The sequence below is a fragment of the Acipenser ruthenus genome, chromosome 6, assembly GCF_902713425.1.
Source record: "Acipenser ruthenus chromosome 6, fAciRut3.2 maternal haplotype, whole genome shotgun sequence".
Lineage (NCBI taxonomy): Eukaryota > Metazoa > Chordata > Actinopteri > Acipenseriformes > Acipenseridae > Acipenser > Acipenser ruthenus.
The window spans coordinates 6293327-6437505 of NC_081194.1; the positions used below are offsets into that span (position 1 = coordinate 6293327).

Below are 144179 nucleotides of genomic sequence, written 5' to 3' on the forward strand. Positions count from 1 at the left end.
GAAGGTCCTCTGTACCCTGATTTTTAAAAGCCATTATTTTTCTTTTCTAAATAGTCATTTTGCCAACACACACAAATTGAATTAGGTATTTTGTCAGATAACCAATTCACTTAAATGCAAACAACCTGATTAATTTATTTCTCTATTTATGTATTTATTTTTAATGACCGTGTTATAGCTATATTGGTAAAGAGATTAGAAAATAGAAATAATCTTGAAACTTTTCATGAAATCGTATTATGGCCGTATACACCTACTGAATAATAACTGATCATTTTAGTTTAGACATTACAGTCAAATAATAATAATAATAATAATAATAATAATAATACACAATAGGCTTAATATGAAAATACAATAGCATATATAGGTCTACCATATATATATATATATATATATATATATACAGTATATATATATATATATATATATATATATATATATATATATATATATATATATTATTTGTTTATTAGCAGACCCCTTTATCCAAAGCGACTTACAGAGACTAGGGTGTGTGAACTATGCATCAGATGCAGAGTCACTTACAACTACGTCCCACCCGAAAGACGGAGCACAAGGAGGTTAAATGACTTGCTCAGGGTCACACAATGAGTCAGTGGCTGAGGTGGGATTTGAACCGGGGACCTCCTTTTCTTTAATCACTAGATCACACAGCCTCCTATGTATACAGTGCCTTTTTAAACATACGCTGGCAGTGTGCAACAGTTAAGTATATTAGAATAAACTATGATGGGCTACTGTTTTCTTTACTCTGTTGGCAAGTGAAGAAAATGTGTTTAATATATATATATATATATATATATATATATATATATATATATATATATATATATATATTGTTTATTTTCACAAGGATCATTTGCTTTATTTTTGTATTTTAACATGAATTTGTGTTCTGTTTTGCTCAGTTAAATTATGTTCTTTTAAGTAAATATGTGTAAAAGGTGATAGCTAAAAAAAAAAAGTGAAGTGCCTATTATTGGCACTGTTTTTGAAAGAGAACGAGGAGCGCACAAGGGGAGTGATTGAGCTTTAGCCTTGTTGTGGTCATGGACTACCTGTACAGTCATCCCTTAACTTTCCTGTTCTTATTACAAATAGAAAGTTGACAACAACTGTCAAAATGATCAAAAACCCTATGCCTTGATCTCTCTTTAGTTTTTTCATGGGAAAACCTGTTTGAGCTATTATGATATCAGGAATGTACCCAACCCCCACCCCCTCTCAGTCTCTAATCACTGTACCGGTATCTGCAATTTCCCAAACTGAAGAGTGCAAATGTAAAATGCCACATTGGGTTCCTGAAGTTAAAATAATTGCTTCCTACCTGTCAAAAAAAGGAGTTTCTTGCAATACACAGTTTCTCTTCCCAAGTTGCAAACAGCTCATTAAAAAAAAAAAAACTGGACAGTTTCAGTTCTGTTAAAATAAAAACACTGATATCTGTGAACTAAAGGTTAACACCATGCTTTGAAATAACTGGCCCCTAAATCGGTCCTTGACCGTCAAATGCACTGGCTTAATCTGCAGCTGTTGCTGATTCCTATCAAGTCAGACTATCTGCTGAAGCTGTACATGTTAAAAGGCAGCTTCCTAAAAGCTCACTGTCTGCTGTATTTCAAAATTGTAAAAAACAAATTAAGTTGGGTTTCAGATAACCTGGTTAGAAAAAGAAAATAATACTCAGCGTACAGTTCCTTAGCTCATAGATTATTATACTTGAGTGAATGTGGTGTGATGCTGGGTTATGGTTGAATTATTGCAGTTAGCAAAGACATGGAGCTCCAGGTTTGTGTCTGTGGCTGGAGTAAAGTGACAATGGTTAGGGGTTTGAAGATTCATCAAGGAAGAATGAAATGCTTGAGGGAGAAGGGACAAGGGCCTTGCATTGATCAGTACTTCTTACGAAGTCAGTCAAATCAGTCGAATGAAATCCAGCGGACAGGAAGCAAACCACAGTTTGCAGGATATCAGAACTCCTGTCATAGATGAGAGGAGGACTTGCATAAACACAACTAGTGATTAATCTAATAATCCGTGTGAAACCGGTCAGATGAACCAGCGTAAGAGAGAAAAAAACATCAAGGGGCACAAGCCTGGAGGTAAATGGCCAAGAGCTTCTGAGAAAACAGTGTGGGACTGTTCTCTTGTACCAAGAGCATCACTACAACAGTAGCCTACACTAATTGGTTATTAGGCAGACTAATCAATGACATTGAATGGGCATGAATGCAATTCAAGCCCACTAAGTCAAGGAGCATCTCTATAATTCAAGGTAAAGTAGTGGATAAGATGTTCTACATTAATGGCGAGGCAATACCAACAGTGTCTGGGAAGCCTATGAAAAGTCTTGGGAGATGGTATGATGGGGACCTAAAGGACACATTTTGTGTGAGAGAAGTGAGACAACAAGCAGCACAAGAGTTGAAGAGCATAGACAGCAGCACTTTACTGGGCAAACTTAAACTCTGGTGCTTTCAGTTTGGTCTACTGCCAAAACTTCTGTGGCCACTCACTGTGTATGAGGTTTCCTTGACAAAAGTAGAGAAGTTGGAAGCATTAATCAGTTCATACGTCAGGAAATGCTTAGGAGTTCCATGCTGCCTCAGCAGAGTGGGACTGTATGGTAAAGGGATACTGCAGCTGCCAGTTTCAGCTCTAACCGAGGAGTTTAAGTGCGGCAAGGTTCGAAATGACATTGGTAGAGTCACATGACGAATTTGTGTGAGGGAGTCGGCACCTGTGTTGAAAACTGAAAGAAAGTGGGCGGCAAAGGAAGCTGTGGAAGATGCAAAAGCTGCCCTTCTTATGAGTCTTATCATGGGGCAAGTACAGCATGGAAGAGGAGGCCTTGGTATCAGTTCAGTTCCTCCTACATGGCACAAAGTACATGGCACCAGTTCAATGGAGGAAGCTGGTAGTCAAAGAGGTGCAAAAGCAGGAGGAGAGGATGAGGTGTGTAAAGGCTGTTTCCCCGGCCAAGCAGGGAGAATGGACGAGATGGGAGAGTGTGGAACAATGCAAGATCGGCTGGCAAGATCTATGGACAATGGAACAGAGCAGGATCAGTTTCCTCATCAGGTCAACATATGATGTTCTCCCATCACCACAGAACCTTAATCTATGGGTAGGAGACGATCTGTGGTGTCCTTTGTGTTCATCGCCAGCTACATTAAGACACATTTTGACAGGATGTAAGGTGGGTCTTAGCCAAGGACGGTTTACTTGGCATCGTGACCAGGTGCTGCGATGTTTGGCCTTAGCATTGGAAGACAAGCGCAGCATGACCAACAATATATGACACACGTAGAACAACATTCCTCCGTCCAGGGGAGCATCCTCCAAGAAAAGGTATTAAAACCAAAACTCGTCTAGGACAACTGGAAGGTGCTAGAGACTGGAAAATGTTGGTAGATGTTGGACAATGGCTTATTTTCCCACCTGAGATTGCAACCACTAACCTTCGACTTGATATTGTCTTGTGGTCTAGACCAGCAGGCCTTGTTCACCTGGTAGAGTTAACTGTGCCATGGAAGGATGCTGTGGATGAGGCATATGAAAGGAAGAAACTTCAGTACGCTCAACTTGCTGCTGAAGCGGAACAACGAGGATGGAGAGTCCAGGTTTACCCAGTGGAGGACCCCCTGTCTGTAGCAGAACGGTGCTAGACCTGGAAGGTTTTTTGGCAGTCAAAGCAAGATTTACTGGTCGTCAGCAGGTCTGAATCCAATGTTTTTCTATAATGAGCAAAATTAACTCTCTTCATGATGTCATAGAAATTAATGAAAACTTGGCAGCTGAAGCGAGCATTTGATTTAAATTCGAAAAGTGATATACAGTATCAGTCCTTATCAGATAAGTAGCGATTTTAATTGGGATAATGTTTGCGCGCCAAAAATGACTTCATGCGGTGAATTTGTTAAAGTGCTTACAGTGGAGTTTCATATTAATTAAAACACTAGCCTTGGCAAGTAAACAAGGTGTCTGAAACCTGCTTGTGCAGCGAATTTTTTGAAACAGAGAGAGAGGTCAAGCTTGGTCCAAGAATGGCACAGTTAAGTAAGGCTATTATATTTAACATGTTTATTATAGCTTAAATTAAAATGAAAATAACTGAACTGACCACTGTATGCTTATTCAAAGGCAGTCTTTGTCCCATACTTTGTTAACACACATTTGTATATGAAGTTAAACTGGCCCAATGACAGCACTCTGAAAAGGTAACATAATATTTGACCCAGGTTAATATAATCAAATAGAGCTGGTGTTACATATTAAAAACTGCATGTCTTTTTACACAAATAGACTCGTATTGTATTGTATTGTATTGTTTTATAGCAAGGATTCTGTGAACTCTGGTCCACCTGACTATGAGCTATGAAATTATGTGCCAATATTTTTTGGCAAGAAGTTATATCCAATCAGTTTTAAAAAGGAGTAGACCTGATCCTTCTAGAATGTATCATTAACTCAAAGATAAGAAATGTCAAGGCCAAGTGATGATCAGATTTACTTGGGACTTTTGATGTATTCAATGGAGGGAAAATCCTATATAAGCCCAAAGCAAGACCCCATTCACCACCATTGATCTTGATCTTGCAAGCTGATGTGGTCCATGCTCTGAGGGTCTCTGAAAAACTGACTGCTGTTGGGGTCATATTTAGAAGTCTTTGCCTTTGAAGACAGTTTCTGTCCTTACATTAAATTCTACACTTCCATATATATTTTGGAAGGTAAGAACTATTTTGAATCTATATCTATTATATATTGATGCATTGCTATAAGGCATATGATTTATGTTTTAGTCTAAGTGATCTATTGGATGCGCTAGAATTTAGCATTGGGCGTTTTTAGCTTTTTGCATGACCAGCCTAAGGGCTAAGCATATGATAACTATATTTGTATTACTGTATTGAAGTACTAATGCTGTTATACCTGTAAAGGAACTGGAGACGCCCAGATTGCCTGTCAGCTGGGATTCAAAGTAGCCTGTTAAACTACTGAGTCCATTATTAAGCATTTAATAAATTGAAAGGGTACTAATAATACTCTGATTTGTTACAACTGCAAAGTCTGTGTGATTTTCTTGATTGTTTAAAAGTCATCTGGATACGTTGCAAGCCCAGTGCCCAGTCCGAGTCCGAAACATCTTTATGTCCTCCTGAACTCCCCTGAGTTTAAGAGTGTGCTTAGAGTATATATATATATATATATATATAAATAGTGTGAATCTGACACCATCTATTATTCTATATTTATATATATGAGACCCAATGTTATGTTGACATAAACAGGGCTAGTTTTTTCTATTAAAAATAGAGATCCTAATGGCTTTATAATAATTTACAATGTATGTACTGTATGTACTAGAGTGATCATCAACGGCTCATTTGAACGGTAATAACTTAGCTGTCATGTATGTATTTATTTAACATTTTCTATCCTTTAAAAAAAAGCATTTTAATTTTAACAGAACAGCCCCTTTCACTGACGCCCCACCCCCCCCCCCCCTCTCCAGGGGGGCGTGCCCTACACTTTGCACACCACTGCTCTAAAGGACATTACATTATAAAGGGTGCATCCCAATTGATGCAAACTGGCACTTTGTAATGTGTACAGTTTCTTAGAAGCATGTATATCGAATTACTTTCTCTGCCCTTCACAATAGGTACATTGTGTGACTATAAGCACATAAGCAAATGTACAGACAGATTTGGGTCTTAAAGGAAGAGCAATGATTCAGTAATCAACAACCTGCCTAGTTAACCTAACAACTCTATGTAAAGAAGTGTCTCCTACCTTCTGACTTATGTGAACTGTGTCCTCTGGTCCTGGATTCTGTGTTGCACTTAAAGTGTGGTTTCAATCAAGGGCTCCCTAATTCTTCTTTGCTCTGAGGCAAGTAAATTCAGTTCTTTCAACTCATGGTCAAAGCTTGTGGAAAAAAAGCTGATTGACTGTTTGCATCCCACTTATTGCCACCTGTTAAAAACAAAGTGATAGTAAAAGAATTGACTTGAACAGACACCTTCAGGGCAGTGTTGAGATGCCATTGGCAGACCAACATGCAAACTGGCTGCCAATGCTATGCCTTTTCTATGGACAAAAAAGAGGGCAACAAAATAGAATGAGGGTCATAATGTAACAGGCCATATTCATATCAGGATGACTTAGAGATCCCCCACTTGACACAATGAGGTACTGTACTTCCATGTTTCCCTCTACTGGTGACAGGGGAAACTGCAGGCAAGCTTCAGACATCTCATTACGTGTAACTAATATGTAAACAAGATTGCTCTGGGCCCAAGCAAAGGCCTGCATAATATGAAGCAAGGTTTGGTCACATGATAGGTAACCCCATCTTCAAGCTACATTGCACACCCAAACTTACTAGACCAAGTAGGAATCTGGATTAAAGGTGGTGTCTGGCACCTTATTCATGTCAGAATTTTCATTTGAATGAGACACATATTTCATCCAATATAGAGTAAGACTATAGTACATACACAAAGGGTACATAACTATGGTTAACAGTGTGACAAACACAGAAGAGTTAAATTCATCATATGGCAACAAGGCAATTCCTTGAAAAACACTTCTCTCCAGGTTCATGTCTTCTGCCAGTTGGCTAAAGTCAGCAACGTCGATCTTCGTTTTTAGTAATAATACACAGGACCCATGAAATTCTGAAACTATGACTTTGCTTAAAATGACCCAGATGATGGGCTTGTATGGTTCAATAAGAAGCACAAAATGAAACCTTTCCCCCCTTGCTGGGCTGGGAGTGAGATACAAGCCAGTCCTGTTTTCAGTTCAGAATGAATACTGGCCTCTTTACTTATTATTCTTGAGGTTTCTGGGGAAAACCTCCATTCAGCCCCCAAAGCTGCAATCATTATAATTACCATCAACTGTGATTAACTTCAAGAGAGCCTTCTGCATCCGCTGATGAAGACAGACATACGTTTGCATCACTGATTTGGGAGAGACAGTATCTGAGTCTTCATAATTACATTCTTTAAAAAAATGGACTAATTACATCAAGTCAAGACACAAGGTCCATTGCGACTCAAATTAGAGTGACAAGATAATTAAGCACAATCTTGGACTTGTAATATGTTTCCAAGACAAGAGAATAATAGAATTACAAATGGAGTGTTTAATTTGTCTTTATATGATATATGCAGAATTATTATTATTTAGTACCTTACCTGTTTAATATGCTTTTATTATAATTATTTTTTCAGAAGCAATATTTGCTGGAATGGTTAGTAAGTTTGGTCTGATGTGTCTTGCGTACAAGTGCCTATATGTGCACCTAAGGTTGCCCTTGAATATGGGCACTTAGGCTTATATTTACGATAATATGGTAAACCATCAAATGTATCTAATGATGTTCTTCTCACAATCCATGTTACTGTATCAGCAGAAGCAAGTAGGGATGTTGCCAAGGCTTTTATGGAATACGGTATATAGATAGTCCTTGTTGTAGAATGTGGTCCAATGTTCAAGGAAGGCGAAGCCTTCCTGTGTGCACCACGATTTCAACCATGCATTTAGATTATTTATTTCCAGTTAAAAAGATTATTTATTTCCTTTGAAAGGTACCGGCAGTATCCAAGAAAATACCACAGTTTTGGTTCTGTCTTTTAATTTCCTTCCTAGCTCTGAATTTGTTTTGCAATGATGTTAGTCTGTCTCTTCCAGTGTTTGTACTGATGTGGACCTACTCGTCTCCTGTTCGTTCTAGGAGCCTGTCCATGTTCTCAGTGATGTGCGTGACAGAGGCTCCTGGAAGGCAGCACACTGTTGTAGTAAGGGGGTCCAGATTGCACACTGAACTTGCTGTGTTTCTCAATATGGAGTCCCCGACAATCATGACCTCCTTTTTTCCTGCCTGGCCAGCATCGTTTATGGGGTCCTGGATGTTGTTCCTTTCATTTTCTTGATGCTGGTTTTGATCATCTAAATTCTGAAGTGTGTCGAATTTGTTTGAAGTTTTGTTTTCTGGTGGTTGTGTTTGACTACATTTCTTTTTTTCCCTGTCTCTGCCTATCTGAACCCAGTTGTTTCGACCCTCTTCTATCTCCCTGGTGGATTTCTGTCTGTTAGGGGTGCAAACTTCCAAGAATTTCGGGTGTGCCAGCTCCTGAAACTCCTGTTGCTCTCTCATTTAGTGCAGCTCCATTTCTAGCATTCTTTCTCATTGAAGCAAGTCCTGGATCTTGCAGCACTTCACACACACTTGGTTTAAGTTTAGTTTCTGCAGCTGCCAACCTGCTTTCAAACTGCTTCTAAACTCCTCTGCACTTTTCCAGAAGTGCTCTCCATGCAGCTGCCCTTCACACTGCCATTGTTTGTACTGTTACAGGTAAGATTAATTCAAGTAAAGGCCACACCAGCCAACATCCTATCAACACTACTGGGTAATGACTTGGAACTCCAAAGATAGCTTTTAAGCCATATATGGCTCACTGAGCTCCAAAGATATATGTTTCTTTTGATTTAGAGATTGAGTTTACCATTTAAGGATGGTAATGGCCTGGAGTTTACCTATAACTCTAAAACAGAGGGTTTCATCCACATCTCTCAAACATAGTAATACTCAATGGAAAAACAGTAATGTTCGAAAAATATGAAACGGTTGTATTTAAAGACACTGTCAAAACACATCAATGTTATTGTCTTGTAAAGTAATGCTTGTATTGTAAACACTACAGGGTTAAGTAATTCTGTTTAGGATCATGGCACCCTTTGGCTTCTCCTCAGTGCATTTTGTGTTTTCCATGAAGGTAAAATTGTTTTCATGGCACATATTAGCAATGCATTTGCAGAGATAATTGATATTGCTACCACAAGTCTGACATCAATCATCACTAGTCAAGAGAGATAAGACATTAATACTGTCATATAACATTGTACCTTATTTTTTAGATGGTCTGTTGATGGTAGTAAGAGCCACAAAAGAGCTAAAATTTTGCTCTTTTGCTACTGATTTTATTGTACTTTACAACTGCTCTTTTCTGTAATGTGATATTCTGTAATGCAATATTCTCAAATGTGATACTTTACAATGTGATATTTTGTAACAATTGTAAGTCACCCTGGATAAGGGCGTCTGCTAATAAATAAATAAATAAATAATAATAATATAATTTGTTTGCAATAAAGCAAAGAATATTGCTGTCCTTCATTTATTTGTATTGCGACTAGCATTCTGTATTCTAATATATAAATCCTGAATAATATCCTATTGAACAAGCACGATCGATTGTTTGATAAATTTGAGCCTCAGAGTTTACAACTCAACAAACATTTCATGTAAACAGAAAATGGAAAAAGAGATGTAAAATACCTTCCTTGGATGTATATGATCATGAGGCAACTATACAGGATCAGACAAACCAGTCTGCAGAAAACAGACACAATATCCTCCACAACATCTGCATAAGTAGTCAAAATATTATCATTGCACATCATACAAGAAAGAATCTAACATATACCCAGATGAAGATCTCATTGGACCGGAACTTCAAAGCTTTGACCAGTTAAAAGAGATGAAAGTCCATTTTTGATGTTTTAATGATTCGAGGGAAATCAAAGTTGGTTTACGTGCCACGCGATCTTGTGTAGGGAAGTAAACTCACCCTTTCAATACCTGTATACAATTCTGGGTGGCAATGTGTACATTTGACCGCTGTTAGGTGCAAGATCCAAGTTCAGACAGACTAGTATAATGGAGGTGCCTTGGATGTTAAAACAGGAGGAGATACAGCTGTATAAAAAGGATTATATCTGTGTGTCTTCTTCACACAGAAAATGGCAGGTAAGTCAGAATACTGGTAGCTTCCCAACCATGTCGGAGCACTATAAACCAGACAAGGTGCCATATTATATTATGACTACATATTAAATAGCTCAATATCACATGTGGATGTCAACAGGCCTGCAATAACAGTTCTAGTTATTCATGAAAACAATGTAAACATTTTACTAACATTATTGGCATTGAACAGAACCCACAGTTATACAGGTTGAGGCCTTTCAATCTATAGACACAACAGCAGGTATTTATTAAGCAGCACGACACCACTGGGTATCGCCTTAAGGATTTTACAACTGATTTCTGACTAGACAGTGTTTATTCCACAAACCAATCAGTAATTATGTTTGTTGCTTGGGCAGATCAGTTGGGAGCCAGTCTCTTTCCTAGAATAGATAAGACGCCTTTTACAGTCACACCACTTGGCACACAGACTGATCACCTGCAAAACAGTAGCAACCACCACATAAAGATAAAGGGCCCAGCTGTATGCGTGTTCTTTCATGTAGAATTATGTATCACAAATAATTGTATATTAGAAAGCTGCAATTATTCTAAGATGCCTGAAAAGGGTTGGCAGGAGTTAATTTGCTTGGTGCTAGTTGGCTCAATGTTATTAGAATTTTCTGTATGATTAATAATGCAGGTTTAACATAGAAGTGGGTACTGTCAATCTTCTGTGGTTATGACACACTATGAGGGTGACGTTGAGAATATGGTAGAATCTCTCTCTCTCCAATGGATTGATGTGGTATTGATGTTTATGAATTTACCCTCTCTCCAATGGATTGATGTGGCAGCAGTGTCCTCCACTGGGGATTGAACCCACGACCCTCCGGTCAAAAGTCCAGAGCCCTAACCACTACTCCACACTGCTGCCCATCTTTAAACACAAATATAGAGATGTTTCAAATTCAAAGAATATTTGAAATAGATATTGATCCATATGTGTCCCAAATGGGTTAATATGAATGCCATCAATACTTTTAATTTTTATTTTTTACATTAAACCCTAACCCGGACAGGAATTCATTATTTACTTGTTTTCAATACATTATAATGGAATTAAGTGAGTGCGTGCGTGCAAATATAATCTGTAAAATGTGCGAACATGAAACTCCACCTTATCCCACAAAAATCGGGAAGTACAGAAATAGGGTGATTGTAAACTTAAGTTACTCATCCCTGCTTGTGTAAACCCTTCTTCCAGCGCGTAAACCAAGTGAGAATACGGCCCTAAATGCATAAACAAATAATTTGGGATTAGTTTGCAATTTAATGTCTAATAATTACCTAATTTATTAAGTAGGTTTATTAATTATTTAGTATTAGATGTTTAATAATAATTCATAATAATGTTTTGTTTTTTTGTCAGTTGTTTGTGAGATATTATATACTTATACCTTTATTTCTGCTTAAATATACAGTACTAACATTACATTTTTTCAAATACAGTGTAACTGAAATATGAGATATTATTATTGTAGCGTCGGGTCTCGCAGTACCGCCGAGTGGGACTCTTTGTGTGCTGCGTTGAACTTGCGGGGGGGTCTGGATTATTACTTTGCATGTAAGTATTGCTGCACAGTATGTGTGTGTGATGTGTCTGTGTTGTGATTACTTGCCTGTTTCCAGCCACGTCCACTCTTTGCCGTCTACCAGGCTGAGTGCGTCCCGCCCAGAGTCTGTGTGATTTGTGCGGAAAAAGGGGGGCAGGAGGGCGGGTGTGGCCAGACCCGACTCTATTTAAACCACAGCCTGCGCGCTGTATTGAGTGTGTGCACAGCGAGACAGAGAGAAGGTACTGAAAGAGTTAATCAACAGCACGTATATGCGCCAATTGCTTTCCATTTTTCAAAGACCAATAAACGGCACTTTCAAGCGCCAAATAAATATCTTTACAGCATCTCCTTCTTCCCATTATTATTATTATTATTATTATTATTATTATTATTATTATTATTATTATTATTATTATTATTATATAAAATGGACCTGTGAACGGTCTCACAGAAATCAGTAAAGGTGTGGAATTGTGCGCTGATTTATGTCTGTCTTGTTACTTGTGTGCATAGTCTATAGTGCAATATATTTTTCTATCGCCATTTCTCCTAAAGTCCTTTGTCGTTAAATAGTACGATACTGTACAACCAAATGTTTAAGAATTAAACATACACTTTTGCGACACGTGTGTTTATTTGAATTATATGAATAAATGCATATAAACGTGGTTACCAAAAACAAACTACGCGTGTGTTGAGTAGTGGTTTGGGCTCTGGACTCCTGACCCGGGGGGGGGGGGTGGGTTCAGTTCCAGGTGGAGCACACTGCTGCTATACCCTTGAGCAAAGTACTTTACCTAGATTGCTCCAGTAAAAATCCAACTGTATACATGGGTAATTGTATGTAAAAATATTGTATGTGATATCTTATAACAATTGTAAGTCGCCCTAAGGGCGTCTGCTAAGAAATAAATAATAATAATCGCTAACCCATTACAGTGTTTAAGCCGAGTATTTTTTTAATGGCTACATACCTGCCTGTATTATGTTTGTAAATTATTTTATTGTGATAGCCTGCGCTTATAGGACAACGGCAAAGGCTTGTGTTAGGCTTTGGTAGGATTTGACCTGCATTCTTTCAAAATGAATTTGATTAAAATAACTTATAATAAACTGCTTCTAAACATTGTAAAACTTAGTTTCCTCCAGTTACAGTTTTTTACGATTGCTTGGACTCATTTTTCAATACAGCGACCCAATGTGCACAACTCTTGACACAAAATGACAAAATGAGTGGTAAAATGCAACTGTTTAGATACATTTTTCCATGCTAACATACAACATGCATAACTGTAAATCACCTCTTACAATCATAAAGTTGCCCTGTCAACCATTAGGACTTATGTCAAATGCTAACATTTATCTGGTAGAGTTCTTAACTATTTGATCACCTGGTAACAATTGGGGGTCATAATTGCAAATATCTTTCTCTATGTGAGAATGCAAGACAGCTTAATTGATAATTAGTTCATCACTACATAAAGCTCTGAGGAAATGGCAGTAGTAGTTAAAATGGAGCTAGAGGAAGTTGCTGATCGTTGTCGTGCTCGTGGTCGCGGTCATGCTCAAGGTCGTGGTCAACAAGAAAGGTGCATTACAGTGTCCAATGAAATCAGAGCTACAGTGGTTGATCTTGTTATAAACAGGGGTTCAACTATGGCAGAGGCTGGTCGCACGGTCCAACCAAACCTCAAACGGTCAACGGTTGCATCAATTATCTGGACATTTTGCGCTGAAAATAGATATGTGTGTAGCATTCAAATTTTATTCTTTACAGTAATTACTCAATGTTACTCATTGTATATATTTGGTGCTGATGTCAAAGTTTTGTCTTGCAGAACCAAAAGAAGACCTTCCTCTGGAGGGCGAGGGCGCATCCTTACTGCTCAGCAGGAGATGGCCATTGTGGACATGGTGGTGGCACAAAATGATATACGCCTCAGGGACATACAGCAAAACATCTTAGGAAATAATGAAACATTCCAAGGGGTTGAGACCATAAGCATTACCACTATAGCACGCATTCTGAAAAGGCACCAAATATCTATGAAGCAGATATATTTGGTTCCTTTCCAAAGAAATGAGGACCAAGTCAAGACATTACGATGTGAATATGTTCAAGTGCGTATACAGTAATGTTGCAAGTATTCTAGTGGTGGTATGAACACGGTGGTGCTTAGTGGTACATCATTTTGCATCATTGCGCATATTCTTTTGCTTAGTGGCCATTGTTCTACAGTACAATGGACAATCTCTAAACATTGCTCTGTGATTGTAATATGGCAGAATCTACTGTAAATCACATGCATTATCCTTGTTGTTCAGAGAATAATGGAATTGGATGCAGGGGTCAACCACCACGAATTCATCTACATGGATGAGGCAGGCTTCAACCTGGCCAAACGTTGACGACGGGGTCGGAATATCATTGGACAACGAGCCATTGTCAATGTGCCTGGACAGCGTGGTGGAAATATAACCATGTGTGCAGCAATTTCTGACAATGGTGTTGTGGCCAGAGACCCAGTCATTGGGCCATATAATTCTGCTCACCGTCTCCATTTTCTGGATGTGCTTCACAATCGCCTCGTACAACCACATGCAGCAACTACATTTGTCATAGTTTGGGACAATGTGAATTTCCAATCACGCAGTGAGGAATTATTTTCTGCCTGGAGGTGGAAGGTCTATGAAAGTAACCCTTACCAGCAGGCCACACTCATCCAAGCCATGGATGAGACATGGGAGGATATAACAGCACAACAGTGCCAGGCTTGGATAAGGCATTCCAAAAGATACTTTCCTCGGTGCCTTGCTAATAAAAACATAAACTGTGATGTTGATGAAAATCTTTGGCCAAATGCAGAGCAGAGAATAGATCATTGATGTCAATATCAGCAAATGCATGTTACAGTATATCTAATATTCTATAGTTACTGTAAGTAGATTTTGTTCATTTGTAATTTTGATTATTTTATGTATTATACTTTGTAAAACAAAATGTCAGCATACTTTACTTTAGCTTTCTATTACTGTAGTTTTTTTTTTTTTTTTTTTTTTTTCCAACAGCAGTATTTATTATTGTTACTGTAGGACTCATTTATGTTATTGTGTTTCAAAGATTAAAAAGAAAATGTTCAAACAAAGTTTCTGATGTTTTGGACACTATTTGCTTTTGATGTCTTTATTGTTGCATGGTTGACTCCACTGCATCCATTTTCCAATGGATACAGGATTTTGACCAGTAGTTTGGGTTTTGGTCATCTTTGGACTGCTACATAATATTTGATACAATTGTGTAGAATATCACTGAATGCTTACTGTACATTCTTTAGAATATGTTTTATTCTGTAGGTTGCTATCATTTTGCACATTGTAATGTTGATCATTTGAATATGAGCAAATGATACTTTTAGACTTTGTTTTGATTTGAATTATTTTGTGTTTGACAGCATTGTTTGCTAATGGGTGTTTTATTTAGCAATGCTTCAGTGATTAAACTTCAGTGATCAAAGCACCTGATGTTTTGGTGCTATGATTTGCTTTTGCATAATGTATTTATCTCATTTGACACAGTAGTATTTATTTTGCACTCTGCATGGGATTTTGACCCCAAAATGAGCAGTTCAGCATCTTGTGTTAAGAGTTATGCACATTAGAATGCTATATTGAAAAATGAGCCAAAGCAATTGTAAAAAACTGTAATACATTTTCCAAGACAATTTCTCTTATGTCTTTAAGGTTGGACAATTCATCCATTTTCACACCCATTTTTTCATTAAGAAGCCATATTTTATTAAGACTTACATAACTGCATGTATGCTTGTGTCAGATCATGTAAGTGAGATGATTCTGATAACTTAATAACTCATTTTTAAGAATTGCTTGTTAATAAAATAATGCTAAATGTTGAGAATAACTTTTTTGTTGTTGTTGTTCCACCCAGAAAAGAAGAACTCACTTCTTCGTGCACCGTGCCCTTAAAAATGTAAGGTAGTTACATGCTTAGATAGTTGCATTTTAGTGATAATTGTTTATTGAATTCAATGGGTTTTTTTTTCTGACTCAGGAATTGAATGAATGAATAAATACATAAATAATATGATAAATACAAAGTTGCAAGCTCTATGCGCACATCGATTATGTTCTTTAAAGTGTGTGTGGGATGGCATTTAATAATTTCTGTTCCAAATAAAGTTAAGATAACACACAAATATGTAAGTACCTCATCATGCCGTACGTATGTCTACGTAATTCTACATTCTCCAGATGCATCGTCCTCTTCATGTTCTCGGTTTCCCCCTACCGGGTGTAAAACAAACAACCGCATCTTGTGCAGCTCTCTTAAGAAATAATATTAGATAAACATCTGTGAAGGTTTCAGAAACTCATTATTTGATATAATTTCGCATTACTAAATTGAGTGATTAAACAATGATAACCCTTACAGTAATTATTTGCAAAATAATAACTATGAATAAATAGTTTAGCTGGCGTTGGCGGAAGACAACGCAAAACCAAGTCACAGAATCTTTGGTGAGAAGGGCTGGCAACTACATCTCCTTCCCCGCAACACAGCAACGCCAGAAAAAAAAAAAAACAAGATTTTTTTCATGTGTGATTTTTAAATTATTTTTTTTGTCTCGTCAAAACTCAACATCCAGCTCCTCGTCACATAAAGTAATATGTGCACGTATAGTTTAAAAGTGTTTCTATATATTTTTTTTTATACATTATATATTTCAAAATGTTCCTTCTTGTGTGTAGAGATTAGTTAATAATCTGATTATTAAAATGGAGGCACTTTTCTTTTACCTTGATATATATATATATATATATATATATATATATATATATATATATATATATATATATATATATATATATTCACACAGTACACTAAAGTCCTAATGTTTCAACTGGGCCTCTTGATTTTTGTTCTTTTGAATTTAAATTTCCATTTTTATCATGAACACAACTCGTTAATGTAAATAAAATGAGGAATAGGGTGCTGGGGCTGGGGTTGTAAATATGGACTAGTCACTGGCCACGAGGTTTTCTTCAGGATCAGTTTGCTGCACAGTCAATGTTGGTTCTATGAGAAGAAAAAAATATTTTGTCAGTTCATTGAAGCACTGAAATGTGTCCCAGTTCTTTATCAGCAGTCAGACCCCTTTTCAAAGACAACCAATACACCTTTATATAAATGGTAACTACTCAATGCAGTGTTGCGCACATCCCAGGAGGACAGGATCCGTTCTTCAGTGGCGTTCAGTGGAGAGCAGGGCTGGGTTCCACCCCCTGTACACTGGTGCCCCTGCCTCAGTTTTTCATATTGTATTGTTACCTTCTCTCGTAGCTCATAGTACTGCTTTTGTACCTTGCATTCTTTTCTGATGGGGGTGATGGGACCCAAGTGCATTTATTTTTGGTGTATTTTGGTCCCACACTTTGTTTCTAAAAGAAACTTTTTTCTTTTGTGGTCAAATAAATCTAGTTTATTTTTAAGAACCTCCTCCACCAGAAGTTATATATATAAGTTATTCCGTTTTTTAGTTAATAAAAACAAACATTTGCTTTATGTGAAAATTGATCTTATTCAATAAAACGTTCTGTTCTTGAGTTAAATGAAATGTGTTGTTATTTATTTAATTATTCTTCACAGAATGGTACATGTGACCCTGGCCATGGGGCCAAATGTAACATTGTGACACCTGACATTTCAAGCACTCTTGTTGTATGCATGTCAGCTCTTAAAACAGGATAACTGTGGGGATTGGCCTGGTTTGGTCAAACTAGCTCAAATCGTTTGTGCGTAATGGAGAGCAAGGTAAACAATTGTACAGCTATAAAATGTAGTGTGTGTGTGTGGGGTGGGGTGGGGGGGGGGTGTATATACACACACCATATATAAGTAAATAAAATAATATAAAGTTTCAGACGCAAGAAGGCCATTCAACACATGCAAGCTCGTATAATGATCTGTTAATTGCTTTATTGAGCTATTCACATATAAAACAATAAGAGAAAGACATGTACCGTGGCTGGATACATAATAATAATAATAATAATAATAATAATAATAATAATAATAATAATAATAATAATAATAATAATAATAATCATATAAAAAAAAATAACAAAAAAAAACAACATAATCTTAACATAAAAACTTGAAAAAAGGACACCAAACACTTTTTATTTAGATTAAGCTGGCCTGTAGGCGGTCCACGGGAAACGTTTCCTTTAATTTGTTCATGAAAAAGGTGGAAAGAGCGACCAAAAAAAAAAAATCACTCCACATTTCGGAAAACATTTTAAAAAGACATCTGAACACCGACCCTTTGAAGAATAGGTGCCTCTATCTCTATCGCAAAATTACTGGTTTAGCCTTGGTCCTCGTGCCTGCAGATTCCCGTTTCACATTATGCACATCCGCGGGTGTTTGATGTTGTGAGTGCAGAAGACAATACAGTATTACCAATGAAAAGGAAGAAGCTACAGTATCTAGGCAACTAGCGGGTTCTCAGGCATCTTGTTTTACTCTTGTCAGTGCAGTTAAAAAATGAAAAAAACTTTTTTTTTTTTTTTTTTTTTAATTGTAGGCCTATATTGTAAGAGAAACCTAACCAAAGTCCAGATTCAGATTAGACAGGTAAATGCACGGAATTATTAAACCCACATACTCTATAGCATACAGAACTGTAATGCATTTAAATGAAAACCAGTTTTTATTTGTTTGCTTTTTACTGTTTATTTTTCATTCTATAGGTTGCGTTTAGTGTTTTATTGAAAATATCTCGTTTAAAGAAATAGTTATTAAATTGCCTAGATTTTTCAATTTCCTTATTAAGGTGTGTTGAAAATATACCAGTATGAAGGCTATCCAATAAGAAAACGATCACACACACACACACACACACACACACACACACACACACACACACACACACACACACACACACACACACATATATATACACATACACACACACACACACACACACTAAATTAAACAGGTATTGTCTTATCATGTATATATTGGCTGAACAAGAAGATAGTTGACAATTAAACATTATACAAGTTACTTAAAAGACCAAAATGAAATTACATAACGAGGGTACCTCAACTCATCAAACTGTACCTGTTTCTCTGGACTGAGAAAAGGGTCTGTTTTTGAAACAGTTACATATTATTATTATTATTATTATTATTATTATTATTATTATTATTATTATTATTATTATTATTATTATTTATGCGATTCATACAGTACCGGTATCTCAAATGATTGTTTATTTTATTAACTAACCTTGAATTGGATTTATTACATTCAAATAAAAATATATAATAATAATAATAATAATAATAATAATAATAATAATAATAATAATAAAAAACATCATCTGTTCCTTTTATACCGAAGCCTTACAATCAATTTATAATAAAAAAATACAGAATAATAGTAATTATAGTAAATATTATTGTATACTTGATCCCTGCTTGTTATATGAAGTTCTTACTTGCAATTATTATAATACAAAACATCATCATACAATTATATACAAGTCAAGCAATCAATAATATGATTGCAAAATAACTGCCCATTTAAAATCACAGGGTGTTAAAGAAAACAAATGAGTAACATTGCAAACAAGCTGGTCGGATCATAAAAACGAGTTCAATTAACATTAAGGTATAAGAAAAGAAAAAAGCCACAGATCGTAAATACTTCCCCAGCCAACTGTCAGTGCACCATTTTTCACACAGCGCTGACAGCACGCAACAGCCTGGGAGGCGACAGAGACTAACGTTTAAATACAACAACAGAGGGTTTACTCAGAGAGAGAGAGAGAGAGAGAGAGAGAGAGAGAGAGAGAGAGAGAGAGAGAGAGAGAGAGAGAGAGAGAGAGAGAGAGAGAGAGAGAGAGAGAGAGAGAGAGAGAGAGAGAGAGAGAGAGATGTAAATGACAAATCTCAGCAGGAAAAAAAAAACATTAATGTAATACAGCAAACCACATGGGTCTATTTGTGACGAAGTAGGATCCTATTTGTCAATGAATTGTTCACTACAAATCAGGTATAAAGACAAAGGTATAAATACAGAGACAGGAGCTCACGAATTGAAGCGCACACAGAGCTTGGCTGGGAAATCGACATTTAATGCAGATCTTATATAAAGGGTTTGTTTAGAAAGACGGAATTAATTTTGTGGATCTTCATTCTTATTATATACAGGCCTTTATATATTATTATATATATATGTTATTTGATTGGTGTATGCAGCTAAACGTTTTTTTTTCACGTTTCCAGATCCTATTCCCAGAACTGTCACAAAACACGATGTACTAAAATGAAAATTGGTGACAAGTTTGATTTGTGGACACCTTGACAACGACGACTTCTCAGCGAAATGCAGCTGTCTAGGTTGCACCAGTTGCAGTGAAAACACCGCTGTCAACTTATTTTGTGATCAAAGTACCTGCGTGCAGTTTACCTGGCGTGTCCCTTTGATCAATTACTGCGTTAAGAGCGGGCTGAATTCCAGTTTACAGGAGCAGAGACAGCACTGTGCTATTTGATTGGTTTATAATTCTTAATATAAACTATAAACCGGTTTCCTTTCTGCAATCCAGGTTAGCCATTTATTTCGGCATTAAAACATGGTTTAATAATATTATTAGCTTATATTATTATTAGCTTACTTATAAATGTACGTGGTCTATTTAGATGTTTTAGTCTGTAGTCGCAAAAACAGCTAATAGATTATAAATGGTTAATTTATCGTTGTTTTTGTGTTGGTCTCTGCAGGTCCTAAGATGAAAATGATCAGGATTTTGGAGGAGATTTTCAGACAGTCCCCGCAGAGCGTTTTGCTGGTTTCCTTGACGGTATTAGCAGTCATACATTTGTGGAGATGGTTTCAGAAATGGGTTAGGAGCACAAAGAAGGGGCCAGGTCCACCTGGTCCTTTCCCTTGGCCAGTAATCGGAAACGCCGCCCAAATTGGCAGCACCCCGCATATATCATTCACCAAGATGGCACAACAATACGGAGACGTCTTCCAAATCAAACTGGGCAGTCGCAACGTAGTGGTCCTCAATGGCGAGGATACCATTAAGCAAGCGCTCATCAAGAAAGGGACGGACTTCGCTGGCAGACCCGATTTCATCTCCTTCAAATTGGTCTCCGGTGGAAAGAGCTTGGCATTTGGGAGTTACAGCAACTTGTGGAAGGCGCACAGAAGGATCGCCCAGTCCACAGTCAGAGCGTTCTCTACCAGCAACCCGCAAACCAAAAAAGCATTCGAGCAGCACATTATAAGCGAGATTAGGGAACTGGTCAAGGTTTTTCTGAAGAAAACGAAGCAGGAGAAGTATTTCCGACCGAGTCAGATCCTGACTGTGGCCACCGCCAATATAATAAGCGCGCTGTGTTTTGGGAAGAGATACAGCTACGAGGACGTGGAGTTTAAATCGGTGGTTGGCAGGAACAACCAGTTCACTGAAACAGTAGGGGCTGGGAGTCTTGTGGACGTCATGCCGTGGTTGCAGAGTTTTCCAAACCCAATTAAGACTATGTTTGGCAACTTTAAGAATCTCAACTTAGAGTTTTTCGCATTCATCGAAGATAAAGTGACCCAGCACCGTGCCACCATTAAACCGGGGATCATTAGGGATATGACGGATGCTTTCATCCTGGCGCTCGACCAAGGCAAGCGTGGAACTAACGGGGTTCTGTTGGGAAAAGAGCACGTGCCTCCCACTGTCTGTGATATCTTTGGGGCGAGCCAGGACACCCTCTCCACCGCACTGCAGTGGATAGTCCTGCTTCTCATCCGGTAACTTTTTAGATTTTGTTTGTTAGCTTCGATCAGTAAAGTAAAATCTATTAGCGATAATTTATATATATAAGATTATTCAGTTAAAACTACACTGATGCATTTTTTATAGAAATGTAAGTCATACAGTACTATTTAAGATAGAACATCATTGTTACATAGCCTACCCTAACCTAAATGATATGCCTTGCTTTATTTCATATTTCCAAAAAGGACATTATTCTGCTGCCAGTGCCCGTATTTTGTAGTTGTGCCTTGCCTTAATTAGAAATCAGGTGTACTGTTGGTCATGGCATCTTTCCAATACGTGCTCCACTCAACATACCGCCATTAACATTCTTGTGTTTGTAATATTATCTGTTTAAAAATAAATAAATAGTACATGCATTGACACGAATACCTTTAGATAGCTAAGCCTTTGCATTCAAAAATAAAAGTCTGTTGCTGCAGTCGCTATATATGGTATTGGTCGTTTTATAGCAATGATCTGTTTAGAAAATGCATAATAAAACTACAAATCCCAATGACCAAGATTCTTGTAGTAGTCAGAGCCGTTCTGTGGGAACGGGGCTTAACCATACGAGGGCATACGGCTATTCTTATTTGCGGCATCTTGTCAAAAAGCATTAGATTTTCGTATAGTTGTGGTCATCTAGTTCTACTGCAAAATGTAACAGCAATGCATTCACATGTATAGGTTAGCAGGCATTATGGAAATGTAGCTTTCTAGTAGTACAGTGTTTTCCTAAAGCTCGTGCACCATGATACAATTTAATAGGAGGAGGCTAAAAGTTACCTGCGTCCAGGTGCAATATATCAATTACTTATTTAGATTTATGACCGGATAAGCACTAGCCCTTGCAGTTTTTATGGGCTTTTGTGCTTAGCAAATAAATACCCACACCTTTGGCATTTGTGGTTAGTATAGATACCTTTTGATTTTTAAAGCACGCATGTTTCCTTTATATTGAAACCATGATGTATTGCCATGTTATGTAAGAAGATATTCTTTAAAACATATTGACATTGTTACTCAAATTAATGTGCAGCAAATCAAATAAATACGATTTCAAAAAAATACGGTAACATTTATGTTGGGAATTGAGGACGAGTTCTAGGTTTTCATGCACCAGCTTCCTATACAAAGAAACACGCGTGCTCTACAGCCTGCATGTCGTCGGATTGCCGTAAGAAAAAGCCTTTGTTTCCAAATCGTTCATTGCAAAGCTTTGCATACCGGTAAATTCGCGTGAGAGGTTCCTTTTGCTTATTTTCATCACCCTGATTCACCATAGCTACTGGTGTGTGTCCTTGCAAGCCATACGAGGAAAAGTTCCAGTTGCTTTCCGTGCAAGACAATACTACTACCACGACTACCGCTACTACTACTACACTATGTAACACAATTTTTGTTCCTGGGTAGTAAGTGTTATTTCCTAATTGCTTATGCCTCAAAAGTATAGAAAATGGCTATTATTCCCCACAAACTTTGCTTTTGTGACCAGGACAGTGATATTTTGAAATTTACCTATTTCCAATGAGAAAACGGGCGAATTTGTGTCTTTTCGTTCACATAGTCAGAAAAAAACAACATATGAATCCAAATTAACATGTATTTTATACTAAAGTAATACAAAAATGACTACAAAACATTTAGAAGTGAGTAGTTTTTTGAGATTTACGATTATACTGTAAATCACTTTCATGAATCAGCCCCCAAATGTAGTCTCCCATCATGTTCTCGTTAATGGTAATGGCGTTCAAAGTCCAGTATATCCTGGTGGAAGCGCTCGCCTTGCTCCTCCGAGTACGCTCCCATGTTCTCGAATTTATCAAGATGAGCATCAAGGATATGGACTTTGAGGGACATCCTACAGCCCATTGTGCCGTAGTTCTTCACCAGAGTCTCAACCAGCTCCACATAGTTTTCGGCCTTGTGATTGCCCAAGAAGCCCCGAACCACTGCGACAAAGCTGTTCCAAGCCGCTTTCTCCTTACTAGTGAGCTTCTTGGGGAATTCATTGCACTCCAGGATCTTTTTTATCTGTGGTCCGACAAAGACACCGGCTTTGACCTTTGCCTCAGACAACTTAGGGAAGAAGTCTTGAAGGTACTTGAAGGCTGCCGACTCCTTATCTAGAGCTCTTACAAATTGTTTCATAAGGCCCAATTTGATGTGCAGTGGTGGCATCAGCATCTTCCGGGGGTCCACCAGTGGCTCCCACTTAACGCCCGTGGTAGTGCGCCTTGGTGTCTCTGCTGTCCCAAAGGCAAAGATAGCAGGGAAACTTGGTAAAACCACCTTGGAGACCCATCAGGAATGCCACCATTTTGAAGTCTCCTATGACCTTGATGCCATCTCAGAAAAATGCAGATATGTATCCACTTAGGCAGCTGCAACTAAACTGAACTGGTGGGCTTAAGGCCCCTGTATTTATACTACTATTTATATTACTGGAAAGTTCTAGAAGTTACTCCAAGTTTACTCAGCACTGAATCTATCTGGAATGTTCTGGAAAATAGGTAAATTTCAAAATATCACTGTCCTGGTCACAAAAGCAAAGTTTGTGGGGAATAATAGTCATTTTCTATACTTTTGAGGCATAAGCAATTAGGAAATAACACTTACTACCCAGGAATAAAAAAAAAAAAAAAATTGTTACACGGTGCTATTAATAAGGTCTACGAAGTTGTATTATACGATAGTTCTTTATATGCTAAGATTACCGTTTTAATAATGCAGTAGATGAGTATCTAAAGGATTGCAAAGCAGCACAGTTACCAGCAGGGGGCACAAACCGTCATTTCAACACAAGTGAGATTAAGGGTAGAACAGCCTCAGATTTTGTGATTACAAACCAAACTGGGATGTAAAATACAGAGGGTCCGTATGTACACAGCGTCGAAACCAGAGCTGACATTCTACCGATGTGAAACTTAGGTTTCAAGCTCTAGCTGCAGTACTTATATGACTGCTTGGTATTTACTATTCAACCTCCAAATCTATGTTACATGGCAAACCAACAGTTAATTAACGAGTAGTTTGAACTTTACCGGAATTTTTACATGAGCATCAGCATTGATGATGCAAAAAAGCAACAGAGGACACGACTTCGGTGTCCTCATAGCTAGATATGGTCATGTATGTCCAGTAGTTGTATCTACAAGTTAAAATAACGAAATGTGATTTTTTTTAGTAGCACTCATTTCGACCCCCTAAAATCTCTCTTTTTTTTTACCTCTTGACACATCAATTTTAGTTGATATGAACATTTTTTTAAAGTCCCATCCTTTGTCCTGTTCTCATGTATACTCCATAAAGGAGTTCATTTTGATTTATATAACTTAATTTTGCCTTCTTCAGCTCGACAAAAAATAATTCAGGATGGAAGGGGTTAAATCAAGGTTCCATCCTTGTAGACTGTGTTGCCAGTTTAACTGTTTAACTCTTTCTTTGTTTCTCTCTTTCCATTCATCAGGTTTCCTGAGATGCAGACCAGGCTTCAGCAAGAGGTAGACAACGTTGTTGATAGAACTCGCCTGCCGTCAATTGAAGACCAGCCCAGTTTGCCCTATGTCATGGCATTCATCTATGAAGCCATGCGCTTCTCCAGTTTCATGCCAGGCACTATTCCCCATTCCACTACTACTGACACCTCAGTAAACGGCTACCACATTCCTAAAAACACGGTTATCTTTATAAACCAGTGGTCAGTCAACCACAATGCGCAGAAGTGGGCTAATCCAGGAGTCTTTGATCCAACAAGGTTTGTGTCTAAGACTGGGGATCTCAACAAGGACCTCACAAACAGCGTTTTAATCTTCTCCGTTGGAAAGAGGAGATGCATTGGAGAAGAGCTCTCCAAAATGCAACTTTTTCTTTATACAGCTATACTGGCACATCAGTGTAACTTTATTGCAAATCCGGATGAGCCAAGCACACTGGACTCCTGTTATGGTCTGACTCTGAAACCGACTCCATTCTCCATCGCAGTAACACACAGGGGCAGCATGGATGTGATGGACTCTTATGTCACGGACCTGCAGAAAGCTGACAACAGCATGTAAACGAATATAACTGAACTGATTCTACAACAAATGAAGGTAAAGAAGAATACAGAAGTTGGTTTGCTGAGTGGCCCCTTTTGCCACTAAGTGTTTCTTAGATGGATGATCAGTGAAAAATAGAATTATCCTGCCTTTTTACATTACAGGACTTGAATGACATACATAACCTTTTAACATGATTAAACTGGTGTTCATTAAACACAAAATGTGTTTAGTTTCATTTGGCATACACAAACATGAGTATGATTGTACTAACTGCTGTCACCAGTATTATTTAAACTCTCTGCTTTTGTCTTATACATACTAGCCTAAATGACTAAAATGTTCACATGTTAAACACATTTTGCCTTGTAAATAGAGTAATTTACTTTTATTGCTTTAGTTAATAAAAGTTAGTTTGTATCAAATCTGTTTCATTTATGTTTTTTTTTTTTAAATGAAAAGCAAATGCTGTCATTTTACACATGCCAATGTTTTCTGCCAATCACATGTACTGTACATGTATTTTTGCGCTTTGAAACAATTTACATACAGCCTTAAGTACTTTTTTGATAATGTGATTTTTGTAAATTTAAACCTTCTGAAAGGATCTGTTCTTAACCAAATACGCTGGCCTTGCTGTGAGCTGCGAGTCAAGACAATTTGAGCTAATTCACAAGTCTTCAGTGTTTTTCACTCAGGTCACAAGTCTCAACACAGTGGACATTAGTCTACAACACAAAACAACCACATAACTCAGAGTAAGTAGCAGTCTCTGCTTGAAAGAGACACAGGACTGAATAGCAGATGACTTTAAACCACGGGTGGCCAAAGTTGGCCCTTCCAGTCCTGATTGTTGTTCCAACCCTGTAAATTGAACCAATTAAACCTGCACCCAGACCCCAAAGTAGTTCATTATGTCAACTGTTTTTAATTAGCCTAAATATGAACTACTGCTATATAGCCTAAATAGCACTGGGTCCCATCCCTAACCTATGAATTCCAGTTCAGATCTTTATTCCAACCATGTAGTACTTTGATTGTTTAACTATCCAGTGCCTAGCTGGTGCTGAGAGCTGTGATATTTTAACAATAGCGATACAGGCTGTATAATTAAAATCTGTAAATATGCCAATATTAGATGTAGAGCACTGACACACCTTGCATGTAGTTTTTCTTACATCCTAAAAAGGGTGCTATGCTATTTCTCTCATTCTAAATACAAAAACAAACAAACAAACAAACAGAAAAACATGAATCTCAGGGGTTTAAAAACTGCAAAAGAAATCCTGAATTTAGCCTGTGTTACTACTGTAGAAAATAGTAATCATGCTTCCAGTTTAGATCTATATTAGATCAGCTACTGTTTATCTTTTATATTGTGAGATATATTGTGAAACAAGTTACACAGTTTGTCTTTTATTATAAAAAAGTTATAATTATACATGGTTGTAGAATTCTATGTTTTGTTGAAAACTGTATTTCTTTATATTGTTATAAGCTTACAAATATGTAGATGGCTGGTGTTCTGAGTATTTTTGTATTTTTTATCATACATTTTTTTAAAGTTAACTGTTTTTGGGTTTATTATATATATATATATATAATACATTTACAGTAACATATATATATATTGCATTTATACTGCTAATTAAACTAACATCTTATTAATTTGTAATCAGTTTTTTTAATAAATTAAATGTCAATAAAATATTGTGATCATTTTTTTTTCTTATAGAATTGTATAGACATTTACTGTATATTTAAATGAGCATGATATAAATAAAATCATCAATTGGAGATCAAAAACGATACTGCATTAGCTAAAAAACGTGATACCATCCACAGTATACCAGCTGCACAACATTCATTCAGACAGCTAGACAGAGGAACCTTTTGTTTGATCGATTACAATAAGTTACAAGTGTGTAAAAAAACAACAGTACTAAAAGGAAGTATCATGTTTGTCTAAAATACTTCCTGAACAAAAAGTTATGAATGACCTAGCTCCACAATATAAACAAGCAGCACAAGGAACTCGTTTTTATAATCTACACACACACACACACACACACACACACACACACACACACACAGAGTACTCCTAGTGTTACCAGTCCCATTCAGAAACTTCTATTTGTTTTCTGGGTGTAATGTAAAGTGAACTTATTTGACCTCCAATCATCTGTTAACTTTAAATAACTGCAATTTTTTTTATATCAATATGTTCGACGCTACCTCCATCACCTTTGAACGGGATCATTCTACACATGTAGTAGTTCAGTTACTTATCCACTGTTTGGTTAAGTTCCCTGGAAGATTGGCCCTGTCACCTTCTCTTGTAAACTTCATGAGTGGCATTTGTTACTAGCAGCACATGCCATTATATACAGCTATGGCCAAAGGTTTTGCATCACCTAGAATTTTAGGATTGAGACATAATCAAAAAAGAATAGATGAACATAAGAATAGATGAACATAACTTAGGTCTTTTATTTAACATTGTGTAATCAAAGAAACTACTAAATGATATCGCAAAAGTCTACCAGAAGCCATAACAGTATTTCATGTCACATTTTTGTCAGTTTTTCGTTAAGTATATGAAAAACTACAAAGCAGAATGTTATTCAGAATGTTAACGTAACATTATTCAGCAGGTTTCATTCGACTCTGAAGCAAAATGTGTTAATTATATAGGACATAGCTGTATGTATTATGTTGTTGAACCTGAGCATAATTAGTTTGAAACCGGAATGTTGTTTAAACAATGTGTACTGAATATTTGTCTGAAATATAGGTCGACTTTCAGGCAACCTTTTCTGGCAACTGTTCAAGAAAGTTTCTTAAGTTATGCAGCACAGCAAATACCAGTACATGGATATTTGTAGAGACATTGTATATAAACCACATTTAACACAAAATGATATAAACTATAAGTAACTGAGACAGCTCGAGAAAATGTTATTTAAAGTTGTGGTGTTTGAAGTAATGTTTTGAATAGTGTCTGAGCACAGCAGGTGAAGTGTGATGCCCAAGGCAATGCTGCATCACCAATCTACACACACACACACACACACACGAACACACACACACAGAGTTATTAAAGTTCAAATACATTCCACACAAAATATTAATGGGGATGAGGGGTTTTCAAGTCTGCAAATAAATAAAGTACTGCACTTTAACTCTCAATTTCCAGCCTGCCAAGTGCCAGTAAATGTTTTAATGATGTCACAACCAATGGGTGTGGCATCAGATGTGATTGGCTGAAATATCATGTGAATCTTTAAAATTGGCACAAAGAATTGAGTGATGACAAGTTATAAAAAAAAGTGAACACCAGCTTTTTACTTACTCTCAGGCTGCAGTGTATATAGATGCACTGTATATATATACAAGTCAGTAAAGCAGCTTTGCTTTAAACCAAATACTGTGCTTGTTAAGACAGGTTTACTTTTTTTATTAGGATGTCGTTTGACACATATCTAATCTTTCGTACTCTAATCTACTAGTGAAAGAGGTTCTTTTCAACTCACATCCTAATTATGTGTCCACATGTAAACCTGCACTTCATTGGATTATGAGAGTTAAAAAAAAAAAAGTTGTTTTAGGTCTGTTGCCTTAAATACGTCATTAAATAAATGAATTATATACATAAATCAAATGTACCACAGACAGGTAATCAGGACTTTAGCACTTTAATCTTTTGTGTTGTCTACACGGGCAAGCTCCCTCGAACCTTCTGCAACAAATGCTGCAAGCCTAGGTAAACTGCCTGCAGTTCCAAAACATTTATGTAGAAACCATGCCAAGGGGGGTTCTACACCCCTTGCTCCCCCTGCCATTCCACACAAGCCCCAGCCCAGGCTGGACGCATCAGTGGTGACGACCTACATTCTGGTGACACTACTCAGCGCTACACCGAGGTGCAGATGGGCAGGCTGTTTCCACCAAGATCATGCCTTTAGACCATGGCAAGTCACTGTCAATAGGCGGCCACGGTTCAACACGGGCTGAAAAACCCTGCTGTTGAACCAGGTTTGCAGAGGGCGCATGCGCAGGAGACCCAAAGGTAGAGTCAGAGAAGCTGCTGCCATGACCCCAAAAGTTTCTGGAACTTCATTACCGTGAGCACCCTGTTGAGCTAAAGAGCTGTAACAGTGGCTACACTGTGCATTCTGCCGTCCGACAGAGTGGATAGCATAGACCAGGAGTCCAAGCACACTCAGAGATAGGAGACTACCTGGAGTAAAACCCTTCCTCCAACTGGAGGGGGTGCACCATATGAATTGCCAATTTTTGCAGCACAGCTGCTACCTCCTGAGACACCATTGCAGCGTCTTGCGTGTCAGTGACTGATGTTGGAGTCATGACCCGAAAGGGAGAGGGACCGTGCTTGAACTGCAGAGAGTAACCAGTTTTAATGGTAGTAAGCACCCTGATGTCCATGGTGCACTGACGCCAGTACTCCAGATGGCTCCCTGAGAAGGGGCCCTGGGCGTGTGGCACCAAACCCCCAGGGGCAGCTTCTCACTTTGTGGCTTGGCCTGAGGCTTCTGCCTCTGTGCAGGGCGGCAAAACTTCTTATAGCTGCGGCGAAAAGCAGTGGGCGGTTCTGAATACCAACTCTGGCAACAGGTACAGCCGGCTGTGCCAGTCCCTGAGGCTGCTGGGGCCAGTGGCGCCAGTTTGCCACTGGTTTGCGCACTGCAGGTGGTCACTTTTTTTGGAAGCAAGCGTACCAGCTCCTGCGTGGATTCCACGCACGATGAGAGTGCTGCAGCATCTCATCCACCGTGTACCAAAGGTATGCCCCGGTGTAATAGGGGCATCCAACAGCGGAGCTTAGCACAGCTACCAGCACAACCAGGTTTCTACCCACTGCCTGACCGTTCAGATTAGATAGACTGAGCAGGTTTTTATTAACCAGGCACAGCTCATCCAGTTGTAGTGGTGATGGCCTGTGGTTGTCAGCAAATAGGACTGGTAGGCTACCAGAATACTATTAAAGTTGCCCAGCCGTGCGGCGAATGCACTGGCTGAACAGGCACACTTGAGGATCACCTCCGAGACCCGACACTGCTTGTTGGGGCAGATAGCGTTCTTGGACAGGAGCGCTAAATTAGGCGCCTATACCAATGCAGCAATAGAAACCTCCACTGGCAGAAACTGGGCCAGGCCCAACTTCTCCGCACCATGCACCCTATATAGGGTGTCCATAGACTTGGAAACAGCTGGAGCTGTAGCCGGGTGACCCCATGGACGACTGGATTGAAAAACAGAAAATATGGGTGCACTGGGGGGAACACGGGAGAGGTGGCAGGCTCATCATCGAAGATTGACTGCTTTGACTCACCTTCTGTACACCAGGACACATGCAAGACTGCAGTGACTCTCTTGATCAATGGCATAAGCTCTGCTGACAGGGAGAGCTTAACCGCAGGGGACGTGCTGTCTGACTCCACGTCCTCAGACGGGAACGCCAGCTCCTGTTCGCCCACCTCCTCAGAGGCGGCAATGGAGGATGCATCATCCTGCTACCAATCTGCACTCATAACTTCCTGGGTACCCAAAGGAACAGGCAGGGTTGGCGGTGCAGAATGTTCATGCAGCACCCCTGTGAGCACAGTTTGGTGAGTGACACAGCACAAAACTCGCAGAAACTACTGTTCACCAGTGCCTCCTTTGTGTGCTCTGGCCCCAGGCAGGAAAAGCATCTGCTGTGACCTCAGTACCGGTACGGTATGGGTCTACTGAATTTGAAGTTACCACGGTTAGCAATGTACAGGGATGCCCACCTGTGCAAGCTACTGGCAAAACCACTCAGTCAGTACCCACACGAGACCAAGGGAAGCCTGCTTGTTAATAAACTAACAGCCCTACGCTGATGCGAAAGCTGTCACCAAAACGGCATCAAGATGCTGTGGGAGAGATTCCCGAAGCAGCTTCCTGGTCCTGCACAAAGCTGCTGTAGCCCAGCAGCTGCTCTCACTACACGTGTGCCATAGCATGCAATGCAGACAAGCCTGTGAAAACAGAAGAATATAATGAAAAAAAATATATCACATACAGTAATATAATTACTTACATTATACAAACCGTCTCGTAATTTTGGCCGAAGCCAAAACGGCAATAAAATAACTCCAGCCAGAACTATTGCAGCCTGGGGGAAGAGCACAAAGTCAACCGATTTACGTTGCTTGGTCAGGAAGGAGCGACTAAAGCCGCTGGCTTCATGCGGGGCACAAGGCCGCAGCGAGACGTGACAAACAACAGGCTGTAGAGTACAATATAAGCGTAATTGATTTCTTACAAAAAATGATTACAGCGCAATTAAATTATCACATACGTTATGTAAAACACAATAATTAGCATAAATTATACACACACATGTATAACTGTCTATTCAGCCAGTGTGTATACACATGTTACATAAGCAACAAGTACTTATCTGACAGGCTCCTCCAGTCAGGTCAGTTCTTGAAAGGAAAAATGGCGATGAGATCTGTACGTGCAGTCCCTTTATGCCCTCCGGGGCAGGCCAGGACTACATCACAGGCTTGTCGAGCAGCTTTGGTATACAATATTCAACTTTTGGGTCTTAGAGGTTAATACCCATTAGGTAATGGTTACATTTTGTACTTGAAAGAGACCTCGGTACCCTTGGCCCTGATACTAATAATTCTACCCATAGTGCACAATAACATGCCCTGCAGAGGTGCAAAGTGGGTAACATTTCCAAGTGGCACAGGAACAAAAGGGAAGTGTTTAAGATAATATTTCTGTGTGCACTGCTTTATCTTACACTCCCAGTCCTGTGCATTCTCAACAAGGAGTTCACAACCAGCCAGCCAGCTCCAAGTGTGGGACAAACGCAGATAAAAAAAAACAAAAAGAAAAAAAAAGAAGTCTAGACATATTTAAAAATGTCAGTATAAAAACAAAATAAAAAGCCATAAAACATGATGAAATAAAGATGGTGCTATTCCAGGAGAAATAAATTATGTTTTAACCATGTTTGAAAAACAACCAGAGATAATGTTTAACCTGTTTAAACACACTGAGAGTAAAATGTATTAGGGTTGTGCAGGGCTGTCAGATTGGATTTTCTTTACTAGCTTGCAAAAGTCTGATTGTTACACATCCCAATATGGGTCTTATCAAGAGCTGCTAGCATCGCTAGGATGCAACATGCAACTACTAATGATAATACAGCTTATTAAACATAACTTGAACAAAGAGCTGTGCTCGAATGGAAGACTTCTACTATATAATAATAATAATAATAATAATAATAATAATAATAATAATAATAATTGTAGCGCCCACCCACATACCCGATTTAACTATGGGTCGTATACACTAATAAAGTTGACTACGCCACCCTTACTAGATGTTAATTATATAAGGGAAATTGAATATTAAACCCAATAATAGATCAACCCCCCAACAGATCCCCTTCAATTAAATGAAAGACATAGACATATATGCAGTTCAAAATGCTCCAATTGAGCTGTTTATTAAAACACAATAAATGATTAGAAAAAGTTCAGAATGTATATTGTGCAATACAGCAGCAATACAGATCATTGATTAGATATTAAGACAACTCGAGACAGTAGTTGTACACAACTGATACCATCCAACAGTAGAAACAAGACACTAGGTTGGTGTAATAGTATGTAAACTATCCAATATCATAGTGTTTAATAATTATTCCCTTAAAACACCAACAAGGACGATATAACAGAAGAACAGCAAAATCTCAATGTGCAATAAAGAGCAAAACTGTATTGACAGCTCAGTGCAATAGCTAAATATTCAGATACACCCAATTCATATCCTAACACAAAGGAATCTCAAGGTTCTATTCATGTATAGCAATAATAGCAGCTTAATATAGATAGTTTAACACATACTAGTCGATATAATAAAACAGCACAGAAAAAAAGTCCTTAGCGCCAATACTAGAAACACTTAGTATAGTGTCAATGTTAGGTCAATATGCAGTGAGCAGCATCTTCAAGACTGTGTGTGTGTGTGTGTATATATATATATATATATATATATATATATATATATATATATATATATATATATATATATATATATATATACAGTATGATGTCAGTGTGCCGTGAAAAAGTATTTGCCCTGTCTGATTTTCTGCATTTTTGCACATTTTTCACATTGTATTTGGTCAGATTTTTTTGTGGGTTGTAGTAGTATATAGAGGGAGTCTGAGAGAAAAAATGACACCAAAGTTTGGTGCTTCTTTCATTTGTTTGGTGTGCAAGGTAATCAAAAATGCAATCTTCAGGTGTGAAAAAGTTATTGCCCCCCCTAGTTAACTCAACCCAATTAAAGGGATAATTAGGGTCAGCTGTTTGAGTACTTTGGTTAACAAGCAGGCCTGATTTGGGCCAGCCCTGCCCAATATAAATCTGACTAACTTTGGCCCCTACCATCAGAGTGAAGTTATCAGCACACAGGTTCTAGAGGCACATCATGCCACGAACAAAAGAAATTCCTGAAGACCTCCGGAAAAAAGTTGTTGATGCCTATCAGTCTGGAAAGGGTTACAAATCCATTTTCTAAGGCTCTGGGGCTCCACCGAACCCCAGTCAGAGCCATATTGTCCAAATGGAGAAAGTTTGGGACAGTAGTGAATCTTCCCAGGAGTGGCCGTCCTGCCAAAATCTCTCCAAGAGCAAGGCGTAAAATCGTCCAGGAAGTTACAAAGAACCCTAGAACAACATCCAGGGATCTACAGGCCTCTCTCGCCTCGGCTAAGGTCAGTGTTCATGACTCCACCATCAGAAAGACACTGGGCAAAAATGGGATTCATGGCAGAGTAGCAAGGCGGAAACCATTGCTCACTAAGAAGAACACGAATGCTCGTCTCAAGTTTGCCAAAAAGCACCTGGATGATCCTCAAGAGTTCTGGAACAATGTTCTATGGACAGAGGAGTCAAAAGTGGTAAGAACCTCATACTAACGGTCAAGCATGGTGGTGGTAGTGTCATGGTTTGGGGATGCTTTGCCGCATCAGGACCTGGACACCTTGCCATCATTGAAGGAACCATGAATTCTGCTCTGTATCAGAGAATTCTACAGGAGAATGTGAGGCCATCCGTCCGTGAGCTGAAGCTGAAGCTCAGTTGGGTCATGCAGCAAGACAATGATCCGAAACACACAAGCAAGTCTACATCAGAATGGTTGAAGAACAAAAAATGTAAAGTTTTGGAATGGCCTAGTCAAAGTCCAGACCTAAACCCCATTGAGATGTTGTGGCAGGACCTGAAACGAGCAGTTCATGCTCGAAAACCCACAAATGTCACTGAGTTGAAGCAGTTCTGCATGGAGGAGAGGGCCAAAATTCCTCCACGGTGCTGTGAGAGAGTAATCAATAACTACAGGAAGCGTTTGGTTGCAGTTATTGCTGCTAAAGGTGGCGTAACCAGTTATTGAGTCTAAGGGGGCGATTACTTTTTCACACGGGGGCATTGGGTGTTGCATAACTTTCTTTAATAAATAAATGAAATATTTATCAAATGTTTGTGTTATTTGTTCACTCAGCGTTCCTTTTATCTAATATTGGGTTTTGGTTGAAGATCTGAAATGCAGAAAATCAGACAGGGGCAAATACTTTTTCACAGCACTGTATATATATATTATACCAAACACAAGCAGGAAACTTAAAAGAAAATAAAGCAACAAAATAAAATCTAAACACAACCTTGAGTGAAAACATAAAAGTAAATCTCTATAATGTGAAAACAATACAAAGAAAATAGTGAACACTTCCAAGAAAACAGTATAGTGAAAACAGCGATTGGTGCTCGCTTGGGCATACAAAACAGATATGGTTGACAGCACGCCTGGGTCCTGCTATCCTGCCTGTTGCAGTCCATCTGCTACATAATAATAATAGCACATTGTACTGACAGATCATTTCAGCTGTATGGAGACAGAGCTACTGCAGATGGCAGTTGATATTCCGACAAACCATAAATAGCAGACAAAGCTTTAATTAAAAAAAAAAAATACACATGAAAAGGTGACTACAAGTCTTCTTCAGCTCATTATTAACTACAAATACAGGCTCTGTGCAGGTTGCAGGTGGTTTGTGGGTTCAAACATAGGTCCTCACATTGCAAGGATTGTTCCAAGACATTAAGAAACAGTATCGCCTGTTTCAATGTTGTGTTTCTGTTATGTCCGGGTTCTCGGTCATAGTATCATCTAAACCTGCTCTGAACCTTATTCCACTATTATTTCATTGCATTTAGTGGTTAATAATAATAATAATAATAATAATAATAATAATAATAATAATAATAATAATAATAATAATAAAACACCAGCAGGTTAAGGCTGGCAGTATTTAGATCTGACTCTGTTTGGATCATTCAAATAGAATCTAGTAATGTCAACTAGGTACCAAGTACACAGTGCATTATGGGAATGCCCCTCAGAGGTACATTTGAGGTCCCAGATGGACTCCATTCTCTCTGTCAGGGTGGCAGACACTTATAGCCCTCCCTTTTTTCAGGGTTACAGCTATCAATCTGTCTGCCTTGAAACCAATATCTACCATATAATCTAGAAACTGGAGGTGTACAATATAGATAGATAGATAGATAGATAGATAGATAGATATATATAGATAGATAGATAGATAGATAGATAGATAGATAGATAGATAGATAGATAGATAGATAGATAGATAGATAGATAGATAGATAGATAGATAGATACCCAATGTGGAAATCAAGTAAAATGGTATTTAAAAAATAAATAAATTCAATCAAATCAAATCAAATAGAGCACATTTTCTGTATTGAAAGGAAGGTTATGTACCCTTTCAAATGGAAACATGCTCTTGGCATGCAGCTTTTCATTTGGCAGATACTCTATTGCCTTCAAGGACTTGGTGACAGATATTTGAGCACTTGTCAATACCTGTACCTTATAGACAAGCACTCGATAGCAGAGCAGTGGAGTATGTGAAAAACCACCAGAACCATATCAACAGTGACATAAGGGTGTGTGTTTGTGCAACAGATGACTCACAAAAACAAAAACAAAAGCTATACCTTCTATGTTATTCTTGATGTTTAGACTTGGCCATAGCAACATACTTATTTTCTCAGCATTACTGCCTGGGATGTAAGAAATTATAAAAATGTAATGCACTTCCTCCAGCATAGCCGTCTCTCATCGACTGAGCAACAAAAACATGGAACTTGACACAGCCACAAGAGGGAGCTAGTCGTGGTGTAGAAGACACGGTATAAAACACAATTCTAAAAAATTTATCAGGAAATGTTATTAGTATGCCGCAGACGGCTTGATCTGAACTTCCCAACTGGAATAGAGCATTTTGAACATGACAAAGCACAGATCGTTAGTGAGCGGAATGGATCAGATATCAAACTATACCATTCTAAAACCTACTGTACATGCACACTGTCTTCTAAAGCGCTGTCAAAGCATGTCACAGCGGAAGCAGGATGACAAGTAACTATTTCCTTGAACATAAAACCCTGCACACATTATGATTAATCTTAATACAGCACAATTCATTTTTAACTATTAATCCTCGTTGTTAATTAAACAAATCTTCCTTTCAGTCATTAGCAACATTTACTACAGTAATTTGTTCCTGTCACTAAGATAAGCACATAAAAAAGCACAGCTGCACCATACAGATGAACCCACAGGTCTGCTTTTTTTTTTTTTTTTTGGACAAAACATAACTCAACCAGATTAGTTCCCTTTGAGTTTAAAAATACATTACCATTGATTTTATAATTGTAAGTATTATTGAAAAAATAGTAAATAAAGAAAAAATCCTGGAGATTTCCAGTTGTCTCAAATTTCCACAGCAAAACCTGTTCTGTAACTAGGAGCTACATACGGGAAAAATTACTACTGATTCACATAAAACTCTTCAGGTCACTTTTATAGTTCACATGAAGCTAAGTTAAATGACTACAATAGCTTTCACAACCACAGAAGCCATAAGGAATTATGACTTCTCACATCTCTAAAGGGCTGCCTGCTTAGGCAGGCGGATGTTACCTTTCCAATAATTCAGCTTCTACTGGATTCATGGTAATGCACCTTTTACTGTGACTTATTTTCTTGCACATGAAGAGGTTATAATCAAAGTAAGCAGAGCCATTCATTGATGCATCATGGTATAGGGAACTTCAAAGTATCAGATGGCTATCTGATGTTTCAAAGTCACCACAAATATTTACCAGAATGTATTCTGAATTACAACAGAGGCTTTACACTAAAGGTTTGACTACAGCAAAGTAGCCTCCTCACATATCACTTCTAGAATTTAGCTGGGATTCTCATATACACTTCAGTAGAAGTCAAATATTTCAATTTTATTACTTTTTGTTGGCATGTTGGTAATCCTCTTGGTATTCATTCACTTTTAGCTTAATCTTAAAAAAAAGATCCTGCTTCGTCTGGGGTCGTCTCGTTACGGATCCTGCTTCGCCTGGGGTCGTCAGGGATCCTGCTTCGTCTGGGGATAAATACTGTAGGATAAATACTGTAGGTGTAGTAAAATGAAAGAGGTGTTCTAAGACCAGGTAAGAGGTTACATTGGTTCAATTTATTAATTAAGGCCCTAGACCTGTACTGAAAGTGTCTACACTGCCTCCACATGAGTACAGTGTAAAAGTCGAGTCGAAGAACTGGGAAGTGGAATCTGAAACGTCATTACTGGACAGTAGTGCTAAAGTCATTCATTACACTTCTGTGACACCTTCTTTACATAGTGCTCTGTAAAAGGACCAAAAAGAAGACGACAAAAAACAAACAAACATTTTTTTTTAGAAGCTTATAACATTATTGGAATGCATTTAAAAAACAAACAAACAAACAAAAAGAACTCACAAATGCGTTGGTACTTTGAGATTATAGTAAAAAAAACACACACATTGGGGAAAAAAGCAATACTGCTGATATTTCTCACTTGTAATGTATTTGTTAGTGGCCAGCATTACCAAATAAAACTAACAGCAAACACTGAGAGAACTCCGTGGAAATAGGGTGGAAGTTTCTATGGCGTACAATTAAAACATTTTCCTGAAAAAAACAATTAGGTAAGAAGCTGTCATAAATAATTTGTATTAGGGAGTTGGATAGTGCTAATGAAGTTTCCCCAGACACATTCAGAAGCTTGTTCAAAGCTCCTGAAAGCTGTTTCTGCTCAGGATTTTATGTTTATTGAACAGAGACAGAAACTGAGGTGAGAAACGGCATCAAACAACAAAACAGTTTATTTAATAAATGTGTTTTACTGTTGAAAATACACTATTTTAAAAGCATACTTTCGAAGCCCTTTAAGATATTTAATTAAATGTGCTATTGACAATTATTTATAAATGAATAAATCAGATTTATTTATATAAATGCATACATATTTAAATTATTACATTCTAAATATCTATTGCAATGTACCCAAAGTATTAAGATAACTATAGCGTAAATTCTTCTTCTTCTTCTTCTTAATAATAATAATAATAATAATATTAGGAGGAGGAGGAGGTCCCTGGTTCAAATCCCACCTCAGCCACTGACTCATTGTGTGACCCTAAGCAAGTCACTTAACCTCCTTGTGCTCCGTCTTTCGGGTGAGATGTAGTTGTAAGTGACTCTGCAGCTGATGCATAGTTCACACACCCTAGTCTCTGTAAGTCACCTTGGATAAAGGCAACTGCTAAATAAACAAATAAAAATAATAATAATAAATGAATATATTCATACACAATATTGTAGCAGCAAATGACTTGAGTTTACAATAAATCACGATGACACTGGTAAAATGACACCTGTATTCTCCGACCAGGAATTCTGAACAATAGAAATATTTGCTGGCATCCTCTGTACAGGTATCCTTATTCACTGACACTCATACACTTGTATATATAAAAAAAGAGTAAAATAAAAGAACACTTTTGGTCCCAAGGGAAATCTACGACCTTTACCACAGTACTGATCTTTCCAATATGACTACGCTACCTGGGGGCTTTCAAATGCACATTATTTCAAAATTCATCATTTGCAACATACACAGAAAGCAGTCACTCAGTTGCTTTATAGCAATGTTTCATTTTTTGCTTTCTGTTCAATACACTGTTTCCAAGAAGGTGAGCCTTTGGTGCGTGCTACTTTTCTTAGCACGCACCTTTTAGGAAATAGTGGTATTTTGTTTTGCCAGGCAAGAGAGATACCATCTTTTAAGGGTGGTTTTTATTCTTTTCTTATGAACAGTGTTGTTGAAACCGCCTAATGGGCTGTGCCAGAGTGCGTGTCATCCAATGTCGAGAAAATTACAGTCACTTCACCTTGGCTTGGGATCAAAGCAGACTGTAGATGAGGGCCTGAGGTGCGGTTTGAACAACCAGATATTTCACTTGTTGCATAATTGGTTTACAAAATGTTGCACCAAGGTGTTTAAATGCAGTAAATAAATATATAACCTTCTTTAAACATTGATCCTGGAATGTATTAAAAGCAGTGAATTTTTGTGCTGCTGAAGGTACCTCAGGATGCAGTCCAAAAAAGTTCCATTACGAATACAATATATATTAAAAAAACAAAAAACAAAACAAAAAAACACCACAGATTTAATAAATCTAAGAGACTACACCACACAAGACTTGCAATAAATAACACATCTCCTGGTTCGAAACATCATTCCTTCTCCAGTTTGTCAGTGCTGCTCTACCATAGGGAAAGTGTGCCTGAGTTCACAGACTGAGGGAAGACAGAACAGAGACCAGCTCTTTCTGGGCTTCTTTATCCTGCAAGGAAAGACGACAGCACACCATGGTTATTGCTTACATTATAACCATGTCATCCATTCGTAATGGAAAATGCACTTAAACTGATATTCAACTGGAGTCTTAAAAAGTACCCAGTGTGTGAAATGGATTATTAGACAAGGATGTTAAAGCTATGATGAATGCAGCGTAAATTCCCGGCAGCTAAATAAAAATAGCATTAATTTTTCTTTTTGTGCTTCTTTGTGTATTGTGATATTTTAGCACTACAATTACAATGTTGTACTCTTGTTACCTATTGATTAACCCAGTGTGTCCAAACATACAACTGGTTAGACCAAGTAGACAAGTGCAAGTTGTGATTCTTTATTATTTTAGAAAATGAACAAATTATGCTAAAATGTATATCGGTTTATGTTTAATCACTAAGGTTTGCAATGGAAATAAAGGCTTTTGATGCAGCCCCAAATACACAAGGCAAGAACACGAGGTTGTGGTGCAGCTACATAGTAAAGACTTTAGACAACTTGGGACAATAAACATGGGGGTTCAGATCACAGATCTTCTTGAATAATGTATTCGTTTTTAGCCAACCAGGACATTTCATTGGAACTTCATGAAGCCTGTAAATTATGCAATGAGTTGCAGTGGATTTTGTAATTAATGCAATAACTTTCAATCTATTCCTGTGGCAGGGATATACAAGGAAAAACAGCAAGCGGGATTTCTGATTAGGGTTTGATTTAATCAACCAAAAGCTTGGAGTTTTCTTCATAGAGGGTCTCATTTGTGTAAGTGTTGAGAAGCAATGTTTATTACAGTGCATAGAAGTCTTTCTGTCTTTGAAGCAGTGTTTATTACAGCACATGAGTCTTTGAAGCAATATTTTTACAGTGCATGTAATCTGTCTTTGAAGCAATGTTTATTACAGTGCATGCAGTCTTTGTCTTTGAAGCAATGTTTATTACAGTGCATGCAGTCTCTGTCTTTGAAGCAATGTTTATTACAGTGCATGCAGTCTCTGTCTTTGAAGCAATGTTTATTACAGTGCATGCAAGTCTGTGTCTTTGAAGCAATGTTTATTACAGTGCATGTAGTCTGTCTTTGAAGCAATGTTTATTACAGTGCATGCAGTCTTTTTCTTTGAAGCAATGTTTATTACAGTGCATGGAAGTCTTTGTCTTTGAAGCAATGTTTATTACAGTGCATGCACGTCTTTTTGTCTGAAGCAATGTTTATTACAGTGCGACAATACAAAACAATATCAAAACATACGGCGCTCACCGTCATATAAATAATCAATAAATCATAAAACAAAACAAATACAAAAGCACACTGCACAGGGGCGGAGGGGAGACCCCGATCTAAAAACAAACAAACAAACAAAACAATGCACAGGGCACCTCACCCTGCTACATATCCCCCCCCCCCCTTGTGCAACGCACACATGGCCCCAACGGCTACCTCCCCCCTCAGTCTTAAAGTCCCGGAAGAGGGGAAGCAAGCTGTTTCTGGGGGTGGCCATGGTGGAATGTCCGGCACCCCCCAATTCTTCGTGACTGGTAGCTCCCTCTTCTGGGGCTCCCGCCACACTCTTTGCTGCCGCGAAAGTGAGGCTGGGGGAGCTGGTCTCCTGACCTCCCCCCCCCTTCCTCATGGCCGGCAGTTCCCCTCCGTGGGGCTCCGGCCACCCAAGCTCCGGCAGCAAAAGTGCGGCTAGGGGAGCTGGTCTCCTGACCTCCCCCCCGTTCTTCGTGGCTGCCAGCTCCCCTCTGTGGGGCTCCGACCACACGAGGTAGACCAGGTAGAGGTAGCTCCTGCTCCTCTCCTCTTGATGGTAAAGGCGGCAGGGCCTCCTCCCCTTCAGGCTGAAAAGGCGGCAGGGCCTCCTCCCCTTCAGGCTGCGAAGGCGGCAGGGAATCCTCCCCTTCTGGCTGCGAAGGCGGCAGGGGCTCCTCCCCTTCTGGCTGCGAAGGCGGCAGGGGCTCCTCCCCTTCTGGCGGCAGCCGTGAAACCAGCAGGCATGCTCCCTCTGCTGGTGGTGGCGATGGAGGCGGAACCAGCGATTGTAAGTCGCCCTGGATAAGGGCGTCTGCTAAGAAATAAATAATAATAATAATAATAATCCCTCTGCTGGCAGAGGTGGGAGCGACACGCAGTCCTCCCACGGAGGTGGAGATGGCACCAGCAGGAACTCACCCTCTGCTGGCGGAGGTGGGAGCGACACGCAGTCCTCCCAGGGCTGTGGAGGTGGAACCAGCAGGAACTCTCCCTCTGCTGGCGGAGGTGGGAGCGACACAGTCCTCCCAGGGCGGTGGAGGTGGAACCAGCAGGAACTCTCGCTCTGCTGGCGGAGGTGGGAGCGACACATAGTCCTCCCATGGTGGTGGAGGTGGCACCAGCAGGTATTCTCCCTCTGCTGGTGGAGGTGGGAGCGACACACAGTCCTCCCACGGAGGTGGAGGTGGCACCAGCAGGTATTCTCCCTCTGCTGGTGTGTACCTTGGTTGTGGACCTTCGGCCTTCCCATTCTTGGGCTGTGGACGCACCGACTCCCCCCTCTTGGGCTGTGGACGCACCGACTCCCCCCTCTTGGGCTGTGGACGCTCGGGCTCCTCCCACTCAGGCGCAGGACGTTCGGGCTCCTCCCACTCAGGCGCAGGACGTTCGGGCCCCTCCCACTCCAGGTCCATGTTCCCTCTCTGCCTCCTTCTCCTCACCTTCCGCTCTCTCCCCTCTCGCTCCTGGTAGACCCAGTTGACCATCTGGGTCACTCACTCCTCTCCTTGGTATTGGGTGGTGCAGATGGCCACGGTGTGCCCAAACTCCCCACAACCAGGGCACCACTCATCTACCACAACAACCCCTGGTGGCAGCTGTTGCCGCCGCTTTTGCTGCTTTCTGCAGCTCTTCCTCCTCTCTCCTCTCATCTTCCTTCCTCCTCTTCACTCCACAAACAAACAAATTAAAAAACTGAAAAATGAAAAACTGCAGTAACCTACTTCTGCCTGCGTCCTGGAGGCGCTGCAATCCCTCTTCTGACACCATGTGTGACAGGGTGGTCGATGGTCTGACGTCAGACAGAAGCAGGAACAAAAACAAACTGACACCAATACTGCAGTTCAAAAGAAAGAATCGGCTGGCTGCCGTTTTTATTAAACAAAATAACAAAAATAAATAAAAGGTTTTAACAAAATCACTGCTCACAGAACAAAAGAAAATATTTAAACAAAAACAATTCTCGAACACAAAATAACTGCAACACAGGTCAGGCTGGGCAGATTGCCTTCACTGTTCCTATGTTTAATTTCTATATCTCGTTTCTCCGTCACTCCTCTCGCTCACACTCTCCTTCTGACACCCACCTCGAGTGCCGAGAGCTGCAGGCTTTTATTAAAGTGAACCATCTCCCAATTAGCAACAAAATTAATCCCGTAATTAACTCGGGAGATGGTTCACCTTCTGCATGAGTTTTTTTTAAACTGTGGATGAGACTACCCATCCACGCTAGACAGAATATAAAACAAAAACACGGCTACGCCGACAATACAAAACAAAACCAAAACATACGGCACTCGCAGTCATATAAATAATCAATAAATCATAAAACAAAACAAATACAAAAGCACACTGCACAGGGGCGGAGGGGAGACCCCGATCTAAAAACAAACAAACAAACAAAACAATGCACAGGGCACCTCGCCCTGCTACAGTGACCTATATAGGAAAGCATATTTCTCTCTTGTATTATTATTATTATTATTATTATTATTATTATTATTATTATTATTATTATTATTATTATTATTATTATTTTTTGATAACTAGCATGAAGAAATGTACAAAAGTAACTAAAACATTTTTCTACACAATTGGGGGGTGAGGGGCTGTGGTGCAATATATCCAATATATAACATGTTAATACATATGCAATCAAACATAAAACAATATATGCATTCATTTTTCTATGAATGAGATAACTGTTTATTTTATTGCATCTGGGAGAAGTCAACATAATGATTGCTATGTGTGTATTCTTATTTTTTATTGTTTTTTCAACCCGTGCAGTATAAATGCTCAAGAAGTGATGTTGTATGGACATGCACAAGTAATCTGTTAAACCCTGGCACCTTAGCAAGCACATCCCCAGAGGCTGCTTGCTTTCTAGAAAACCTGTGTTTACACACTGTCAGAAAGAACTAAATGAAGAAGTGCAGCTGCTTAGAATAACTGCCAAAACATACCTTAAAGAGATAGCCATTCTTGATTCTGTTCTGCACACTCTCGTACTCAGACATGTAGCCACACATAATGGCAAACCTGCAAAATGAACACGGAAGGTGGGGAAAATATGCTGCCTATTAAGATAAGAGATTATTTCACATATTATTCTAAAATCAGGAATTTCAATTATTTAATCCATTCATCAAGTGAAGACACAATGCAAACATTTGACTTCCAGACAAAGGCATTTCTTTGGTTGAATCTCTCTGTATGTTGCAGGAGAGCTGAGGCAAAGCACCCAGAAGGGAAGCCAGGACAAAGGTAGTTAATTCTCCAATCATACTCAAACCAGCCACTACATTAGCCTAATTGATTTAAAATAATAATTTTAAATCAAGTGCCATTTTAAAAGTTTGCTCTGTTCAGTTCATATCCTACGAGAAATGTGTAAATAAACTGTTCGAGCTTAACATGCCTTCCTTGTAACGTATATGATTTTGGCACTCAATAACACAATGTCAGGTGTCATAAAAAAGGGGACAGATAAGCTGCAGATTGAAAATAACGAGCATATGGTAAGCACGTGTTTATATATTATTGCTCTAATATATGATGAACCAGCAGCCTAATGTTTGAATCTCCCAACCACAATCCATTCAATTTGACTCTGGCCATTCAATCAAACTGGTAAAATGCTGTTATTGTGCAAGACAAATTATGGCAACAAGGGAAGAGAAAGTTAATACTTGAAGATTAATATACAAGACCATGCTCTCGTACTAAAGTAGGGTATAACGTAACAACGCGAAGAGAATGGAATTTTAACATTCCTCTGAACCACAAGGAATGAGTCAAAGATTGTCAATCATTGTTTAAGTTGAAAAAATGTACCATTCACACGCTTCATGGCAGCAATTCTAAACATTCATTGGCATCCTGGCATTGACTATTATAATAATATACAAATTAAAGTAATAAAATGATAACAGTACCACCACCGCATACATACAAAAAAAGAATGAAAGACTTCAATGCATATAATGCATTATTTTGTCATCTGACTTACACAAAACATCCTGAAATACTGAAAACCCAGAGAATTAGAGAAGGGCCATTTGCATGTACAATGTACAGTCAACATGGCCTAACCATGAATCAACAAAATTTACTAATTATCGAATCGTGAAATAAGGTCAAGGTCAGGCAAATCCTCAGTTTGACATTCTAATGATATGATGAGAACTGATTGTACAATATGGATAAACTTTTTTCCCACTTAAGAACAAACTTGCTTCTGATTGCGACTGAAGCAAATCTGCAAATTTGTGATGCCCACAAAAAATAGGCTTCTCCTTTGTTTCCACCTGTGGCAAAGTGGTGAGTGCAGTGCAGAGCGGATACAAAACAGACAGACAATGATTTCCAGGTGCAAGGGTGTTTATTGATTTAATTAACAATGTCCAGAGCCGTATGGCAAACACCTGTAAATAATAATGTTGGAGTGATACAGCGGTGTGTTCACTCGGTATTTGTAATTGCCCGGGTTTGACCCGTAACCAAAAGTCCAGTTTTATACACCAACACTAAACACAAAACACAAACACAGTTCTTAGTGACAGTGAATATGTGCAAGTGGTGTAATACAGTTCTCTGTGAAATGCAGGGGTGAAAGTGATGTCCGGGTTTATGCTGACTTTCGCTACAGCTCCGGACCGTGCAACTGGTAGTCAGATCACACATGCTAAGTCCCCTATTTATATCCTTGCTCATGACCCCTAGGTTAACGAGCACATCCGCTCCTCCAATCCTCAGGTGCCACACCGTTTACCATCTGGGTCATTGAGTTTGGATACCGTAGCTGTGCCCCTTTCCTAAATGACCAACTTCCACCTACCCTACGGAATAAATTGTCTTGCCATTTAGTTAAGGGTACTCTGTTCCCATTACACAATGCCCTCACAGGTCGAGAAGGAGATCTAACACCAAGCACCATTCGATTTCTGTCACACCACCTTTCACAAAGTAGGAGCAAAACCGATGCTCAAATTTGGATAAAAATGAGTAAAACTAGAAAAAGGTTAAACAAAAACTTGGTTCCTATTCATTTTTAAAAAAATATGTTAAAATGGAAGTATGTCATGATCTCTGTTTTGCGAGGCACAGTGCAGATTCTACAATGTTGTCTGTGTATGGTGCAGGTGTCAGACTATAGAATCCCAGTTTATTTAAATGTTCTATTACAAACAGAAGAGGGTGAAAACACAATGGCATTTTGAATCATGTCGCAGTGGGGACGCTTGAGGATCACCTCCGAGACCCAGCACTGTTTGTTGGGGCAGGTAGCGTCCTTGGACAGGAGCACTAAATTAGGCGTCTGTACCAAAGCGTCAACTGAAGTCACCACCGGCGGAAAATGGGCCAGGTAGGCTCATCATCAAAGACAGACTGCATTGTTTTGCCTTCTGTAGGCCAGGGCTGCAGTGGCCCTCTTGATCAGTGGTAGAAGCTTTACCGCCAGGGAGAGCTTAACCACAGGGGACATGCTGTCTGACTCCACGCTCTCAGACGGGAATGTCAGCTCCTGTTCGCCCACCTCATCAGAGTAATTCTGTGTGAACCGTTCCTTGGTGATTACCAGCTGCCCAGAGGTTTTCCATCTGCTCTGAGTCCGCCTATTGCTTGGGATGGTGACTCCTCCTCTTCTTCCTTGGGGGAGGAGAAGGAGAAGCAGAGGAAGATGAAGAAGACCGTGAAGACAGTTTTCTGTGTAGGCTACTTTCGCTGATGCGTCACCCGGTCTCCCATGGCACAGAGCCATGGGGTGAGGACGGCAGCCACCTCTCTAACAGAGGGTGATGGGGAAGAGCGCTGAGTAGGAATAAGGGACGCAGAGCACTGTGTAGAGCCGTGGAAGAGATGTTTCTCAAGGGTACACTTAGAGAAAGGTGCACAAAACTCGCAGAAACTGCGGTTGGTCAGTGCCTCCTTGGCATGTTCTGGCCCCAGGCAGGAAGAGCATCTGCCGTGCTTGTCCTCAGCAGGCAGTGGCCTTGCATGTGTCGCAGGGATAAAACCCAGGCATGATGCAAGAAGCAAGCAATGCAGTGTACAGTATACAGCTGTACAGGTGCTGCCTCAATCTGCTTATACACAGAAACCGGGTGTGTCAAAACACGAACAAGACCGGTATGGTACCGGACTAGGGGTGTGAGCACTGGTTGGTAGCAGGCCGTGTAGGACCGGGTAGAAACCGGGTCAGTACGGTGCGGTACCGGGTCGCTTCGGTGACTTTATCAGCAGATGGGTACAGTACGGTACTGGATTGGAACCGGGATGGTACCAGGTGAATGACTTTAGCACCAGGTCGGTACGGTACGGGAACGGAGTGGGGTCGGTGACCTCGGTACATGGGTCCACCAGTTCGCAGTTACCACGGGTAGCAATGTACATGGATGCCAACCTGTACAAGCCACTGGCAAAACCACTCAGTCAGTACCAACACGAGACTGAGGGAAGCCTGCTTGTCAGAATGAACTAACAACCTTCGTAATAGTGATGCTAAAGCTGTCACCAAAACAGCATCAAGATACTGTGGGAGAGAATATTTTTTTTCTCAACAAAATACAGTAATTGTAACAATTACATAAAATATAAAAACCTCGCAATTTTAGACTAATCCAAAACGAGAAATAAATAACTCCAGCCGGAGCTATTGCAGGCTGGGGGGAGAGCACAAAGTCAGCCGACTTATGTTGCTTGATCCCTGGGAAGGAGCGACTCAAGCCACTGACTCCAGGTGGGGCACAAGGCCGGGTCTTTAGGAGGTAGATAGCCATACAGTATGGTTACATTTCGTACTTGAAAGGGAACTATTATATACTGACTGGGAAATGATTTATTTTTAAACTCTTTCTTTCCTAGGGTATATTCTGATTGCAAGAAACAGTAGTTCTATGGTGTAATTCAGCCTGGGCGGGTTGAGCAGGATGCATGGTGTGATCAAAGTGGTATAAATATAATAAAGTTAATCCTGCTGGTACTCTTGTCCACTGCAGCAACAGGGTACAGACACCTGTTATGCAGAGGTTCAGGGGGTGAAAAGGTCAAGGAATTTAGTTGCTAGGCAAGGGGGGGTAGTTAAAACCTTATTTGGCAGTTCTTGTTCAGAAACTGGCAAGAAACGTTTTCCTTTCACTCAATGGGTGCTAATCAGATAAACACAGCATACCGTGGCTAAACGGATTGCCGCTTGAAAAGAAAACAAAGAAAAATGAACTGGCTTATCCTGTCTTGTTAAATTTCTCCTCTGTGCGTGACCAAAAAAATTAGACCATGAATTTACATTGTTTAAAGTATTACTGTGTCCAGCTTGGGATTTGGTGTGCTATGCATGAAATGTACTGTTCAATATTAAAGGATTTCTTCAAATGTCATTGATTTTCTTTTTTTGTCATGTTGTTTTCAGTCATTTTTTGAGTTGATCTGGATTGTGTTGCTTCAGTACAGTAATCCGTCACATATCCGACTGCGGTGGGACCAGAGTAAGGGTGGATATGTAAAAAGTCGGATGAATGAATCCTGTTTTAAATACCATTATACACAGCTGTAACAATTACTATATTTACACAATTATTGTTTTGAGATTCGGCTTGTATTAGGGAGCTCCCCTAAATCCCTTGTTTAGAAAGACACAGGGTATTAATGCTTGTGACAGGGTAGCTGTCTGCAGTGTGGGTGTTTCCATTCGCTGCTGCGTGACAGGCAGGAGATCGAGACAGAGGTTGGAGTTGATACGCCCCGCAGGCGAACAGGATTTATTTACATATCAAGTCAACACACTGAACAGCTCATGTGACACTACCAGCAATGGCAGCGCACAGAGCACATACAACACAGTGTATGAAAACTTTGGTAGGATCTACAATATCTGAACTAATCTTCTCTGTCAATTATAAACTAACGTTGCTGAAGAGGTTGATCGTGGCGGATAAACGATTAGGACGGATATGTGACAGACGGATACGCGACGGATTACTGTACTGAGTTTTTATTTTTGCTGTACTGTATTTTGTTTTTACCTAATTGGAAGGAATCTCCCAGCAAGCTACTGTAAGGGAAATTATAATTTAAGACATTTTAAGTTACTTACTCATTGAGAATGTTGAAAACTGTTTTGGCCAATTTTATGTGGGACTGTTTGCTTGTTGGCATACATTCTAAACAGAAGATATGAACGAGGACACACTGCTCAACAGGCAGACAAACACCCTTTCAGAGTTTGCTTGAATTGAAGGAACACTGCTATCCTACGTGTTAAAGATTAAGAAGCAGCCCCCTTTAACATTTTAGGACAATTGAAAGTAGTTTATCAACCCCAACTGTCTGGAGGCTTCAGCTCAACTACTTTACAATTTTCACTCTACCGCAATTGCAATAAAAGGCAGAATAATCTGATTAACAAATGTATTCAATTTTCCCCTGTTTATTTATTATAACACTTATGTCACAACAGTTTGGGACTGACAAACTGCTGGTTTAGGATAGAATACCAAACATTAACTCTTAACTTTTAATAACAAGTCTTTGATGCACAGAATCAAAAAACAGTCATTGGAAATACACATATTCACATTCTATTCAACAAAGTTATTATAAATAATCAAAAATCAGCACTGTGAGTGTTTATTAGTGTATGTTACCATTTACTTCCCATCTCAGCATAATTGTGTGCCATTTTAAATGTTTACAACATCAAAAACATTAACCTCAAGATAAAACTATAATAATTAACAATGATAAAGCCAACATAATTATCCAAAGGGACTCAGTATTACTGTCATTTTGCACTTTCTGCAGACTCTTACTTAATTTTTCTTTTCCATGCAAGAAATGTATGAATTCCACAAATGATGCACAGGATAATCTGGTTATCAAACATTGTAAACAAATGCATCCAGTCGCTTATTGCTGTTACTAAAATGCAGCCGCGCCAAATATTGTGATTACTGTTTATCGGAGCTTTTATACTCAAAATAAAAATGTAGAAAGACTGTGCTTCACCAATTAGTATTCAATTACACGACAAGTTGAAAACCATAGCAGAATCGTCAGACGTGTGCATCAACCAGCCGAATATCAGAGTGGAAATCCACTCAATTGAAATTTTTTTCATTGTATTTTATGACCCTTAGAAGTACTGCCAGGGGTTGAAAACCCAATGACCATTGCTACACAGGTAAGACCAATGACTGTGAACGAAAAGTGCATCATGTATGGAATTTAATGTAAAACGTGATGTGTTAATTAAACTAAATGGCCAATACTGGAGTAGTTGTTCTGTAGCAGTTTGCAGTGCCATATCTGAGAGGTGGAAGACACTGGCTTGACACTTTCTATTTTGTTATGTGTATAGCATTGTCAAATAGAATCTACTTACTTGCCACCAAGTATTCATGTGGGGGAATGTTTGGTTAAGATAAGATGGGAAACAATTACTTTGTTACATTATTGGAAAATGTGACTACAACCCTCAATAATACATGATCTGATAATTGGCACATTTGATTATTTCATAATTAAACCATTTGTACAGGAATAGCAGTTGTACTATACTTTACTGTGTAAGGCACTCACTAGTTCACAACCTATGTTTAAGCCAGATAGCTGTACTAACATGTACACAATCATAATACATAACAGCACTTCTTAACACACTTCACTGACTTCTGAAGATGCACACCCTAGTACACAACCTTATAGCAAAACAAACAATACATTCACATACCGAAAGGAGAATTTAGATTCACGATACCTCGACCATCAATTTTATTGACTGGATGAAAGAAATCTGATAGTACCTGCAACTGCACTTTGATCCATAGCCAATGACATTAGATTTGTTAATTTAAAAAAAGAGATCACTGCGGAATGTTTTTGTTGGAAGCCCTATTGTTTAATAGTCATGCTTTAGATGATCTGTTCATATCTATGTTTGTGATGCCAGGAGTTCAGCATCTGCTCATAGAGACACAGTACACTGCAATTGTTGGTGTGAAATAAAGGCCAAGCACCAGTGATGCCTATTTAAAACCATAAGCGTGAATGTATAAAACAAACTGTGTTGGAAACAATGTTTGGGCTATTTAGTCTTACTCAAGACCAAAAGGATGTCTTATTTTTAAAGTATCCAGTTTCAAATATTGTAATGTACAGCTATGGCCAAAGGTTTTGCAGCACTGTATAGAATTAACACAAGTTGCTTCATAAAGTCGAATGAAACTACATACCAGTTTGTAGTTTTCCCATATTCTTAACGAACAACTGACACAAATTGAAAAATGTGACATTTCGAAATTCTGTACTACTATTATGCTTCCAGTAGATGTGTCTTTTTTTTTCTTTTTTATAAATTTAGTCGTTGCCAATTATTTTTTTTATTATTTTCTCCCAATTTAGAATGGCCAATTATTTTATTATGCTCAGCTCACCGCTACCACCCCTGCGCTGACTCGGGAGGGCGAAGACGAACACATGCTGTCCTCCGAAGTGTGTGCCGTCAGCCGACCGCTTTTTTTCACACTGCGGACTCACTATGTAGCCACCCAAGAGCTACAGCGTCGGAGGACAACACAGCTCTCGGGCAGCTTACAGGCAAGCCCGCAGGTGCCCGGCCAGACTACAGGGGTCGCTGTTGCGAGGTGAGTCAAGGACACCCTGGCCGACCTAACCCTACCTCCCCCCGGGCGACGCTCGGCCAATTGTGCGCCGCCCCCTGGGAGCTCCCGTCCACAGTCGACTGTGGAATAGCCTGGACTCGAACTCGCGACATCCAGACTATAGAGCGCATCCTGCACTCCACGTGGAGCGCCTTTACCGGATGCACGACTCGGGAGCCCCATGGCTTCAGGTAGATTTGTGTGATAGAATTTTGTATTTTCTTTGATTACATGATGCTATATAAAATATCTAAATTTTATTCATAAATATAAATAAATAAATAGAGGCAGTCATATGTACATCTTAACTTATTGTTAGTCATATTTAGCAAGACAAACCACTGAAAAATTACTTGTACCAATCATAAAAGTCCTGTCTGCTTTCTTTACAAAAGAAGATGTATAGGACTAGACTGGATGTGAATTGTGTTGGTTGAGGTGGTGATGCTGTTTTTAAATGATAAAAATGCAGACAATTATACATTTCGATTTAAGATCATTACACTTTCTCTAGTTTTTTTTATTCACAGAAAAAAAGAGAGACAAAAATGGAAACAAAAATAATCTCCCATATGATGGATGCTCCCTCTGCAATCCAAACAGGATAATTACTGGACAGTGCAATCATACAAGTCTAATATAAATATCCTGGAAACCTGCTTTGATAGGTAAATCCTAACATGGGTTAATTTACTGTTCATCTCTTTAGTTTTACTTGGTGGTAATGGACACATTTCAGCAACATAACATTTTTTTTCCTTCACTTTGTTGAGTTTCATATTTTCGCTTCATAATTTAAATTCAGATGTTTTACACAATAGTTATTTGAAACTTTAGGTGTTGAGAATTTTCATTAATTGTACAGTACCTGCATATAGGCATTTCCTAAGTTATTATTATTATTATTATTATTTTTTTCTTAGCAGACGCCCTTATCCAGGGCGACTTACAATTGTTACAAGATATCACATTATACATTATTTCACATTATACAGATATCACATTATTTTTACATACAATTACCCATTTATACAGTTGGGTTTTTACTGGAGCAATCTAGGTAAAGTACCTTGCTCAAGGGTACAACAGCAGTGTCCCCCACGGGGGATTGAACCCACAACTCTCCGGTCACGAGTCCAGAGCCCTAACCACTACTCCACACTGCTGCCCTACTAGTAAAAACAGAAGTACTAGGAGAACTGGGGTCTTTCAAGACTAAACACTTTTGTGTATGTTATCCAAACCAGCGGACTTGCTGCTGGTAAGTCACTGGCAAACAATTTTGACACATCAGTCAAAACAGGACGCCTTAGATGATTGGCAGGAGGACCCAGGAGACTACAGATCCATCAGCCTCACCTCCACAACGTAAAATCATGGAAATCAATCGTAAGAGGGAAACTAGCAGTGTACCTATATACTGTAGCTATGGTATCATAGTTCAACAGCCAACACAGATTAAGAAAAGGACGGTCCTGCCTGATTAACCTCTAAAACTTCTTTGAAGAAGTCACTGCACGGATGGACACAAAAATAGCCTATCACATCATATACTTAGACTTCCAAAAGGCCTTTGTCAAAGTGCCACACAAAAAGAATAATCCTCAGTGGGAATACAAGAAAGTAAATGCAAGTGGATACATAACTGGTTAAAACACTGGAAGCAGAGAGTGTTTGTAAGATGGGCAGCCTCTAGCTGCGGCTATGTGCAGTACTCAGAAGGATGCCACAGGGTTCCGTGCTTGGCCCCCCGTTGTTTTTTTTTATTTTTTTTTTAGCTACATCAACACTTTAGATCATTGGATAATTAGCAAGCTTGTCAAATCTGCAGAAGACACAAAGCTTGCGGGAGTGTCCGTCACGCTTTCAGACAGCCAGGAAATCCAAAAAGATTTAGACTGTATACAGAACTGGGCAGGAACATAGCAAATTAAATGCAATACCAACATATGTTACACATGCCTGTAAAATATAGGATCTAAATACCAAATGAGACGTATAGAACTGGAACAAGCTCACCAAGAGAAGAGACCTTGGTGTGGGAATAAATAGTGCGGGGAAGCAATAAATAAGGCAAACAGAGTGCTTGGGTATACAGCGAACAAATCAAAGGAGGTTGTATAATGCACTGGTGAGAACAGACTTTTGTGAGCAGAAATGTATTATTATTTAAACTCTTCAAGAAAAATGTTTTTGCAAATATACAGGGATCATATGTACAGGAAATAACTGCACACAGATGGAAAAGCCATTATGGCATACTGGTCGATATAAACACACATGAAAAAGGAGGGCAACAGGAACAGATCAAAGATGTCCTGCCATGTGTGTGGTAGATTCGTGCCTGTATGGGACTGCTTCCAAATCGTGGAAAACTATTGCCCAAGTAATCCTGTGTTCGCTCTTACACCTACAAACTAAAACAAAGTTGAAGTAGAACTGCTTTTCTAATTTTTCAGGGTGTTTTTATTCAGCCAGGATGAAAGAAAAGGGTAGCATTGCGATTCCCAAGACTGCCTTTACAAGTCAAGGAGTACCAGTAATTGTAACATTTTCTTACCATAAAAATAAATAAACACATACAGACAGACACAAGAAACAAACAAACAGAAGAAACACATCCATTCGTTAACTCAAGGAAAGGATTTAGAAAAGAAAAAAAAACAACATATCAGTAGGCTATAAACTATATAAAGCACATTACAATTACTTTAAAATTTAAAAATATATTGTAACGACCCTGACAATTGCTTTGTTGTAGTACTTGTCTGTTTAGTTTGTCTCGTGTGTCTTTTACATGTTACATGTATTGTAAGGGGAAGGGTCACGCCGTCACTCAGCATGGGAAGGGGGAGTGAGTGAATGAGTGGGGAGAATGTGTGCTGCTGTTTTCAGGGGTTGCACAGCATGGATGTGACTGGTTGATGAGCCGGACAGCAGCAGGAAATGACGGGAGGTTATATAATAAGGAGGTGCATGAGCCTGGGGACTGGAGACAGTCCAGCGCTGAACTTGAATGAGAAACTGTGGGTGCGACTGAGCGATCGTGTGAGCTGTGACCGGAGAGAATATGCAGTGAAAGTGCCAAGACTAAAACGTAGGGTTATTATTTTGGTGCTGTGAATTCCGGCCCTTAACAGAAATTCTCTGTAGTTTGAAATAAAACAAAGACTTTGAGAATTCAACACCGTCTCCCTGAGTACTACTTCCTAAACATGAAAACGTTACAATATTAGTGCTCGAGTCCCCCAAAAAGAAGTGCCTGTAGGATAGTGCTAATGGAGGTATGATGGTAATAGGGAGGTACTATAATACAGGGAGGCACTATATGATAGGCAATACTATCTGATGCTGCCTCCTGTAGGATAGTGCTACCGGTGGTATGACTGATTTATGCACTATAATAAATATCTTAGAAGTAGAGGTCTTCAATATACAGCGTTTATTATTTTTTTTTAAGAGACACTCATAAAAATCTTAATTAAAAAAAATAAATAAACAACAAGCAATGCCGTGGATGCGTTAGCGCTGAATATGCATCTCCTTATTCCTCATCTTTCTCTGCAGTTGTACATAGTAATATATTGAGGGCTTCTGGTTTTCGCCGTGCTTAACTACTCCCCTTTTAAAATAAGCCTGAGCACTGTTTAATGCGTTTTGGTTTCGAAAACTGAGACATTTGTTAATTGTGAAATTAATTCGTAAAGGAGAGGCTTAAAGTCAGACCAAAGCACCGGAAACCAGAAGCCCTAAGTGTGTGTGCGTGTGCCGCTCGACACGGAGTGGAGAGAGGTCTCTGGAAGAAAATTAGAGGTAGTCCATTTTTATGTGTTAAAGAAAAAAACCTTTCAACTGAATGTACATTTTAAAAAAATGCAAAAGCAGCACAGATCTAAAGAACAGTCCGTTCATTTTCCCGAAAAACACTACAATACTGCCTCCCTGCTTCTACCGCTCTGCGCATGTCTTCAAAGTTTTGCACATGCGCAGTTAGCAAAAATACACTATCACACGGTGAGGCAGTATTGGTTACGACACCGGAACGCACTATATAATTTCAATAACAGTTAAAAATGAACTAAGAATAACACAGTAGAAGCGCATAAATCCGAACAGTTGTGGAACATATCAATGGTTCGTATTAATGAGCGTTCAGGTGTTTACAAAAACAGCAAGACATGTACATATATTGCACTCTAAAGGTTTATTAGTGTTTTTCTCTGATTGCCCCAAACCTGATTTTTACACTGTATATAACGTGACTCTGCAAAGCGGTACTGAAGCGTTATAAGTACATTAAATGTAAAACTGATTCAAACAAGTGAAGCGCTGTTATTTATTTCTATGCACACACATATCAGTTCATTTTGTTCACATTTTTTTAAACGTTAGAAAAAGGAAAAACTATAAACTGAAAACAGGTTTCAATACTATTCTCAAAACAGGCTGTATTAATTGTTAATAAATACAGTAGTGTACACATGTGGAAATATGGAAATGTAACTTCTGTCACAGTTGTTTTTAGGCTTCTTGTTATCGACAGAAAAGTAGGACAGGATCCTATTACACTTTTTATCAGACATTGCTATCACTGGGGTAGTGGTAAATGAAAGTTTGGTGGAGTTGAACAGATAGATTGAACAAATAAACACGAACTGATTGATTGTTATTGCCCACCCACTGTTATTATATTTTTCAATGAACACGCATAGAGGTTATAACGTGAGTCCGTGACCACACTCAGAGAGCGCAAGTTTACTGTCTCTCGTCCAGAACGAGCCGACGGCGATATTCTTTGATACATTTTCACGTGTCGTGTGGTCAAAAAAAAAATAAACTGGCGGAACTCTATTCTGGCTACCAAAACAGGTGCAGGAACGCCGTTCCGGTGCGTTCTGACAGGACTCGAGCACTGTACAATATACTAAATGAACGGATCAAGTTATTTATGATGAAAACTTTAAATACAATCGGGATACTATATACTCATTGTTTACAAAATCTTGTTCATCTCGTTACTTGTTAAAAACTGTAACTTTACTGCTATACTACTTGCAAATTTTGTGGCGTGAAAGCTAGGGCGTCTGCATTGGAAGCATGTCGGGTTCAATTCCCACACAGGGTTTATATTGCAAACTTAAAAAAAAAAAAAAAGTGTTTTATTTATGTGTAACAAACACATTTTTAATGTGAAAAAAAATGTTGATATGAATGACACTTTCATTGAACATACATACTTTATATACAAGGCAGGATTTGAACCCTAACTAGTCATACTTTCACTCCAGCTACATAACTGCTATACTACACAGATTCATATCTTAACCGTTTCAACAGACTAGGCTACTATTTAAATTGACCCTATCCAAACGACAATACATTGCCTCATTATAGGTTGAACAATTTTGCTATTTCTGTAACGTGTGTGTGTGTGTTACTATCCATTAAGTGAAAAAAGAAGAGATATCTGAAACAAAAACACATTGGAAATGTGAAAAAACACCAAGTTATCAAAAGTGCCCAGCCATTTAAAGTGGAGATATCAAAAACACAAACCAAGTTTCAAGAAACCATTGGGGCAACCTTGCCCAGCACAAAGCAAATAGGCACAACTCTAAAACCGGTGGGGGCCAACGTTGCCCCAGTTGTTTCTACTTGTATCAAAGATGCAGCAAGGTACACAAAGGGAGTGCTATTCACAGAATATTAATGTACTTAATCAGGACAGGTTAGCTCTTATTACATGCATTCATTCTAACATTTCTTAAATATTTTCAAAGTAGGTACATCAGACAACACCAGAGCACTCAAAGTCAACAGGAAGGCTTTGGTAGATTTCACATATTACATTTTCAGTCATGGGGAACATCAGCTACTTACTGAGCCAACAAGAATCTTATATAAACTAATTTTCACAAAGGAATGAGTACAAGCAGCAACAGTCCCAGGTCCTATTGTAAAAAGCAGCATTATGAAAAGCATTTAAGCATTGATTCCAAAAATGTGGTTACTAAAAGACAAAGTGATTTATTGCTTTTTGCACGTGGTATTAAGGCAGCTCTTTGCTGACATTAAGATTACACATATTTCATAGTTTCAATTACAAGTTTACCATATTGCAGTGGAAAGATTATGCCATATTTGACGAAGCTCACCAAGGAAAATAAAAGAAGGAAACACACACACACATATATATATATATATATATATATATATATATATATATATATATATATATATATATATATATATATATATATATATACAGTGCCGTGAAAAAGTATTTGCCCCATCTGATTTTTTGCATTTTTGCATATATTTGACACTGAATGTTATCAGATCTTCAACCAAAACCTAATATTAGATAAAAGGGACCCTGAGTGAACAAATAACACAGGTCCTGATGCAGCAAAGCATCCCCAATCTATGACAGTACCACCACCATGCTTGACCGTTGGTATGAGGTTCTTACTGTGGAATGCAGTGTTTGGTTTTCGCCAGACATAACGGGGCCCATGTTGGCCAAAAAGTTCCACTTTTCACTCATCTGTCCATAGAACATTGTTCCAGAACTCTTGAGGACCATCCAGGTGCTTTTTGGCAAACTTGAGACGAGCATTCATGTTCTTCTTAGTGAGCAATGGTTTGTGCCTTGCTATTCTGCCATGAATCCCATTTTTGCCCAGTTTCTTTCTGATGGTGGAGTCATGAACACTGACCATAGCCGAGGCGAGAGAGGCCTGCAGATCCCTGGATGTTGTTCTAGGGTTCTTTGTGACTCCCTAGTTGATTTTACGCCTTGCTCTTGGAGAGATTTTGGCAGGACGGCCACTCCTGGGAAGATTCACTACTGTCCCAAACTTTCTCCATTTGGACAATATGGCTCTGACTGGGGTTCGGTGGAGCCCCAGAGCCTTAGAAATGGCTTTGTAACCCTTTCCAGACTGATAGGCATCAACAACTTTTTTCCAGAGGTCTTCAGGAATTTCTTTTGTTCGTGGCATGATGTGCCTCTAGAACCTGTGTGCTGACAACTTCACTCTGATGGTAAGGGCAAAAGTTAGGCCTGCTTGGTTAACCAAAGTACTCAAACAGCTGACCCTAATTATCCCTTTAATTGGGTTGAGTTAACTAGGGGGGGCAATAACTTTTTCACACCTGAAGATTGCATGTTTGAATACCTTGCACACCAAACAAATATATGCAAAATATTTTTTATTGTGACACAAAAGTTAATTAAACAAAAAAAAGACATTTGTTGATTGCATAAGTATTCACCCCCCTGAGTCAACACTTGGTAGAAGCACCTTTGGCAACAATTACAGCTGTGAGTCTTTTTGGGTAAGTCTCTACCAGCTTTGCACATCTGGATCCTGCATTTTTTGCCCATTCTTCTTGGCAAAAATACTCAAGCTCTGTCAAGTTGGATGAAGACCGTTGGTGAACAGCAATTTTCAAGTCTTGCCACAGATTCTCAATCGGATTGAGGTCTGTGCTTTGACTGGGCCATTCTAAGACATTCAGGTTCTTGTTTTTAAACCACTCCAGTCTAGCTTTGGCTGTGTCTTTAGGGTCATTGTCCTGCTGGAAGGTGAACCTCTGCCCCAGTCCCAGGTCTCTTGCAGACTGAAACAGGTTTTCCTCTAGAATTTCCCTGTATTTGGCTCCATCCATCTTGCACTCAATCCTGACCAGTTTCCCAGTCCCTGCCGATGAAAAGCATCCCCATAACATGATGCTGCCACCACCGTGCTTCACCGTGGGGATGGTGTTCTCAGGGTGATGAGCAGTGTTGGCTTTGCGCCACACATAGCGTTTTGCGCTAAGGCCAAAAAGTTCAATTTTGGTCTCATCAGACCAGAAAACTTTTTTCCACATGTTTGCTGTGTCTCCCACATGCCTTTTGGCAAAATCCAAACGGGATTTCATATGGGTTTTTTTCAGCAATGGCTTTCTTCTCGCCACTCTTCCATAAAGCCCAGCTTTGTGGAGCATCCGGGTTATAGTTGTCACATGGACGGTTTCTCCCATCTCAGCTGTGGATCTCTCCAGCTCCTTCAGAGTTACCATTGGCCTCTTGGTTGCTTCTCTGACTAATGCCCTCCTTATCTGGTCACTGAGTTTTGGTGGACGGCCTTCTCTAGACAGAGTCGCGGTTGTGCCATATTCTTTCCATTTTTTAATAATGGATTTAATGGTGCTCCGGGGGATGTTCAAAGTTTGGGATATTTTTTTATAACCCAACACTGATTGGTGCTTCTCCAGAGCTTTATCCCGGACTTATTTTGATAGCTCCTTGGTCTTCATGATGCTGTTTGTTTAGATATGCTCTCTAACAAACTGGGGCCTTCCAGAAACAGGTGTATTTAATCTGAGATCATGTGACACTTTAATTGCACACAGTTGGACTCCATTCAACTGATTATGTGACTTCTGCAGGCAATTGGTTGCACCAGAGCTTATTTAGGGGTGTCACAGAAAAGGGGGTGAATACTTATGCAATCAAGACTTTTCAGTTTTTTATTTGTAAATAATTTTGAAAAATATGTAGATTTTTTTCCCCACTTCGACATTATGGACTATTTTGTGAAGATCAGTGACAAAAAATCCTAATTAAATCCATTTTAATTCCAGGTTGAGGGGTCACCGTAAAATTCACTTCTTAGGGGCCAATGCATACAAACAAGTATGGAGAGGAAAAAAAAGGAAACCTCGTTTAAATGAACTACTGCACAATGCAAGCGACGCAAACTACGTATCTTCATTCTGCAGATAGCCCTTTTTCATTCCTTCGCCGTCCCGTGTGCATTGCACTTAAGCAAAAAACAAACAAACAAAAAACGTCCACAAGTAACATGTACAAAAGAAATTCTCCGAAGCAGTTAACGTTCTTCTTTACTATTCAAATGACAAAGTCTTAATCAGCCTCTCGGTGCGTCTTTACTGCTTTTATGTGACCTGTACTGTACAGTAGGGTGTGGGACAAAGTTGGTGCTGCATTGTTTTGATTTAGGTTGCTAAAATCTAGGTTTCAGCATTGGAGGTAAAATAGTAGAAATGGACGACGAAGAAAGCAAAGTATATTTCGGCTGATGATCGTTTCAAGATATTTCCCAAAGAAACTGTACTGACTGAGGTAATTGTTTTGCATATCTTAATGTGTCTTTAAGATATGCAAAACAATGTATGGGCAAGTCAACAGCTGGGGGATGCTGCATGCTTGCCTTTAACAAATGACAGCACTCTGTTTTAGTAAGGAAGCAAGTACCACTATTTTTAGGCTTTATAGTGTTGTGAAATACTGGCTACTTAGGTTTATTTAATGTTTAAACAGGTCCGCGAAATGTCTGCGAAATCCTAATTTTATTCCGCAACATACCCTTGAAAAATACGTAAATTTACCGCGATTTAAGTAGACCCGTAATTATTAAGAAATGGAGAGAATATGGCACAACTGTGAATCTGTCTAGAACAGGCTGTCCTCAAAAACTGAGTATCCGGGCGAGAAGGGCACTAGTCAGGTAGGCCACCAAGAGGCCTATGGCAACTCTAAAGGAGTTACAGTCTTCCACTGCTGAGCTGGGAGACACTGTGCATACGGCAACAATAGCCCGGGTGCTTCACAAAATTGGCCTTTATGGGAGAGTGGCAAAAATAAAGCCATTGTTGAAAAAAACTCACATCAAATCTCGGCTAGAGTTTGCCAAAAGGCATGTGGGAGACTCTGAGACCAAGTGGAAGAAGATTATATGGTCTGATTAGACCAAAATAGAGCTTTTTGGCATCAACGCTAAGCGCTATGTTTGGCGCAAGCCTAAGACCGCACATCATCCTGAGAACACCATCCCTTCCGTGAAGCATGGTGGTGGCAGCATCATGCTATGGGGATGCTTCTCTGTGTCAGGGCCTGGAAAGCTTGTGAAGATAGAGGGCAAAATGGATGCACCAAATATAGAGATATCCTGGAGGAAAACCTGCTGAAGTCTGCAAGAGACCTGGGACTTGGGAGAAGGTTCATCTTCCAGCAGGACAATGACCCCAGACATACAGCCAAAGCCACACTGGAGTGGCTTTTAGTTTCCATTTGATCTGAAAGAGATATGGACCAATAAATCAAGCATGGTTCTCTTGGCTATGATCCATCTTCATTACATCATTCAACTCTAAGAAAACCTGCTAATGAAGCATTTTCTAAATGAAATACAGCATTTACAAGCACACCTCTTTCTGCACATACTGTGACATGTTGTGACATCGAAAAGGTCACAAAGGAACACATGGGGAAGCAAAAAATTTCAAGATGCCAAACAAACAGTGTGCTAAAATCACCAGAACGGGAAACCTAGCCCCCTCAGCGAGGATCATCACGTGACTGGGAAAGGATACTGGTATAAGTGTATACATTTCAAAATGATGTGGACTTACTGACATAAGATCTGACCACCCCTGTGAAATTACTTTAATACCATACACCTGAAGCAGTTCAAGACCAGTTTAAAATAAAAAAAAAACCTGGAATGAAAGTTTTGAACCAAGGTAACATGACACACAATATCTCTAAAAATGAAATTTGTGAAATGCATTTCTGATGTATTTACATTGCATTTATATATTTATTTATTTATTATTATTTATTTTATTTTTTTTACCAGCAATGTATCGTCCAGTCAAAATTAATGACTGCTTAAATCTGAACCCACGTCTGACTCTGGGAAGCAACTGTTTTATTTACATTGGCTGATAACTTTATAAAAGTTAGTCTATAAACTTTTTTTTTCCTCCAAAGTAGCTATTTAAGTTGTATTATATACAAGCAGTTAATTTAGAGTCCCCTTAAATGTGGCATCAGTTAAAATGTGTGGAAACCACACCTGGCATATGCTCCAGAGAATACGTTTTAAATAAAACAAACTTCTGAACTTAGTTTTAACAGTGAGAAAGTTAAACACAGCAGTGCTATAACTGCCAAAACACTGAAACAATGTTAACTATGTACCTTTTATATCAATAGGGGATTTACAATACCATAATAAATGAAAAAGGGGCGTTTTTCTTTTTTTCTGAAAGTCAAAAGTATGAAGGACTTCTTTTTATTAAGACAACCCAGAGATTAATGCAGGCATCAGATATGGGACAGCATCATCATGAAGACCCATCAGATCCTGTTGAGCAATTGTATTAAAACTCTCTGTATGCAAAAAGAAATGAACAAAATAAAAGACAGGAACTTTACTATTCTTGCTATCACTTGCAACAATACAACTACTACACATCTCATTAAACATGTGTACACCTAGTCTTTGCATTATTACTATTACTATTTAATTTTTATAACTCATTGTTCAGCTACTCTGTCCCTTAAATACACTGTATAATGGCCCCCTTAAAATATACATTTCAATCACCTGACCTATATAGTAAAAGAAGCAAATCCTGCAGCATATCTCAAACTGCTAATAATACAGCAAGTACTTTTACTGAGCCCAGGTGATCATACTGTGTAAGCTGTCAAAGAAAAAGCAAGTGCCTTGCTATAGGGTTTTCTCTCAAGATTAATGAATGCGGGGTTAGCCCACATGTGCTGCACAGGCTTAAAGAACTAAGGCTCTCGTGCAGGTAGAACACCACAAGCATGGCTTTAGCGTATGTGGTTACCAAACTCGGTATCTCTTGCAAAACAATCCCTTAACCGTAGTTAGATTTGAGGCTTTACTGTCACGCTTAACCAGGTTCACCAAAGGCACGCTATATGACCTCCAATAGCTGGTATTATGTTCTTCTACTTCTTCATTAGGTCTCTCTTCAACTGCTAACTTTGTTTTTTCTGTGTCTTGAAAACACATTCTCGATGTTCCCTTTTTTATATACAGTGCCTTTTTTATGCACTTATACAAATATCACAAGAATAGAAGATTCTATATAGACAATAGAATACAATATCCCAAACATTAATTTCAAAATGGTTCTTCTTAATTGACCACTACTACTACTGGTAACAATTACGATCGGTTTAACTTCACAAACACATTGGCTGTGTACCAAAAAGAGCAGATCTTATTTTATGTAATTAAAGAACAAATGTAACAACTCTTATAAAAGTAACAACGTCATTTATACAACAAGTGTTTAAAAATATGTTGTTGAATTACTTTTTAGTACTTTTTAAAGTAATTTTGTATTTATTTTACCGGTATAAAAACAGAAGTTTATGAGGATGTCCATCATTCACAACCAGCCCCTACTGGACATCCTCGTTCGCCAAATAAACAATAATGCAGCACAGTATCAACTACATTTGGGTTAAATACTGTAGGTGCATCCAGACATCAGCAAGTCCCAGTGCAAAACACATCATTACTCTCCTAGGATGTTGGAACATAAAACCCTATTTTAAAGCCAATTACATAAAATCAACAAACACACAAAACAATGTTAATAACTAATATAAATGCCAACATTTACTGACCCTAAATGGTAACTATTGCTAGAATAAGCGTGCAATTACATGGAAATGGCCTGGGTCATGGTTAACATGTAATTACACAACAGTTACTGTGTAAGAGCAAGAACCACTGGTAATAACATTATAATTACAGGGATATTCATGCCCTGTAATATGAACTGCAAATCTAAATTTAACTAAATCAATTTAATACATGTACCATTTGTTTGCAAAAAACTAAACAAAAAAAAAACACCTACAATACACTTCAATACAACAGAAAGTCAAAGACTACAATACAAAGACCTTATATGTGGTTTTACTATCTTTAAAATCACTCACTATTTGCCACATAGCTGATCTTCAGATTAACCAGCGTTCCACCAACGATCTGTTTTGTATATCTTAAACAGGTTCTCAGGCTCCATTGCACGCAACCCAATAACATTTTAATAAATGAAAAATAAACTGTACACAATAGATCCCTTAGCAAACAAACACTGCAAAGAGAAACCACATCATACTGATAGTATACAAAGGACCCAAGTTTAAATTATAATTTTAACATTTATGTTTTTTATTTTATTATTTATATTCACAAAACCATATGCATCACTGCAAAAAACAAATAAACTTCAATTGTACATCATAATATCTGCAGGCAAGACTGGCGTTTCTATAGCAATATCAATGATGTTATCAAAGCAATCTAATTCTACATTGAATGACTGGGGGAGTAGGGCATTTTAATGATTAACAGCAGACAGATCAAAATAACATCAACCTTATCTTTTAGCATAAATGTAAATTACTTTTACAGAGAAAATTCTGAACGCCAAAGTTATTCAACTGTTATATTCATATGCAAACATCACTCCAAACTTTTTCTTCTTCTTGTCTTATTTTGGAAGCATGTACAAATCCTTAAAATGCTGTTAACGGTAGTTCTAATTTTGCATGGTTCATTGTAATATAGCATGGCAAGTTATATACTATCACTGAGTTTGTCTTGCATATATAGCACTAAACAAAGGGTAAAATAAGGATTACATTTTAGGCTTCCCAAGCCACAAAGTCTGAATTCCTAAGCATTTTAGATTAATAATAATAAAAAACCCTCACATTTTTAGATTGTTGTATGCTTCTTTATCAAAACTAGAGAACCATTTAGAGTCCCTCTGCAGCCCTACATATAAACTTACAATACATACAGCTGTTTTAATAAATCAAAACAGTCTATTTATTAATAATATGCCATCTGTTTTGTTTTAAAAAAACTTTATGTCACTGTTCCGTATGTTCCTGAAGTGGTACGGGATTGATAATATTAAAACAGAATAGTTACGTGGGCTGTCGCTGAATATCAAGAAGGCATCAGACACTGAGCATTGGGTGTTGACACGCTGCACAGGCATGCAGATTTAATAAACACACAGGTGCTGCCACTAGGGTACCAGCAATGGTAGCCCTAGTGTCAGATTTAATAAAGAAAAGAAAACAAACCTACAAATAAAAGTCTGCCACACATGGCGAGCACTAGTCTCACTAAAAGAAACGTCCCGCTCCAGGAACCTATCCTACGAAACCCTCTCTATACTGGTTGTTGGGATCAAATCTCCTAAACTAACCTAGCCAAGTCCCAGCATCCTTCCGGCAACTCTGGCCTCTTCTGACGGTCTCAGTTGGGCAATGCCTTCATGAGTACCATCTTGGAGTGGAAGGGTTTTGTGCAGTAGTTCTCTCCTCTGGAGCAGACGCTGTCCTCTTTGGTGTACGCTCAGTGCCCATCTGTGCGGTTATGGCGTTGCAGTAGCCTCGAACGCTGGTGCTGCTCTGTTCTTAAATGGGCTTTGGCTCCCCGGGCACGCCCTCCCAGCCAATCAGGACCTCCAGATCAGCTCAGCTCCGGGCAAGCCTTCTTGTTTACTAAGCAGCAGCAGTGCAGCTGAACCAGCGACAGGGTCTTCCCTGTCATACAGATCACCCTCTAATTGGCATTTTAGGTACTTTATTTGTACAATATATTACCTTTCTCTATTTGAGTGTTGTGACAAAAATAAAAAGGCAATTGTGGGTTGGTTGCAGGTGTAGGAAGTGGTGTCTGTATGGGTCAAAACTCACAGAATGCCCCAGCATGGTAATAGAACTGAAGTAAGTACAAAAAAATAGTTCCTGATTTTATGCACAAGCCCCTTCATGCATAAAAAGGTTTTAGTGGGCTAGTGTAAATGGAAAGAAAATCATTTACAAAACATGCTTACAGTAATATTTTTAATCCAGGAAAGATGTCCCCTTCTTAGAAAATAATACCAGTTTAAGATGATTAAAAATGTGAAAAAGAAAATCAAAAACTAAACTCCTAATGAAATATAATGTTTAATATATAATAATGTAATTTTCATGCATTTTCATTCATTTGGGAAGCTTATGTTACACCTTCTGTGTAGAGTTTCCAGGTGTGCTAACCTTCTTGTTTGGATCCTAAGGCAGTTTGGTCCAAAGCCAAAACATTGAGGAAAAATAAAACAAACTCACTGTGGTGCCTCAAATAACTAACTCACTGGAAAGTCCTGTTGCTCTAATCCCCTTTTTCATGGAACACATCAGGGGGAACACTCATAGGCCCCTAACCCATGGGGCAGAAGAGGCACATGCCCTGCCCCCCCAACACACACACACTTTTAATATGGTGTGTGGGGGGGGAGGGGGGCAAACTATATATTTTTCCCCGCCACTTTTTTCATTCATATATACAGCAGGGCTAGTACATTTTTTAAGGTAGTAGTGAGGATTTGGTAGCAGTTTATTCAACTAATAATTTATCGTATCATCATGGAGGCATAACCAATCTCTGGGGTCACTTGACAAGCATAAGTTCATATTATTAATAACATTTTTAGTAAAATGTGACTGATATTATTTATTTCTCAGAAGACGCCCTTATCCAAGTGATTTCAAATAAGGGCAATTACAAAAAATGTGAATACAGATACCAATAAGAGTAAAATCAAATACAAGATACAGGAAGTTGTAGAATATGGCAAGGTATGGAGCAGTTCAGTGCAAGTACAAGCTGATGCAAGTACTGGTACAATTTGGTGCCATATAGTCTAGTATTTTCTGAAACTAGACTTCCCGTGTAGTTTTTATGAATGAGATGAGTGAGTGAGTCTATGACGCTACTCAGGTAGACGGGTCAAACAAGCTCTTCAATCGTAGCTCTGTCTCTGTCCCCTGAAAATATAAAATTAAAGATCTTTCAGATTCTTTTCAGACTTGGACCGGGCATTGTTGGGCACTCCTAGATCTGCCCGGGCAAAACCCAGAATGAAAGATGTTTGTGATTTATTTCGGACTTTGCCTGGGCAATCCGCAGATTGCCCAGTTTTGGGGTTTGCCTGTAACATATATAGCCTATATTATACTGTTTGGCATTGGTTTTGTCTTTAAAAGGTTTCTAATAAAACAGAAACATATTCAGAGGATGGGCCACATTTATAAACAATCACAATAAATTATCCCAACACGAACATATTGGTTTGACCCAAGGTCTGGACCGAAACGTTAGCCAACAAAAAAACGTTAAGTGAATGTGAACTCAACAGAAGGTCAGGAGAGACGACACTCATGCCTTTTCTCTAGTTAACTTATGAGCATGGTTCATCTGTACTGTCTGCAATAATGTCATGAATCAACTGTTTCAACCAATTAGCATTGCCATGTGGGGGTTGGCATTTAGTGATTCAACCAATTAGCACTAAGCATTGCCATATGAGGGCAGGTGCTTGTTGTGTCAACCTATCAGCACCAAGAATTGCTCTGCAACAGAAAGCGTTTACTTTCCAGAAGTCTCGCAGCAGCTGGTTTCGCTGTTTAAAACAAAGCAGAGCAAAGAATATTTTAACTGTTAACATACATACGTCAAACTATATATCAATAAACAAGCCACATTAGAAAATGTTGTACATGTTATTGTTTGTTTAGCACTTCCCTTCAATAAGCGGCGTGTTGGAATTATAGGTGCTGTACAGCAATGTGCAGATATGCCACTGGAACTGGTTCTGCCATTTCATGCTACTTGTGTTTATACTTAAATAAATGCTCAGTTAGTAAATGTTGTACATGTTATGCTGAAACACCTGCCAAATTTTGTGGGTTTATTACAAAAACAAACAGTGATTTCCCAGTGCTTCTTAGCAAAAAAAAAATGGTTTGCCTCGCTGCGCTCGGCAGTTCTTTTATGCCTCTGCCACCCCACTTTTAAACAAAGCTTGCTGCCCATGGTGACACTTACAGCATACAATAAATAATACACTATCCCAGATGCTCCTCTGTCACAATAAGTCTTAAATGCCCCGGAATGAGTAGCAAAAACAACACGTAAAACCAAGCAGTGTTAATGTGCTGCATGCACCGTGTCATTATACACGACTCAAAACAATTACATAAACCACTTCCGAGAGCCACTGGCGTTACTGTGCTGCGTGCACCGTGTACCGTGTCATTATACACGACTCAAAACAATTACATAAACCACTTCCGTGAGCCACTGGCGTTACTGTGCTGCGTGCACCGTGTCATTATACACGACTCAAAACAATTACATAAACCACTTCCGAGAGCCACTGGCGTTACTGTGCTGCGTGCACCGTGTACCGTGTCATTATACACGACTCAAAACAATTACATAAACCACTTCCTCGAGCCACTGGCGTTACTGTGCTGCGTGCACCGTGTCATTATACACGACTCAAAACAATTACATAAACCACTTCCGCGAGCCACTGGTGTTAATGTGCTGCATGCACCGTGTACCGTGTCATTATACATGACTCAAAACAATTATATAAACCACTTCCGCGAGCCACTGGCGTTACTGTGCTGCGTGCACCGTGTCATTATACACGACTCAAAACAATTACATAAACCACTTCCTCAAGCCACTGGTGTTACTGTGCTGCGTGCACCGTGTCATTATACACGATTCAAAACAATTATATAAACCACTTCCGCGAGCCACTGGCGTTACTGTGCTGTGTGTACCGTGTCATTATACATGACTCAAAACAATTACATAAACCACTTCCTCGAGCCACTAGCGTTACTGTGCTGCGTGCACCGTGTCATTATACACGACTCAAAACAATTACATAAACCACTTCCGCGAGCCACTTAATCTAATTCTGTTTACAAGATGTAATCTGAAATGTCTGCATGAGATTGTGACACGCAGAACCAAGATTCAAATACTGTACTTGCTTGCTAAACTCCTTGCAGCAGACCTTCAGGACACTAGTTTATACAATTCAACACATGCAACATTTGTCTGACATTACCAATGCTTTTGACTTCTTACAATTACAAGACCCAGATTTTTCCACTTATTTCATGCATAAAATGCCACACCAATAACACAATTACTGTAGTGCAAGTTGTACTTTGTGGTAAATAAAACATTTATCCGTTTTATTTTTGTTTTTTTAGTTAAACTTACAATTGTTTTAATTGATATCCATGCAAAAATAGCCTTCTTCATCCAATGGTTCATGAGGTACAGTATTCTAAGAATGGGTGCACCCTGACCTATATTCACAGTGCAATATCTTTCTTTAACAAAGTCGATAAAAAGTTGTCTTTTCTTTTCAAATTTATAGTAAAAACAACTTTAGTTTAGATTTCCACTGTGAACATTTTATTTCAGCTGTATTCCCAATTTGTAAACCAAAACCTGTATTGCAGAACACTGCATAGTTCTTTACACACAAGCACAATTGTTATCTGTAAACCTCATCACTTAGTTTATCACGAAGATAAGCTTGCAAAGCACATTTTTGACTGAAACAAGTCTTTGGTAGGGGGTTTCACTGCCAAGTCTTCAACAGTACATTTTCTTCCATCAAAATAAGAACATTTGTAATGGATTTATTTTTCACAGCACTGAGCTGTCTAATCATATTTTATTTGTTTGCTTCCTTACCTGGCAAAGGGGAAAGATGTTCAAAATACCAGTGCTTGTATAAACACGATTCACATAGAATTGTATGAGGCAAAGTAAATGAGATGAAAAATCAGCCTGCAAGGAGACATGTCTCACTGTCAATTATTTGTATTATTAATATCAATCAACATCATGGTGCAGATTTAATTAAATAACTGTTTCTCTGTTTCTTTTACCCTTGACTGATCAAATATGAGGCTTTAAAAAATGATATATTCTCAGGAGGAGGTTAAGAGTGTTGAAGTGAATACATATTGTTTAGGATATGAATATAATCTCAAATACCAAAAGACAGCAGCTGGATCATTGGTCTCCTGGAGCCTTTTTACAGGATTGTGACAGGAATGACGAGCGGTGACGTCACGGCAGAAGCAGGAAGGACAACTGACACCAGGTACTGCAGTTCAAAAAGGCTTGCGCCGTTTTAATTAAAAAATAAATCAAATATTTAAACCGAAAAACACTTTGCTCAAAGAGCGAAATAAAAGGTTCAAACAAAAACAGATCACGCACACAAAATAAACAAAGGTCAGGCTGGGCAAATAGCTGTCACTGATCCTTTTACTTTTGTTTTAGTTTTCGCTCTTGCTCTCCTCGCTCTCTCTCATACACTCCTCTAAAACACCCACCTTGAGTTGGAGAGCTGCAGGCTTTTTATAACAGGTGACCACCTTCTGCACGAGTTTTAATTATGTTGTGGATGGGGCTACCCATCCACTAAACAAAACAAACCGGTTACGCCGTCAAAATACAAAACAATAAAACATACGGCGCTCGCCGACATAAATATAATAATAAATCATAATAATAATAATAATACAAAATAACACAGGGGCGGAGGGGGATATCCCGTTCTAAAATAAAATAAATAACACATGAATGTACAGGGCACCTCGCCCTGTCACAAGGATACACAGGATCATCAAACAGACATCTGGGACAGGCATGGGTGGAATAGTGGATACTTGATATCACTCTTTTTTCTGTTTCTTTAATTGAGATTTGTAGGACTGCATGCCCTTAGCTGCTACTGAAAGGGGGCGATTTCTAGCAATATAGAATAGTAATCCTTTGTATGAAGGATCTGCAGTTGGTGTGGAGTTACAATGATGTTCTACAGATTTATTTTTGCTGGATTTAAGCGGGGTGGATTTTGTAAGGAAAGTTGGTCAGTTGATTACTTAATCTTCAATGGTTTTCACTTAATCCACACTAAGGTAAATATTTAAAAGTTATTAAACACACATCACTATGAATGTACAGTATGTGATGGTTATACTGATACACCTTTTGTAGTAGCTTTGTTTCTATTAAGAAAATGTAATATGGCCAAACGCCATTTACAAACGTGATAACAGCAGTGATTTAGAACGCTTAAATACTAGATAAAGTAATGCAGCAATTTCTGATTACTCTGATAAAATATATTTCTCATGTTCAAACTTGCAGAGATTCCTTGAAAGATTAATCTAATGAGATTAAATAACTTCCAAATTAAAACCAGCTGGAATTAGATGTTGACCGCTATAAAACTTGTCTACAACAGAACATATCACCCCGGTCTTTATGCATCTGCACTGGCTTCCTGTTCACTCTCTTCAAGATTATGTTGCTGAAATACAAGGCTTTACATGGTCAGGGTCCTAGTTACATTAAGGACTTTCTCAGCCCTTACATCCCTGGAAGATAGCTTAGATCATCAAACTCTGGACTTCTGAAACCTTTGGTTCCAAGATGTGTTGCTATCGGTGGGTGTAGTGTTAGCTGTGTTGTCCCTTCTCTCTGGAACTCCCTGCCCGGCTGCATCCGAGACTCCACATCACCGTCACGTTTTAAATCCACTTTTAAGACACATTTGTTCTCGGCAGCTTTTTTTACAGTGATCCTGTGGACTTGTTCTAAAAACTTAATGTTTTTTGGGGGTTTTTTTTGCAATTACTGTTTTTATGATCTTAGGAATTGGTTTTTATTTGTATTTTACCTGTTTCTAATGTATTTTTTAATTGACTGTTTATTGTTTGCTTTGTTTTATTATTGTTGTTATTACTATGTTTCTGATTTTGTTTTTTCATATTGTGCAGCACCCTGAGACACCTTGGTGTGAAGGGTGCTATATGAAATTAAAGTTATTATTATTATTATTATTATTATTATTATTATTATTATTATTATTATTATTAATAATAATAAATGGCCACCCCTTGAGCATTGAAAAAAGGTTGCAAAGGCCATACAACAAACACTTGTTTGGATTAGCTGCTCTGAAATATGTTTTTTCACAGGCACGTGAGTGTGGACATTGTGGTGATTTATCTACAAACTGTAAATGTTTTCTGCCATGTTAATTGTGCCCCTGGTACACATTTTCACAAAGACAAAAATAAAATTTAAAAAAATCACATTTGTAGGGGGCTCCCGAGTGGCGCATCCAGTAAAAGCACTCACTAGAGTGCAGGATGCGCTCTATAGCCTGGACGTCGCCGGTTCGAGTCCAGGCTATTCCACAGCCGACCGTGGACGGGAGCTCCCAGGGAGCGGCGCTCAATTGGCCGAGCGTCGCCCGGGGGGAGGGAGGGTTAGGTCGGCCAGGGTGTCCTCGGCTCACCGTGCAGCAGCGACCCCTGTAGTCTGGCCGGGCGCCTGCGGGCTTGCCTGTAAGCTGCCCAGAGCTGCGTTGTCCTCCGACGCTGTAGCTCTGAGGCGGCTGCACGGTGAGTTCGCAGTGTGTAAAGAAGTGGGCGGCTGACGGCATACGCTTCCGAGGACAGCGTGTTTTCATCTTCGCCCCTCACGAGTCAGCGCAGGGGTGGTAGCGGTGAGCTGAGCCTAAAAAATAATTGGGCATTTCAAATTGGGGAGAAAATAATAAAAACTAATTGGCAACGACTAAATTATTAAAAAAATAAATAAAAAATAAATCACATTTACTCAGTTGTAGTTTTCTCTCACTCAATGGCATGGTTGACTTCTGAATATGAAAAGTTAAAGATAACCTCTAAAATATCTTAACTTAAAAATTGTATTTAAAAAAAATGTATAATGGTAAATACGTATCTGGTGCATCTGTGTCATTCAAATTCTCATCATGTTTAAGAAATGTATTACATTTCTTGTGTCAACATTTCTTTGGCACATTGCACATAACATCTGCATTTCATTTGCAAAAACTCACCACTGGTGACAATCTGCACTCATGGAATCCAAAGTAATGGCTTCCTCAGCAAATTTCTTGCCAGCAAAAGACAACATACCATAAAACTTTAAATAAACGCCCCGGCGCCTATTGGAGACCGGCGACTATTTGAGACTCTGCGTTTAATATGTAAGATCACTAGCATATGCAAATACTTCAGATGCAATCATGAAAAAGCTGCCTGCACACAACCTTATAGAAACAACATTCCAACATTCCAGCAATGTCATTAAAGGTTTTGTCATCTATCTATCACAAGCAGAACGAATCTGTATTGCGAAGCTCAAATGCATCTACCACTGTTATTTTATTATTATTATTATTATTATTATTATTAATAATAATAATAATAATAATAATAATAATAATAATAATAATAATAAAAAACAGTAAAATCCAGCCCTGTAATATCGGAACACAAGTGTGTATTAAGGTAGGCTTGCAGCACAATAAAAAACAAACATGGTTTTAAAATTAATAAAAGAATTAAGTATCATCTTTATTAACACATATTATATCTGGACAATCGATGAAAAATGAACCCACAACGAATCTTCATTGCAAAACAACCGCATGAAATACTGTATTAATACGAAAAAAATGAAACCTGTTAATATCAAAAAATAAGTTCATATTGTTGGCCCACAACACACTCAAAGATGCTTCAAACTGTTTTTAAGATTAACAATAAAATCAATACAAGTACCAGTTTTATCACAAAATCAAAGCAAATGTGACTAAATTGTTTTTATAACGTGTGCATTGATAAGTAAGAACGCTGGAAAAGGAGCAAAATATGAATATTCATTGCGAGACTCAAATGCATTAAATACTGTTAAAAAAAAAAAAGAAACACGCACAAATACACTAAAAGGCATCCTGTTACTATCAGAAAACAAGTTTGTATTTGGCTTACTTTCAGCACGCTCAAAAAAGCTTCACAACTATAAATTCTCTTGGTTAATTTATATAGCCTTTTTTTCTACAAATAGCCCCTAAGATGGGTGTAGCAAATTACTTCATTACTTAAAATAAACGTGGATCATTTAGAGCGTTCAACACGTTTCAGAAATGTGCAATAACACAATAACATTGCCGCCTACCAGCCTCTGTATAGCTCTTCTTGTCCTCAATGTCTGAAGCCAAGTCAAACATGTCCCCATATGCCCGTGCCAATCGCCACAGAAATGGAACCTCTTGCCCATACTAAAAAAATAAAATAAAATAAAAAAGGACATTCTTATGGGTCAGTATGAAGAAGGCAATCATACCCAACAAGGCTTAGAATTACAAGGGTCATTTTTGATGTGTCAGATCTAAATTATTATTATTATTATTATTTATTTCTTAGCAGACGCCCTTATCCAGGGCGACTTACAATTGTTACAAGATATCACATTATACAGATATCGCATTATTTTACATACAATTACCCACATATATACAGTTGGGTTTTTACTGGAGCAATCTAGGTAAAGTACCTTGCTCAAGGGTACAACAGCAGTGTCCCCCACTGGGGATTGAACACACAACCCTCTGGTCCAGAGTCCAGAGCCCTAACCACTACTCCACACTGCTGCTACAAGCTGGCACTTCCGGACCAAAAACTGCCTAATACAGTGAGGTCTCATCCTTGGGGCACAATTAAGATAAGTACAGCCACCATATTAATATATAAGAATGCCACTAGTCTTTTTTTTCCTGAGTGGTTATTTATTTATATAGAAACATCTGTAAATATAAGAAAAATACAGTGCAAAGAGGTCCACATTAGAGCTGGCTTATAGGTGTCAGGCAGGCTGTGTCTGAATAGAAGGAGGAGCCAGGGCCATCTCGTAATCTTCTACTTCGGAAACAAGTTCCCTTTGGTTTTGCTGGCAATACACCGATGTGCACTAGATTGTGCTGGCGCTTACTACAATGTTCCAACCTACATTACATATGTCAGTCAACTGGAACTAGACAAGCAGCTCCTGAACTCAAAACACTTAACAGACTGATCACAACATGAGATCCACCAAGAACGATGGCAAATATCATAAACAGGTTAGGGGACATTAAAATAAATAAATAGATAAATACATACATACATACATACATACATACATACATACATACATACATACATACATACATACATACAAATAATGTAATTTGAAACTACTTACTCCCTAATGTCATTAAAATATATGTAAATAAATACAGTGCTCCGTCGCTATATCGTGGGTCTCGGGGGACACACAATATATGCGTTATAACTGAAGAGCGTTATAAATGGTGGAGGGGGTGGGGGGCACCGCGGGACACATAACAACACATATCTGACTAAAATACAAAATAAAATAACTCCCTCTCTATAATACGCATATAGTGAAGCAAATAAGCAACTTTCTGTGAATTAACCATGCGTAAAGCACCATGTAATCAACGCAACACTCGTGGATAATTTTAATTAGCAATTTTTAAACTATAAATATCCTGGCTAAACGGCGGTTGGGAGTTCAGTTCGGAGCGACAGACGAGCAAACCAAGTGCGAGAAGGAGAGCGGGTCGGGAGAGGGGAAGAGGGAATGGGCTCGCCCCAGGTTCGGCTGCCGGAGCGGGGCTGAAGTGAAGCTAAAGCGTCTCGTCTCCCGGAGAAAGCTGCAGCTCCTCTCCCAGCAAAAAAGTAAATACATTAGGAAAGACAACAACGTAATACGCCAAATATTTATTTAGTTATAAAACGAATGCTGAATAAGATGTCTGTGTTATAAAGTGCCGGCACAGCTTTTCTTCAGTTCAGATACTGTATCAAAAGGGATATACAGAAACGGAAGTGAGACTGAGAAGTTGTTTACAGTTTGAACAACACTTGTACTGCATTTACTGTAGAAATATCTCATGAAATCACTAGTATTGGGGGACATGCTGTATGAGCGTTATATCCGAGGCGCGTTACAATCGAGAGCCTTATAGCGAAGGAGTACTGACTGTATACATAAAGCATTATGTGGGAGCTACTCTATGCAGCTTCCCGTGCACTAGCCTTTAAGAACATGGTTCGGTATATTGCATCTCGATTTGAGGGATAAGGTTTAAACCACCTCAATCTTCCAATTGGACAAAAAAGAAAGAGGTCTACATTTAAATACATCTATGACTCAAACAGTGTAGACAGCACTAAAAATAAGTGTGCACTTAAATATGTGAGAAAAGGAGAGGTAATGATTAAAACACAACTCAGTTTGAGGGTTTCCAGTTGCTTTGAGATTTCTAACATTCATGATGCAGGTCTCACAACTGCAGTACTAGTAATTTGGTGTCTCATGAGACCAGTATTTTACCATTTTCTTGTTTCACTCTAATATTGTATGTGGTTTGGGGGAATTGGAAGGTAAAACAGCATGCATTCAAATTCAAGTTGTAAGAACCTGAAAGCAAAGTAGAATTTACTTTAGTTGCAGTACTGTATATGATCTTTACATTTTAAAAGGCTTTTTTTTAATTTTTTTATTTTTTTTAAATGAATAGGAAAATTAGAGTGAGCAGCAGGGTTCTGAAAAAAATATAGCATTATACATCCCCATGTGTTGCTACAACTGTTTAAATAATGTACCTGCAATTTTTTTTTTAATTGTTAACATCTAACAACTTTTTACACTTATACATTAAACTCTGTTGCAAAGCTCTTTTCAAAATGGCCGAGAGGACATTTTGAAAACAGCTTTGAAGCAGACTTCAAAGTTATAAATGTAAAAAGTTGTCAGGATGTTAACAATGAAAAGAAAAAATGACAGGTACGTTTTTAAACAGTTGTAGCAACACATGGGGACGTATTTTTCAGAACCACGCTACTTACTCTTTAAGATTACTTACACATAGGAGTGTAACGATTCATTGTATGGATTAATCATGTTTTGTCTTTTAACAAACAGTTCATCATTAAATGATTATATGATCTTTTTAAGCATCATACAAGTAGCCCTACTTAGAAGACCCTAAATCAAATGTCCAAGTTGTTTATTTCTTGTTTAGTATATGATAATTCGGAGTAAAGAGCTTTGGTAGTCAAAGGCTGGAAAACAGTTATTCCAGTTAGGAAATCCATCCATCCATTATCATTAACCGCTTACTCCTTTACAGGGTCGCGGTGAGCCGGAGCCTAACCTGGCACACACAGGGCGCAAGGCGAGACCACACCCTGGACGGGATGCCAGTCCATCGCAGGGCACCACACACGCACTCACTCACTCAGAGGGCAATTTAGAGTGATCAATCAACGTGGACAGCATGTCTTTGGACTGTGGGAGGAAACCGGAGTACCCGGAGAAAACCCACGTGAACACGGGGAGAACATGCAAACTCCACACAGACAGTACCCTAGGCCGGATTTGAACCTAGGACCCTGGCGCTGTGAGGCAGCAGCGCTAATCACTACGCCACTGTGCCGCCCTCCAGTTAGGAAATGTGTTGTATAAATGTATTATATATGACAGGTCGTTAATTTAAAATTAGAGAGCATGTTAGGAAAAAGCTGATGTACATGTGTGACTGTAAATTAGAGGAACTAATTTTCAAATAAACTCAAAAATCCTTGCAGTAAACACAGAGGCTTTAAAAAGGCACGTTCTGCATAATGACTGTACTGTAACGAGGTCAAAGCTAAGTATTTTAAAAAGGGATTTCAGTGCTAAGAGCTAATGTATCACACCTGATCTTTCTTCTATAGCAGCATCATAAATCCTTCCTTCTCAGATTCCGGACCTCTGTGTAAACTGTCAGTCTTTTGCATAAGGAGCATAAATTCATCCTTCTCTTCTACCAAGTCTTTTGTTGTTGGAAAGTTCACAGTAGGATCTTTGTTTCCTTCATCTGATTCCTCTTCTGTGTCCATGTGAGCAGTTACATAGCTTGGGGGGAAAAAAAAAACACAGCTGTAATGTCATGCAAATACAGAGGAATACCATAAACAGGGCTACTGCCATCATGTTGTAGTTTTTAAAGTTTTTCTTCTATTTCATTTAGCTGTGCCTAATTTACTATTTTGTGTCTACTGTTGACAGTTGCTATAGAACTTACTTTTTTTCTGTAAAAGTTGGTGCTGTACCAGCTCTCTGGAGTTTCATTTCCAAATATATTAAAGAAAATGGGTGGAATGTCATTAATTTTGTGGCAGTGGCTTTATAAATAAAATGGCAGTTTGTAAAGGAGCGTATTGATTTATACAATGTGAAGCGGCTTATTAATATGCAAGCTGTACATATATGCTATTTTTCCAGCACTGTCATGTGACACTGTTTAACCAATCAGAGGTTATTTTTCCAGGCTGTTTTATAAAACATAATTATATAGCATACTGTACCAAGAAATCTATAAAGCCAGACAATATATAATATAATGTACTAAATCAGACTGATTTGTATTACAGGGTTTTAAAACTACCAAAAGCTTCAGGTATATCGAAAAAAGATCCGAACAGTCACTACAAAACACACACTTTATAAAATGACCTATACATACACTGTACACATAGATATATTCCCCATAGCCTTGCACTGTTTATATAGCAGATCATTCACTCATACATATCCCAGGGAGTCTAATTACCAGTGTGATAAGAGTGTCTCATGTGTGGCACTGTGTTTATATGCTGTATGTCTCTGTAACACGGGAAACCAGCCATGCTTTAAAAAAGGTTACATGTATGTGCAGTCTAGATGTGTGTCAAAATGTGTTTGACAAAACATATTTACAGTAACTAGCCACTAAATCTGTAAATGCACTAAATCTGTAGCCATGTTGTGATTTCTAGTCAATTAAGCTTATGTGTGTGGCAGTGGAATGTGTACCATTATATATATATATATATATATATATATAGATATATACACATACTGTAAATATATATATATATATATATATATATATATATATATATATATATATATATATATATATATATATATATTCACCCCCCCGCAAAGTTTTCACATTTTGTTGAATTACAAATAATGCATGTACAGTTTTTCAAACAAACTTTTTTTATTCAAGGCTGTAGTGGTTAAACTGAACACTGTTATATGAGGAGGAGGTTAAATGTCAGCAAAACTTGCAAAGAAAATGTAGAAAATGAAATTTACTGGTTGCATAAGTATTCAGCCCCTTAAGTCAGTACTTGGTAGAAGCACCTTTTGCAGTAATTACTGCTATGAGTCTTTTTGGATAGGTCTCTACTAGCTTTGCACAGTAGGATGGTGACATTTTTGCCCATTCTTCACGGGAAAATTGCTCCAGTTCTGATAAGTTTGTTGGGGAACATTGATGGACTGCAATCTTCAAGTCTCGCCATAAATCTTCGATAGGATTCAACTTTGACTGGGCCACTCAAGAACATTAATTCTCCTCTTGTTCAATCACTCCAGTGTGGCTTTGGCTTTGTGCTTCGGGTCATTGTCCTGCTGAAATGTGAATTTCCTCCCCAGTTTCAGAGTCTTGGCTGACTCAAACAGGTTTTCCTCAAGGATTCGCCTGTACTTTATTTATTTTATTATTATTATTTATTTCTTAGCAGACGCCCTTATCCATTCTCCCCTCTATCCTGACACGCTTTTTCCACATGTCTGCAGTATCATCTACATGCTTTTTCGCAAACTCCATACGTGCTTTAAGATGAGGCTTTTTAAGTAATGGCTTCTTTCTTGCCACCCGTCCATACAGGCCAGCTTTGTGTAGGGACTGGCTTATTGTTGATGTTTGAACACAGACACAGAACTTTGCAGATCTCTCAAGGACATTGTTGGCTTAAGAGTGACATTCCGAATCAGTTTCCTGCTTGCCCGGTTGCTCAGTTTGGGAGGGTGACCTGATCTGGGTAGTGTCTGGGTGGTATGATGCATCTTCCACTTCTTAATAATGGACTTCACTGTGCCGAGAGGGATAATCAGCACCTTTGAAATTTTCTTGTACCCTTCTCCTGCTCTGTGCCTCTCTACCACTTTATCCCTGACTTGTTTTGAAAGCTCCTTGGTCTTCAAGGTTGCTTTGTTGGATCACTATGCGAGTTGCAGCTTGAAAGTCTTTATATACCTGAGGGAAATTATCTACAAGTTAAACAACTTTGAGTACACACAGGCTGAAACCATTTCACTAATTTTATGACCTTTCAAACAAATCATTGGCACCTGAGCTGATTTAGGGCTGCAGTAGCAAAGGGGTTGAATACTTATGCAACTGAGATTAATCTGTTTTTCTCTGAATCTTACTTATTTATATTCTATATGCATTTTTTAACTTTATCAACATGGAGTAGTTAGTGTAGATTTTGTGCCAACAAAATGTGAAAACTTTGCAGGGGGGTGAATACTTCTGCAAACCACTGTAATTATTTATATATATATATATAACAATAAGTAAAAGAACAGCCAAAAACAATACAAATCAAGATTCTGTTCAAAGCTATAAAAGAAGAAGGTATCTTGTACTTAAAAGATGAAAGGAATCCATAACAACTCTTGGCAGTTGATTTATGTGCGTCATAGGAAGCATTTAAGATAGGATTTTCCACTAACAGCAATTCTTAAGACTACATATAAGTAGCCTTTGGGTATACTGTAGTTGACAGCCAACTTTAAACCTGGGCAAAGTACTTGCATCATGGCACCATGCCCTGACACTGACAGAAGCATTAAAGCAACAATCCAAATCAGCCTAAATAAAGCTGATTGCTATGAATGTCATAAGACTCTATCAAGATCTTTTCTAATGACATACAGTAGTTGCTTGCTGTGTACAATTGCAGCTCTAGCTTTTGAATAGTAAAGCATGAACCTGACAATTGTTTTGCATCACATGTATTTCAATATTGTCACGATGTGCACTGTTGCACCATGAGATTTTTTGCAACTACTCTTGGCTGCTCATCCACTATAAAGATTTTTTTGTGTTGCCTTCATATGCATTTTTAAGAAATGAGTGGCACTAATAAATACAAAGGTATAATATTTTTCAAGAAACAGTTCCTGGTGCAAGGTCACTATCAAAAGGCAAAGTCTGGGCTACAGATTTAATAGAGCACCAGTACTGTAACACATGTTAATATCATCATACCAGCTTGAAGTTCAGTAAGCAACGCTATGTCCAAAATCTCATGAAAAAACGGCTGCAGTGCTGGTTCATGTAATTTCGTATATAAGTGTGCCTTTAGAGGTGTTGTCAACAGCAGACACTTAACTTGCCTAATGTTGAAATTGATTTCTGTATTTTGTTTTAGATACAAGGTTCTAAATCTGTCTTCATCCTGATCTCCCAACCTTGTTGGCTAAGAAATGCTGAGGGTGTACGCTAAATGTTTCAGAACTATAGACCAGCCATTCAGAACCCTCCCAGCCACCCACAAAAACAAAATCCCTCACTGCCTGGTTTGTTGTCAGTTTCATTTATGATGGTTTATACTTGTTGTTGGATCCTGTACCAGTATTTTTATCTATGCTTGTTAAAAAAAAGGTATTTTCTTTCTTTCAAAAATGGCTGTACTACTGTGTTGAAATATGCTTTGTTTTCATTTTTCCTTCACTGGTCCAATGTATAAAAACTGAAAACCCACAGCGTTTTACTTCCAGCACAGTCACAGAATAGAGAATTGTGGGAGTCTGGAACCAACTCCCCATTAATGTTGTTGAAGCCAACACCCTGGGATCCTTCAAGAAGCTGCTTGATGAGATTCTGGGATCAATAAACTACTAACAACCTTTCTTATGTTCTAATATACTGTTGAGTGGCGCGGATGCCAATGCGAATTACATTTCAACAAAATTGACATTTTAAAAGTATGTTGAAAACACACCTTTCACATAATTGCTATAACTTTATTACTAGTTGTGTGCAACTTGAAAAAGCATTTATCCACTGCAGAGTCGGTTTATTGCCACCTACACGCAACCAACTTTAAAGTTATCTCTTAAGCACATACAGTATTCTGTATTCTGCACTGTTTTCAGTGGTTGTTGGGATAGCGTCAACAGTCTTTTTGGTATAATACTACTTCAACCCTTCTTTAAACACGCTATGGGGTCAGTCAGAATTCAGTGTTGTTTCTACAGTACTATGGCTGAGCACAATCTTCTATGTTCTTAGTAGGTGTGGCAGGGCGGAAGCCCTACTTGCAAATAATGTATGTTTTGTTATTTAAGTTTGGCAGGGATGGGATAAAATCTTATCCCTGCCAATCCCACCTGTAGAATGTTACCATTCCCAGGTTAGATAATTAGGTGCTAATTGGGAATGGTGAGATGTATAAAACGGGAACCAAAGCCTTTGTTTAGTTGGAGGAGTTTGAAAGAGAATTTGGAGAGAGTATGGAAAGCATCAGTGAAGGCAACTGCCCAGCCTGACTGTAAGGATTTATTTTGGTTTAAATCTGTTATTTTGGTCCCTGGCTGTACCCTGTTTCTTTGTCCTGTATTTTTGTGTTTATTTACTTTATTTGTTAATAAACGTATGCATTGGTGCTTTAACTCAATTTCTAAGTCTCAGTCTCATTCTCACCGGTAACCGCTTGGGCCACAACGCTATCCTGCTACAGCAGGCCTCTAACAATCTGCAACAGATAATTATTTTCAAATAGATTTTTTGCGTTAAGCTGGCTTGAAAGAGCAATTGAGTTTGTCTCTAACAATATGGACCACAAAGACATCAGCACATTCATATGACAGGGCTTACGCACAGAATCTCAAAATTAAAAGGTCAACCAATACATTTACTTCTATTTTACAGAAGCAAGGGAAGGCAGCAAACATTAGAAGTTGAGTCAGCCTCTTGGGTCTATGCTGCATGGCAAAGCTGTTCTCTTTGGCAACTACATTATTTAAATGTAAACAACAAGTGACTAAATGAGGCATTTGCTTTTTCATTTTGCAGTACACTACAAAAAAAGTAAAAGAACAAAAAGGAAAATGCAATTACGCCTTTACAGCAATAACAACTTTGTTTGACGAAAATGTGCTAACATAAATTCAACTCTTTTTCAGGCAAAAGTTTTCAAACAGAGCTTTGGTAATGCAAAGCATTAACAGTTACCCTGTACTTCAGTAATAACTAAGAAAATAATCATGTCATGAAGATAACATCTGGGAGATACTGTGCTGGTGTTCTGTACTCATAAATTTACTGAGAAAATTCCACGCCAACTCAACCAGAAAAGGGACATTTCGTTGCCTGTCCGTCTCAGATTTTCCTAGAAAGATATACCTGGGGGTTTTCTGACATGCCGAGTTCAGAAATGATAGCCATTATTTTTTTGTAAATGTCCCCTTCGCCCTATGTCCTTGCAAAGGTCAACCTAAAGTGAGAAAGGGACCTTGATCAGAAAAATCACCCTGGGTCAATTTAGATGCTACCATGATGTGTAGCACCTTTTTCTACTCATAATGGTTTCAGAACAAAATACTAGTAGCACCCTACTCACTTCTGGAACATTTTCAGACGACGGGTAACTGACGAGTTTTATTCAAACTTCAGCCTAGGGGATGTGGGTCCTAAAATATAAGTATTGCTGTAAGACCCTTAGGTACCAGTCTTCATTAAACCCCCTTGAAATTTGAATTGTTGCTATTTGTACTAAGTTTAGGCCGTAATAACTTCCGTGGGGGGACTCCAAAAAATCATATACAAGCATCAAGCAAAATATTATGGTATCCGTGGATTTTTGAAGTTGGATTTGTCATGCATTCAAGCACTGCTTATGGCCACTTTGGTGAGGCTAAAGTGCCACACAGGTCTATCCAAACTGGCTATTTCTTCAACTTTGCATTCTCTGAGGATTGATCTAGAGGAAAAAGTAACAGTATGTGCTTCCACTGGCACTAGCTTGGAGCTGAGGGGTTATGAACTTGCATATGGGACTTGGGACTTCTTTGTTACGATGACACATTTGAAACTACCAGGTTGAAACTACCAGGTCAGGTTTAGACATACAAAACTGGTTAGGTCCTCCCTTTTTATGATTTCCAAGCAGCTCCTTTTTAAATGGCTGAATGTGGAACTTTTTTATATATATATTTATATATGTCGCATATTAGCAGGGGCTACCTTAATACAAATCCTTTATAAAAAAAAAGAAAAGAAAAGAAAAAAAGAAAATGTATTTATTTTCACACACGTTAGAAAACAATGAGTTGATTATTAGTTACCAACACCTGACTTCATTCAAAACTGTCTTGACAGGTTGCATTCACAGAGGCCAGCATGAGCTCAGTTTTAATACACTGCAGCTATTCTCTCTCACTTGATGTGCCTCCATGTCCTGCAGCGCCTCAGAGGCTCTTACTCTTTTCACTTCAGAAGATTCTCAAGTCTACTTCCTATAATGAGCCTTTCTATACAGTAATTGATGTAAGGGGAGCCAATTTCCCCAGTACATTGACCCTAAGCTACAATAAAAAACATGCTAGTTACATGCCCAAATAATTCTGTATAATTAAAAAAGACTGAAAACTAACATTAAGCTTTTGCAGCAACAGTATAATTAGTGGGTTTTCTGTATGGTGTTTTTGTAGCTTTGTGAATTGATAAATAGATCACTTACAGTCTACAAATAGAAGATGTGTGTGTGTGTGCATGTGTCGGGGTGGGGGGGGGGGGATGTAATTGCAGAAATTGTGCAGAGATAGATATTTCACATGTACATGCCACATTTAACAAACTAAACTTATTTTCTACAAGGGTCTTGCCCCATTGGATTACATTGCCTCCCCCTCCCCCCCAACATATACAGTACCATACCCAGTGATTCAAGCTGATGGGAGTACAAGGGGCGCTCCCCCCACTGCCAAAAGCACTGCCTTGCTAATGCTATCAGTGACAATGTGTTTAAAGATATATAATCTGGCAGCAGTAATGTAAATCATTTTTCATGCAATACTGTTGAAACCAGATAACACGGGCGGGGATATATAGATGCTATCAAGACACTTATTAGAATTAGGAACATATTACTTAGACACCAGGTAATACATTTAATGTTTCCATACCTGTACTTTCTGAAGTTCTGCTGGGTGGTAATGGAAGGAACAGAACTAATGCATGTCCATGCAAAGCTTTGCCATGCATATTTACTCAATCAAAAAAAAAAAAAAAAAGAAGTTTGTGGGTGGTCAGATCTTAAGATTCTGAAATGTAAAAACAAAACAAAACAAAACAAAAAACAGAACACAAAACAGCACGAATTCATGTATCTGGAAGATAGCCAAGCCTCAAATGATTGTAGCGACATCCATCTATTAACAGTTTAAAGCTTGAATAGTTCAATACAGTACAGTCATACCCTTTTCCCCTAAATCTGAGTGCTTCCAATCCCTTTCTGCAGTTCTGTTTAACCTTAAAATGCTCTGTAGAGTTCTAGTTAAGAAAAGTAAGTTTTTGTTTGAATAAGATGCTACAGCCACAAGGCTAGGCAGATGTAGAGACCTTATTGATTTATGACAAAACACCCATACAACCAAGACAGAAGTACTTTATTAACTGATGGTACATGTGGGATACTTCTGGTCGTTACTCCCAATTCAAAACCATCCCCACTACTCCTGCCTCAAACATAACTAGCAACAGATCCTAGATCTTTATGGTCAGTTCAATTATAGCCACATTATTGCTTGTGTGAGGTAACAGATTAGTATTAGATTAGACATAAATTTGCTCAAGAATGTAGTGAGTTTACACATTTACTGTATAACCTTGTTTCCATTGCTGTAGTTGTACTCTGTTTCTCACATCTCCACCTACTCTATGTTGTCCCTCCTACACCTGAAGGCCTATGTGTATGAAAGTGTAGCCAGAACAAATTAATAATGACTAGCCCAGGAATTACTGTATGCTACTGTATAACAAATCACTTTCGAATAGGTACTGCAGTTCATCCTCTGAATGGAAACTGTTATCCCCTCGCATGTTTGTGCGGATGTCAACAAGTTACCGACCTCTGGAGGACAAAGGTCAGCCCTGCAGGGGTCTGCCTTTGAGCTCACTGGGTGCCTGGCCAGCAGGGTTCACTGTAGAGCGACGAGGAGAAACAGTCCCCAGCACTTTTACCACCCTAACTAGTGTTCGAAAATTTTATTGCCCGACATGCCCGGGGCATGTACAGATTTCGGTGGGGCATGTAAAAAAATTGAATCGGGGACCTACAATTTTTCAATGCCCTAAAACAAAAGCAAGCGATTACTTTATTACAGATTTAAACTTCCGTATTTGCTCCCACATCACTTTTTTTTTTTTTTACCTACATCACTTCCAGCCCGCATCTCATGTGTTCTAGTATTGCGCTCCTGTGCACCTGCGCAAGCAGCAGAAAATGTGATACCTGAGTGTTTTGAGCTGCTGTTGGTTAAGCTGTTCTTCTGTCGAAGTGAAAACGGATTGTATTTGCAATGGATTACCGAAACTGGGGGGAAATAACAAAAAGCGCACAGATGCAGCAAAATTTGAGCATTCTTTAAAGTTTATTTTAAAATAATTGTATTTTGTATTGGGATTTTTCTACCCTTGCTAACTCACGGGAGCACCAGAGCCAATGCTACGCTCCCTACGCAGCCCCCAGCGAAGACTGGCTTACTTCGCACAGCCAGGACGGAAACCTGCACTGTATGACTCGCCCTGTGCACCGTGCGGCTGCGCTTGTACCAGGTGAGCAACTCGGTGACCCCCCGAAATGGGCATTTTTATCTCTTTTATACACATTCTCACTGAGTTACACAGCCATTTTGCACGTAAACACCACCTAAACTGGAACTCTTTTCTTATCACATGTGGTTTATGTATCATCTGCTACTTATGGAGGGAACACCTCCTCAGAATTCTGTGCACTTGAGCTACAATGATCCATATGTGATTGACAGTAACAAAAGCCCATCGATGCACTATTCCACACTGGAGCTGTTCTGGGATTAGCAGGTTGACGAGTTCCTCAGGTACCAAAGTTAGCAACCAAAATATGAAGATTATATCCAATTGCACACCAGCAATATCCTGTCTTAAATACAATACTGTGAAACATAGCGGCATTTTAATAAATCACCTGCTTACTCCAGTGTTTAGTGTTTGTTAGAAATAATCCCAGGTAAATTAGTTCAGAATTCCATTAAACAGGTATCTATTTAAACTGAATTTACAGCCCAGTTCTGGAAGTTATAGACAGTACTTCCAGTTTATCTTCCTGCATGTCAGTTCAGAATTCCTTTCTAATATGATAAATGTCATGTTAAAATTGTATTATTGAAATACTTATGTCAAAGATGCCTGGGGCTATAAAGTGCAGCATGCTCAAGAGTAAGTCGGAATTGAAAAAAGATTTACAAGTTCCTACACGACATTGTAAAATGCAAGCCGTAACATCTTTGGGAAAGCACAGCAAGCATCAATTGAGATTTACAGCCTGCTTGATTCAGAATATACATGAGCTGTTTTGACAGAGTAACAAAAAACAATATGAAATTGTTAATCTTATATCTACCACACATATCCATATAAACCATAAATACACTTACTTCAGGGAAAAAAATCTTCTTAAATGTACAGTCACAGCAATGTTAGTCGATTTGGAATGTTGATGTTACCACACCGCCATCATGTGATACTTTTCAATATTTTGGAAATGTGCGTTCCTAGCTTGGAACGTCTGGAGGAGGCAACATCGTTCCTTGGGTCAAAATACGTGAGATTCAAGGGACAATTTGAAAAATCATCTTAATGAGACAGAAATTTACTTCCTTTTCTCCTGTAATCCCATTGATAGATAGATTGACAGATATTTTGCAAACAGAACGGTACCTGTATATTTATTCAAAATAAACAAACAAAACAAACAAAAGCCTAACTCCTTCCTAAACTATACTTTGTAAGTCATAAACTATAAACTGGACGGCTAAGCCGCTTACCAGCAACAAACATACATACTTCTGCAAGTATAACACAATACCTTTGTCAGGTCTGTGTCCCACACAGGTCTCTTTAGAGGCCTTAGCCTTCACAGACACAGACCAACCATTTTGACCTGCTTAAATACCTTACTTAATTACGTTAATTCCAGGTGATTCTGGCACAATAAAACAACGATCAATTAAACAATTAACCCTTAACCAATTAAACATGTGGCTGTGTTAAAACATCCACAAAACACTTTCCCCAGTGTGTAGGGACTTGCCCTGTCACACATCCTCCCACTTGTGCACAGCACACACGGCCATTCCACGGCCACCTCACCTCCTCCCCGGTCTCAGCGGCTTCTTTTTTTCCTGCTCTTGGGCTTCTCCTTTCAGCTCGGGAGACAGCGGGGCTTCTCCTTCCGGTTTTGCCGACAGCGGCAGCTCCAGTCTCTCTGGCTCTGTGTACTGGCAATCTTGCCATCCATGTCCAAACTCTTCATGGAGTCCGCACCAGTAGGGCGAGACATCAGGGCATTCTCTCCAGCGGTTCCCAACAATACTCACACCAGGGAGATATGTGAACAGGTGCTTCAGGCTGCTGGTGCTTGTTTGGCAGCAGCGACTCTTGCTCCGACGACAGTGACTCTTGCTCCGGTAGTAGCAACTCTGAGCTACTATCGCTGTCTGCGGTTGGCCTCTCGCTGTCGGCAGTTAGCCACCTGTTGCGCTGCCAGTAATTTTGCCATCTGCTCCTGCCGAGCCTGAATGCTTTCCTGTTGCGCAGTTTACCATTCTTGCATGCATGTTTTCCCTTCAGCCTCAGAACCTTGGAGGACTGGGAAGGGCCAACACGAATTACCTCTGACCTATCACCCCCACCATAGATATTCTATCAGATGCAAGTGACACTGGAAAAACAAATGAGACACGGACAGCACTTTAAACAAATGTCAGGATTACTATAATTCAAGGTCTTGAACACCTGCCTAGTTAACCTCGGGGTGTGGAATGTCTGAATCAGAAAATAAAAAGGCAAGTGTTTTAAGTGAGGAATGTGGTTTTTGAAATGGTAGAAACAGGTAGCAACAACCGAGATTCCAAACAAGCATTCAAATTCAAAAGAACAACATTTAGCGTGCTGCATAATTGAAAATGTTACTTATTTTGGACATAAGTGAAGCTGTGTACTTATGCTTTGTCATGACAAGACTTCATGTTTTAATAGTGCTGGGACAAATATCAGAATATTCAAACATATTTTTTTGACATGTATTCGGATACAAAAATCAGATGTTCGTATTCACTACAAATGACAAAAATATCTTACACTTACTGTCTCACCAGAATTTGCGCAACAGTTAAAAAAAATGGCAAATGAAAAAGAGCGCCATGTGATATGCGAGATGAATAGAGGCTCAAGAGCTGCTGTGTTGATCCCGTGTTATATTATATTATATATATATATATATATATATAAACACAGGATCAACACAGCAGCTCTTGAGCCTCTATTTAAGTTCCAGTAAAAAAAGTAAAAAAAAAACAGATTATGCACGTACACACATAATGATCTCTATGGAAAGCCAATAGGGACAAAAAAGCGTTGTCCTGCATTAGAGTCAGAATCTCATGGGACAGAAAAAAGGCAAGCACGTCATTCTGAAATGCCTCACTTAAACAGTACCCAACTTCCTGAAAATGTTGTGTAGTGATTTTTATATATATTGTATTATATATTTTTTGTTGCGACTTTCTTTTATGTGGAATGTAATAAATGAGAACCAAAATGGTACGTTTTTTTCCCCTTCACTTTACAATGCCATTTCCAATTTGTTTTATTTGAAGTGTTTAAAGTTAAATTTCAATTTTCGTTTGCTTGTTCAGCTACAAAAAGACACACGTAAACCTCATGTTATTACTTTATGAAAATGTTTTCATGGCTACTGTTTACTGAGAAGAAACGACAATGGCAAGGAATGAAAAAAAAGAAAAATAAATAAAATGCTGTGTTAATGTTATGTACGCTTTATTTCGGGAATAAACAAAACAACGTTTAACTTGAACTGCTATTTGGTGTTTTGTATTATTATTTTATTTCTTAGCAGACGCCCTTATCCAGGGCGACTTACAATTGTTACAACATATCACATTATTTTTACATCCAATTACCCATTTATACAGTTGGGTTTTTACTGGAGCAATCTAGGTAAAGTACCTTGCTCAAGGGTACAGCAGCAGTGTCCCCCCACCTGGGACTGAACCCACGACCCTCCGGTCAAGAGTCCAGAGCCCTAACCACTACTCCACACTCACACAACTTATTCTTTACTCCTGTGATATTTTTCTATTTTAATTTGTTACATATTGTAAGATCTTGCTTTAAAATAAAGGCACAAACACAGGGGCCAAGCCTACACCCCCTGCCCCTGCTGCTATCTCTGCCTGCATTCAGGCTTTTATTACTTTTTGAAAAACAAACAAATATCCTAACGAATATTTAAATTATGAGCGGATATCTGAACATGTAAATCACGTGTTTGTCCCAGCACTATGTTTTAATACCACCTGTTTCCACACAGTTCTAGACACTATCATATGCACAACATTTGATTGATTTGGAGAAATAAGAAATCAATCATAATTTCCCTTTTTCTTTTGCAACAAAGGGGGAGTAGGGGTAAGTTAGCCCCATTATGTTATAAAATGTCTCCTTTTGTGGATATGACTAGTGTTATGCACATATACAACCACATACAATATTTAATGTTATCACTGGAGCTGATTTTTTTTTTTTTAATCATTTGTTTACATGTGACAAGTACTTTGGAGATGACATAAAGCTTGTTACACTCACCCCACATCCTTTTGTGAAATATAAAATATAGATCTGAATTATTTTAAACCACTCCTACAGTATGTCCAGTAGGACAGGTGTAAATCAAGGCCCAGTGTTGAAAGGTTAATTATAGTATGGCAGACAGTTTTGAATCTGGATCAAACAGCATTTCCTCTATACATAAACACAGGTGAGGGACCTATGGATTATGTCAACTTATTAGTTTACACACTCCACTCATCAATACAAAGGGCATTGCATCTTCAACAACATAACTTCAATAAACTCCCAGCAGCCTCTACATTTTAACAGAGAGTGGTTTGCAGCATTTGACACATCAAAGAAGAAAGCCAAACAGATACAGCAGTCAGGCAATGTCACAAGTACTCCAACAATCTAGACGGCTACATCAGACCAGAAGGAAAATTACACTGTTTTATAAAAATTACTTTAAATGGTACAGCAAAGTTAAAAGGGAACAAGCACAGAGTGTGGCCTGAATCCTGTATTTCACATGAATGGTGCCTGGTGCAGTGTATACTGTTGGTAAGACATGTGGGGACACAACAAAATACTGTAGGTTGTGTCTGAGACCAATCAAAAACTACCATTTCTTAAAATCAATGATGTTTTAACATTTTTAAAATCAAGTCAGAGCCAGTGTTAATAAGTAACTGCTTAAAGTAGATGGAACATGCAGAGCCATGGTCAGGATTTGCAAGATAACTTAGGTGCAGCACCTAATTTCCAATGGGGTTTCTCACTACTACTTTTACACAAAAGCAGAATCAGCAGGTGACTGAACTCAACAGTACAATATGTGCACTTTGTTCACAGTGGAATGGATTCCTAGCCTCTGCTCTAACCATTAACAGTCTGCTAAAAAGGGCAAAGGGTTCACAGCCTAGCACAGGATTAATAAAATAGTACCTTAAATGGGAATAAATCATCACAGTGGTTGAGAGAGATCATTAAAGAGGAATACAGTTCATTTTAAAATCGTCAATCTCCAGATTCTAATTTGGTGTTGCTACAGGCCAGACTACAGTTTTTGCATGAAAAAACAGAAAATGGTTGATAATGTACTATAGACATAATCAAGCTGTATTGAACCACTACTGACTTGGTTTTGGTAACCACTATGCATATTCTGAAACCTAACATCAAGAAATACTGAAAGCAATGTTAAGTGAACCAGTGAGAACGTATTGATTGAAGAAAAAAAAAGATCACATTGGCAGTTGTGAAAATCCTCATGTCTACATACTGGTCCTTTCAAGTACTGTAGCAATGAACGTTTAATTTAAAAAAAAAAAGGTTTCCCATAACTTCAAAGAACAAAATCCTATTCATAATTCTATGCCTTGTTTGTATTACTATTGAAATAAAGCCAACTATTGCTGTAAATTATTCTGCCATTCCTTATTCTGGCTAGCATTCAAGTGCTAGAAGGCTGTGAAGAACAGAATCTTGCATGAAACTGCAAATCACTGCCGAGTTCTTCTATAGTTTGTTTTTCTTTGGATTTTAAGAATGTAACTGAAACAAAAACGGGGGCAAAAAACTCCAATAGATGAAGCTGTATTGTCTACCTAACCCTCAGGGATAAGCCGCATTATTATTATTATTATTATTATTATTATTATTATTTATTTATTTATTTATTTTTTAACTGTTAGAGCATTTTACAGTACCAGAAAGTTTCTGGTTTGCTCTTTAAGAAGTAAAGGTTAGGTACTTCTGGTTTGCTCTTTAAGAAGTAAAGGTTAGGTACTTCTGGTTTGCTCTTTAAGAAGTAAAGGTTAGGTACTAATAGGTGGTTGTTGCAATCCAGGATGCAGTATTGCATGTATGACAACCGCTACATAAAATGTAGAAGATTCATATTTAATCTTACATACACATGTTGAAAGCTGATTTAAAGTGTTTGTGTTGAAACGTGGTCTCTAATATAAATATTAGAGGTCAGCACAGGTTCACGAAATCCCAGGTTTTAAATTACTTGACACTACCCGGGTTTTGATTTATTAATTTGAGAATTTAAAGAAAATGTAGAAAATATGACAATACAGTTGTAAGAGTGGGTCTCTGGCCGACGTAATAAAGACAACATTAAAACAAGCTTTTGCATTAAGCGTTTTCTTAACTGACAGGATATCGATGTTTTACAGAAAACTATAACACACAGCGAGCGGCAATTACGCCTCAATAATAACAACTGCGGCGACTATTCTTCTCAGGAACTAATTCGGAAACAAAACAACATCCTGTTGGGTTTACGTCAGTGATAACATAAACCCATATAACCATGTGGCTTCAATTCCAAGACCGTAGTCAGCTATAAGGCACAGGCCTCGGATAAAATCATACTAATAATTATTTATTTATGCTCTTTTATACTTTGTTAGTGATTTTGCCACAAAATAAAATGCATTTCATCCTTTGGGTGCATACATTAATTCCCAAGTCCTGCTGATATCTACAGCCTGTGCAGTGCTCTTCACAAATGTTTACTGTCATTGCAGACTATAGTGACACCGTATGGCTCACTTCATGCCACCATAGCTAGTTAAACACGTTTGAATGGCTTTGAAACAACCGCAAATTATTTACTTTATTTATTTATTTATTTATATTTTTTTATACAAGGTGAGGCAAAGTACTGTAATAATGTTGATTAAAGTAGATATCAGACTAATAAGGAATAATACATTCCGGTAGCACGCAGTTTAGCCAACCCAGCTTATTATTCCAACGCTAAATCGCTAGTGGAAGTGACTTGTAAACTGCAGTTTAGCAGACCCAGTTTATGCAAAGTTGAACAATTGTAACAATAGCTTAATTGTGAATATTACTATGTCATTTTAGGTAGGGGTGTGGGGGATTGCCCCCGATAGAAACTGCTCCTCACTATACATCAGTGCCTCTGTGATTTTTCATGGCTGGCTACAGCTCTGGAATGCTTTATCTGCAGTGATTGTGCAGATATAATTTCTTCCCCAAAAATGTAATAAGTAGCCTTTATTTAACAATAAATAAACAAATAAAAAAGGATTGTGAGCTGTGTTAGTGAAGTAGATTAACAAAGAAAAAGCATACACTCCAAAATGCATAGGTGCAAAATTAAATCAGTATGAGAAAAACATTACTCACACACTTAAGAAACGTTTACCTATTTTGTTTCGGGTTAAATACAAAATATTTTTGCTTCCTACTTTGAATGAAATATTTCCTTGGCAAAATCCGTTGTTTCCTGCTTTGGTAAAGAAATTCCACACAAGTTTCCTTTGCTAGATGCCATGTTTTGAAACAACAATAGCGGAATATGGCCAATAGATGTCGCAAAGAATCCCGCAGTATGAAGCGCATTTAACATTAATAATAGCTGTATTCAAACTGAGATGTTTTATGATTATTATTTCAATGTTTCCAGTGCTTAAAAAGGATACAGAAGTCTACAACATCCAAAGGAATTAAATGCACATGTACAATATAGTATTTAAATATGTATTATGTACTTAAAACATTAATATATGTGATTTTTTAAAATTTTTAATCATTACCCGAAAAAGAACTGGGTGCCTGGGTATTTTTCACGGCGGGTACCCAGTTCCAGATTTTCTACCCGTGCCGACCTCTAATTATATACCATATATATATATATATATATATATATATATATATATATATACACAGTATATATATTACACACACATATACACACACACACACACACAAACATATGTTACACTCAGGTCAGGATTCGGTTAATCCTGACCTGGACCACCATCACAAAGCGATTTACAAGATGCAGTAACAATACATTCATTAAATACAGTGAGAAATGCATAATACCACTGCCACTGACTCATTGTGTGACCCTGAGCAAGTCACTTAACCTCCTTGTGCTCCGTCTTTCGGGTGAGACGTAATTGTAAGTGACTCTGCAGCTGATGCATAGCTCACACACCCTAGTCTCTGTGAGTTGCCTTGGATAAAGGCGTCTGCTAAATAAACAAATAATGATATACAATACATACTCGTTATAACGAACCTGTTGGCGTCCAAGCCTTTTGTTCGTTATATCGAGAGGTTTGTTATAGCGAAAGGACAATCAAAATGAACGATAAACTGTTGGAGTAAGTTAATGAGATGAGATTGTAGAATTACATGTACCTGTTTGTCTCATGTATGCAGTATTCTGCATTTGCTTTATCCTATTCGTTAAAGAATTAAAGCACAGTACAAAAAGCAAAAATGCCAAACTGAAGCTGAACTTTTATACAAAATCAATTACATAAATCGTTTCAAAGTGCACCAAATTTTACTCCAACACGCAAGAATCCCAAACTGAGCTTTTATTCCAGATCAACCCGACATGAAAAGTTAATCGGATCTTCATGTTGTTTTTTCTTTAATCAATTTTGCTTTGCTGCATGGTTGCTGAACAAGCCAAAAAAAAGAGTGCTTTTTGACAACTTATATTCACGACAGATATGCCTATGTTTCCTTTTTTCAAATGATCAATATAGTTTCCAGCATTTCAGAGGCGTAGTTACACAGCGCACACTTCTTAAGACAAAAGACTTGACTTCACTGCAGAGGTGGCATCACGTGCGTACAGACAGGGATGTTGACAATGTGTGTTTATATTATTGTTATAATGAGGGTGTACTGTACATCTATTTTAGTAGTTAATGTGTATCTGTAATAAAACAACATTTCTGAAATAAAATTATAAAAAATAAGAATTTCACGGGGCTCTAACTATGGCTATACAACTAAAGATGTTTATCATTTTTAGATAATGTCAAGTAAACAAAATGTATTTTTCAAGGTGGTCTTTGTTTTATTTTGACTGCGTTTTCAAAACATTACTTTTTCTCAAAACTAATTAAAATTCTGATCTCATACAAATGTATCGCTGACCCTTGAAAAAGTATTTCTGCTTAAATAACTACATTTCGACGGTCAAGTCTATTAATCTGGTGAATTGCAAAACTGCAAGACGCAGACGTGCTTCTTAAAACATTCAAAGTCTGGGTTTTTGGAGGGTTTCGCTGGTATTTTGCCAGAAGGTAAATCTACTGAATGCAGTCACAATTGGCACCAGTATGCTTTGAATTTTTTTTTTTTATATAATGTAACACGACTGGTAGTGTGGTGCTACTGGTCACTGACTTTTTGCTCTCACAGACTGGCACGGACTCGATGCGTATTCAGGTGAATGAACTTTATTTACAATATTTACACAATTATGCAATTTCTTCAGCAGACTATTGCCCTGTACAGGCCACTGACTGACTCACTTCTTCGCCCCTCTCTAAGCTACTTCAAGTCTACCACGGTACTACAGGCTTCGGCCTGTGGAATGTCCCGACTGGGCGACACTAGTCCTCAGAAGCAGCCTCTGGCCGACGTAGTTGTGGATACAGGTAAGTAGTGTAGAGGTTCCCTCTGCTGGAGTGATTCAGTAACACAGGTAAGCGAAGAACCGGCTCCCTCTGGTGGAGTGAGCCAACAGCACAGGTGGATTGAGGACAGGCACCCTCTGGTGGAGTGATCCAACAGCACAGGTAAGTTGAAGCCAGGCTCCCTCTGGTGGAGTGATCCTGCAACACAAGTAAGCACAGGACTGGCTCCCTCGTGTGCAATGGTCCTGAAAACACAAGGAAGTAAAGATGGACTCTCTCCTAGTGGAGTGGCGAAGAACACACGTGAGGAGAGGGGGACTCCTAGTGGAGTGATCCAGAAACACAGGTAGGTACAGGTGGGGTTCTCTCTGGCTACCACCTGCAACGTCCACAACATATACCAATGGCTCCCTCTTGAGGAATGAGCCAGGAGCACCAGTATTTGTATCCAGGCTGTGGGGAGGGATCCCCTCCAGCCAAGACCCCTGACGTCCATGGATGGAAGTTGTGTCCCTTAACAGAAGGCGGAATGCTAGCGCTTTCACTGTATAACAGATGCAACACGAGTTTTGTCCAGACAAACAATAAACAATGTCTCGCAACCAAAATCTGGTGTTTTCAGTTATTTCTTTCAGCCCTGAGCTGAGTGTAGCTCGCTGCTCCTGCAGCGCGTAAATATACAATACTCGTTCAGTCCCCGGGTCGTATACACAACACTTGTCTTTCAGCAGAACAGCTGCTGTGACGGCGCACAACAGAACACCGCAGGATTTTTGAATTAAACACAGTGCAACCAGAATGAATTACAGCTGGTAAAACACTTTAGAAAATAAATAAACTGTGCAAAATAAAAGACTACCTCAGCAAGAGGAAAAACGCACTCATTTTAAACTGAACAATGATTCACTATCTAAATGCAACGCATTCACTTTACCTTCCGATACTTTCAGGAACCAAAACACACTTTTGCTGGCTTCACCAGGCAGGACAATCAGGCGGTGTTCCCCACGATCACACATCGCCCCGATTGTTCTGCCTTGTTTCCTTATAAACCCAGTAACCCCTCCCTACCAATTTGTACTCAGGCTTCTGGGTTGTGTAGTTTCTACTATGGCACCGCCATTTCTTAAAGGCGATGCTGCCCTTTCCATTACAATATATACAGTGTGTTTTGGCACCTTTCCAGTCTTTCTCGTCCACAGTACACATGAGAAAAAAAAGTATTAGTCAAGATGCATCCTGAAGGTATTTGAAACAAATCCAGCTTGTGCGACTATGCAGGAAGAGAGCAAGCTTCTGCAGCATTAATTGCAGGGTATGCATGAAAATCCAGCTCATCATGAGCATTTTTAACCTCACTTTTTTTTTTTTTTTTTGTTACATAAGGAGAGACAAAAACATGTTAATTCATGCACCTACACTTTCATCACCTAGCATCACAAAGGGGTAAGTATGTGAAACTGATATTGAATGTGGCGATGCCATGACTTTATAAGGGATATGTGTTTACCCCATATTGTAGCATCTAGTCAAAAATAAGGAGGAACAAAATACACCAAATAAAAGGAAATGCTCTTTTTCAGTAATAAGTTTACATGTACTGGTATACAGTAATACAAGACCAAATTTGTAACCATTTCAAAAAAATGGATGTTGTTGTTTCCAATAACCTTAGACTGTGGTTACCTTGGTAGTCTGGGAGTGTAGATATAAGGGAAATAGAAATATTTAGCCAAGGTGAAATGAAATACAAATTCATTTTTGGGAAAGGAAAATAATATTAAACAATCGTGTTTAGTTTACTGTACTGAGTATTCTCACTTAGAAACTGCAAGCAGTGGAACAAAGATTTAGTAGTTCTGTATGCAGTATGTATAAAGAAAAGTTAGCTTTTTTATATTTGCATATATAATTTTAAAAAGGTAACACCTGCTGTTTATCTGTAACTCAAACTTGGCCTATACATACTCAAGGTATTCGGCAGCTAACTGCAAAAAATGCTGGGAGTTCCATGTACTAAATCATTGATACAGTACTTCAAAGGAAACTCATATTTTGAGGCATTTCTGAATTGTGATAAATTGGCAAGTAATACAATGTTCCTTGTTAAGTAAACTATACAAGAGAGCTAATTTGAAACAAGTATTACTGTATATTGCTGCCAGGATAATAATAATGTAATGCTTATTTATGTATTTATATGAATGTGGCTTTAAGTGGCAGATGCTTTTCACAGATCTTTACTAATACAATATTGGGATCTTAGGAAGCAGCACATAATCTAATGATGATCAACCTTCGGAAAACCTAAACATGCTCATCACACTATCTCCCCATCTAAGAGAAGAATACAGCATGCTGTTAGAGATGGCAAGGGGTTACCTGCTGGGTGATATGTCAGAGAATGTCTCCTTGACAAGATCAGTTAATGTCTAAAATACGGGCTGTGTAAATGGTACAATTTAGTTTACTGCGGGTAGTGTACACGTAGACATTTTGGTAAATGTGAAAGACCTAATAATGTAAATGGCAGTGTCATGGTGGATAACGTATACAAGCATATTATAAATGCGAACAAGTGCCATTTAAATACTCACCCGCCTTCACTTTCAGCCTCCCCCGAGCTCAGATGCTCCTCTCTGGGTACCACTGTTCTTTTCCTGCGTGTTGCTCTGTGCAGGGGACTCATCCTGCGTGACTCAAGCTTGCCCCGCAGCCCTTCCCTCACCTGCTTCTGCAGCTTGGGGATGCCTTCCTTCAGGCTCTTCACCTCGTCTTTCAGCTCGGACACACACAGGATCAGGGTGGTCAGCTTTTCCAGCATCTCCGCCTGCTTCTCCTGGAAAAGAAGCATTGCCCCCCCCACTCCAGTCATCCGGGTATTATTTGCTAAGCTATAATACCCTGACTGCCCTTAGTCACTTGTACTTATCCCAGAGCTACATAAGTTCAGGAAGGAAGTTTATGATGTTTTTAAACTACCAACCAGTGTACTGATACAAGTAATACAGTCATGGAACATTAACAGTACTGTATTCATACCCAATTACAAATCTTGAAAAATGTATTTATCTTTCTACTGTATATAGTTTGTACATTACGTAAGGAAGGCAACTTAAAATATGGGAGAGCAAGAAAATTGTAAACATGTTCATGCTCTAAGATCCCAACACCCAGTGTGAGACATTGATTTAAAAAGGGCAGGGATGGGTTTTGTTGGCAGTGCATTGGTTGTGTGCAGGAAGGGGAAACACACCTGCGTGGCTGGTCATGGGGGGGCATTTTTCATTCAAATATGTTTAGTTATATTGTGATGTTATGGAGCACCAAATTATTATTACACTGAAAACAATACATACAACGGTATGAACATGTATTTATTTTATTTTTTTATTCATATCCATTAAGGCCACTTCGTCTATTTAACTATCGGCTATAAAACAGATACATTACCTAACAGTGGTTGTTATAATAGAATATGTATTTTTTAGCAAACGATGCACTTCTGTTTCAAAACCTGTCTCATCATTAGCTCTTAAGCGGCTTCAATAGGACAGTGAGACGAGCTGATTCTAGACCAAACCATTCGAGAAGGTGGAGTGGAGGAGTGTTACACATGTAAATCATGTGTTACGCATGTTAATCATGTGTGTATGAAACGGGTTGTGAAAATATGTACAGTATTTCTTTAAATTTATCTTTAATATAAATAGCTGTACAAACAAGTTCAACGTTCTTACTTTTATCTCTGCAGCGCCTGACATTAGCAGGCCACCACTTTATTTATTTTTTGACAGTTCTGTGTACAGCACTAAACCTTCCTCCAAACCCCACCAGCGCTTAGAACTATAGTTCCGCCTCCCCACTCAAGTGAAGCAGAGTAGCACTAAAAGGCGTTCTTGCTGTCACATACGTCATCGCCTTGGTCCGGCTTCTGAGGGGAGGAGCGTTGAAATGCTTCATTCATAAATTCAGTTCAGATCCTTTGTGTACATTACCCCGCTTGGTCTTGCAGAAAAGAAATGTTGCACGTAGGAGTAAATACTTTGTGTAAAGTCTAGGATACAATATGCACCGGTTATTTATTTATTATCCATTTTAGGTCTGATGACTAAAACATGTGCTGTACACAGGTTTCAGGGCCGCTTTGTCTTGCTGTTAGAAAAATCGTTAATATTTATGATGTGATACATTTCAAATCATAATTCAATGGGCTGCACTGTCATTCGTTTTTTTTTTTTTTTTTTATTAATTTTTTTTTAGCCATGCACAATTAAGCAATTTTCCTAGCATATCCTTATCCTTATAACTATCTTCAGCAGTACCACATAGATCCCAAGTTTCATCAACTATGTTGCTAATGAGTGTGGGGGTAGGGGGTTCCAATTTGAATTATGAACTCATTAATGAATGGAGCTTACATACAATCATATGCTGATAATAACAAACTTCAGCTTTTTACATCACCTAAACAGTGATCTTACATAAGTTTTATTTTGAGAGTTGTACAAGGACTGTTGCAGGTCTGCAGGTTTTACGAATCTGAGCCCGAGCCACGAAATGTGGGTCACTTGGGTGGTCTGTGCCACTACATTGCCATTGAAGATCATTTGGTAACTAAAGGCACCCATATTTATTTAAATAGAAGGTTCTGCTCCATTACCTTAGCATTCAAATCAAGGCAACAAGAATATCTTAAACATTATGCAAGTTTCAGATTGTTGGAATGAATAATTGAAGAGCTTATCTTGTTGCTCCATCTTTACCTATACTTATATACAGCATCTGTAATTCAAATGTCGAGTTGTGTTTGTTGCAAAGATTTGGAATAGCAGGGTGTAGAAAATCACTTAATGAGAATACCCATTGCTGCTAATACTAGTTGTTTGACATGGTTCTTTATCTGTTATGCCTCCTTTAATCAGGACGTCAGTTAAAGTACTTCTGCCCCCATTGGCAAAGTGGACAGGATCCTTGATGGGTCTCCAAAGCTTGGCTCAGCTGTAAGGCAACACAGCTGCTGAAGAAAGAACTTCGATCTTTGAGGATTTATTCTTATATGTTTTGAAGAGGGCAACCTGGGGACCAACTTATTAGAACAATAGGAGCATCTTTCTAGGAAGATTATCCATACCTGAATTATTTTGTGCAGATACTGCAGAAGGCTCTGGCAGGAGCACACAGGATCAGTGTGAATCAGGCTTTAAGCTCTCAATGACAACATGGTTTATTTTGTCTATGTACACAGGGTTGTAAACTTGGACATTGAGACAAGAAAAGCTTGTGCTCAGAGAGATGTAGTTGACATGCATATTTATTTGGTGAACTTTATACTTTCTCAGTGTAGGGCACACGCCTACTGTATGAAAGGCTCTACATGGTCTCCATGAGCCACCCACTGTAACTCTAAGCAAACTACTTTGAGTCACCTTTTAGAAGAAGAATCGGTTAAGCTCAAAATTTGGAGAAGCTCAAAAACTGGAGTCTATCAAAATACCTTCTTTCAAACATATCGGTAGACAGATAGATAGAGCTATGTCCAAAAGTTTTGCATCACATAAAATGTTTGGATTGAGACAATTAAATAATAATAATAATAATAATATATTATTATTATTATTATTATTATTATTATTATTATTATTATTATTATTATTATTATTAACAGTATCTCATGTTAGATTTCCAAATGTCACATTTTTCAATTTGTCAGTTTTTCATTAAGTATATGGAAAACTACAAAGTGGTATGTAATTCAATATGTTAACATAACATTATTCAGCAGGTTTCATTCAAGTTTATGAAGCAAAACGTTTGGCCACACAGTATCTCTATCTAAAATGGTATTTCAAAGCTTATTTTCTTTCACATGTCACCCCTTACAACACAGTCCTTTATAACATGTATATGGGTTTGTAGGAATCCACAATAGATGCAGTTCTGTGTAATCGACAGTTGAAAGATCTCTAAAGACAATAATTATTATTATTATTATTATTATTATTATTATTATTATTATTATTATTTATTTCTTAGCAGACGCCCTTATCCAGGGCGACTTACAGTCGTAAACAAAAAATACATTTCAAGAATCACAGTACAAGTATTAATGCAATTAAGAGCAAGATAAAATACAATGACTTCAGTTCTAGTAAGTACAAGACTATTACAAAATACGAATCAATATCAGAGCAGATAACAGTGTCAGTGATAGTTACATCAGGATACGATTAAATGCAAAATACTACAGATTGAATAACACTCGTGGCAGATTACAGTACTCTGTAAGGTACAGGATTAAATGCAGTAAAATAGGGAGCAGATACGTGCAAGTAAAGCACATTAAGGAAGAGTGATAAAGTGTCCAGAGGGAAAAGAGGAGTTCCACAGATGCTGTCTGAAGAGGTGAGTCTTGAGGAGGCGCCGGAAGGTGGTCAGGGACTGGGCAGTCTTGACATCTGTATAGAATAGAAAAGAGAAAGCACCTTCCTAAAAGAGAAATTGGCTTTCCTATATAATTTCCTATATGCTTATACTATGCTGATACACTGTTTCACCTCATCACCTAGAATAAACTTTTTTATTATTATTATTTTTTTAAATAAATAAATATAATCCCAAAATAAATTACAGAGGTCTCTCTTGGCTTGCATGACAGTAATGTTCTCACCTGACAGTAAAATACACGATGACGTAAACACTGTTTACATAAATTCGTTATAACCTAGAGAAGTACTGTTTATCTTTAATTGTTACACTGAGGACAGAATTGAATTATTCAGCCCTGCGGCATCTCTATCAGCATGGAAAACAAACAGGAATGTCCTGTCTCAAGTTGCTGAACTATGTATTAAAAGATCACAATATATCTGGCTTACCATATACAGTACTGAACAAATTTAAAAGGTACCTGTTACTTTAGCAAGTTAACCATAGCTCAAATGTAACAGTTACTTGTGCAAATGCAGCTAATCTTATCAATGCTAGTAAACTTGAGTTTCCTACTGACAGTTTTAGACAGTCTGCTAGTAATGCCTCCTGAAGTTTATGCACACGAAAAGTGCTCTTTTTAATCATGATTGTATCAAAGCAAGAATACAATGCAAGTTTATCATATCCTTACTACTAACTGTTCTTGTGTCATGCACTCAACAACATAATACCATTCAATATTATTGCCTGGTGTACTAACATTGCTTGGAGCTGTTGGGGATTAGGTGTTGTAGACAATTAAAAAAGCACTGCAAGTTGATAGCAAAAGGCTGCTTTCTCATCTTTGTTTGGGACATCATTTGGGATATTTTTTAAAACCTAGTATAATCCTATGTGTCTACTTCAAATATACAACAGAAGGTGAAGTCCCATCCATTTCCCATTTTTAACACAAATCCTGCTGTAAATATTAAATACGCTCAGCAGTCCTTTGCCTTGCATTACACAACACTTGGTTTTCACCACAATTCATCACTTCTGCAGCTTTAGTATACTTGCAAAGCTTTTTCTGTACAACGCACAAATAGATAATGTATTCGTATGAAGAAAACCAGATGCCATTCTTAAAAAAATAAAAATAAAAAACACTATATCACTTTCTCAGCAGTTTAAAGTTAAATAAAATAAAGAAATGCAAAACCGACCCAGATTTCTATCAAAATTGGTATCAAACCAAGCTCTTCTATTGCATGTGGACTGGTTTACTTAGGGGGGCTTAGGGCACTTGTTGACTACTTTGCTGTGATACACCATAGTAAAAGCAAAGTAAATTAAAACACAGTCAGTCATGGTAAATCACAGAATTGTGCAAGTTGATACCAAGATTTAGGCATCAATATTTTAGTGGGATATCCTATTTAAAATCTTCAATGAAATGACCAAGAATTCCAACTTCTAGATCGTCCCGCATCGAATTTTAACCTTTCCGTCTCCCCCTGTCAATCATAAAAAAAACAACAGTCAGTTACCTTATCTTCAGAACAATCTACCTACCACATGTATACTGTCAATGCATCAAACCAAAATAGCGGGCTTGTGTCACCAGCAGCTGTGAAACTCAATGTAGCATGAACACAGCGTTAGAAGCAAAGAAGTGTTCCAGGAGTTATGATGGCTGGGTACGTGCAGTTTCTTCCATCAACAATGTGGTTGTTTTTAGAATGAAGGTTTTATTGTTTCCAACCCACATCCACCATTCAGTTGGAGCTTAAAAGGGGCATGCACCTCATAATAATAACTTCAGTAGCACCTCACTATCTAGCCTTGGGTTTGTTTGGCAGCAGGAGATTAGGTGATAAAAGAAGCGCATCCAGCCATGACCCAGCATGGATTGGGTCAATGCCTCGAGATAGGACACTTCACAAGACACATATATCACAGGGCAGCTGTTCAAACAGGCAGCCTTACAAAGCAGCACTCTCATTCTATCAGAAATATAATTAGCTTTAAGCTTATGTTAGCATATCAGTAAATGGGTAAGGACACACTAATCATCGTTTAAGCATCTTTTTAGGTTGTACCAGCAGACAGCTTGCTTGCTCGCTTCAATCTGTAGGCCTTGTGTATCTCACATAGGTTTCAGTCAAGGGTGGGGCAACTTCAGCTCTTCAGACTCCATCTTTGTCTCAACTAGATTCTTAATTGCTTATTTGAATGAACTAAACATCCATCCAGGTCCCCAAGCATCTACTTTTTCTATTATACCTGTGTGACAGGATAGCTGCAGAGGGAAGACTCAGAGTCAGGAAAATGCAGTGAAACTAAATACTTTTACTGACCAAAACACAGAATAAAAAGGCACGAGGGCCAAACAAAAGGTACAAACACAAAACAGAGGTTTCCAATCAAAACACCGGAACAAATAAATCAAATTAAACAAGTATCTATCTATATATCTATCTATATACAGACACAGAGACAGACAGACAGACAGATAGATAGACAGACACACACACACACACACACACACACACACACACACACACACACACACACACACACTTTTACAGGTAACACTTAACGCTCTGTGTCTCTCCAAACCAAACCTCTCCACCCAGACAAAGGATTCCTCCTGGCTTTTATGATCTGTGGCTGGAGCCCAAATAATCAATAATTAACAATTAACTATTAAGGCTCCAGCCACATTCTCACATGTATTTGGTAGGGAGGAATTTAACCCCCTCCCTGCCGATCCAAAACAAACAATAATTATAATGAAAATCATAATGAAAACAACAGTAAAAATGATAATAATGACACAAATCATAGGGGGCGGGCGGGCACCCCATCACAATCTGTTAAACCTGGTATGGTCGTCCATCACAGGAGTTGCACATCCCTAGGTTAGAGCCAATCAAAACATGTTTTATGGCACTGTTTAATTGAATTCCCAGAACAAGGTTGACGTGCTTTGAACAGACCACTGCATTAGCAAATATGTCATAAACTTTTTATTTAAAAGGCATATTTAAAAACGTGTCCGGAACCTTTGATTGAATGTCGCCCAAGACCAAGGTCACAGTGCAGGTGTGTACATGGCATGCATGAAACCCTGCACTTCAAACAGGATAGCTTGGCATTTTGTTGCCAAAATGATCAGGGAAAGTGAAAGGGTCTGCAAAACCCTTTGAATGGTTGCACCACAAAAAGAAAAGTAGCTCAGATTACTGCATAATAAGTTTTGTGTTTTTTGAAGTATAAACCACTGTGGCCACTGAAGCAACTTTCTAGAGCTAATAAAAAGAAGTGCTGTTTGAAGCGGTTTCATATTCAAACTGTTTTCCTATGAACTGTCTGTGACACTGGAAAGCTGTCAGCCATCAGAGGGATCACTGTTCTTTGTTCTTTTAATGGACAGAGTTCTGTTTTTGTTTTCCTTTTTATCATTGGTTTGTTTCAGAAAATGTTTCATTTGAAAAAAGTGAAGCATTGTTAGAAAGTCAAAAACATCAACTTCATGCCTTGAAAAACTGTAAGGAAAATAAAATGAAGAAGTTATGGAGTGTTTAAAGTTATGAATGCTTATGGAAAATCTGAGACAGGAACCCATTAAACAATCTCGGAATACTGTTGCCCATCATTTGTTGCCCCAAGAGTTCAAACTATCGTTCTGAATATTGTATTCTTGTTCTAAGGAGACACACAATCTTACATATGGCTCCCAACTACATTGTAATATATATACAAAAAAGGGTGTACAGGAAATACAGAAAAGGGTCAGCCTGTAAAGATGCAATGTAAAAGTTACTAAATTAAATAAGACACAATAGGGGCAAACTGAGCTGGGATTATCGCCATGGCCATAGGTGATTGGGTGTGGTTTCTTGTGTTGTGGCTTGTGGACTGCAATGCATACTGATGGGATGGAAAAACATGTGTAGGAAAAGAAGGACAAGGCAATGAAGATGATACAATTGCATCTGGAAAGTGGCTCTAATGAATATTTAAGGCAATACTCAGAAGCTACTAGGATGATGTCAAAAAGGGAGCCTGAAGGAAAGAAAGACACCAACAGCCAACCCCAGACAGGTGAGGTAACTTCATGTGATCAGACATGGATAATACACATTGGATGAATTAAAATATTGGAATACACCCAAGTAGATATTTTTTAAGGGTCACTAAAAGATTGTAGCAGACGTCTATAGTGAACCGTGGAGGTTTTGAAAAAAATAATAATGATTTCCCATTCTTAATAACGTTTATAAAAATGTCATGGTCAATAAAGTTTCTGGTGGATTTTCACAAGTCAGGAAATTAATCGGATTCCAAAATGTTAAAAATGGCAATAATCACAGAATAATTTATCTAAAACTGGTAGAAAAGGAAATTGCTGACCAAAATAGCACAAAAAGTGACTTATTTTTTGTATTGAGTGGTTGGAACTCTATTCAATGTTTTTCTTTGTGGTCCAAAAACAATTTTAAATCACCTACATAAACATAGAATTAGCTGAGGATAATCTGTTTCAGACTTCTCTCTTGAGTTTAATAAAATTGCTCTATAAATTACTGCCTTACTGCTGTGTTTAGAAGTTGTCTGATTTTAAATAATCTGTTCCACAGTGCTTCAAGTATTCCAGGTCCCCCATGTAAGACTCATTGAAATAATCATGAGCTAATGGTATTACTTACGTACTTAGAATTAAACCGCAAATAAAGTGTTCAAATACAAAAAAGTTGTCCAATAATCCATGTAGAGAAATGTGCTGCAAGGTTCCCAAAGCCAAAGGGCCACTTATGGTGACCACAGATAACTTGCAGTTTACAAAAGTGTCTTGTGGTTTTCTATATGGATGAGATTTACAGTTCATTTACCATAAAAACACAGAGGACCTTTATGTGGCTAATGTTTTTTTGTGGATGCTTCCCAAAGATGTCCAGTCACAGGCTTCAGTAAATAACAGCTGCCTCCTCTCTTAGCAGCACCACAATGTGTCCATGGATGAAAGAAGCATCGACTTCAAGGGCATGGCATGTTTCTGGGCCTGGATCCCGTTGTCTTGGTGGTGTCATCCACAACAATCCTATACAGTACTGCAGCATGCCAGGGGTTTGGGGCAGAAAAACATTTGGCATTCAGAGTCTGCCGTTCGGGTTTGTTGACCTGCAACCATCTTCCTAATGGAAGAACCCACTAGATCCTCACCTTGAGCAGAGCTTGGATTAGCTTAGCACGGAAAGACAATGCTGTGTCTTTAAATGTTTTCGGTTGAATATTTTGAAAAATAAATCTAAAGAATTAGGTGAAAATCAGTGCAAGTAAAGTACTCCGGTAATGAGTTATTAACACTCTTTTATATGCAAGACAGCGATGCCAAGGGTTGGCTGTCCTAAAGAGAGAGATTCACAGCCCCAAAGAGAGAGATTCACAGCCCCAAAGAGAGAGATTCACAACCCCAAAGAGAGAGATTCACAACCCCAAAGAGAGAGATTCACAGCCCCAAAGAGTGAGATTCACAGCCCCAAAGAGAGAGATTCACAGCCCCAAAGAGTGAGATTCACAGCCCCAAAGAGAGAGATTCACAGCCCCAAAGAGAGAGATTCACAGCCCCAAAGAGTGAGATTCACAGCCCCAAAGAGTGAGCTTCAAGGCCAAAGAGAGGCTTTCCAGGTGGTGTGTCAGGTCACTGCTTAAGACAGGGACTCTCATCTTTGGTCCTTGGTGACATCCATTTTAAAACAAACTTAATAGTTTGTTTTAAAATGTACACTGCTTAATATTGCATATGAAAAACTTAAATCAGTTAAATTAATTAATATTTAACCCTCAGAATATGGTACAGTTTGCAGGCACATGCTACGTAAAAACAGAATTTGATTTATATTTCCCCAGAACAACTGGCAGCTTTAGTTTTAATCCATTTTGCCTACATCCTGTTGCTTTTACCTTTTTGTCACCACAATTTTCTGCTGCAGAAGCTGCTTTCTCCACTATTGTCCAATTAGTTTTTTATTTATTTATTTTTAATGTACAAACCTATACCTGCCACTGATTCTTGATAGCCAGCGAATCACATTTTCCAAAGTAACGCTTTCTCAGATTAACAGTTTGTTTACAGCTCTTACGAAAGATAGTTATAGCACTATAGGAGGCTGTGTGGTCCAGTGGTTAAAGAAACAGGCTTGTAACCAGGAGGTCCCCGGTTCAAATCCCACCTCAGCCACTGACTAATTGTGTGACCCTGAGCAAGTCACTTAACCTCCTTGTGCTCTGTCTTTCAGGTGTAAGTGACTCTGCAGCTGATGCATAGTTCACACACCTTAGTCTTTGTAAGTCGCCTTGGATAAAGGCGTCTGCTAAATAAACAAATAATAATAATAACTATAACCTGTCATAAAGTGAATGAGAAGGAAAGCCATTATCAAACAAAATCAGGTTTGGTTCTTATATAAATAAAATACACTGAAATTGAAATGAAATTATTAATGAAACCTGGTACCAAACTAGGTTAAAAAGCTTTTACTGTAGGTAGTCTGTTATACTTGCACTTTCTAGATCATTTCCCCTCAGCACTGGCTGCAAAGCATGTTAGTCTTTCAAAAAGGTTGGATAACGAGTCAGTGTCATGTCCATATAAAATTACCTGTAAGATGTATTGGACCTTGCTATGATGTTTCCCACCTTCCCGGATCACTTGAAATAACTTTCAGTACTTGGTAATCTCAAGATCCTGAGATAAATGATCTTGTGATCTCGACATAACAAAGTTTTGTTTTTTCTGATGGCCTCAATGAGCTGCTGTAATTTATCATGCCGCCCCACTACCCTTATAAAAGTGTACCATACCATTGTAAAAGCATAGTGAAGTATAAAAAAGCACAGTGAAAGCATGGTAAAGCACAGCTAAACATTGTAAAGCGTATTAAAAACCATGGAAAGCCATGGTTAACATGGTTTTGCAAAAAAATTGCTGAAATAAATAATTTATAATAAATCTATTTCTTTTTTTTTTCCCTAATCCACAAATGCAAAACTTTTGCTACAAAAGATCTTTCCTATAATTATTTGTTTTTGAGAAATTTCTAGAAATTGTACATTTCCTAGTGCACCGATAGTGTAAGGATTATTGCTCACATTGTCAAACAGGTAACACAGCACTAAGGATCCATTACGTGGTTACATTTTAAATCACTTCATGCAGTCATTTAAGCCCTGTCCACATTTATTGCATTTTTATACTGGTATTGTTGCAATGTCTGTTAACACTGGAGTTGTTACTGGCGTCGTACTGGTATAACTGTATCAAAACGAAACCCAGTCAGGAGTAAGTTTCATACCAGTACAGTTTCGATATGGCCAGAATGGATGAGTCTGAGGCATGCACAGCACACTTAGTTACACCAAAGATATTACCAAGATTCTCAGCTCCGCCTTTACTTCCGTCTTCCTTGTTTGATTAATATTTTTTTATATTTACAGATAAGTTACAGTAGTAAATGATCAAAGTGCAAGTTGAATCAATGGTTAAAAACTAAAACCATACAAATGAACTTATAATACCATTAAATCCACATTGTACAACTGGACCTGTCTGTTTTCTGCGCATGCGCCATATCAGGTACTGCTTTGCACGTTAGCCTGATGGAAGCCTCCATAGAGAATCAGAGGAGTTGAGTATCTTGGTGTAATACAGAATATTGTTGACGTAAAGTGATATTAACCAGTTTAAATGTGGACAAGTATATCGCAACAGTATCGGTACTGGAGTTGAAAAGTGAGTTAGGACAGAAAGTGGTATCGTATCAGTATATTCTAAACAGAAACAAATTTTACCAGTATCGTTTTCCAATACAAGTGTGAACAGAATATTAGAAGACATATCTCAAACCCCAGTACACTGCAGCCATTCTGAAATAGCTTTGAAACAGACTTTAAAGTTATAGGTGTAAAAAGTTGTCAGGATGTTAACAATGAAAATAATAATTACAGGTACGTTATTGAAACAGTTGGAGCAACACATGGCAACGTATAACACTATATTTTACGGAATCCCGCTACTTACTTTTTAAGAGTTTGTTTTGGCTTCCTTAATTATTAAAACCCTTTAATCCATTCCCATTTGAAACTGCCAGTTGTCCACAATGATGAGAGCTTTTGACAGCTTAGGAGTTTACCAGCAATTACAGTTCTGGCAGACTCTATTGCAGTATCTGATACAATTGACTATAACATGTTATACAGTTTTCTACTTCTGATTGAATGTAAGACTTTAATGTATCCTCAAGATGCACCATGGTGGTCTTTAATGCATTAAAGCCCCTATAAGTTAATGTAGCCTAAAACCATCATGAAGGCATGAAGGTAATAAGGCATCATATTGGAACAGGCAGACGTACCTTTTATCTTTGGATGCATTCCATTCCATTGCACTTCAATATACTGTCATGGATTGGGAACTGATAATTACATTCTTCTTTCACCCAAAAGCAATGCATATTAAAGCAAAACTTCCAAAGAGCCACTATAGGAGTGGGCATTATAAATTAGTGAAATTGTCCGATTCTCAGAAAGATAAAAATAGAACACCTTCTAGTACAGCCAAACTCCCACATACATCTGGTGTTCTGACTTTCTCTTCTTTTAAGTGATACATTTACAGTGTCTAGAAAGTTACAAGAGCCAAATGGGTGGCTCAAAATGTCTACACCACATTGCTTCTGTAGTCATCACAATACTACTATAAAGTAGGGGCATGTTGCATTAAAAGAATGAAGGTGGAAGAAAAATGCCATGATCCAACTCCAAAACACATTACCAGGCACCTACTATATATTCAGGCTTTAAGAAATGCATTGCATGCCAAGGATTCAAGCAATTCACTTTTTTTTCAAGTAATGTTTACTATAAATACATTAGTTTATTTACAGGATTGTAATTCTCTAAAAACACAGCTGAAATGTACAAGTGAGACACCATCTGTCTTATAGCTGATGGTAAAGTTTCCACTGCAGATACCGTACTGTATAGACAACAATACTGACAGATTACCCAAACAATTCAAAAAAATACCATTTAGATATATCATTATCATACCAGTGTTTTATATCAATGAAACCACAGCACAACCATCGGCATTCTATGGCATTACCAGCAATACATGAAATACAGCATTCATAACAAATACAGTAGGTGTACAATGTTGATTGCCCATTTATTTGGATCAACATGCCAGTTTTAGTTAATGCACTATTAAGGTCAGGACTTACAGCAATTATCGTCTAGCTCCCCTTTCTTAATTAGCCTTCCCTGTTCTTAAAGGTTTCAGAATATTACTGCCCAAGACTTTGTTTGTTACCTAATTAGGAACACTACGGTTTCAGTTTTCTGTACTGTTAATGCTTGAGACAATAAAGTACTTCCTGTATTTTTACAGCTGTACTCTGTCATACAGTAGGCCACAATTTCATACTTGAACTTTCCTTTTTCTGATTTCAATGCTCCTGTTGGCTTTGTTAGCAACATTGATCCAGTTTTTGCTGAACAGATTTTTTTTTTTTTTTACCTTTGCTTAATTTAATAGATTATGTGCAATGTTGGGACGCTTTTTACTGCATGGACTCTTCCGAAGATCATCATCATATTACTGAATTGTGTTTATATCAGTATTTATAAAACTGTCATTTTAAAAGGGATTCTCCTTGAAGAACCTTTCATTTGAAATGGGACTTCATCTTATTCAATATAACTATTATCTGTATATGTGCAATCCATCGCCTCTATCACTGTTAATACTACTCTTGCAGTAGGTGTATTCCATTGTATTTGTGTTTTTGAACAGTCGTGTTATAGAACTATTAAAGACAGCTCATCTGTAATTTAAAACTTACAAACTACATTATCATCCGAGTGCTGTGTTGCTCTGGATTCTACAGTAAGCGTGCAATGCTAAAAAAGACATTCATGATAAAAGCCACACTTGTTAATTTGAACAAGGACTTACAGTATTGGAAAGTGTTAACAGAGATGTCACACAAAAAAAAATCTTAGCTGTTGCTCATGTTCTATAAGTAAACAACTTCAAATAAATAGTAGACTTGATGGAAATCCATCCTGAGTAATCATCTGTATGGAACACTATGTTCTTTGCTAGATGAAACAGGTTGCTCACTAAATACATTTCATTTTTGGGGGGTTACTGCCCTTTCCACCCCACAGTAGCTGGCCATTAAATATGGGACATATATAGTATTACTGATGAATAGCTTAATAAAATGTTCAAATCATTTTTTAGTGAAAGGTAGACCATGGGAAGTTATTCCCAAAAGACAGTTAACAGGAATTACTGTGTAATATGTTTTGTATGTTTGGGAAATAAAATCAAATGTTGTTAATTTCTGTACAAGTAAAAGAGTGGCATTCTGAGTCTCGTATTTCTGACACGCATTTTGGGTCCTGTCCAGTCGCAAATGTCCAGAACTTAGATCTTTTACAATATGCTCTGCTGGTGGCTTTGTATTGAATAAGTCTTACATTTTCATTCTCAGAAATTCTGTCAAAGTTGGTTATCCCCTTCTGTGTGAATTTGTAATCTCATCATGTGAATATGTGCAGTTTTAATCTTGACTATAATGGCAAAACTCAAAATATGAAAGGAATGATGCAGTTTTTCCTAGATATAGATACTGACCCAATTCCAAGTTGACAAGAGCATCTTTACCATGGAAACCATTTGTAAACATTCCATCATGTAATAACAGTGACAAAATCACCATTCTGACATGTTTCAGTCATTATCTTTCCTGTACTAACCATATAAGATGGCAACTTCTTATTTTTAGTGTTATGGATCCTCTTATTGCTCATCCTGTTTCTAAATGGAGAGAGCAGGATGGGTGGGCCTGGATTGAGAGGTGGTGGGAAAAAGCTGCCTCAGCACTCCGAATCACCCGAGTATGCTGGTTTTCAGGTGTCCCTCATGGCCTCAGACCACATGGGCTCAAGGATTTCAGTTAGATTGGATGAGGTCGCTGAATTGCCTGACAGCGCCCTGTCATGCAAGATCAAAGAGCCTTATGGGTCAGCCACCTAAGGTTGATGGTTTTGTCACAACCTCAAATAAGTCATTGAATCTCATCAGAGGGGGTAAGGATTATAAATGCCCAAATAAGCAGTGTGGCATGACTTATAACTAGCTTTGCCCTGCGCTTCAGACCTAGATGTCTGTCGCTAACAAACCAAAGCTTGGCCCATGTACCAGCCGCTATGGCATATGGGCTGCCATTACAATGGGAAAATGGAGTATATGCATAATTTGAACTGGTTGCGCTCTGGAATTTGAGAGAGCTCCCCCTCCTTTAGTGGTCGTCCCTCAGACAGCCTTTCCTGCATATCCTGTACAAGCGGGGCAGAACGCTTTTTAGACATGACTAGAACTGTATTCTCAAAGCACTGTTTAACCAAACAGACTTGTTATGAACAGTCTTCAAAAAACAGGCTGAAAAAAAAGATTTAAACAGTTTTGTGAAAAGGGCCCATTGCTGCCTCAATGATGAACACTGCATGAACACTGGGCTTCATGCAGGGATGCAATTCTGGGGCACACAGAAGATTAGCATTCACTCTGTGTGAAGGAAAACTCCAGTGCTTTTACAATGCAAATGATTTATAACGCCACTGATAGGGTTTATAACTCCATGGGGTTTGGTCTTAATTAAAGCACAGCTATACCTTCTGCTGATACAGTACTAACATGCTCTGCCTTAGTCAGGGGAAGCCAGAACAAAGCATTTTCTGATTTCAAGGAACGAATAGGAATGTATGGAGTTCCGACATCTCTTCAGAAGGAAATTATGTTTCCTAGACTCATTAGAAAACCACAGCGTGGATTAAGTATCACTGACACACCTGCTGACTAGTACCTTCAGTTGGACTAGCCTACTTCTGTTTTCCTGGAAAGCCCTGCACCGGAATGTAAGATTATCTACAAATAATAAATTGATGTGTGCCTGGGTCTCTTCATTTAAAACTGAATCCTTCCTGTGCTATTAAGCATGTCGAAAGCTAGAGAACACATTTTATTTGCAAACCAGGTGTGCCAGACAAGAACTGCCTGAGGTGCTGTGATGTGGCGTACTTTGAATAATCATTTCTATCTGTTTACATGCAAGTTAACCATGGTGCCAGGAAGAACATAAGAGCATAAGAAATTCAAGAACGAGAAAAGGCCATTCGGCCCACCTATGCTCACTCGCTTTGGTGTCAGTCCGTTAGCACTCAGGCGAGGAAAAACAAAAACTCCCTAACCAGGTGAGTAGGGAAATGAAACCTCTGGGAATCCATGGGTAGACGGACCGCCATTCCTCCAAGTGGCTAGCTAAAAGGTCTTATTGTGGTCACAGAGAGGGTTATACAATATTGTTCATGACAGCATCCAGTCTTTTCTTGAAGGATCCGATAGTCTCTGCTTCAACAACTCTATCTGGCAGCCTGTTCCAATGGTTCACCACCCATTCTGTGAAAAAGCTTCTTCCCTTGGTTCTGAATATGCTCTTCTTCACCTTCCACCCATGGCCCCTGGTTCTGTTCTCTGTGACCTGTGAAAAATAATCCTCAGCAGTTACTTTGTTAAACCCCTTGACAATTTTAAATACCTCTATTAAGTCGCCTCTGACTCGCCTTCTTTCTAGGCTATATAGATTGAGCTCTTTCAGTCTATCTTCATATGATATGACCCTCAATCCTGGAATTAATCGTGTTGCTCTCCTCTGTACTCTTTCCAATGCCTCTATGTCTTTCTTATGTTATGAGGACCAGAACTGTACACAATATTCTAGATGTGGTCGTACCAGGGCAGGAAAAAAAAAAAAAAAAAGTTTCAATCAGGAATTCGAAGTTTGTATGTATGCCTAGTTTCTTGCGTAGCTGCTTGAGTTTTGAGCTTTTCGGCTATTCCACTGTTGAACTATTTGTTATCTAAAAGACACATTAAAACACCCCGTGCCTTCTGAACACTCTGTGCAGCCAAATACAGATTAAACCATCTAGCCGGTACAACGGCAATTGGAAGGCTGCATTCAAATGCAATCTTTCAGTTGATTCCAGTGCATGCTGATTTCTAATGTGGCCTTTTTTGTTGCAACACCATTTGCAGCGCAAACACTCAACATCACCCTGTCCTGTACTTTTTTTTTATTTTTATAACTCTCAAAAACCTCCTTATGTTCTGCCACGTACTCTGATAATTTCCTTTTTCGTCCCATTTTATTTAAAAACCGTTAACTGCTACTGTTTGTATGATGAATTGAATTGTGTATGTGGTGTGTGTGAGACTCACGCACCTCCTCGGTGTGCTTGCGTGTATATTATGTGTGTATATCTAAATCTGCATTGCCCCACTTCAACAAGCAGCTGTGCATATATGCATAGACTAATGTATTATTAACATAACACATGTAATGCAGTGTATTGCATTTCTATTTTTATATACTTGAGTGATACAAAATTCGGATGAAAATCGGTAAAACCGAATCATAGTTTTTGTAAAACCTGGGAATTTGTCGGTAAAAATCGGATTAAACCGAAAACGAAGGTGCTTGGGCGTCGGATAAGAAGCTTAAAAGGAAAAAAAAACGATGGAAAGATTTACACACTGGGCCTTCAATTAGTCTGTTTTCATTTTAGCAACGAAACAAAGCACTTGATAAAAACTAGAAACCCACATGAATACTAATGTCCTGTTCCCACACGCGTTACAGCAAAATGCTATTTATTTCCTAGGAAACCTGTGAAAAAAAAGAAAAAAAAACCTTACTGTAATTTCAGAATACTGTGGTTTGGAATAACATGCAGTAACTCAAAGTAACCACAAGGTGTCAAGCTGTACACAGCAGCTGGTGAATTGGAATGTGTCCGCATTCTAAATCCCCAGAATGGCTTAAATATAGCGATGGCAAGAAAAAAATAAAGGTTGTGTTATAAAATACACTTCATTTTCATACAGAAAGTACATACTTTTTTTTTAAAAAAAAGATTGAAGGTCATAGTCAACTTAATTCATGCAATGTAACAGTTCTTGTGTTTCCGTGTCAAGTCATGTTTATAATAACAACATGATTTATTTCTTATTTATATAATGCAAAAACAATGAGGTACAGTGCAGAGAAAAAGTTTGTGAACGCCAACGATAATTATGGAAATTCCATAATGATGTATGAATTAGACAAAAAATGAGTAATTAAGATTCAGGGTATGTGAAAAAGTAAGTGAACCCCTGGTTTTATCAGCTCAGTTAAGGGGATAATTAGAATCAGATGTTTAAATAATTAGGTAGATCTTCAGGGGTGAGTTTGGGAGGCCCCACCCTATATAAAGATCAGAAACTTTGTGAGTTTGGTCTTCACCATACAGGTGTGTGGAAAGACGTCATGCCATGATCAAAAGAAATCTCTGAGAACCTCAGAAAAACAGCTATTGATGCTCATCAGTGTAGAAAGGGTTACAGAACCATTTCTAAGGATTTGGGGCTCCACCAATCCACTGTCAGACAGATAGTCTACAAATGGAGAAAGTTCAAGACCACAGTCACTCTACCCAGGAGCGGTCATCCTACCAAAATCTCTCCAAGAACAAACCGGAAAATCATCAAGGAAGTCACAAATAACCCCAGAGTAACATCCAAGGATCTGCAGGCCACTCTCGCCTTGGCTAATGTGAGTGTTCATGACTCAACTATCAGAAAAAGACTGAACAAGAATGGTGTTCATGGAAGGACAGCCAGGAGGAAACCACTGCTCTCTAAAAAGAACATTGCTGCCTGTAAGACGTTCGCCAAAGAACACATAGATGATCCACAAGACTTCTGGAACAATGTTCTCTGGACAGACAAGTCAAAGGTAGAACTTTTTGGCCTCAATGAGAAATGTTATGTTTGGCGAAAACCAAACACTGCGTTTGAACACAAGAACCTCATCCCAACCGTCAAGCATGGTGGTGGGAGTGTGATGGTTTGGGGCTGCTTTGCTGCCTCAGGACCTGGACGGCTTGCCATCATTGACACAACCATGAATTCTGCATTGTATCAGAAGATTCTAGAGGAGAATGTCAGGCCATCCGCCCGTGAGCTGAAGCTAAACCGAAAGTGGGCCATTTGCTACACTTGCCCCCTCCTTGGAATCTGAATTTACAATAAAAAAAAAAAAATAGTTGACCAGTGTTTTTCATGAAAATGAATAGACTGATCTTTAGAACTGTGTTGCATTTTTAAACAACACTACATTCAGTCTGAAGAATTTACGTAACTTTTGGTTGTACAATTTTTCAAGAGGGATATTTGCGCAAACAAACGCTTCTGTCAGGTCAAAATTTAATGTGTTTCGTGCTTCACGGTTTTCAGTGGACTTTTGGAACATGGAAATTATTTTTTTGTTTTGTTTTGTTTCTTTGCAAGTAAAGCAGTCGCGGTACTCCTCTGGATTTCTGCATTTCTCTTTCGGTGAATACTTGAATCTAAATGCCTGTCAACAGACAGATTCTGTCGTGATCTACAGTAACGTTGCAGGAAACACAGAAGAATTTACTGCATCGCTGTGTAAAACTCCTGCTGGATACTGCTTTACATGAGCTGGTGTAGACACATTTTTAGCTTTTTAGAGACATCCATTTTCTTGTTTACAGTGTGCAGTATTTTAAATTCCTGCCTAGATTTTATAGTCACATGACATAATCACTGCACAGCACTATGTGCATGGTGCACACAGCACAGCTGTACAGTTTCTTTTTTTATAAAATACAAATAATAATTATGAAATAGTTACTTTTTATTTCTTAAGAATATTGTGAAGATTGCAGCCGGTGAGATCGTGATTTACACAGGGCCTTAATTTTTTTTTACTTTTCCTTTTTTTTCTCACAGGAAGTCCTAACTGATTTCTCATTCCATAGTTTGACCTCGGCTTGGTAGACTGGTGAATACAGTAGTTTATTATTTTACACAGATTTTATGATTCAATTGTAGGAGCAGGATTACAGCTGAATAGAAGGCACAGTTCTGTTGCTATTGGTATTTTCCACTACTCTGCTGCTATCTTGATCTGGGTTGTGTAACACTGCTATGGGTGTGACCTGGTGCACTCCAACTGAATCCCAGGAGTTCTGTGACAGCTTTACTGAAGGCTGGGCAGCAGGTGTATGAAAAGAAGGCTCCCTTATCAAAGCTATTGTTTCCTTCACTTTCACTGCTGGTGATTGAATCTGAGACGCTACGGTACTCGACACGTACGTGCCATATAGCATTCGCCTCACATATTTTTTCCAGATAAACATCAGCAACATAATACCAAATGCAGTCTTTATGGATTCTATCAGAGCTTATCACTGACCTCAGAGCAATTCACTGCAAATCAATCAAGATGCATCACAGCCTCAGCAAAAGAGTGTTTTTAAGGACAGAGACAACTATTTTACAGGATTATGGGTGAGACAAACTGAACAGCACACAGTCCAGACACAGAACAGCAACACTCGTTTATGGTTCAAAAGTCAAAACACTAGAACATAAGAACATAAGAAAGTTTACAAACGAGAGGAGGCCATTCGGCCCATCTTGCTCGTTTGGTTGTTAGTAACTTATTGATCCCAGAATCTCATCAAGCAGCTTCTTGAAGGGTGTCAGCTTCAACAACATTTCTGGGGAGTTGGTTCCATACCCTCACAATTCTCTGTGTAAAAAAAGTGCCTTCTATTTTCTGTTCTGAATGACCCTTTATCTAATCTCCATTTGTGGCCCCTGGTCCTTGTTTCTTTTTTCAGGTTGAAAAAGTCCCCTGGGTCGACATTGTCACTACCTTTTAGAATTTTGAATGCTTGAATCAGATCACTATGTAGTCTTCTTTGTTCAAGACTGAATAGATTCAATTATTTTAGCCTGTCTACATACAACATGCCTTTTAAACCCGGGATAATTCTGGTCGCTCTTCTTTGCACTCTTTCTAGAGAAGCAATATCTTTTTTGTAATGAGGTGACCAGAACTGAACACAATATTCTAGATACGGTCTTACTAATGCATTGTAAAGTTTTAACATTACTTCCCTAGAGTGTGCATACACTATCATAAAGCCATGCATTTAAATGTGTAGCTCATTTAAAAAAAAAAAAACATTTTATTTTTACATTTTGCTACAGATGACCATTTCTAGTTTGAATATATATTAGCCCTTCTGCAATATTTGACAGGGTGTCCTGGAAAAAAAACCTTGATATCTCACAATTTCAGATTCTCCTAAATATTACCATCAAAAAAATGAATTGGTAACATTTCAGTTTTCTGAAGTTTGTATTAAATTGGCGTGACGCAATGATAGTTTATCTAAAGAGAATGAAGTTGTGGGGTTTTCCAGGAAACCCTTTATTAGGTTTGAAATTGTTTTAAACATGATTATGGTTTACAATATTTCATAATAGAAACACTTGTAAATACCTGTTCAATATTGCTGTTATATAGCGCTATAAAACATGGAAATAAATTGGGTCATAAAGTGCCCTTCATTTTTAATTGAATCTGGCTCAGCGTCTGTATTGTATTTTCTGTTCATGATATTGGAGGATTCCAGGATTGAGAGGAACCTTTTTGCCCAGAGGCAACTTTATCGGTCACCAGTTCATGTCATGGTTGACTATATATATAGTTGCGTATATAAGGATTATATTATCAGTTTTTTTGTTATATGGTACTTTTTAAAAAGGATAGCAGTGCCCTAATTAAAATGGTATCCAGGGTACCAATTTGCCCTCCCTGCTCTCCCTTATGAAAAGCAGATGAAAATCTTTCCTTCCTTTACAAACTGCTGCAGCAAATAATGGTTCCTGTAGAGAAAAGAACGATGTGTCATGCCTTAGCAATGAGTACTCCGAAGTCAGTATGTTTGTACTACTTTAGAAATACTGCCACTTTAGAGTACACAAGTAGTACAATTAATTCAGTGTATAGAAGAAACCATTAAGTAGTGGATTATATAAAGCTCTACCCTTACTAGGATATCTCTATTACAAATCCTAATTAATCATTTACTACTAATTTTAGACTGTTAGACAACCTGTGTCTCAATTATTTATTTAGCTAACTTGGTTGACAAGCAGTGTAAGTTGCAGTACAAGGTAGAATTTCAAGAAAATAGAAACCCTAATTCTCTGAATGCTGCTTCTAAAACTCTTTGCTGTACTGCTTTTAACCAGCAGGTGGCGGTCAAGGTAATATTATAAGTACAGCAGGCTTGTCCTGTTCTTGAGTTACCGGTTCATTTTAACTGTACAGAGGAGCCACCCAATCCCAGTGGACTGAAAGTATTGTAGAGGTCAATCTCCTATCCCCACACCACAGTTTCCAATCAGGAGGAAATTCCAGTGAAACCACAAGAGGCATGTACAAATGTGTTTTTTCTGGCCAATTAAAAGGTAATTTTAGGCACATTATTCATTGTGGAAAAAAAAACAAAACTTTTTTTATTATTTGTCATTAGAGGAGGATCTTTTAGATTCTGTTTATGGAGGAACTACAGTAACAACACACACTACCAAGCAACATCATTACTTTGTACATTGAGGTAGGTTTCTGGAGATGAATGATGAACTAGCGTAAACTGATTTATATATGAAAAAATGAACAGCTTTTTTTGGATGTGCACAAAAGGTTCAAATGATTTAAAAACAAATTTCTTTCAGGATGTTTTGGACAGAAGCCCTTCTTCAGCTCTTTGTATAACTGATATAATCTGCCTGGTGTCTGGTGTATGCATGATTCACGAAAGGAAACTGCAGTATCACATTAGCAAGATATTGTTTCGCTCACGTGAGTCATGTCAAAAGCCATGATATATCAGTCACATCACCCTAACTCCAAATTTAGGAATCTTTCAGAGCTCAGGCTTTGGTCTTGGTTTTCACCCTGTGGCAGGGCCCTGCATGTAAATAATATTGTTGTGGTGTTTTGGTGGTGGTTGACTGGGATGGGGTTAATTTCCTATCCCTGCTAAAAAAAAATGTGAGAATGTGGCTGGAGCCTTAACTGAATAATTGATGATTAATTAGGCCACATGGGATAAAAGGGAGAGAAATCCTTTGTTTGGTTGTGGTGTTTTTGAAGGAGTTTTTGGTGAGTGTTTGTTCTGTGTTGCTGTTATTATTTTGAAAACTTTCTAGTTGTATTTTGTTAGTAGTGAAGGCGAACGCCCAGCCTATGTTTTTTAGATTTGGGTTAAACTTTTTGTTTTGGCCCTTGTGCCTTTTGATTTCTGTTTTTGATTGTTGTTTTTGTGTTTATTAAAATGCGCAGCAGCGCTTAAAATGCAGCTTTCCTTGTCTCTGTCCCTGCCAATAACACCTGGGCCCACAACGCTAGCCTGTCACACCCAACTAATAAAAACAATACAACTGAGCCTAAATAATGAGTTTTACAGATGTGTTATATATATATATATATATATATATATATATATATATATATATATATATATATATATATATATAGTGGAGTTGGGGGGGGGGGCGTGAGCTAATTTCAGCTGTCTATTACATTGACTTCCTATTTAAACCCAGTCACAGCTCAGCTCTTTCTCCTTTTTACTTTTTTTTTTGCTTTTTTGCCCATATAGGGAGAGAGAGAGAATATTAAATTGATTATCGTGAATGATCTTGCCTGTCTGGCTTCCCTGATTCCATTTTAGACTCCTGAACCTTTGACTACCCAATCCGGCCTTGAACCTTTTTTCGTACAACTTCCCAATTTGACTTTGACCTCGCAGCACGACTACCCGACCGGCTTTGAAAACTCGCAGCACAACTTCCCAACTTGATTACTAAACCAAGAACGGACCGACACCAAGCATGGATCTACCTACCTCTTCCTCTTCCGACCCCGAGAATCCACGAAACATCCTGATCCCTCCAGCGGCATTTCCTTCCTTTGTTTCAGCCCAGGGCCTCTCGAGCCGTGCCCTTTCAAAAGGAACCAGCTGCCCAGCCTTTCTTGAAGGACTGACCTGTAATCAGACTATTAACCCTTTGCGGTCCTGTGTCGGACCTGGTCCGACATTGCAATTATTCCTATGCGGTCCAATGTCGGACTCTGTCCGACATCATCAAAAAGACGCAAAAAACGTGTTTCTAGTAGTTTTTTCTCTGGGAAAAGCTGAGAAAACCATTCAATGGCCGAGTGGGAGCGACAGGAGCCGAGACAAGCCGAAAAAAAAGGGCGTATCTCATGAATAGTCATACTTGCCCCTGGCATCAGATAACGGCAGCCATAAGGAAACAAGCTGGCTGTTACTGCGTCAGCGCTCAGAGAATATCACAGACATTTGCAGAGCCTTTTTGAGACGTTATAGTAATAAAATAATGACTTGGATTGCATTATTGAGGCGTTTGGTGATAAAACGAGTGATCAGGGGATGATTGATCGGTATGTACGACTATTATTATTATTATTATTATTATTTATTTCTTAGCATATGTGAAACCTGCGAACGAAAGGGTGGGGCGGAGCTGGAGATGCCTAGTGAGTGCTTTGTTGATATGCAGGGCCTTTTAAACCCGTTTGACTGTGAAAAAAAAATACTTTTAAACAGTGCATCTAAAATTAACTGCGCGTGTGAAAATAAATTGGACCTGACGCGTCTGACATGCACTTAATAAATGGACTGCAAAGGGTTAAAGGCCTTATTTGAAAAAGGGATCCAAATCGAACCACATTTTTTTCCTACTTTTGTATCTGTTTTTCACCACTCGCAGCCTGCCCCTGCCCACTCACTTGCTGCCTAATTAAAAATGCCCAATTATTATCTGTATCCTCGGCTCACCGCTCGCAACCCCCCTGCCGACTCAGGAAACGGCGGCTGGAACACGCGTCCTCCGAAACGTGCTCCTGCCAAGCCGTCATTTTTCGCACTGCAGATCCACAGCGATGCCACCAGACCTATAGTGCCGGAGGACAACACAGATCTGGCGGCTCCACTGCAGAACCACAGGCGCCCTATCGGCCACAGGGGTCGCTGATGCGCAGTGAGCCGTGGATTCCCCTGCAGACCTAAGCCCTCCCGACCCGGGCAGCGCTCAGCCAATTGTGCGCCGCCCCCTAGGAACTCCCGGTCACGGACGGCTGTGACATAGCCTGGATTCGAACCTGCGATCTCTGGGCTATAAGGCACATCCTGCACTCCGTGCGGAGCGCCTTTACTGGATACGCCACTCGGGAGCCCCCCCAACATCGGCCTTTCTAATCTCCCCTCTGTCCCATTCATATGCAAACATCTTCGTTCTGCTTCCTTTGAGCCCTGAATCAAAGAGTCTCTAATTCAAGCCGAGGTGGACAAATAATTAATTCAGCTCCATTCCCCGTCTTCAGGATTAGCCCCATCGGAATAGTGACCTGCAAAATATTGGGAAAAGAACATAAGAACATAAGAAAGTTTACAAACGAGAGGAGGCCATTCGGCCCATCTTGCTCGTTTGGTTGTTAGTAGCTTATTGATCCCAGAATCTCATCAAGCAGATTCTTGAAGGATCCCATGGTGTCAGCTTCAACAACCATCGATCTTTCAGCCCAAGAGGCAGTTCCACTTCCAGTCTCAATGCCCTAATTCCCCACGATCAATTCCCCCTTCATTACATTACAGTTTCTGACACTATTAAATCCATCAAAGCAGCAGGCCACGGCACCTGGATTACAAACGTGGATATTTCAGATGCCTTTAAGTCATGCCCGATTGCTGCCATCCACTATAACTGCAGCACACCAGTTTATAGCTAGCATAGCTAGCATGCCCCCGGGACCACCAGAGGTTTTCCTCTAAAAGGTTTTTTTCTCTCCGCCGAGCGGATGGCCGACACATAGCTTTTTCCACTAACCATCTAATTTTAGTTATTTGTTTGTCATTGTTTGTATCTTCTTGCTTTTATGTTATACATTGGCACACAGTCTTTGTTTGTTTTCACAGGTGTGGGTTCAGAAGGGAGTCGGTGGTCCATCTTTTGGGGGGAGAGTGAGTCTCACTTCCCTGACTTAGTTCCAGTAACTCCACAGGTTCTTTGTGTGGTCAGAGGGGACCACCAGCCACACTATTCTTTCGCAGCTCATGTGCTATATCTTGCCTCATGAAAGAAGGCTCAGTCTTACTTCCTCCTTTATCCTCCTGGGACGTGGCCCTCATACTCTTAGTGCTTGAGTCCCATAACTAACAATTATTTCTGTTTTTCAGATTCTCTTTTCTTCCTTACGTCAAGGCTCCGTATGAGCCGTTCCGTCCTCTGAGGGTCGAACCCGGTCGGTAACTGGGACCCAGTCGCGAGGCAAAGCCTATAACGACTCTCTGAGAAGTCAGAGGGCTCTGTGTTTTCAGGTGCCCAGTTGGAGTCCGGCCCATCCTTTTCTCTCTCTCCTCTGTCTAGAGGCAGAGCCTACAATCCTAAATTGCAAAAAACACTCCCTTCCTCTCGCAGCCCTGGCTCACGCCCTGTGAAATATCTTTACCATAAATACCATCTTTATTTGCAAAGTCAACTGCCACTCTTTTTAAACAGTCAATGAGGATTCTTACTCAAACACAAGCTGTTCAGATTAAGGTTTTATTCCAACGTGAGTGTGTCATGTCATGTACAGACCATTTACCATGGTACTGAGGAACTTTTCTATGGGACCCACTGTATTTATGTGCATTTCTAACTTACGTTGCTTTCCTGAGACCATAAAAGGCATTGCCGATAGGATGTGTCACATTAGATGTAATGATTCTGAACTGGCTTTCAGTGCATGGCCATTTATAAGCATGTCTTTGTAGTTAAGAAATAAGGCAGACCCACAGCAAAACACAAATAAAAAGATGAATTACATGGCTTGTGAAAACACGATGAACCACATTAGAGTTTCATGGATGAAACAAGAATTATATAAGGGTTACAAATTAAAGATCACTCTGATTATGCACTTTGTGTGTAGTTGTTTGTTTCTCAGTTTTGTATCAGTGACATGGAATGTTTGTAGTTAATTAAAGAGTGTAGGAAATTCTTCAAGAAATATGCCCCATATTCTGGAAACCAACATGACACTAAGTTGTGGAATAGGGTTTCAAAGTTGGCAGTGTTTAACCTCTTCAGTGCCTAGTCATTTTATTGTATTTTATGTCTGCAATGACACATGGCATTGACATAAACATCTTGTTAAACATAAAGGTTGTAATGGTGTGCAACTTAAACATAGTACGTTTGGTCTTCTTAAAACATTTTAATGATATGAAGAGGAGCAGATTGTTTTTCTGACCTCATTGTACTATATTTTTATTGTACGTATTGATCTATAAAGTAATGCAGACTTGAAGTGCGGTGGTGTTAAGATCCGTCACTGTTTAGATCATTGGCCCCACTCCCTCTACATAGTCACATGGGTTTTTTAATCTTGTTGGGTTGAAATCTTGTGAGACGTAGCAAATCAGTTTAATGGAGGCAAGGTGAGAAATACAGATGAGTAAGGTAACTGCAATGGCTCATTCATGCAATTTACTTAAGCCAACACCTAAAAGAGTAAGTATAATTGCTTGAGCAATGATTTGAATAGAACAATGTAAAAGTGCCATTGTTCCTGGTGCACAGCAATTGATCTGCTTGCATGCCAGTCAAATGTGTCAGTCAAACAATCTTCAACCTCTTTTGACCTCGTCAAGATCAGCTGTGTGAAAGCCAAGGTGGTCTCAGTACAGTTCCTAGTAGGCAGGTGTACAAATCAGAAAAACACAATGACAAACAATACCGGCATTACTGGAACACAGTATGAGTGAGAATGTAACAAACCCTCCCTGCCCTTAAGATAGTGGTCCTCTTCAGGGCAGGACACACTAGCTAAGGAGCAGTGTGAGAGAGCTTACAGTACTGCACCCTGTGCTCTACCTGCTCTGTGAATATGTCTGTTTCTTCAGTTTCCTGTGCTGTCAAGCCAAGTATAAAAAAGAAGGAATCGCCTTTGGCTGGGAAGATCCAGTAAGATCCAGATATTTGCACAGAGTAGCAATCCAAGGTTAATTGTTAAAGACACATTTCCTGCAGGCAGCAGGGCAGCTCAGATGATCTTTTAATTAATTCAAGAGAAGATAAAGGGATTTGAAAGCTTTTTTAAGTTTCTGTCGGTTTATCTGTCGATCTGGAATTTGGTGCCATTTGTGGGTTGAATTGGCAGTTTCCTCTAAACTGTCATCTGTAGTGGTTTCATAGATAAACATGACATTAGCCTAAGCACCCCGAAATAGCACAGGGTGGGGAGGGATAAACTCACATGTGGGATGTTAACTGTGTCCCCCTCTGCATGCCAGTGGTAAACTCCGGCAGACCCACCCACTGCTATTTTTGTTTCTTAAAAAATTGAAATAAAATACACATTTTGAATGCTATAATACAGGCTCCCATGTATGGATAAATGCAATTCCAAAGGGACCAGTCCCTCACTGATTCATGGGAACAGGAATGCTGGAGACAAGATATCTATCTTGTCTGATTATATTTGTTGCACGCTAAGTCTCTTATATAATTGCTTTTAAAGAGGGGAAAACGTCTGACTGGGTTGCTATGCAAGTCCAGCACAGAGCAGTGTAATTGAGCTGTTGTCTTACACTTATCTTCAAAAAAGATCATCAGGAAACCTGTCATTTCCGTGACAAAGAGGATCAGAATGCATCATTCACTGCACAATAGTTCTCAGAACTGTTGTCTGATTTATCATTCTCACATGGAGCCTTCACATGCACAATTAGAATTAATGAACCTCAACTGCCCCCCACAATTACCCCGTTTTACCCTACAGATGCTGTCTTTGGAGATTGCTACATGTTAAAAATGGCTTCAAAAGAACACAAAATGAACTATAAAAAAGAGAGTTTCTGATGCAGAGATAGAAGTATTTATGTATGAAGTTAATGCACAGAAAAATAGATTACTTAGATACGTTGCTAGATATTACTATATACCGTAGCATTGCGTGGAAATGAAGCAGGATCACACAGGTTTTGCAGGTTTTAGAAAAGAGTTCTGTAGTGCTACTCAGACTGTGACATAATAATAAAATAAAATAAAAGAAACTCCAAAGCACACTGTTTTGGCTGTGTGCTACAGCCAACTAATTGCAGTCTGGTTTTGCTTGGTTGTTTTTCCGTCCTACTTCTCTCTGGCTCTCCTCGGCTGTTTCTCCTGCGTCCAGGCCACGCCCACAAATCCCAAGAATCCACGGTTTCCCAGTCTCGATCCCTTGATTGTTGCAACATATTGTCCCCAGTTTTGTGACAACAATGTTGCAACAGGGTCCCGCTCGCGCAGGAAGCCGAGCCTCTGATTGGTGGTGATTCTCCTGTCTCTGACGTTCCTGAATACCATTGAACCGCTGACTCTGAGTCACAGAACCTTCTCGAATGCGGTTACAGCAGACCCAGGGTCGTTTTATGTATATATATATATACAGTGCCTTGCAAAAATATTCAGACCCCTGACCAATTCTCTCATATTACTGAATTACAAATGGTACATTGAAATTTTGTTCTGTTTGATATTTTATTTTAAAACACTGAAACTCAAAATCAATTATTGTAAGGTGACATTGGTTTTATGTTGGGAAATATTTTTAAGAAAAATAAAAAACTGAAATATCTTGCTTGCATAAGTATTCAACTGTGCTGTGGAAGCTCCCAGTTTACACCGATGAAAGAAACTGCCCTAATGAGGACACAATTACCTTACCATTGGCCTCCACCTGTGAACCATTAAAGTTGCCGTCACATTTTCTGGATAAAAACCCCACTGTTGAAGGATCATTGGTCAGGCTGTGAATCTGAAGGAAAATGAAGACCAAAGAGAATTCTACAGAAGTTAGAGATAAAGTAATACAAATGCATAGATTAGGGAAATGGTACAAAATAATATCGAAGTGTTTGGATATCCCAGTGAGCACAGTTGGATCAATAATCAGGAAGTGGAAGCTGCATCACACCACCCAGGCACTGCCAAGAAAAGGCCGTCCTTCAAAACTCAGCGCTCAAACAAGAAGGAGACTTGTGAGAGAAGCAACAGAGAGGCCAACAATCACTTTGAAGGAGCTACAGAGTTCAGTGGCTGGGAGTGGAGTAATGGTGCACCAGTCAACCATATCAAGAGCTCTGCATAACACTGGCCTGTATGGGAGGGTGGCAAGAAAGAAGCTGTTACTCAAAAAGTACCATCTGAAAGCACATCTGGAGTTTGCCAGAAAGCATGAGAGTGACCCAGCTGCGATGTGGGAAAAGGTTTTGTGGTCAGATGAGACCAAGATAGAGCTTTTTGGCCAAAACTCAAAGCGCTATGTGTGGCGCAAACCTAACAGTGCCCATGCCTCAAGACACACCATCCCTACAGTGAAGTATGGTGGTGGCAGCATCATGCTGTGGGGATGCTTCTCATCAGCAGGGACTGGGCATCTTGTTAAAACTGAAGGAAGAATGGATGGAGCAAAATATAGGGAAATACTGCAAGAGAACCTGCTTCAGTCTGCTAAAAAATTGAAGCTTGGGAGGAAATTCACCTTTCAGCAGGACAATGATCCCAAGCACAAGGCCAAAGCAACATTGTAGTGGCTCAAGAACAAAAAGGTGAATGTCCTACAGTGGCCCAGTCAAAGTCCTGATCTCAATACCATTGAGAATCTGTGGCACTATTTAAAAATTGCGGTCCACAAGCGTCGTCCCACCAACCTGAACAACCTGGAGCAAATCTGCCAAGAAGAATGGGCCAAAATCACTCCGACACTGTGTGCAAAGCTGGTACATACTTACCCCAAAAGACTTAAAGCTGTTATTGCAGCCAAAGGTGGCTCTACCAAATATTAATGTGTGGGGGTTGAATACTTATGCAAGCAAGATATTTCAGTTTTTTATTTTTCTTAAAAATATTTCCCAACATAAAACCAATGTCACCTTACAGTAATTGATTTTGAGTTTCAGTGTTTTAAAATAAAATATCAAACAGAACAAAATTTCAATGTACCATTTGTAATTCAGTAATATGAGAGAATTGGTCAGGGGTCTGAATACTTTTGCAAGGCACTGTATGTGTATATATATTCAGGGAATCAAGGGGGTTTGCTTGTGAAGCATTATTGTGAAGCCGCCTTTTCCAAGAAAGCCAAATTTAGGGTGAGTTAAATGACCTTTTCTAAAGCCGTTTGATAGATTGAATTACTATAAAAATTGGCAGGGACTTTTAAAATATTTCCCCCTTTATATATATGTTTTCAATTTGAATACAATAAACATCACAAAATAACATCATAAATGGATAAAACTAATTAACAGCAATAACAATTTCAGTGGGATTTCCATGTACCTTTCGTAAGTGCTTTATATTAAGTATTCATTTCAACAGTGAGGAAAAGTGAGCACAAACGCACACATAACTGAGAGATAAGTCATGAAGTGAAGGAGCTAACCTTCCACAGATGTTCCAGCAGGACACTCTTTCCCTGTAGGATTTATTGGTGGGGTACGTGACTAGAATACCTTCCTTGCAAGATAGGATTTCTCACCCAACGGGAGAAATTCAAACCACATGAGTCAAGTGATCTTACACCATGAACCCCAGACCATCAGACACCCTGTAGGATTCTTCATAGTCTATATATCTCAACGTCCTAACTGTAATCAGCTTTGCTTAGTCAGTTCATGGAATGTTCAGAATAGTGCACGCCTATGAGATTCAAATTATTAAATAACTGCCAATTAAATATCTGGTCACTAACGGATTATGTCACAGCTATCTGGTCATTAACGGTTTAGGTCACTAATGGTTTATGAAGCTACAACAGTATGTTAGGCTGCATTACTCCCAATGAGAATCTATTTAGCACATGCTGCCTTGCTTTATTGAAGAAACTAGTCAAATTATTTGAGAAATGTTTTGACAAGAAGTCTTTATCAGCACCTGAACGTTTTATTGATAAAGGCTTGTCGTCATAACATTTGTCAAAGAATTTCACAAGATTCCTTTTAGTATTTCTCCATCTATCTTACGATGACAGAGAGTGAAATATTTGTTCTGCAAAGGACACTGTCTAATACCTGCGGAGTAACCTGGAGGTTAGGTCTTGAAACAACTGTAAGCTTTAAAGATGTTTTAGAGTGAAGAAGTGGAGAAAACAATATAGAAATGGGTAAGAGTACATTCCTATGAAATGATACAGCCCTCACTGTCTGCAGATACAAATACCTCCTAACCCCAAGTCTGCTTTCTTTTCATACTTGGATGTTTGCCTAGGTATAGTAAGCTCAGTTGAGAGCCCAAAGCTTTGCAACAGTGGAGTGACACTTGTTTGACTGCTGAGCCACCTGTAATGGGCTCCATCTTTTGTTAAATAATGGGGATGGCCTAAAATAGCCCAACAGATAAAGCTGCTCTTCTACCTCTAATACCACCTACCTAGAAGTAGTAACAAAGTACTATTGACCAGAAATTAAATTTGCACCATTTTTGGAGGCCACTCAACTAATAGCAGTTTGGAGTAAGAAATATAGCTTTATATACAGTATAGCCAAGCCTTTCAGTATTTTAATGGAAAAAACAACTAGTACTGGCGATAACCAAGGTTACAAATGTGTTATGATACGTCATTACTGCTTTTTCCTGGTAACCGACTGTAGCAGGGCAGCAGGAGAGAGCCCTGCATTATTATTATTATTATTATTATTATTATTATTATTATTATTATTATTATTATTATTATTATTATTATTTATTGTGCTTTATTTATGTATAAAGATGACGTATTGTTTGATTTGAATGTATTTTGTATTTATTTAAAATACAATGTTTTGTTATTGTTTGGCAGTGTAGATGGGACGCCCCATCCACACAAAACCCAGTGTAGAAGGTGACCGTCTCCTGAGTTAATTAATTGATTAATTTGTTGCTAGTCGGGAGATGGTCACCAGTATAAAAGCCAGCAGTTTTTTGTGCTCTGGGTGGGGTGTTCGAGAGGAGAGAACTCGAGACAGAGAACGAAACAGAAAGTAAACAAACTAAAGATCTAGGATCAGTGAAGGCGATTGCCCAGCCTGACCTGGGTTTGGTTGTGTTTTGTATGCAAGACCTGTTTTTGTTTAACCTTTTATTTTTCACTCTGTGAGCAGTGTTTTCTTTTTGTTCAGATATTTTATTTATTTTTGTATGTAAATAAAAATGACGCCACAGTGCGCATTTTCACCCTAGTACTACCTGTCTGTGTAGTTCCTGTTTCTGGCCTGATGTCACCCCTCAGCCACCGTCACACGGACCGACAGAAAGAAAGCACAGCCCTCTGTTGAATGAAGTGCATGTTGGTGAAGATTTCATTTAGCTTCTTCAGCAGTACAAGCTTACTCAATCACCAGAAAGTTAGCCGGAAGCTTATTCCTTACTCTAAAAGGGATATATTATTTCATAGTTATTTTTATGAAATGCCCCTGTTTTGCTATTTGCTGGTTATTCCTATATCTCCACATTTTTATTATTGTATTGTTTCAGCCTTTCTCAGACAATTTGTTTGGGCTGAAGTAAGAGAGCCCCAAACAGGAACTCTTGCTCTTCTCAACCCACTCACATTTCAAACTATAAAACATCCATATTCTGTCTGCTGTTTTTGCAACTCTTATTCCTGTGACCTGTGTATGAACTAACAGCTTTGTGACAAAACTCACTGCAGCAGTATCAACATGTGTGAGGTTTATGCTGAAAATTACCAAGACAGACTGGTGGTAGATAATTCAAATGATACAGATGACAGGAACCCATCAAGTCTGTGGGGGTCAGCTTCCAGCTCCTTGTTAGGTAGCTTACTATGTAAGCAGTGAAGTTTCAAATGATATTACGTGGTTAATGTTCACAGGTGAAGTCCCTTTGATGGTCAAATTCTACACAAAGCCAGGATGATATTACTTGGTGGTTTCCTTACTTTTGATGTCATAGGTTATATAGAGAAAATGCATGGGGTACTGTAGGATATGAGAAATGGATGCCCGAGGGTGGATAAATTCTCATTTATCACACACTACCCCATGCAGCATTTTTTGTAATCTCTGGTGAGCATGTTTTTCCTGCCAGAGTTCTAAAGTTCTATGTTGCTTTTTGTGGGGGGCTGAAAAGCGATCGAGAGAAGACCAGCTATGGTACGGTTGGATATCTTCAGGTTGACAGGTTGCACTGGGGTAGCGGCGTAGCGGTCTGTTGCTGGTGTTAACAAGCTTGTGTTTCCCATAATATCACCTGGAGGAGCCCATTGAAAAATTACTCACCAGTTATTATAAGTTAATAAAGTTGTGTGTCTCTTATTGTACACGCAATGTCATCTTAGTTTAGGGTACAGCTGTGGCCAAAAGTTTTGCATCAACCTAGAATTTTACGATTGAGAACCGGAAGCCATAATAGTAGTACATCATTTCATGTTGGATTTCAAAATGTCACATTTTTCAATTTTTGTCGGTTTTTCATTAAGTATATGGAAAACTAAAAAGCAGTATGGAATTAAATATGTTAATGTAACATTATTCAGCAGGTTTTCTTCAACTTTCTGAAGCAAAATTGGTTAATTCTATAGGGTGATGCAAAACTTTTGGCCAGAGCTGTAGTTTAGTGTAGTTTTGACAGTTGCTTTACCCTGTTTTAATTATGCGGTTACTATGGCTAACATTTATAAGGGATGCACACTCTGAAAATGTATTTCAGACACTGTCTAGTCTAATTCAGCAGTCTGTTTACATGGAAAAACACATGATGACATCTGTTCAGCATGTGCAACAGGAACATCAATACAGTAGACAACCCTTCATAGTAGTTTACATTGCAAACTATATTACTGACGGGAGACTAGTAATATATTCAGAGTTAAACAGCTGTCTGTGATTAGAAATCTGTTATGCTCCCAACTTCTTCAGAAGCGTCCCAAGAAAGAAGATTATATTAACAAGACTTGCAAGTTTAAAGCAAGGGATAATGTAAGGATGATAAGGAAGGGTTTCATGCATGCCTAGCACATAACTTGTGTAAGTTCTGCATTTTCTAAGTTGGGAGTTGCAAATTCCCTGTGTGGTCCTTGAATTCCATGCATATTCCAAGCACAACCTTGCATTCTTACTAGTATGGGGTTGGGAATGTTAAGATAGTGTTTCTTCCTGGGGTTAAGGTGGTCAGCAAGTTTAATGGAGTCAGTGCAAAATGGGGCTAGTTTAAATAGTGAACGCTGTTGGAGAACTTGGTTTCTCTTGCTCTTATTACATGTACATTGAAGGGGTACTGTAATTTTACAGGTGCGATTAATAAAAACCAACTGTTTGCTTTCACTCTGGGATTCCTCTCTCCAGTTTCGTGTCTGCCAGGATACAACGGCCATGCCCATTGTTATTAGAAGGATTATCTCATTTATGAGCACATGAATCAGACATCCTTTATATTGAGAAGAATAAGCATCATACTCTATGTGAGGCTGATGGCCCTGGGTTCACGACAGCCCCACTGGGCAGCCAGATCTGGTTATTGTCACCGTTTGAGTTGTTTTCATTTTCACAAGCTAGCCGACGAGACTGGCCGCTGTGCACTCTGAGTATTAAAACATTTCAGGCATGTGCTCTGTTCTAACCACTGTTTAGATTTTCCTTGACCTGCCCTTTATAAATAGGAGGGGGGTGGGGAGGGTTTGTCTCCAGCCTTGCTTCCAGTCACACAATGGGCCTTTTTGTGATTATTTCTGTTACATTGTATTTTTTGTAAGTTACCATGTTTTCTAGTTAAGTTAAAACAGGTAAAGACTGGTAGTGCCTTGGTTTGCATGGCTGAACTGAACAGAGTGATAATCCTGTCACTAAGTGCAGTAACAATCTACACAGTTACTTTCAAAACAAGTCAAATACAAAACGTTTTGTGTTAGGTATTTTCATTGCAGACATAGAGCTAAAGCTATTTACTCCAGATAAATCATAAAGTTACCAGAATCTAGTTAGTAAGTCTTTTAGAAATGAATTGTTCAGAATCCTTTCAGACAATCAAAGAATCAAAATATGTTCCAAAAGTAAAAAAATTGGGTCAGCAGTACAGGACTCACCTGTTAGGATCTATATAAGAACATGAGAACAAAAACATTTCCAAACTAGAGGAGGCGTGTGGCGGAGTGTCCCGCCCCTATGTATTATTATTTGTATTTTTGTTTGCGGCGCGGGTAAAAGCGCAGCGTCTTTTATTATATATTTAAAAACCCCGTTAGGATGCATGGCTGATCAGCTTTAACTAGCTGACAGTCATGCATCCTTACCAAACGCGTGCAGACTCTGGCCGAGGGGTAATAAGATAATTAACAACTAGTTAATCCCTCGGCCAGAATATATAAACCTGCAGCTCTCTGCACTCGGGGTGGAGTGTACAGAGGAGAGTACGGGGAGCGGAGAGAGCAAGCGAAAAATCACGACAGTTAAAGACGACTGCTAAACAGTATTTGTTTATTCGTTTGGCCCTTGTGCCTTTTTGTTTTGTGTTTTGTTGTTTTGTTTAAATCTTGTTTTGTTTATTAATAAATACGCTGAGTGCCGTTGCACTCAGCTTCAACCGCCCATCCATTGTTTTGGTTTCTACTTCCTGGTCCGTGACGTCACCACTGCGAGCCAGACTGTCACAAGGCGATGCCCATCTGATTCCTAGTAGCTGATTGATCTCATAAAATGGTCATGTTGGGTCATAAAGGATCCAAGTGATTCTGCCTTAACAGCATGTCTCTGTGTGAATAAGTGTCTCCTTCCCTCATTTCTATGTCTGTCTTATTTTCCAACTGTGTCTTCTGGTCCTAGTTTCTCTAATGCACTTAAAGTATTGGTTTAGGATAACTGTCAACTATTTTTAAGATTTTAAAGACTTTAGTCATGTCCCCCCTAATTCTTCATCGTTCTAGGCTAAATAGATTAACTTCTTTGGACCTTCGTTGCTCAGTCCTTCGAACCTTGGGATTAGTCTGGTTGCTTTTGTGTGGACTCCCTCCAGAGCCACAATGTTCTGCCACAATGCATCTCACCAGTACACTATGCAACCTCATCACAACCTCCTTGGATTTGTGCTCTACACATTTGGCTATATACCCAAGCATTCTGTTTGCCTTGTTGATGGCATCCCTGCTGCGATGAGTCTATTACAACACCAAGGTCTTTCTCTTGCTGAGCATGTTTTAGTTCTACCCCCCTGCCTATATCCCCCCCCCCCTCCATTTGGTATTTGAATATTACATATATGCACAGTTTATTTATGGCATTTCAACTATTCTAAAGATATAACTTAAAATGACAATTAGAAGTGCCAGAAACTAAAAACTCAACATCAAAACCACAATCCATTTATATGTTCTGTTGTATAACCATTGCATATTGTGGCAGAGTGGTTGCAGTGATGACATCAAGGACCAGGAAGGAGCAACACATAAACAAAGAAGGGCGGTAGTGAAACTGAGTGCTATGGCGCTCAGCTATTTAATTAAATAATAAAACAAAAGATTTAAACAAACACAAAACACCACAAAACAAAAGGGCACGTTGGCCAAACAAACAATAACAAAACAAGTATATTTAAATATAGCAATTGTTTTTCTCACCACAAAGCATGTCTCCCCCTTGCGCAGACAGCTGCAGGTTTTTATATTCTGGCCGAGGGGTTAACTAGCTGTTAATTATCTTATTACCCCTCGGCCACAGTCTGCACGAGTAATGATCAGTCACGCATCCTCACGAGGTTTTATAATCGAAACGCAAAATAACAACAAATAATAATTGGCTTTCGCCGTCATATCAACATAAATCATAATATAAATAAATAACAAACAAAGGGGTGGGACACTCCACCACACACACACACACACACACACACACACACACATTATTTATAACACAGCTTGGACAAATAACAACCTCTGATTGGTTAAAAAGCACCACATGACCATGCGTGTATATGGTGTATACCATGGTTTGCATACTAATGAGCTGCTTCACACTGAATAAATCACTACACACCACTACATTCTAAATTCCATTCTAAACTGCCATTTTATTTGTTATTAGTTACAAAACCACTGCTAAAAATGAGTGACATTCCACCTATTTCCTTTAATATATTCAGGGATGTAACTGGTACAACACCAACTTTCTGAGTGAAGACAGAAGTCCACCTGAAAAAAATAAAATAAAAATAGTAAGTGCATCAGCAACTGTCAAGAGTAGACACATAACAGTAGATGAGGAACAGCTACATGAAATAGAAGAAAACAAAGACTGAAAAAACACAAAAAAAACCTACAGCATGGACTGATGACTGGCTTTAAGAAAATAAGTCCAAAAAATCTCAACATTAAGGGAATTTTATGTCAGTGCAAGAAGTTCAACTGATGACCAGTATTCAGGCTCCAGTTTTATAACACTGAGAGCTGGATTAAATAGATATTTTAACAGTAGAAGTTTTAATATCTCTGCTACAAGCGAGTTTAAAACCAGCAATAATGTATTCCTGTCAGTCATGAAAACTTTTAGAAAAGCAGGTAAGGACAAGATCAGACACCACCCCCTGAATTACAGGCCTGGATTTGAAGCGTGTGCGGGAAACTGAGGCACTGTCCCCTGACACCGCGGTTGGATTGGTGAGTAAAGTCTGGTTCGATCTTCAGCTTAATCTGGCACGACTTCGACACAAGGGTGTCTGACAACTAACAAAAACATCTTTTGAGAACCGAAGGGATGAAGATTGACTTGAATATGTGTGCCTCGCATATAACGAGGACGCAAACTCACCTCAAGATCTGACTTCAGTCCCCATCGCAGCTGCTCTCCTGCCTTCCTCAGTGTCATTTGAAACTCCACCCAGACCATCTACATCACCAGCTTGTGTTCAGTCCCAGTTTCAAGATGCAGAAATTCACAATAAACAGACTGCAATTTATTTAATAAGTGAACAATAAATTAAATTAAATTAAATTAAATTAAATTAAATTAAATTAAATTTGGGACTATATTACACTGCAGATGTATAAAGAATTTTCTGGGTTTGTCTTAATTTAAAATGTGTTTTAATTATATTAATTATTTTTCTTCCCCCAATGACAAGTAGCTGTGTTATAAGTGGTGTAAACCAATTTGGTCCTTTTGGGGTGGTCTTATCACTACCCCAGGCATGGAATATATCATAGGAACCGCACATGGGAACTGACGTGATTTATACCTCACACACATATATATGTATAACTTCAGTATACCATGTTAGGCATAGCAAGGTTTAGTGAAAGAAACAAAATCAAGTCAAAGTATAAAGAAGTATGGTAAAGTGTGGTAAAAACTATAGAAGCATGTTAAATGGCAAGAATAAGCTTTTTTTTTAATGTTCACCGGTGGGGAAGCATTTCAGTGTTGCACAGCCTTTGGTGCACAAGGGTTTCCCTTTGGAAATGCTAATATGCTTCCTCACCTAATTTTCCCCACAGCTTAGATGAGACTTTTCAGAAGCATTGAAGTATCCCTAAGTAGGTAATCTAAAACTAAGAGATTTTGATTTTCCAATGTGCTAAACATGTCAGTACATAGTTGTATTTCAACATAATCTAGAACCATCTCCCCAGTAATGTTGTTGAAGCTGACACCCTGGGATCCATCAAGAAGCTGCTTGATGAGATTCTGGGATCAATCAGCTACTAACAACCAAATGAGAAAGATGGGCCAAATGGCATCCTCTTGTTTGGAAACTTTCTTATGTTCTTATGTTCTTATAAACCATTGTGGCATTAAACGTATGAAAGCAGGGCAACAGAGACTACAACATAAAGAAATAGAAAAGGATATCAATCAAGAACTGGCTGAAATAGTTTTTGTTGACCTTTTTGCTGTTTGTCTCCCTATCCCAAACCAACAAACACTCCCCACTAGCACATGGGTTTAAATCACTACTAACATTGCATTTATAGATGAGTACTTTATCTAAGATCTCAAAGTTCAGCTAGCTTTTAAGAATTAAGATAAGATCTGTACAGAACTGAGAAAACACATCCATGTGAAATGCAAAGTTTACAGTTGCAGTAAAACTTTCAAACCACTGTTAAACTACAATATAACATGCCAACTCTTGGTTTACAATAAATACACTGGTTAAGAAAGTTTAAAGTTTGGTTATATGAGATGGTTTTACTGTTGGAATCTAACTACACTTGAGCTGAAAGTCATTATTTCACTTTTTTTTTTTTTTTTTTAATAATTATTCATAATACATTTCACCATACTTTCTTTATTTCCTGCAGTGTGTAATAATGATCCTCATATGTGAAAGCACATGTCTCAGGCTTTCAGGTATAGCTGCTACTGAAAAATAAAAATATATATTTAATTTTATTTAATTTGAAAAATACCTCCCTGTCAGCTGTACGCCATGGCGAGACATTTACACAAGCCAGTTAATATAAAAACAAATATCTTTTGTAAATGCTTCACTAGCCCACAATGGGAAAGGTGGACTCCAACATCCACAGTTTCAAATGACAGCACTGCCAAATGAACTTCATTTTAATTAAATAACTGTTTTTGGGAACCAAATTTGCTACAACAGATAAGGCAGGACCTTTTATTTAAGCACTTGAAACTATAGATATATTAAACACGTAACTGGATGTTTTGACTGCACCCCACCCTGCTGTACTCCACCCATATTCTGTAGGAAGACAAAATAAATATATAAGGTTTGATAATATTCTCAAGTCTAGCCCAACTAAAAGCTAGTTAGACTGACTATGTTTACCGTACAACATTCTACAAGGATATACATGCAGTCCTGCTGCCTAACATTAGTTGCAGTCTCATTACATTCTTAACACTCAATACCTAAAAACAAGGATGTCACGTCTCAAAGATACACAGCCTTCATTAGCACAGAGAAGCTCTAGTGTTCCTTGATGCTGAATGCTGATCGAGAAGGAAGCGCTAACAGACAATAGGAACAGAGATGGAGCCACATAATTTGTGCTGTAGATTGAAGACATCAAAAAAAGACTTCTAGTCAAAATGTTTGTCATTTCACAGCACACCTATCTATGCAAGTAACAATGCACAACCCTCCCTCTGAAATTAAAACATTGAATCGTGTTAACGAGTAGCGGCCTTGCCCTTAGAAACATTAGGAAGCAGCTTTGGGCAGCAGTGTGAAGTAATGGTTAGGGCTCTGGACTCTTGAACAGAGGGTTGTGGGTTCAATCCCAGGTGGGAGACACTGCTGCTGTACCCTTGAGCAAGGTACTTTACCTAGATTGCTCCAGTAAAAACCCAACTGTATAAATGGGTAATTGTATGTAAAAATAATGTGATATCTTGTAACAATTGTAAGTTGCCCTGGATAAGGGCGTCTGCTAAGAAATAAATAATAATAATAATAATAATAATAATAATAATAATAATAATAATGTTAAGCACAGACTTTGCTGTTAGAAGCAGGTATCTGCACTGATTTTCTGCACTCATATTCCACAATTGGATTTTATGGAGATTCTAAAAAGGCCAATGTAATCTGATACATCAAAAGCATGTACATGGTTAACTCTGAGCCCCTGTCTTTACCTCGGCCTCAGACGCAATGAAGGTAATGGGGTTATTAAAATGAACTATATCCAAGTACGTTCCTCTGGTCCTTGTAAAGCCTCAGGATTCTGGAAACTTTGTAACCCGGTTGAGCAGGGTTCTTCTTCCTCCTCTTCTTCCTCCTCTCTCTCTCTCTCTCTCTCTCTCTCTCTCTCTCCTCTCTCTCTCTCTCAATCAGCCCTTTACACAGTACAAATATATACTCACTGCTGTGTAAACTCTGAGGACCATCTGGAATCCAACCTGCAAATCATGTTATGGAATTCTTTAAAGCAGGGTTTCCCAATCCTGGTCTTGGGGGACCCCTGTGTCTGCTGGTTTTCATTCCAACTGAGTTCTCAATTACTTAATCAAACCCTTGATTGAACTAATAATGTGCTTAATTAGACATTTTTAATTGTTCTCAGCTCCTTAAAAGCTACTTATAAAATGGTATAGTTAACTTGAAATCTCCGAGTGTTTAAAAGCTGAAAACAATTAGAAAGGTCTAATTAAACTAATGAATAGTTCAATTAAAGGTTCAATTAAGTAATTGAGAATGCAGTTGGAATGAAAACCAGCAGACACAGGGGTCCCCCAGGACTAGGATTGGGAACCCTTCCTTTAAAGAAACAAGCTAAACCATTGCACCCTTGTAAAAAGGCACCATTGTGAATTCTACAAGGATTAGCAAGTTTACAGTACTTCACATCTCCTGTGCAGTCACGATGGTTTAGCATGGATTTCGCCAGCTTTATGATCTACACGAATAGCAGTGCAGTAATATTCTAATTTAGGTTGCATCCTCATTGAGAAGGCATGACTCAACATGCAACATCCGTTTCCTGTTTTCAGACCACGGAATCATGCTTTTTAGATTCTAACCTAAAAAGCTGTGCTTCATAAAGACTGAAAGGGAGCTTTTTAAGTAGAATAAGGGTTACTACAGAACATAATTCACAGTAGCACAGTCACACAAACAAACTGAATAACTGCTACTTCTGGTTACTTGTCTAAGACAGGAATTCTTCCCTGCCAGCCCAGAATAATGCAGTATCAAAGTAAGAAAAAATGGTTAAATATAACATACACTTGCAACAGGTGTTTTAAATAGTACAGGAAATGGCAACTTCCTTTGTACTCAATTCATATCCTTACACAATTGTACATTTTTCTGAAAGGTCTCAATGAGTGGAAAACATCCCTGAGATATTGTTTAAGGAACAAAATGGTTAATATTAAAAGTAGTCCCACTTAATCAGTGTCAGTGCTGTAAATAGAAAGATGCTTCACGGTTTGGAGCGTGCTGGATATATGTGCACTGGAAAAGGTTCCAGTTTACTTCAAACCAGTGAGGCTGCATTGTGGTCCCCAGGACTCTAAGCAAAAGAAGCTATATGTCACAAATGCCTATAATCAGCTGGGGTTGTGCACATTAATTATAATATTTTGGTTTCATTTGCACTTGTTATGTTTCATACTTTTTTTTTGTTTATTAGCCAAATGGAGGCACTTTTGTTGCTTATTTTTTTATATTTGTGTTATGTATTATTTTGTTAAGTGTATGTTATTATTTGTAATATAGCACAGGTGATAGAAGGAGAAAATAGTCCCATTCCCCAATTCTAAATGCAGCCAGGTGTTTTCCATTTGATGGGTTACTCTTAAAATGAATACAATGTCTTCGGGGGGTATTGCTTCAGCTTTTCACAGCAATGGTTGTAATTAAGGCAAAAATGTAAACACTGGGGAGTGAAGTCCTGAGCTGTTTATGTCTTGAGTTACCAATGAAGAGCCATTGTATTTTCTGTTTATACGGTGCACAATTAACCATTTACTTATGATGATAGATTTAATTAATTCATTTATTTTTATACCAGTATTATGATTTAACAGTAGAAGGCAAGATGGGATTAAGGGCTGTGCTGTGTTGTTTCAAAGGACAGTGAGATGTTATTAGAAAGGTGGCAGGGGAGGAGAAAGAGGGGCACCCTGCCGCTGAACGCCTCTCCTACTGATGAGAAAGGGGGGCACCCTGCCGCAGAACACCTCTCCTACTGATGAGAAAGGGGGGCACCCTGCCGCTGAACGCCTCTCCTACTGATAAGAAAGGGGGGCACCCTGCCGCTGAATGCCTCTCCTACTGATAAGAAAGGGGGGCACCCTGCCGCTGAACGCCTCTCCTACTGATAAGAAAGGGGGGCACCCTGCCGCTGAACGCCTCTCCTACTGATAAGAAAGGGGGGCACCCTGCCGCTGAACGCCTCTCCTACTGATGAGAAAGGGGGGCACCCTGCCGCAGAACACCTCTCCTACTGATGAGAAAGGGGGGCACCCTGCCGCAGAACACCTCTCCTACTGATGAGAAAGGGGGGCACCCTGCCGCAGAACACATCTCCTACTGATGAGAAAGGGGGGCACTCTGCCACTGAACGCCTCTCCTACTGATGAGAAAGGGGGGCACCCTGCCGCAGAACACCTCTCCTACTGATGAGAAAGGGGGGCACCCTGCCGCAGAACACCTCTCCTACTGATGAGAAAGGGGGGCACCCTGCCGCTGAACGCCTCTCCTACTGAAAAGAAAACACCATTTGCATTAAGTCTCCTGTATCTCATGTAACATGATTTTTCCATTAAAACAGTGTCCTGGGCATGCTAATACAAATTTACAGTGGCACATTACTCACACATTTTATAATTTAGAATGTGAAAGTATAGAGTTTACCAAAATTACTACTGAATCACTTTGATCATGGATTTGAGTTAATATTCAGAACGTCAAGTCTCATGTGTAGGTGGAAATTTAAAGAAACAGATGTTACTGTTTACATTTGCATAACACAGTTGTTATTGTATGGCTTTACAGTGTCTGTCTAAACTACGTTATATATCATGACAGCGCTATTAGTTAATTTGCATTCTTTTTTTCTGTTTGTATCTCTGCATCTCTGTTTGTACTGTAAGTCTGTTTGATTTTTTTGTTATTTTTTTTTTTTTTTAGCAATTTATAAAAAGTTAAACATTTGAAACACAAAGGTTTTGAAGGGGTTGAAGATAGAATAAAGACGGAGCATTGTCTTACAGAAACAACAATTTGAGCATTTGCATTTCAAAAGTTGATTAAATGTTGCAGTTTACTGTTCTTAATTTTAGTCAATCAACTGACATAAGTTTTAGCCTTTAAAAAATATTTCTGGGACAAAGTTTTCAAATAAATCACGTGTTGTTAACACATTTTGTAGGCTGCAGAAAAAGAAAAACTCAAACTGTTACCTGCTTAAAGTGA

General features: G+C 38.7%; 1 protein-coding gene and 1 pseudogene across 2 annotated transcripts; one reads left to right on the top strand and one right to left on the bottom strand.

Moving 5' to 3' along the window:
* Nucleotides 1-19509: 19509 nt before the first annotated feature.
* On the top strand, nt 19510-26979 carry LOC117410677 (cytochrome P450 1B1-like). Of its 2 annotated transcripts, XM_034017400.3 has the most exons (4): nt 19510-19592; nt 19723-20045; nt 20221-21250; nt 24730-26979. In XM_034017400.3, the coding sequence occupies exons 3-4, from the start codon at nt 20229-20231 to the stop codon at nt 25316-25318; spliced, it is 1611 nt and encodes a 536-aa protein (XP_033873291.3). In that variant the 5' UTR covers nt 19510-19592; nt 19723-20045; nt 20221-20228; the 3' UTR covers nt 25319-26979. The 2 variants fall into 2 exon arrangements, with proteins under 2 accessions (XP_033873291.3, XP_033873290.3); XM_034017399.3 differs by having other exon boundaries at nt 19511-20045.
* Nucleotides 26980-39765: 12786 nt separating this feature from the next.
* Nucleotides 39766-99704, bottom strand: LOC117411281 (regulator of microtubule dynamics protein 2-like; annotated as a pseudogene).
* Between the last annotated feature and the right edge of the window lie 44475 nt (nt 99705-144179).

Excerpts from the sequence above, each read along its gene's own strand:
- LOC117410677 (XM_034017400.3), top strand. The coding sequence starts at position 20,229 with ATGAAAATGATCAGGATTTTGGAGGAGATTTTCAGACAGTCCCCGCAG. Across the intron at positions 21,251-24,729 it reads ATAGTCCTGCTTCTCATCCG|GTTTCCTGAGATGCAGACCA; the intron begins GTAACTTTTTAG and ends TCCATTCATCAG.